The 126,711-nt window shown below is 41.1% G+C and overlaps 5 protein-coding genes across 8 annotated transcripts; 2 read left to right on the forward strand and 3 right to left on the reverse strand.

The window, feature by feature from the left end:
* Positions 1 to 31,662: 31,662 nt before the first annotated feature.
* On the forward strand, positions 31,663 to 32,601 carry tmem121ab (transmembrane protein 121Ab). Its single transcript, XM_028604437.1, has one exon. The coding sequence runs from the start codon at positions 31,663 to 31,665 to the stop codon at positions 32,599 to 32,601; it is 939 nt and encodes a 312-aa protein (XP_028460238.1).
* A 12,319-nt stretch (positions 32,602 to 44,920) lies between these two features.
* Positions 44,921 to 82,340, reverse strand: slc24a4b (solute carrier family 24 member 4b). 2 transcript variants are annotated; one of them, XM_028605163.1, is made up of 17 exons: positions 81,535 to 82,340; positions 76,280 to 76,384; positions 64,064 to 64,140; positions 61,352 to 61,426; positions 61,171 to 61,255; positions 60,975 to 61,078; positions 59,507 to 59,581; positions 59,393 to 59,418; positions 58,773 to 58,826; positions 54,619 to 54,713; positions 51,375 to 51,544; positions 50,949 to 51,084; positions 50,148 to 50,314; positions 49,479 to 49,593; positions 48,857 to 48,969; positions 48,654 to 48,719; positions 44,921 to 48,304 (listed from the first exon to the last, which is right to left on the reverse strand). In XM_028605163.1, exons 1-17 carry the CDS (start codon positions 81,695 to 81,697, stop codon positions 48,155 to 48,157), a joined length of 1,776 nt encoding a protein of 591 aa, XP_028460964.1. In that variant the 5' UTR covers positions 81,698 to 82,340; the 3' UTR covers positions 44,921 to 48,154. The 2 variants fall into 2 exon arrangements, with proteins under 2 accessions (XP_028460964.1, XP_028460963.1); XM_028605162.1 differs by having other exon boundaries at positions 50,949 to 51,090.
* A 13,142-nt stretch (positions 82,341 to 95,482) lies between these two features.
* Positions 95,483 to 106,860, reverse strand: cpsf2 (cleavage and polyadenylation specific factor 2). 3 transcript variants are annotated; one of them, XM_028604796.1, is made up of 15 exons: positions 106,697 to 106,860; positions 106,117 to 106,283; positions 105,869 to 106,028; positions 105,666 to 105,771; positions 105,448 to 105,577; positions 105,246 to 105,361; positions 104,819 to 105,006; positions 104,367 to 104,657; positions 104,114 to 104,214; positions 103,574 to 103,777; positions 103,311 to 103,463; positions 102,768 to 102,990; positions 101,379 to 101,693; positions 100,086 to 100,220; positions 95,483 to 96,003 (listed from the first exon to the last, which is right to left on the reverse strand). In XM_028604796.1, exons 2-15 carry the CDS (start codon positions 106,263 to 106,265, stop codon positions 95,911 to 95,913), a joined length of 2,364 nt encoding a protein of 787 aa, XP_028460597.1. In that variant the 5' UTR covers positions 106,266 to 106,283; positions 106,697 to 106,860; the 3' UTR covers positions 95,483 to 95,910. The 3 variants fall into 3 exon arrangements, with proteins under 3 accessions (XP_028460597.1, XP_028460599.1, XP_028460600.1); XM_028604798.1 differs by lacking the exon at positions 106,697 to 106,860 and adding an exon at positions 106,448 to 106,680; XM_028604799.1 differs by lacking the exon at positions 106,697 to 106,860 and adding an exon at positions 106,448 to 106,680 and having other exon boundaries at positions 106,117 to 106,339.
* Positions 106,861 to 107,017: 157 nt separating this feature from the next.
* Positions 107,018 to 108,627, forward strand: ndufb1 (NADH:ubiquinone oxidoreductase subunit B1). The gene is made up of 3 exons (XM_028604801.1): positions 107,018 to 107,124; positions 108,034 to 108,178; positions 108,441 to 108,627. The coding sequence occupies exons 2-3, from the start codon at positions 108,039 to 108,041 to the stop codon at positions 108,475 to 108,477; spliced, it is 177 nt and encodes a 58-aa protein (XP_028460602.1). The 5' UTR covers positions 107,018 to 107,124; positions 108,034 to 108,038; the 3' UTR covers positions 108,478 to 108,627.
* Positions 108,628 to 108,665: 38 nt separating this feature from the next.
* riox1 (ribosomal oxygenase 1) lies at positions 108,666 to 116,972 on the reverse strand. The gene is made up of 15 exons (XM_028604800.1): positions 116,795 to 116,972; positions 116,441 to 116,587; positions 116,118 to 116,257; positions 115,462 to 115,561; positions 114,676 to 114,789; positions 113,895 to 114,001; positions 113,698 to 113,805; positions 113,188 to 113,222; positions 112,174 to 112,352; positions 111,668 to 111,772; positions 111,415 to 111,556; positions 111,129 to 111,249; positions 109,336 to 109,435; positions 109,168 to 109,254; positions 108,666 to 108,971 (listed from the first exon to the last, which is right to left on the reverse strand). The coding sequence occupies exons 1-15, from the start codon at positions 116,879 to 116,881 to the stop codon at positions 108,912 to 108,914; spliced, it is 1,632 nt and encodes a 543-aa protein (XP_028460601.1). The 5' UTR covers positions 116,882 to 116,972; the 3' UTR covers positions 108,666 to 108,911.
* Between the last annotated feature and the right edge of the window lie 9,739 nt (positions 116,973 to 126,711).

Raw genomic sequence — 126,711 nt, forward strand, 5'->3', positions numbered from 1 at the left:
TGGAGAACCTGTGGTTCAGTATAGTATACTGAAGCTCAAAGGGGAGAACATAACACTAACAATTCCGAGAGAGGCTACAAGTGAAAAAAGGGAATAAAGTGCAGGTAGAAGGTAGAAGAGAAAATGCACCAATTAGGATAAACAATGTTAAGAAACACCTTAAAATAAGCAAACTAGAAACTGAAAGGCATAAAAAAAAATTATAAAAACATGCTTCAAATAGGATTTTACTACAACCAACACAATTCATCATTGCTACAGTACAGTACATAGTGGAAAGAAAAAACAGCAGTATTTCCTAAAAAAGTCCAGAGATTTATTGTGCTTTGTGCATCAAGATTGATGAAAATGTAATTAAAAGAAAGATCAATATACACTTAAGAGACGAAACGATTAGTCAATTAGTCAATTAGTCAGCCAGTAGAATAAAAGTTGATAACATTACATTTCATTATCAATTAATCTTTTAGTCATTTTACCATAAAATAATGTCAAACATTCCCTAGTTACAGCATCACAGTTGTGAAGATGTTTTGCTTTTCGGTGTCTTATTTGATAGTAAACAGAAAGAAATGTAGCTTTTGGACACCTAGTTGGACAAATCAAGCAATGTGAAGATGTCATCTTAGGCTTTAAAGGTCAAGTGTGTAATGTGTTTAGTCGTTCATTATCAAAATCTGTGTTGCCCGTTCACAAACTTGTTTCATGAATATTTACCTCCACCATCAATTCCAAGTATTCCTTTTGGCTTGAAATTTTACATTTGCATTTGCATGAACTGGGGTAGACGCTCCATATTCATGCGCCATCTTGAAATACGTTAGCCGGTAAGGGACATACAGGACATAATGCTCAGCCTTTCACGTTTTCGCTGTCATATGATCAACTCACAAGTGCTGCTAATGCTGCTAATGGGTATCGTAGCTTCCCGGCCCCGGCAAGTTTGAAGAAGGAAACATGGAGGACAACACGTATTCAAAATCCAAATTTCAGCAACAGGAGTCTTCTTCTTCACCCAGAAAAAGAAAAAGGATATTGAAAAGCGCAAGAGACCGGCTTTTTGAAGCATGAAGGCTACCGTAGCTGTAATACGTACTTTGAACTGCGTGGCGCGAGAGAGTTGATTGCAATATATGATCTCAACACTAGATGGGAGAAATTCCTACACATTGGAGCTTTAAGAAATTGTGATGGCCATCTTTTACTATGTTCAGGTATAACTGGCTGGCTTGTGCATTGTGTTGGTTAGCTAGGAAAGACGCCATGACACTGAGCTTTCTTTATGGATGACCTTTGTTAATTTTGACAACAGAACCTCCATGTCAAATTTACTGCCTTTTCCAGCTCCTACACAAATCAAATAAACATACAAAATTAAAGTGTTGACCTTTTGATGGCACTAGATGAAAAGTTGAATTAAAAATAAACTGTAACCAGATTAGAGATAAAAAAAAAAAAGAAAGAAAAGATAAGGGTATGTATGACCATGTTACACAGGCATTTTGACAATATTGGACAATCCAGTGCTGGGTCACTCCCACCCTCTTATCTGTTTTTTCATTTAAATTTAATGTTAAACTTTATGAGGCACCAAACTTTTTTTTTTTTTTTTTTTTTTTTTTGGGAATTGAACCAATTGAAATTCTGTAATGTAGAAGGCAAGTTTTCTCATCCTGTGGCCTTGGAGTATTCTGCGTCTGTATTAAAAACTAGTTTGCACAGATAGCCACCCCATTCTTCATTCCAGAGCAGACTAACATGATTCATGGTTATTGTCCAACAACAGGCCTGCATTATGTTCCCCTCCCTCCTTCCAACCCACAGCTGTGGTTTCTGTCTGATCAATGTGTGTTCTTAGCAACTCCATCTCTTTCTAATTAAGATATTGTGCTGTGTTCTCCTGAAGGATTTCACAGAAAAGGTCAAGCTGACAATTCTCCAATTTAGGTCTCAGAGTGTTCACAAAGGTCTTGTTCATAACGACGACGACGACCTGGTCCACGTGGAAAACATGTCAGCGACTGATGACATTAGGGGTTTTAGGAAGTGTGAGATGTTGGCCAAGGCCTCGCTCAACACGCTCCAACTCCATCAGACTCACTTACAGGCTTACTAATCACCTCATGTTTCATCAGAGCTTTCCGATGGGACAAATGATCACTATAAAACACAAGGAAACAAATTAACCACCGGTGTCAAGATTTTAATGGTTCCGATTAGTCAACACTTTGGGGAATGTGCATTATTAAGAATGATAGCATGCCACTTCCAATCTGTAAATTCCACCTAGTTTGCAGCAGTCAAAACGAATGTGTCCAACAGTTGTTAAACTTGTCCTACAGGCCTAATGTTACTGTAACTAGAGTTGATTGACTACAGAGCAGGGTATTCTATTCAGTCAGACTGGCATCGCCACCCTAAACCCACACACACATCTCCACATGCCAGCAGCATCACCAAGGCTTGTCCTGTTTTCATGCCAAAAAGGATGGCATCTATATCCAGACAAATATATATTTTAAGCAAACATATTTTCTCTGCTCAGACTGCTTGGTTCTATCCCCTTAAGTGATGCCGATTAGTAAATCAACTCACAGTAATTATGCCAACTGGATAGCAAATATACCACACTTTAACTTTTTATTTATTTTGGTTTCCTCCAACTTGCTATCAGAACTGAAAGTTGTGATTTGAATGCACATCGGCCAGCAGCTCCTGACTGATTTGTTCCCAGATTACATCCTTTGGAACCTTATTCTTTTGGCACTGTCTCCCTTCTGTGCAATGTTCTGACTCCAGACAGACAGTAACCAATCTGTTACCCATTGAAGGCTTTCCAGAGGTTGAGGGGCAGCCAGAACTGCTTCTTTTTTTGTTTATAGATAAAAACTAATTTCTTGTTAGCTTTAAAAACATTGATGACTTTCAACTGCATAAGTGTGACAACACTTCTCATAGAGAAGCTAGAGAAAAAGTCAGGGGATTTCCAAAGTCAGTTAGATTCATCATTTAGGGAACATGAATGTCTGTACAAAAGTTAATGGCAATCCATCAAAGAATTGTTCGGTCTGGAAGTGGTGGACTGACCAAACAACCAACATTAGCATCCCTAGAGCCACCAGCTGCTGGTGTGCTTAAAATATAAAATTAGTATGCAATTTAAAAGAAGGGAAAAAATTACAGTGATTTAAAAAAAAAAAAAAAAAAAACACAAATACCATGCCTTTACAAGAACCAATTATAAAACAAGAAAGACATAAACAAATTAAAATGATAACCTAAAGACATTAACAAAATTAGAAGCCAGAGTGAAATAATAACAAGCTTGTAACGAGGAGAAAAGCAATAATATGCATATAGTTAATGGGAGTAGGGCAAATAAAATAAATGTATTCACTTTGCAGTACTAAATCTATCAAAAATATATCTTAGGTCTCGACTGCGTGCCATTGCGTGAGTTTGCCAATTTAGACTGTATTCTTTGGCACAACATTAGCACCCATTTCTGAGACATGCTCGACATGTGTTTTCAGGATATAAAAACTGTTTTCTGCAGAATGTTATACACCACAGGCCCATTAACCAAATAGCACCAGAATAAATGCCTTTGCTGCACAAAGAGTCAGTTGGCCTTAGAGATCTGGAAATGGCTGGACTGCAGAGAATCCGATTGAGCCTTCCTATTGATTGTCAAGAAATATGTTCGCCCATCTGATCTTAAGGCTAGGCCCAAGCTAAGATCCATACCTTGTGTACCTCTAACCAGTACCCTCCAACTCCTCCCCCACCCTTTTTTCTCCCACCCCTTCCTGGCTTATTGAGCTACAGTATACAGTGCAGGCAACAGAAAGGTGGGCTCTGCCTCCCCTGCATGAGCATGTCTCCCTCTACTTTTGATGGAGAGGCTCGCCAACTTGCTGTGTCACATAGGGATCTTTGATGTCAAGGTGGTGCTCTTACACCCTCACCCCTACCCACATCCCCATCCCAAAACACTCTTGCACCACCGACCTCTGCTTCCTCAGCTAAAATGCCTTGAGGGAATAGAGGAAGGGCAGAGGATACAGACAGTAAACAAGTGTGTGTGCAGATGATAAGGTGGTGTGAGCCCTTGTGTGAGAACTTGTTAGTGTCTCAGAGCGCTGGCATGTTAGCGTGCGAGCAAGAGACATTGTATGCCAGATTTAAGTAAAACTGTAGAGATATAGAAGCAGAGGAAAAGCATGCTTAAAAGCATGTCGCCGCCACTGCCGCTAAATGTGTGCGGCTGTGTGTGAATGATAGAACGCTTGTGTCGCTCATCTTCTTTCTGCTCACGGCCGCGGTTAATTATTCACCGGGGTTGTGCTGCAGAGATGAACTGAGGGGCTCTGGGATAAAAGCACTGGAGGAGGAAGATGAAATTATAAAATCCTAATGACGGAACTCTGGCTGAATGGTAATTTCTTAAATTGATTTTGAAGAGGTGCCCAGACAGAACAAGCATGGAGAGACATTGAGATGGGGAGAGGGAGAGGATTCTCTCTCCTCTCTCTTTCACTCTCTCTGGACATGTTCTAGCCCTTTTCACCTCTGGCCTAATCTTTCTTTTTATCCCACACTTAAGCTTCATCTCTACCCGTCTGTCCTTTTGTTTCAATCTCTTCTACTTAACCTCAACTTCTCACCTCCGGCTGCCCACGTTTTTGGTTCACATACCTCTACGATATGATTGTCTTATTAACTGTTATCTCATTTTACTCAGTATTAAGTATACAGCACCTAAAACTCAAAGGCTCAATCATCATTGAGGTGAATTACAAATTGGTTTATTTGGACTGAGAAGGTAATCAATGGAACCAACTGCAGAAAATGGGAATGAATGTAGTTCAGTTATAAAGAAATGGAAGTTGACTTCTGATGGCCAATGGATTAAAACCCAGGACCAATATGTAATGATGCTTATAGTCAGATCTTTTTTTTTTTTTTTTAGTGCAAAGTCCATCATATACTGTTTTTTAAATATCATACAATGTTTTTGTTAGATAAATGAATACACATTCCAACACCTTTCCTATAGGGTGCGGAGGTACATGACATCACGCACTATTGATAAATAGCTGCTTTATTGTGAATAATTAAATGTATTAAGACACCACATAATGTTATCACATCAAACAAAAACTAGTTTTACTGACACTGGTAACATTATATACGAATGACCAGAATTGTCAATTCACTTAAATGTATTAAATAGTTCATCCTTGTGGCAAATACACTTGTTTATTTTATTTATTTTCAACAGTAAGATAAGAAAAAAAAAGTTAAAAAATAGCTCCAACACAAAACTCCCCTGAAAGTCATACAGTGTCGTTATTACGTTTCTATTTGTTCACAGACTTAACAAATGGATTACATGTTAAGTAGTGAGCTATAAACGTGTTGGTAGGCTTATTTTGAACCTTCCCCTCTGCCTCCAGTCTTTATACTAAGCTAAGATAAATACATCCAAGTTCCAGGTCTACTGTGTGTCTTCTCATCTCACTCTCAGAAAGCAAACTTTGTTGGATTCAACATGTCTTTTTTCAAAATTAATATAAATCTGTGCTCGAATAATGTGGTCAGCTGATGATGTTGGACTATGCTAGATTAAATAATGAAATAAACTGACGGAACAGGTGATGCACTTTTGCTGCAGTTCCAGAGACAACTCGTTGAAATGTACGAATGATGAAACGGACTCTTCCACTATTGCCACCAAGAGACACGTTAAAGTTTGCACTTCAGACCCCGAGTAGCCTTATATTGAGTTAATTTTCCAACGGTGAGCAGCTTCCTCTCAGATTCCATACAATTGAAATCCAAAAGCCATTTACTGAATTTGGAATCACTTCTGAATGGGCTTCAAGGCTCATCTGTGAGTTGAGTTAACGTGTTAGTTGAAGATAGTCACATCATTAACATGTCAGCTGGACCAAGTGCATGTCTGAAATGATTTTGTGCATCTATGCATACCAATTTATTATATAACTATGTGTATGTATTTTATCTTTTTTTTCTAAGCATTGCAGTCACTTCAATGGTAAATACATACATGCTTTTATGACTGAAAACCATCAATAAAGCAGCTAGAAATATGTGGCAGGGGAAAGTAAATGCATACTATTCTCCTCCCACTCAATAGCTACTGTTGAGTTGCCAGTGAGCAAAGCACTTAACCTCCAACTGCTCTAGTGGAGTAGCTCAGTGAATCTATATGGATGGATCAGAGGAAGACGTTTTCACACTCTTCCTCTTTTACTCCACTTTTACACCACCTGTGCAAGCCCAGTGCACTCACACTTCAGCACACAAGCAGAGGCTTACAAACGCATACTTCTTTGATCCTCTCTCTCCATATCTCTGTCTGTCTCTGTCAGCTTCCTTTAGCATTTCTCCCTCTCCTGCTTGTCTATCTTCGTTCTCGTCCTCTGTGACCACCAAGCCATCCTGGCCAGGCCTGTTACCCTGTTATCCGTGCAACGGGCCGCAGAGGAGAGTGAAAGGCACAGTGATTGACAGAGATAAGGCTTCTAATTAGAAGCAGTGATTGGGGGCTCTGGAGGGGGCTTAGCTTCCTGGCAGACAGAGACGTATCCAGGGCGCCCAACCCCTCCACAATTAGACACATCTGCTATCAGTGATCAGCTCGGTGTCCCTGGAACGGGGAGACGTTCTGCAGCACGTTGCCTGTCAATGTCATTCATTGTCCCTCTTTCCTTCCCTTGTACAACCCGCTGCCACCCCACCCGATGGATTGGGGAGATACCGATAGTGCCACACAGACACAGACACATAGACACATAGACACACGCACACACAAAGACACACACACACACACAGACAGCGAGAGAGCATAATAAATATTCATACAAAGATTTTAGCACACATGTAGGACAGACAGGCAAATAAAGTACACAGTCATGCAAAAACTGTCTACAATGCACAAATGTTCAGTCATGGCTGAATACACTCATGCAGAGATGCCCAAATGCATCTTGTGTTAGCGCTTGTAAATGGTGCATGTATAGATTAATACACACATGCAGTCATCCCAACAGGATGTGTTCAAGTAAGTGCAATGAATGCACATACAAAACAAGAATAGACACACCTTCTTCTACAGTATTTGCATACAGATATGAACATACAATGTGCCTGACTCAGTAATCTTACTGCAGGCTTTGCTTTTACAGTGTGAAAGTATAATCAGCCTGCTAAGATTTTACAGCGTGGCGAAATGTCACATAATCTCAGCACCAAGTTTTATGACTCTAATCTGGGTGGCTGACACAGGCGCAGCACCCACTACCATGTTCAAAATGGAATAATAGTATATTATGACACACAAGAGCATCCATCACGGGAGCTCTTTGCAGCTGGAGTGTGTTGTCAGATCGAGCCAATTTATGAGACGATACGTCTACAGCCTAATTCCAAATATGAGGGAGCCGTCATTTGAATAATCTACACCGAGGGAGTGGGAGGCTAAGGGATATTTAAAATGATGAATAAGCTGAAGCCATACAACTTGTGCTATCTGCTACAGTATTAAATCTAGTGTCCTAGCCAGGGGTAGAGGAGTGTGACTGTGGATGGAAAAGTCCATGTTGGTCCATGTCTTAGAAAGAGAGAAAAGCCAGACAGTTGAACTTAAGAAAGCTCAAGAGTGAGACACATGGGGCCAGTTACGCATAGTCTCCAACTAAAGAGATTTCTCAACAGAGGCATCGGCTGAAAAGGCAAATTAGTCTAGGACCCGGCGTAATCCGTGTCTGTGAAACTGGCCACGAGTGTTTTCTCTCCGGGGAGCCAGGTCTTCATTATAGCCCTGTTCTTTAATATCACACCCCAGTCTCCGGAGGAGGCCGGTCGCCTCAGCAACAAAGGAATTTAGCTTTAACATGCTCTGTTAAATATACCATGCTGGTCGGGTCCTCAGTGTCCTCTGTACATTACTGTTTCAAGTCCTTCAGAAAGGAGTTCAATTTCTCTCTTGCTTTGTAAACATGAACAGCGTGAACTTAGCCATGATTGAACAACCTTGGGCAATGTGTGCACCGTGAATGCTCAGCATAATAGGGAGCGTGTGAAGATTGTTAGCGCTGTGTGGGGTTAGGAGGGCAGAGTCATATCCCCTTAGCGCAGGTCAAACAGGCTCTGTAAGAAGGAAGAAATCAGGACAGCAAAGATGAGGAGGTAAAGAGGGAGACATGAGCTGAGTGGGAAGGAGGGGAGGAATCTGTGAGTTCACTCAAGGAGAGAAATGGGAGAATTGGAGCATTTCCCCCTCGTGGATACTCAACATGTATGACCAGACAGAGAGATAGAAAGAAGAGTGACTCTAAGTATTCTTAGAGTTTGTGTTCCACATTACACAGTGCAGCGAGTTAGACCCCTCTTTCAGCATTTTAGGCGAAATACTTACTGCTAGCTTTCTAACTCTGTCCTTTCGAACTCTGTCCTGACCTAACACCAACACAGATCCAGACCAACCATCTGGGAACACACAACTAACATCCAATTACTGTAATGCCACCAAACTTTTTTATGCCTGCTTGACTTATCATAGAGAGCCTCAATTGCACACAATATAACACTATGTATGACTTTCCAAAAAGATGAAACATGGGGCTATTTGTCCACAAGGTAAATGTTTACAATCCTATTGCCAGACAAGAATGTCAATATTGAACAATTCTGCAAAACCTTGAATTATGTTTAATGAGAATATCTTGTCTATGTCCAATGCCAACATTTTGAAAGTTCTCGCTCTACAATATCTCCACATGGCAACTACATTAAGTTAAGTGCAAGATTGCAGTGATGACAAGTAAACTCTGTTGGGGCTGGGTTAAGGTTAGGGAATGTCTGTGGTTGTGGTTACTAAAGCAGCAAATGTTTAATTGCAGGACTGTGACAGGACACAAACTCTGGTCTCTTGCATGAAAGTTTGACATGCTACACAACTATTCATCAACAAACACAAACATGAAATCAACAACTTTACTTTCCGCCTCGCTACATTAGGGCACAGTACATACTGCATTGGCACCGAACATTGCCACTGGATGTGAGGTGCAGAATTGTCCAATATGGATGTCACTTCTTGGAATTCTATGCTGGTGTGTCTGCTACAGTACTGGCTGTGGAGGAATTTCCCTTTATATTAGGTCTTAGTTCAGAGTCAATACAATAGTTCACTGTTTGTCTGGAATGATACAAAGTCCAGATGTCTCATTCCCCAATGGTGGTTGCCGTAGCAACCAAGGTCATTCCCAGACCCTACACTCATAGACACATCACAGCCCTCTGTCTCAGTATGGGAAGAGGTAAACCATTTTAACACAAGTGCCCTTTCAGGGTCTCAGGCACCAGCCTCCCTTCCTAGAGAGGATGATAGATTACATAAGGTAACATATCCATCCATCCATCCATCTTCGTCCGCTTATCCGGTGTCGGGTCGCGGGGGGAGCAGTTCCAGCAGGGGACCCCAAACTTCCCTTTCCCGAGCAACATTAACCAGCTCCGACTGGGGATCGGCGTTCCCAGGCCAGGTTGGAGATATAATCCCTCCACCTAGTCCTGGGTCTTCCCCGAGGCCTCCTCCCAGCTGGACGTGCCTGGAACACCTCCCTAGGGAGGCGCCCAGGGGGCATCCTTACCAGATGCCCGAACCACCTCAACTGGCTCCTTTCGACGCAAAGGAGCAGCGGCTCTCTCCGAGCTCCTCACGGATGACTGAGCTTCTCACCCTATCTCTAAGGGAGACGCCAGCCACCCTCCTGAGGAAACCCATTTCAGCCGCTTGTACCCTGGATCTCGTTCTTTCGGTCATGACCCAGCCTTCATGACCATAGGTGAGGGTAGGAACGAAAACTGACGGTAGATCGAGAGCTTTGCCTTCTGGCTAAGCTCTCTTTTTCGTCAAAACGGTGCGATAGATTGAATGCAATACCGCACCCGCTGCGCCCGATTCTCCGACCAATCTCCCGCTCCATTGTCCCCTCACTCGCGAACACAACCCCAAGGTACTTGAACTCCTTCACTTGGGGTAAGGACTCATTCCCTACCTGGAGAAGGCATTCCATCGGTTTCCTGCTGAGAACCATGGCCTCAGATTTAGAGGTGCTGATCCTCATCCCAACCGCTTCACACTCGGTTGCGAACCGATCCAGTGAGTGCTGAAGGTCGCAGGCCGATGATGCCATCAGGACCACATCATCTGCAAAGAGCAGCGATGAGATCCCCAGCCCACCAAACTGCAACCCCTCCCCACCCCGACTACGCCTCGATATCCTGTCCATAAATACTACAAACAGGATTGGTGACAAAGCGCAGCCCTGGCGGAGGCCAACCCTCACCTGAAACGAGTCCGACTTACTACCGAGAACCCGGACACAGCTCTCGCTTTGGTTGTACAGAGATTGGATGGCCCTGAGAAGAGACCCCTCACCCCATACTCCCGCAGCACCTCCCACAGTATCTCCCGGGGACCCGGTCATACGCCTTCTCCAAATCCACAAAACACATGTAGACCGGTTGGGCATACTCCCAGGCTCCCTCCAGGATCCTTGAGAGTGAAGAGCTGGTCCGTTGTTCCACGACCAGGACGGAATCCGCATTGTTCCTCCTCAACCCGAGGTTCGACTATCGGCCGAACCCTCCTTTCCAGCACCTTGGAGTAGACTTTACCAGGGAGGCTGAGAAGTGTGATACCCCTATAATTGGCACACACCCTCTGGTCCCCTTTAAAAAAAGGGGAACCACCACCCCAGTCTGCCACTCCTTTGGCACCGTCCCAGACTTCCACGCAATGTTGAAAAGGCGTGTCAACCAGGACAGCCCCTCCACACCCAGAGCCTTGAGCATTTCTGGACGGATCTCATCAATCCCCGGGCTTTGCCACTGTGTAGTTGTTTGACTACATCAGTGACTTCCGCCTGGGAAATCGACGAAAATCCCCCATTATCCTCCAGCTCTGCCTCTAACATAGAGGGCGTATTAGTCGGATTCAGGAGTTCCTCAAAGTGCTCCTTCCACCGCCCCTATTACCTCCTCAGTTGAGGTCAACAGTGTCCCATCCTTACTGTACACAGCTTGGATGGTTCCCCTTCCCCCTCCTGAGGTGGCGAACAGTTTTCCAGAAGCACTTTGGTGCCGACCGAAAGTCCTTCTCCATGTCTTCTCCAAACTTCTCCCACACCCGCTGCTTTGCCTCTTTCACGGCAGAGGCTGCAGCCCTCGGGCCCTTCGGTACCCTGCAACTGCCTCCGAGTCCTCCGGGATAACATATCCCGGAAAGACTCCTTCTTCAGTCGGACGGCTTCCCTGACCACCGGTGTCCACCACGGTGTTCGTGGGTTACCGCCCCTTGAGGCACCTAAGACCCTAAGACCACAGCTCCTCGCCGCAGCTTCAGCAATGGAAACTTTGAACATTGTCCACTCGGGTTCAATGCCCCCAGCCTCCACAGGGATGCACGAAAAGCTCCGCCCGGAGGTGTGAGTTGAAAGTCTGTTGGACAGGGGCCTCCTCCAGACGTTCCCAATTTACCCGCACTACACGTTTGGGCTTACCAGGTCTGTCCAGAGTCTTCCCCCACCCTCTGACCCAACTCATCACCAGATGGTGATCGGTTGACAGCTCTGCCCCTCTCTTCACCCGAGTGTCCAAAACATACGGCCTCAGATCAGATGAAACGATTATGAAATCGATCATTGACCTTCGGCCTAGGGTGCTCTGGTACCAGGTACACTTATGAGCATCCCTATGTTCGAACATGGTGTTCGTTATAGACAATCCATGACTAGCACAGAAGTCCAACAACAAACACCCACTCTGGTTTAGATCAGGGAGGCCGTTCCTCCCAATCACGCCTCTCCAGGTGTCTCCATCATTGCCCACGTGCGTTGAAGTCCCCCCAGCAGAACAATGGAGTCCCCACTGGAGCCCCATGCAGGACTCCAGTCAAGGTCTCCAAGAAGGCTGAATACTCCGAACTCCTGTTTGGTGCATATGCACAAACAACAGTCAGAGTTTTCCCCCACAACCCGCAGGCGAGGGAGGCGACCCTCTCGCCCACCGGGTAAACTCCAACACAGCGGCGCTCAGCCGGGGCTTGTGAGTATCCCCACACCCGCCCGGCGCCTCACACCCTGGGCAACTCCGGAGAAGAAAAGAGTCCACCCCTATCCAGGAGTATGGTTCCAGAACCAAGACTGTGCGTAGAGGTAAGCCCCACCAGATCTAACGGTAGCGCTCCACCTCCCGCACCAGTTCGGCTCCTTCCCCACAGAGAGGTGACGTTCCACGTCCCCAGAGCCAGCGTCTGCCGCCCGGGTCTGGTCCGTCGAGGCCCCTGACCTTCACTGCCACCCATGTGGCATCGCACCCGACCCCAACGGTTCCTCCCACAGGTGGTGGGCCCATGGGATGGAGAGGGAGTTGCCACGTAGCTTGTTCGGGCTGTGCCCGGCCGGGCTCCGTGGCAAACCCGGCCACCAGGCGCTTCGCCCGACGAGCCCGCCCGTCTGGGCCTGGCTCCAGGCGGGGCCCCGGGCTTCCTCCGGGCAGGGTCACTCCATCTCTGCTTAGCTTTTGCATTCGGGTTTTTGAACCATTCTTTGTCTGGCCCCTCACCTGAGACCACTTTGCCTTGGGAGACCCTACCAGGAGCACAAAGCTCCAGACAACACAGCCCTCAGGTTCACAGAGACACACAAACCTCTCCACCACGATAAGGTGATGGTTCACGGAGAGGTAAGGTAACATAGGTTCATGTTAATGATCTGGTACCCAATAAAATCTTTACACATGTATTGTCCAATGCTGTCCCATGTAGAATGTCATGACTATCCAGGCAGTAAGTTCCTTTAAGGGGTAAAGATTCCTTGCAGGGATAACACTCTTCAGAACTGGGGTGGCATTACACTGACTCCACTTGTATTGCTCCGCTCTATTCTCTTTGGCCAAGCTTTAATAACTATTTCTGCTCAAGCCATCACCTGAGTCTCCTGAACCTCTTTAATCACAAGTTGACCAGCTCACAGTTGTCCCATCACACTGGCCAGTAAGATTCAAGCAGTTTGTCATGTTTTTTTTTTTAACAAATTTAAGACCATGTTTATTTTGTTAGCAAACAAAATAACTAATACGTACATGAGACATTTTCAGTCACAGTCTCCCATCCTTCAGCACATCCAAGACACTATTATAATGAATATGTTTTGTATTTTTTGAAAATATTTACTTCTATTCAACAAATATTTAATTACAGTATATGCAGCTAAATCAGGAAGATTGTGTACAGGATGTTTGAAGTTTTAATTTTCAGCTAACATAACAGGTTATGATTGAAGTGTTCACATGGAGGTCAAGAGCCAATAATATACAGCTGACACATCAGTGTTGGTGTTTTAATAATTTAATAAGTAATAATTTAATAAAATAATTTTTTTTTTTTTACTTCATAGATTGACTATATTGAAAATATAACATCTTCAAGAAAAATCTATGTTGTGGATGTACATATTATCTTAGCCGTCTATCTTAGCTCTGTGCGTTTGCCCTTGTGTTGGCCTTATTAACTCCATGACATAGTGACACATATACAGTATCACACAAGCACAGCAAGGGCCAGTTTAATAGAGGTTTCAGCACTTGCAGCGCTGTTAGAATTCAAAAGTGCCTTCCTGCTGCATGCAAACTGAATATAGCAGCTCTGTGAATGTCTCATTATCATAATAGGGGAATTAGGATGTTCTGCTGTTAGCAGGCTACTTTTGTCCTGCCTTTTTCTGACGCTTACTCTTTTTCTCTTGTCAAGATGCATTTTGTGTTTGCATCTTTGGGTGTTGTAATAATTTAAAGCATTGCTTGTGAGATGCCGAGGCTGGAGTCTCATAGAATCTGTAACTGTGAGGCAGAGTGAAGGCTGAGTATTTATGAATGGCTTTTACAGCAGGGGAGAGATGAACTGCTGGATTTTCCCTACTCTCGTTTCTTCGCCTGCTCTCTCCATTCTCTCGGCTTTTCAGCCCCCACTCTGAGTCAGTGTGCGGCATCCTATTGTGCATGACATTCAGACTCAGTGTGAAAATCAGCAGATGGGTAATTTTGTTTGTATGGTTAGTGTGTTTGTGTGGGAGTGTGTGTTTTTGTCTGTGTATGAAGAAAGAGAGGGGGTGAGGGAGCGCTAAGGAGCAGGGAATAATTTATGACCGCTCTACCCTATAATTAGCAAAAACTAAATTGCGTGTCAATGTAGGAGGCAGTTAAATAGGGCTCTGCTTCTGTCAGAGGATATTACAAAAGCTCAAAAGGAACTACAGTAGAAGGCGACAGTGTATTTCCACTGACTCACTCTCAGAGCTGAAAAAATAGGATTGCTAAAATAGGAGCCCATGGCCTAAATGATTTTAGACCCAGTTTGGCGAGACCAAACAGCCAATAACTTTTTTTGATGAATTGCTAATTCTCAATTACTTTTTTGGCTTTTAATTTGTTAATAAAGGCCACAGCACAGCCCAGAGGCAGAGTCACATTTGAAAACAGAGGAAATTCTAAAGAAAAGACAGCAAATTATCGTTTTTATTTCTTCCTTAATACACTCTGTTGCCTATGAAGGTGGGGGCTAGCCTGAGGTACGTGTGTGTGCGTGCGTGCGTGTGGTTTACATCAGCGTAGTACTTCCACAGATAGAGGCTGTTCTCAGTTGAAAAGGCTGTTGGCTGATTGATCAAATTGACTTTTTAGCTCACAACCACTCCTCAAGCGTCAACAGAGACCTTGGTTAAAGATGGGATAGTATTTTTTCTTACTGTTCAAATCAATTCATGATACAGTGTTCGCAATACAGCTCAAGCACCATTAGATATAACAAAAATAAAACTCTGACTACAACAAAGAATGAAAAGATTTTACTTGAAAGGGTACATTTAAGAACATTCTAATTATGTTGTTCTTTTTACAGTGTGATAAACACTGCTCTTATAAGGTCATACATTAACATTACATAAGATAAGAATGAGGAATACATATTGTCTTGAAATATGTGTGTCGACTTATGGCTCAAGAAATCTGTCAAATCATGCAAATTTGACTTGACATATCACAGAAATATATCCTAGTTGATTCCAACTTCCTATATGTTTACCTTTAATATACATGAAGACAGCATACAATAAAACTCTTTCATTAACATCTCACAGGGAACCCCCAAGGTAGTTTGAGCATCCTTGATCAGCAGTTTGGCTTTGGCGTTTTAAAGCAAGAATCAGACCCAGTTTATGTCACATTACTGCTGACTCAAAGTAGTAATGCGCCTAGTTAGCAGCGTGTCACAGTCGTTGTAAAGTAGTATTAATACATTTATGCAGGGAAGATTTTTGAATTTCTTGTTCTTTAGTAAGTAGAATGTGTTCATTAACTCAAAGAAATGGATGCATTGACCTTTAACATGACTTGACCACATTAACTTTAACTTCTGCAGATGCCAACGCACACACAACTGTATACCTGCACAACTCCCTGCATATCAGTAATTAATCAATTGACAGTTTCAGATTTTTGTGCAGCTGAGGAGTTTTGGTCAGCTGGCTGGCAGTAAAATAGAAGGCAACCCTAAACCTAGAGCTCTGTGCTTTAGCCATCTGATAGTAAACTGGGAGGTGGATTCATTCATGAGATCAATTGGCTGGTTGTTTATGATTATTTTAACTTAAAATCTGTGGTAGGCACGTTATTTTTGGCGTTGTTGGGCAAGAATTCCATAATAATCTTTCAGCGTTTTGTTATTCAAGTGGCCTGAGAGAAAACTAGACTTCTGCACCTCCTCTTGGCTCTGTATTCGGGCTTCAGAAAATCTAGCCGTCACGGGAGACTTTGGTCAATCACAGGTCATTTCAGAGAGAGAGAGAGAGAGAGAGAGAGCATGCATTGCCCGTGCGACAAAGAGGGGAGAGCTCTCACTCTACTTCAAGTTCTGGCTGTTTTTTTTGCATTCTACCCACTGCAGCTTTAGGGTGAAATACGTTTTCTCAGCCCCTTGATGCTCATAATCAAATCTTTAGCGACACATTCTTATAAATTGTTGACAACTGACATGTAACATACATTTTTAAAAGCATCAAAGCTGTATTTCACTGTTTAATTGTTTGCAGTCACATAATTAATACCTACGTTTTTAATTGCTTCACTTAATGGCTCCTCTGCATTGTTGATTGTTTGTAAATGACTGCATAACATTGTTTGAGGAGCATGACATAACAGAAGTTTATTAGAGTGATCCATCTGCTCGGAGGCCTCTTTAGGGCTGCTTACATAAAACAACCTGATGTTCATGTCATTCTTTGATGCGTGGTTTCAGATCTTCCTAATTGATAAGGTACCTGCATAAAGAACAACAGAATATGCTATTATCTTTAAGTGGATCTCAATGTTGCCTGATGTACTTGAAGATGTATTTATTTATATTAGGACAATGCACATTAATCAACATTTCTTTAAATGCGCCAGTGTTAGCCAGTTGGCTAACTTGATAAAAGCCCATTGTGTAGAAAGGTCTAAGTGATGCGCTAGTTCAGTGTTGAATTGAATTACTTGCACCATGATAATGAATTCATGGTGCAAGTAAAGCTATTTTATTGATTCTATGAAGTGACACCTTCCATAATAATCCATTTTAGATTTTATTTTATGTTAAAATAATGAAATACCTGACCTATAATTGTCACTGAATGTCTATTATGGGTCTTGACACACCGGCTCTAAGGCCACCCATCACCCAACTTTTAACACCGGGCCCTTGACTAACATTGTGGCCCACAATCAGTGATGGAAAGTAACAAAGTACATTAACTCAAGTACTGTATTTTTGAGGTAGTTGTACTTTACTTGAGTATTTCCATTTTCTGCTACTTTATACTTTTCCTACACTTCATTTACAGAGGCAAATATTGTACTTTTTACTTCACTTCATTTAATACATAATTTTAGTTACTTTGCAGATTCAGATTAAGAATCCAAAATATGATCAACATATACATTATGATGTAATATTATAGATTAAAATAAGACTTTTTCAATCCCCAGAGGGAAATTCACAAGCTATCCAGCAGTATATAAAGTAATTTAAATTAGCTTTATATTGCAGCTTTACCAGCTGCAACATCAAAGCTTTAGTGCGTAACTTTTTGATATTAATGAACGTCCGTTACATTCAAGCCATTGCCAAATGAGTTGCTACAAAGCTCATTAAGACTATCATCTCCACACAACTCTCTCTGTATTTCTCAGTATGGATGTGTTCAGAAGATTGTGGCGTCAGGTGACTTTCCCGCACAGAAACTCGTGAAGATAATTACCTCTTCTGAAGAGTCCATCATGTTTTTTTAATGCTGTGTCCTCCTTGGCTACTAGCAACTGCGTAGCCACAATTCCTCATGGGGGTGGCAGAAACTACGCACTATAGCTTTAAAGTAATGTAAACATTAATGCATCAATAATTATAATCCAATAATATAATATACATTATTCTGAATGGAGCCATTCTGCATAAGGAGTACTGTTACTTTTGTTGCTTGAAGTATATGTTGATGCTAATACTTTTATACTTTTACTTAAGTAAACATTTGAATGCAGGACTTTACTTGAGTAAAATATCTGAATACTTCTTCCACCTCTGACTACTATCTTGCAGCACTGGTGCCAGGAAACCCACAGTAGTATCAGATTACAAGTCTGCCAAATTCATGAGTAACCTTATTGCTTTTTGGCCTCTGGATCAGTATGTTGCACAAAGTTTTGCTGTTGTTCAGAGGAGTTATTATGGATGGCATGAGCTGAATAATGAAAAAAGTAGATGTTTGCTTGCTAGCTTACACTATTTTTCTAATAGTCAATGCATGAAGATTTTAAATTTCACAATTTCTTAGTTGGTTTAGTTATTAATAGTTATTTCAGTATTGTTCCTAACAGGCCCCGCACACCCACACAGGTGTTTCTTGGCCTCATTTCTGTACACTTGGAGGAAGTGGAGACACGCAGTCCATCTTTATATACAGTCTTGGTCATTCAAATAAAGTAGCGGATTGACATATAGTAGTAAATAGGAAGTAATTTGTAACACAGCCCACATTCTAATGCACGTTGTCCCTCCCACATAGCTACAACATAACTATCAGGAGACATCAATCACACACCGAGTAGAGGTCTAATCAGGCAACGTAAATGAGAACATCGGTGTGGGTATATAATATATTATATATAATATAATAATAATATAGTGCGGTCTGCGTCGCCGCATGTACATACCTATGGTGTGGATTCAACGCAGAACCATAAATCAAGCTTTATTAGGAGTTTAGTGGGAGCGTTGTCTTTACTGAACCCTCAGAGAAAGAAGACACAGGTCTGGTGCATGTTAACTCAGTGTGGGAGCTGGAGATAAAGGGAGGCATCAAGTGTTGCCAACTCTTCCAATGAAAGTACTGTAGCTAGCACTAGCTCCAAAAGTTGCTAAAAGTCGCTAGATGACGTCATACACTCATTTGATTAAAAGCTTAGTGGCTGTGTTGGCTGCCTGCTGCACGGCGCAAGAGAGGATGGAGAGCAACCCTGTGCTGTTGGCAGAAGAGCTGAGCAGAATGTACAGGAATAAATGAATATATCTCACTTTATCCCTGACAAGTCGCTAAATTTCTTCGCTAGTCGCTTTTTAGAAATAAAGTTGATAAGAGGGTCTGAAAAGTCGCTAAATCTAGCGAGAAAGTCACCAAGTTGGTAACACTGGAGGCATCTCGCGTCTACCAAAAGAGGAGGATTATGTCTTCTGGTTAACTCCAAGGTTGTATTATTTACAATTTGTGTCTTTTCTTGGTACATCTACATTCAGGAATGACATGGGTTTTGTTCAGGTTTAGTGGGTGTGTGGACCCTGCACCTTCGCTGTGACTTTAGGACTTTTGGAGTAGCCTATTCTGTGCAGTCACCAGGGAGTAAAAAGTAACCTATATCTGACCACAGGGCTGGTGCGATATGGCAAAAAAATATAATCACGATATAATTTGATAATGCTGCCAGTTTGAAGAGTATCCTGATAATAACTGAAGCCTGAAGAAACCAGAGGGTTCATTAGTTAAACTTTAGAATATAGTTTATTAAAAGGTCACATGGCATGAACGTTTCATTTTATGAGGTTTTTTTAACATTAATATGCATTCCCCCAGCCTGCCTATGGTCCCCCAGTGGCTAGAAATGGTGATAGGTGTAAACCGAGCCCTGGGTATCCTGCTCTGCCTTTGAGAAAATGAAAGCTCAGATGGGCCAATCTGGAATCTTCTCCTTATGAGGTCATAAGGAGCAAGGTTACCTCCCCTTTCTCTGCTTTGCCCGCCCAGAGAATTTAGCCCGCCCATGAGAAAGAGAGAGAAATCATGGCTTTCAAACAAGCAAAGTGGCAGTTGGTCAAGGCCACACCCCCACCTTCCACCTTGCCCCCCACTCTCTCCACCTCAATAGCATTTAAAGCTACAGACAGAGAAATGGCACATACTAAGGAAAGCTCATTGTGGGACTGGCTCTAGTGGCTGTAATTCTGCACCAAGGCTGAATTTCGGGAAAGAAACTTCAGATACAGTATTAGAGGACCACTAAGGTATATATAAAAAAGACTTCAGATACAGTATTAGAGGACCACTAAGGTCTATATAAAAGAGACTTCAGATACAGTAATAGGGGACCACTAAGGCCTATATAAAAGCATCCAAAAAGCAGCATGTCATGGGACTTTTAACATAAAAAAATAGAATAACATAATGTAACATTTAACTGTGCAAACATGGCTTGGTTTAGAATATATTTTGTGATAAAAGAATATACTGAATAACATCTAAATGTAAACATTTGACATAACAGAAAAGATTGGTTGTGTTTCCCCTCTTGGTCGACACCGACTGACGGCATATTTTCCAGACCATGTTAGTCTGCGCTTCGTCACTTTTGAGATATCCAAACCACTTCAATATAATTGACGTTGTGTTACCTTTTTTGTCAACATTTTCCTCAGCTTTGGAGGATAACGCAAGTTCACTTTCGCCGTCACTTTCATGTCCATGCCCCTCAGTTCCACTCATTTCTTCCATTTTCTTCACCGCCGGTAGCTAAAACAATGCTCTGCGTAGGAAATGGGTGTGTACTTTGACGTGCAAGCCAAACAATTCTTCTTTTTCTACTATTGACGTTTTTTGACGGTTGGCAAACAACTTTTGGTGCGCATTACCCCCACCTTCTGAAATAGAATGGCGTTTATTTCTGCTGTGTGATAGGCTGTTAGATCTATCCATATAGAGTAAAATATGTCCAAAGTTAATCATTGTTATCGACCTGAATTTTCTAGATTGTTTTATCGCCCATCCCTATTTGACCACATTTTTCAATTAACTTGCCCAACACTGCTGTGATTGCATGTAATAGAGCTGAACAGCCACTGCCTCAGAATTGCAACATACAGTCAAATTATGCAATCAACATCAATTACCCATCAAAAACTGCACACCACTGAGCAGATTCACAACAACATACCAAAAGCTACCAGTCTGTTCACAATGACACAGCCCATAATGGCTTGTAAAACCTTAGTAGGCAATACTCCTAATAAGACCTGAGGGAAAAGACTGCTCGTATGCAGCCTATGAGGCCACATCCAGTTGACAACAGTAGTCAAATTATCACATTTCAGTATCACAGTGAATTATTTCGGTGTTGGTTCCACTGACTAAATATAAATTGCATGAATCCTTCTTTCAGAGATGCACTTCTAAAGTTTAGAGTCATGTGCAAACTCACCTCAGCGGAAGCCAAGAAATGTTACACTCCTCAGGAATTCGCATGGCAAACAATTGTCTAATCCTGAGTGAAATATTGTTTTCCATTTCATTATCATACAAAGCAGGTGTCGCCTTCAGCAAACACCCTGCCTGTGAGACACGTTCGAAGTTTTTGTCAATACCCAGCTTCACTTCACAGATGTAATACAGTAGAAAGCACATGAACAGAATCTGACAAAGGCTCTTGTTCGCTGCCAAACATCTTAACTGAAAGTGAATGATGTTATTTTCGGTCTTAAAAACCTATCATCCTTAAAATGGGGAACATTTCTCCCAAAATCAATAGATTTTCTTCATCTTGCTTCAAAATTCGTTTTTAAGACTGAATGTAAGATTAAATGACTTGTTGAGAGGGACTTTTTTTTTATTCTTTCTGCATGATTTTCACTCTCATCATAAGTCCCTGACTGGTAATATTTAAATCTGTCTTCTCTGCAAAGCTATCCGTTTTAACTCCCGGCTCATTAGAAGCACTTCAAAGCCTTCCTGTATCGTATCTATTTTGCCTTTTATTCAATCACATGGAACAGCAACCCTTGCTCTCTTGCATCAACCCCTCTCTCCCTCTCCCTCCATCTTATTCCTCTTTTTCTCAGTTACTTTTCCCTCTGAGGACGGTGCAGCATAAAGGTGACTGATGTTGCCCTCTCACCTGCACATCTGTTTTATGCAAACTAGTGGGAGCAGCAGGGTGAGTGGGTGTTTAATTGAGATAGAAAACAAAGTGAACTACTTGATATAACTCTGGTGATTCTTCTCTGCAACTCTATTTTTAGCCATTATTTGCTGCATTAACCCAATACGGAAATGATGAATACTGAATAGGACCTGTGAGGTATTGATGTCTTTGGGAAGTCATTTTACCCTCAAGTAGGAAAGCAAACAGAAAGGAAGCGTGACTGGAATAAGGTATGGATGCATCCTCCCTTAGGGTGGCCAGATTAGAGTGGTGACAGTGAACAGAGGAGGAATTGCAAGGGATGGAAAAGAGCAAGCTTAAAAAAGGAGAAAGAGGGTAGGAGGGGTGTTATTGACACAAAGATTAAATGGATCGCCATGTAAAACCGCTGGATAAAACTCACTTGTGTCCCTGGGTGATCACACACCCAACGTATCATTAGAGAAAGGAATATGAGAGCTGGTATCACATGTGCAAATCAATAGGCTTGTTAAACTCTTGCATGGGAGAATTAAAAGCCAGATGAGTGCATAATAGTGTCTTACATTGGTACCGCTTCAATGCCATGCCAGAGATGTTTGTACTGTGTGTGTGTATGTGTGTGTGTGTGTGTTAAGATGAGGGGCTATGGTAATCACTGCAGCACTTTATGCACTTTTGTGGCCCTTGGTTAAAAAAATTAAAGGGGTGTCCTACAATCACTTGAAGGGACAATCCAATTATCAGTGTGCGGGGTAGTCGCAGTATGTGCTTTAAGGTGTGTTTTTTTTCAACAGAAGGGATTAAAAGGAAGCTAGACTTAATTATTCAGCCACTTCTTAATTGTTATTACTCAAGTTTAAGTCACAAAACCAAAAGCCAAGGACAAAGCAGCTGGGATTTATATGTGGTCCTGCTTCACTGACCGCAATCTGGGAATTTTGATAAAAGTGAGAGAAAATTAGGGTTTATTTCCAGGGGATGAGGTTCTGTTTCGTTGATCAGAGTTGACAGCAGCATTAGAGGCTAAAGCACATTTGGGTATTAAAGTGTATTTTGTAGGTCAACTGCAATGTCCAAGATCAGAGGTGTAACCCTTCAATAATTGTTGAGTGGGGTTTCCCTTTATACGATTTGGTTTACACTGACAGTGTTTCCCCATTTCTCACTGGGTTTATTTGGTTTTGTCCTCCTTAGCCTTTTGCTAAAGCATCAATCAACTCAAACGACATGTAGTATTGGCAGAAGATCATGTTTTTTTACCTTTAAAGCTGCACTAATCAATATTTTTATATGAAAAATGACTTAAATGACCATATAACGTGAAAAGGATTGCTTATATTAATCTGCAGAGAAATATCAGCAACTCTGCAGTTCCCCTCGGCTCTATACGTTGTTGTGTTTTAGTGTCTTCTAGCTCATAGTTTTAGTTTTATGGCCCGCTCTCACAAGTCACCGCAAGCTTGTTTCCAGCCTCAGCAAGCAGATGTTTTAGCCGGAAAAAAGGTCCAATGATCCCAATGCACGCTACTTGTTCAACACCAAACAGCAGACTGGTGGATGTTGAAAATGGCACTTTTGGCTTATCAACTTCATAATGTCATATTATGTCAGTGTTGTGTTTACAGCTTGTTCTGACACCCACATGTGGCTAAAAAGACTATGCTGCTTTAAAGTCTTCAGAAACAATAACATTAAGTTTTGATAAATGCTTTCTAATGATTATTTATATTTACAGACGCAGGGCAGGAAAGTGTAGCATGAAGTCTAACCAGATGTTACAGATTTTGTTCCATAAGTTTTAAATCACATTGACCTTTGTAATAACGCAAACTACCTAAATCCAGCACTGACAAGAATATGTTGTGCGGGGCAGCCTCTAGCTTATGCAGTAAGAGCATGCACCCCATGTAGGCTGAGTCCTTTGCAGTGTCCTGGGTTCAAATCCAACCTGCGGCCATTTGCTGCATGTCATCCCCCATCTCTCTCCCTGTCAATCCACTTTCACTGTCAAATAAAGGGAAAAGCCCCAAAAAATAATCTTAAAAAAAAAGAATATGTTGTGCAAGTCACTCCATTTGTCAAATTATTGTTGTTTTAAGCTGCCTTTAATAAACACCATTTGCCAAAAGCCCAATACCATAATGGTTAAATATCAGACTGAGGCCGGTTGAGTAGCCAACAAAGGGCCGAACATGGTTAACACTTTTTATACAGCGGAGATTACAGCTTAAAAATTTGAAAGAACAGAGTTTGGGTGGAACTCACTCAAAATTGGGGACTACTGTAGAGTTTTATGAATGCTAATAAATAAATCATGGTTTAACTTTGATAAAATCACAAAGGGGTTTAAAATCTAATAGCAAGTGCTGTAGGAGATACTTATTGATCGTATATGGATGAAACACCAGGATTCAATGAGAGCATCGAGTTACAGAAGCTACTGGAACAGTGGTAAGGGACTCTCAGTGGCGTCAGGACTTTCTGTACAGTCCAGTAAATCATTGAATTGCCTCGATACTTTTGATATCAATCTTTTCCAAACTGCTTGTTACAAGAGAATGGAAATGAGACACTTCTTAAGGTTAAACTTTTCACAGCTGTAGCCACCTAAACGCCATCATTTTTAGATGAGAGTGTCTTGTCTCTTGCGTATACATTGGGCAACTAGTCATCTTCAGTGACTAACTGTTGGGTGGGATGTCAGAGGGCTGCTCTCCACTTTGATGATGACTCACTGTGGCATAGTACATTTGATCCTTTTCCCAGCTTTGTGAATAAAGAATGCACTTTGATTGACTCTGTGCACATTTTGGCCATTTGAAAGAGGGCAGGGTGAAAAAAAGACATGTCTGTCATGTTGAAAAGGCCCAGCTCTGCTGCTGAGGGTCAAGTTGAAGAAAAGCACCTTTAAGCTTATGCTTTTCTACATCTAACCCTATACAATGCCGGTTATGGGAGCCTACAGACAGCACCTATCCATCCTTTGTCATGTGCAGCATGTTTGATTTCGGCAGCGTTTGATCATCACCCACGGCTATTTAAAACAGACAGCCCGAATATAGATTGGGTTAGTTATAGTTATGTGCTGAAATGAACCTTCAGTGCTTATCACATACACGATGTGACATGGCAAAGTAGAGTGAGGATCAGCCTTAATATGCCATAATGGGTGATAAAATGAGCTTAGCCACTGCTACAAAACACAGTCCTTTTCTTAGTTTCAGATCCTCCTCAGCATTCTAACCCAGTGCAACATCATAAGCAATTACAAGCATATTATGCAGGGATAACAAGAAAAGAAGAGAATAGAAATCTAAGAGTAGCAAGTACCATACAAACCCTGTGTATTGTGTTTTGACAAATTGAAGTGTGTGCCTTTGAAATGCACAAAATAGATGGAAAGGATTAAACCCTGTAACAAATATTGACAACAAAATGCAAAACAGACGTGTTTGGAATTTCAACACAGCGCCACACTGATCCATTAGACGCAGTAGATATACACTGTGAATAATGTATCACAGACGAGGCTAAGCCCTATAAGGGCAGCTGAGTTTGGTGGTTTTAATACTTTAAGGAAATGTGCCGAGCGCCTGCGAGATGTCACGCATTTGTCAGTGCCACTGGGGGAATCAAGCTGACATCTTTGAACACAGCAGGATTGTTATCGGAGACGTGTCTTAACATGTGTTCAGGGATCGGGGATATAATACTTTGCTGTGTCATAATCAGAGCAGGATGTATGCGATCAGTGTGTGGTTACAGAACGTTATCAGGTTGTGAAAGATGGGCTAAAGACGTGACCTGCAGAGGCCATCCTGTCAGCAACCTCTCAGGCAAGAAAAGTGTGTGTGTAAGCTTTCATATATGCACACGTGAGTGCATGCGTGTATCCTTGTGCATTACATTTGTGTGGTAAGCTTCTGTTTGTGTATAAGCGTTTGTTCAGCTGAGCTGTGCTGTACTCTGTGTACTGGGCGAATTCAAAGCAATCTGCCACTTCTCCTAAAACTAGCCGAGCGCTGACTGTAACACAAAGGACGGCGCAGAACACCTGCTGAGATGATGGAGATGGCTGGCAGCCAAGACGACATATGGGTCTCATTCTGGCCCTAATGAAGACAACCTGACATAAATATCGAACAAAACGGACCACTCTTGAGACCTGGGCCGTCCCAGTGCAGTGTTGCTGACATTGATTCAATCCGTGTATCAAACATTTGATCATCCTTGGGGTGTTGAAGCATTAGAAAGGTAAGCAGAAGCCTGGAGTGAAAGCAGAGTTGGGGATGTAATATGATACATTTAATGCATAACAATGCGGCTTTGCAAAAGCATAAACATCTCCGTTTTCTTTGAAGCCTACAGGTAACACAGCATAGCTTCCACATCATTTTTCCTGCTGTAAACAAGTGCTAGCTCACAGCCCTCACAAAGTGTATGAAGTGTCAGAACACCTCAGTTTTAAAAGAAAAAGCTTCTTGAAGCTTGGAAGGCTTTACTATCCTTAAGCTCTGAGCCTGTGTCAAAAAAGACAAACATCAATAGCAAGAACACAAGTAATTAAGATGAGCCAGTGCTTAAAAGGAAACCGTTTCCGTACATATTCAAAAGCAGCACCTAGAAACAGCAGCGTTTAAACAACCTATAAGCTTTTGATTTGATTTCTTTCCACATGGTAGAGTAAGAGAATCGTGTGCCAAAATTCTGTCCTTCCAGTAGTTAGTACTGGTTGTCTTGTTCTTCGACCCAAACACCTTCTCCGGTTCTTCATAACAACTGAAAAAACTAAAAAAGTAGCAGTAATGCCACTTGCTGCCCCAACCTTGTGATCCATGTGGAAGCCTGCAGCCAGTCAGGGAGGCTAACTGTTAATATAACTGCCTGACAAGTAAACTCTGGCTGTTTAGAGAGATAATGGCCTTGACCACAGTAACAGTAATAGCCTTCCCTCCACGAAGAAATGTTTCACTGTCAGTTCACAGCCCTCCATGTTGCCCATTCGTAGTACACCATAATTAATACGCTGTAACTGAAGCATATAACCAAAGCTGAAATGTACAGCGTGCAGTACACAGAGGCCCCTGTGCTCTCGCAGGGAAAAGAGTCAAGCAAAGATGTGAAATGATAATCGTCACAGCTGTCAAATCAAATAACAATGGACATTTCTTTACTTCTTTTTTCTATTTCTGCAGCAACACCCAGGGCTAATATTCAGCCTTGAGTTATACATAATAAATGCTGAACAGAATATGCAAAACAGAGCACAGCACTCCTGTCATCATTTCACACAGACAAAGGCCCTTTTCTACAGTATATGACAGAAATGATTAATAATCATCTATTACTGCCAAAGTTCATCAGCTTCCTGTTTCGTCAGGCACCGATGTAACGCAAAATCACGGCAATCTTGGATCCATGTTTTGCAGCTGAAGTTATATTTCCTGGGAGGTTCAAACCATCCAATTTAGCAGCACTCTCATATTATCACGCGGGCTGTAATCCGTTCATTAGGGAAACAATCTAAAAGTTTTTTTTTAAATAATTAATGGCATTTAAATGATGATGTGATGTACTGTATATGTGGGAGCAGCCTTCCTTATAGCATGTTAATGATCCACATCATTCTGCTAATCAGTCAATTAATCACCATCCTATGAATTTAATCTCTTACTTAGGCACTGTTCTACATAATGGGTTTTGAACATTCAAATTCATGCTTGGATTACAAATGAGGCTCATTCTGGTGTCATGCTCTTCTTAAGCTGGGCTTCCATTGATAGCCTTTGACAGATGCTATTAGATGTAACATGTTATTTTTCTTCTCCAACACACAAGGTTATGTCACAGTGACACAGCACAAGGCATCCATTTACAATTCTGCAATGAGCTATCAAAGCTCTACGGCTGTTGTTGTTCTTTCCTGCATAAGAGAGGTATTTTCTGTAGGAAAAAAAAAACACTCAACATTCTCTGGATCTCATTCAAAAACCTCAAAAGCCCATTTTGCTTAGGTGATTTCACACAGCATAGCTGAAATCAAACTCATAGTTATTTATCATGTACTTAAATCTCTCATATCAAGAGCTCAGTTAGTCAAAATGGCCTTGAAATAGAAGCCTTTGATTTAGAAAAGTAAGCATAGTGGTGGAACAATATGCGTTTCTGGATTGGCTTTTTACAATGAATCCATTGTAAAAAGCCAATGGATATTTATATAAAATAATAATCAGTCCCTCCAGGATTTCACGATGTCGCGATCCCGCCAATCCACACAAATTCAACCAATCACCGTGACTTTGGTGCGATTCGCAATTTTGACCAATCCCCACAGCTTTTCCGCAAATTTGACCAAGAACTGGAGTTTCCCGTGACTTCAACCAATCCCAGCAGTCCCACGTGCCAGACTTTACGTCAGTATAATGTGACTCTGAGTGCCACTGACCAAGAGCTTGTTTCCGAAATTCTGATATGAAGACGAGACTCGAACATCTCACATTTACCAACAAAACGTACAGCGAAAGACAACCTGCCAACCTGTATACATTTTAACATCAATGTACGCTGTAATGTTTTTTCACTATAAAGACGCTGAAAGCTGCTGCTATTTCAATCCTGTCTGTCATAGAGTTCCCCCCGCTACTGACGCGCACACACACAAACACACATGGTGGATGCAGGAAAAACCAGAGATGAGATGACCTAAATTGAGGACAGCTACGCTCGTTATTGTAAGTGCAATGATAAGTTAAAGTCCAATATTTCTTTATTGAACCGTATGAATGTGTGTCCCAGGCCAGGATAGGAAATGAACTAACAATGTAAAGATCAACAAGCCACTGACACATACAGTATGTTCAAATTTGAATAATTCATATTATTATTTTTTGTCTTAAATCCAACAGCCATTTTCATATTATACCAACATTTGCAGCATCCTGAGCCTTTTAGGTAAGGTTACTAAGAAAACTCAGACCAGAGTAGTTTTATTCTCCCCAAAACCAGTTTCCTTTTTATTTTTAAAGAACTATACAAAAAACCTTTTTTGCAACTTTCACTGTCTCCCGCAACTTCATTGCAACAAACATACAAAAGACATTGCAACTTTTATTGCAATTTTTTACAAAAGCTCCCGCAAGATCAGGCATTTTGGGCAGCAACAATCTCAAAAAAAAGGCCATGAAATCCTGGAGGGACTGTTTAATTAAATTTAAATATGTATTCATTTAATTTATTAACGATAGTAAAGAGATGACAGGAAATCAGAATCGCTATATTCACCAAATGTACACAGGAATTTGACTTGGTGATACAGCGGCGTAAAACAAGAAAGTTCAAAGTTAAAAAGTTAAATAAAATAATTATATACAGTTAAGAATGACAAAAATGCTATGTATATACTAATTGTCATTGTATGCAAGTTAAGAATAATACATTTAATTTATAATGCTACACTTGCACATGTTGCACGGCCCATATGATGAAAGATAATGGGGATGAAGGAGGGAACTAGGATGGGTTGTTGAGGAAAGTGATGGCCGTAGGGAAAAAAACTGTTAAGGTGTCTGCTGGTCCGGATGCTGATGGAGCCAACCGGTGGCCTGATGGGAGCTTACTGAAGAGGCACTGAGCCACCTGGCTGTTTTCTCACGATGAAATGAGGGAGAGAGATAGGGAACAACATGCATCAAAGATACGAACTAGAGATGTTGCAGTTGATGGCGCTGGGGCATTCCCTGTTGCATTGATTTTGACCTTCATTAAAATCATTCTCTTGTGGGTCCCCCATCTTTATGGAAAAGCGATACTAACTCACAGGAGTAGCCTTTTAAGATCTATTTTTAATGTTTATACACACTGTAGGCTCTTTAAGTTGTTAGTTCTTTTTATGATGTTGAGAAATACTGAAATAAACTGTGGCAAACTAACAGGTCAGGTATAACCTGTTCTTTGAAAACATTAATATCTGGGTCTGTATGCCTTTGTAGGTACATTGCACTTTTTTTGAGAATGGAATATTTTAGGATGGCTACATATTGTAGGGACATAAGTTTCAGTCACTTGCTTTAGCCAAATAAGTTTGGTTACAGGAGCGCTGCCAGTGCTCTCTGATACGAAACGTATCGTCTTGATTTGAAAACGTACCTCGGCTGACAGAAACACTCATGTAATTTCTTTATTTGTGTTCTGCCTGAAGGAACCAGTGACAGGAGCAGATAGAAATGAACAGAGCAGAACAGAGTAACAGATAAATTCTAGTTTTTGTTAAAGGTCACAAAACTCAAACCGAGGGAGATGTTTCTGCTCAATTAACACATTTCACTTTCTTTTACTGAGCCTTGTTTGCTCTCTATGCTAATATTTAGACACACTGTTATAGACAAGGCCAGTGCACATGGTGGGCTCCTGCTGGTGAGTTAAGCGCTCGGCATCTGTACAGTTTCTTTCTTAGAAAGTGCTGTAAACCTCCGACTGGACTGTTGATGAGAGCCCCCACCCGACCTAACCCATCACACGCTTCAACACACATATCAAATGGAATACTAAACAGACACATAGTTGAAATGTGGTTTTGTTTTCTTTGCAATGAATTTCTGACACGCCATGGAAAACACTACCTATTAATCCTCTAGTAAAAATGCTATACATACTGCAATCATAATTTCCTTGTTTCAGTTTAGAAACTACAGTACACCAGACTGACTCAAAATGTGCAGGAAATGAACTCTTTGCCATCGTTTTTCCCTGTTACCCTCGCCTAAGAAGGAAATGTAGTGCCAAGTAATGCAGAAAAAAGAAAAAGAGGTGCAGAGCAGCTACTATATGAGATTTTAAAATTGGTTTCTACAATTTGTTGTAAAAAATCCTCTATTAATTTAACTCCCAAACTTACACTACTGGGTATTGTGTCCCCAAATATGCTGAATATAATAACATTACCATCGGAGAATATTAAGCCATATATCCCCATGTCTTGTGACAGATTACAGACAACAGAGAGGTAATGACATGTCTTGTCTTACTGTAACATGTGCAATATGTTCTGCTCTATCAATAGTTAAACAGGCTATATTGGAGCCAAGCTGACACATTGTTTGGCTCCTCATATGTGGAGGGCCTTTGGCAATGAAAACTGTGTTATATGGCCTAGTAGTGCTGACAGGTTTCTTTCTCCTTTCTCTGCCCTCCCCCTTTCTCTCCTCTCTTTATTTCCCCCTCTTCTAGGCTGTGGAGAGGCTGGCACGTGGCAACAGGAAGGGGGAAGAATGGATCTTCAGCCCGTTGTAAGAGCCTTCCCACAGGGAAGCCGGCGTCAGACGAAAGGCCTCATGGGCCGTTGACCTGCTGTCTCTGTGATTTATGGCGGCTGGGGGCCTCTGGCCACTGCAGCCTCCTCTCCTCTCTCTCCTCCATTTTCCTTCACACACACTGCAGGATTGCAAGGAGCCACACACACTGCACCATCGTCTACAGGAGTATCCAAAGAGGAATTCCTCTCACACGCTGAGCTGCAGCACGGGAACGCATACAACTCCTGTTTACTGCACGGTCTTACACAAAAATAAACACCCCCATAAACATTTCTACACTGCAGCACCGTGTCCCGCAATCCCATCACATGTCTATCAGACCGAGCCTGCGCTAAGAGTATTCTCCATTTGACTGTGTGTGGATTACTATCAGTCATGGTGTGTCAGCTGTAGAGCACTTGGTGTAGTTGCTGCTCAGGGGCAGAGGCGGATCAATGGAAGTTCGTTGAGTAACGAGGTGATGTTCCTGTTTTCACATGGTCTGAGAGCAATCAGCAGCCAGCATTTCTCAGCTGACTCTATACACTGCTCTGCTTCTACACTGCTATAACCATCCTCCTCTCGCGGACTATTAGTGCATTGACTTATAGTTTTGTTCTAATATTAGACACACTAGCCAGACATTTGCTCCTGTGCACACCAGAGCTGTCGGAGCACCTTTAACAGAATTTATTTTCTCCATCCGTAAAGGTTTGGTGTGGACACAGTGCCGTATTCAACTTCTGAACTATTTCTGCTTTTGAAAGCTGGGGAGTGAGACTGAGAGCCAGCAGGTGCCCTCGCCATGGTGTTGCCGCCACCAGACAAACGCCACGTGTGCCTGACCACCATCGTCATCATGACCAGCATGGCCTTCATGGACGCCTACCTGGTGGAGCAGAACCAAGGTCCCAGAAAGATTGGTGTGTGTATTATAGTGCTGGTAGGGGATGTATGCTTCCTCATAGTGCTGCGATATGTGGCAGTGTGGGTCGGTGCCGAGGTGCGCACCGCCCGACGAGGATACGCCATGATCCTGTGGTTTCTGTACATCTTTGTGCTGGAGATCAAGCTCTACTTTGTCTTCCAGAATTGCAAGGCAGACAGGAAGAGTTTGGAGACGGTGGCCCGGAAGGCTTTGACGTTATTATTATCTGTATGTGTACCAGGCTTATACTTGGTTCTAGTGGCTCTGGATAGTATGGAATATGTGAGAACTTTCCGGAAGAAGGAGGACATGAGGAGTCGTCTATTCTGGGTGGCTCTGGACCTGCTGGACCTGCTGGATATCCAAGCCAACCTGTGGGAGCCCCAACGGACAGGCCTGCCCATCTGGGCCGAGGGCCTGATGTTCTTCTACTGTTACATCCTGCTGCTCATCCTGCCCTGCGTGTCGCTCAGTGAAATCAGCATGCAGGGGGAGCAAATGTCGCCCCAGAAGATGATGCTGTACCCAGTTCTGAGCCTGGTCACCATAAATGTGGTCACTATCCTCATACGAGGCGTTAACATGGTGCTGTTTCAGGACAGCCGTGTTTCCACCATCTTTGTCGGAAAGAACGTGGTGGCCATCGCCACAAAGGCGTCCACCTTCCTGGAGTACCGCAGACAAGTGAAGGAGTTCCCCCACCCGCAAAACGCCATGGCGCTAGAGCTGCAGCAGAACAGCCACACGCAGCCGCTGCCCAACTCCACCAGTTTGCCACATGAACCTTCGCCGGCGCAGGATATCATTGACACATGACCACCAGCGCTGGACTGAGCACCATTAGAAACTGACTGCTTTTTATGAAAGCTCCAGGATTGGAGGTAGATAGAGAAATCAGCTGCATGACAGGATGATATTCTGCTCTTGTCAAGCCAACATGAACTGCTGTGAAACCATAAAAGAGATTTTCAGCATCACCTGCCTGTCAGAACAACCTGTAAACCTACACTTGACTGAGTGCAGTGTGCAGACTTTAAAAACAAGTCAAAGGTTTTTATCGTGCTATTGTGTTTTTAATTGTTTCAAATGTTTTAAAAGTTTGAACTTTTATTAGAGACAATCTCCACAGCGCGCAGCCTGGTGACATTATGTTGTGAAAAAATGGACAGTTCCCCTTCGGTGAGTATCTTGTATTTTTTAAAGGTCACTTTTTCGACAATGCATCTGTGGCATTTCCTTTGAATTCTAGCATCAAAGGACGTACCACTCTGCGTGAAGCAATGATGGAGAGGAGGAGAAGTGAGTGACAATTGTCAGTCATGGGGGGGATACCTGTAAGGTTGGTGGCAGACGAATGCTTTTCCTTCGGTTTGGTTCTGCTGAGAAATGAGCTCTGTGGAAAGCTGCTGCCTCGGTCAGTGTGGCGCTTTACGACCAAAGGTCTGATTAAAGCTCCGGAGCTCAGCACTATACCATCCACTGCAGGCATCCAAGCGTGTGTTCTAATGTGTGTGTGTGTGTGTGTGTGTGTGTGTGTGTGCGTGTGTCTATGTGTACACTAGTCTATAGAGTATGTGTACCTGCAAGCATACGTGTTTACCACAGGAGGTTTAGGTTTTTTCAAATTGTTCTGAAACAGGTGGGAGTGGTTGATGTGTGGTGTATGATGAATTGCAAATGAGACAAAATATGTAGTGAGTGATAAAAAAAAAAAAAAAAACTAATATGATGGGGGTAAGATACTTTTTGTTTCTTGTACTGTACATTCCTCTAAAACTAGCGGAAGCCTTGAAGACAGAGAATGAAGAGAGACTAGAGAACGCCTCACTGAAGAATTGACAAAAGATAAAGCATAAAAACTATAACAAACAGAAAATACCTTTTTCTGAAGTTCTTCAGTTTACTATTATTACTACTATTATTATTATTATTATTATTATTATTATGTACATTCTTTACTTGTTGGAGGCCAATGATGTTTTAATAAAAGTATGAATAAAAGAATAATTATGAGGGCATGGTTTCTTTTTCCAAATTGATGATTAAACTGATTAAATAATATAAATATAATACTATCATTTTTAGTTAAAGCTATAGTGCGTAGTTTCTGTCACCCCCATGAGGAATTCTAAGTAATGACAACAACACGTCGGCGCATCCACCCCTCCTCCACGCAGTTGCTAGTACTGTAGCCAAGGAGGACAAAAAAACATGATGGACTCTTCAGAAGAGGTAATTATCATCACTCAAGTTTCTGCGCGGGAAAGTCACCGGACACCACAATCTTCTGAACGTAGCCATACTGAGAAATACAGAGAGAGTTGTGTGGAGCTGATAGTCCTAATTAGCTTTGCAGCAACTCATTTGGCAATGGCTTGAATTTAACGGACGTTTATTTACATCAAAAAGTTACGCACTAAAGCTTTAACTTGAGGAGTATTTGGTGCTCTTGTTGTACTTGAAAGCAACAGCTACCTAACAGCAAAGCCATTTCTGTTACGTTTTGCATCGAAGAATCTACACAGCACATACATATTTAGGCTGAGCAGCCTCCTGCTGGCCTCCGGCATTAATTTTCTACCCCTCAGGCTATCACATTTGGGGAAAAGAAGCAATAAATGAATCTTTAAAATGTGATTAAAATGTATGACCTTTTCTCAAATAGTTTCTCCCTTTTCCTCCCAGTTCTCTTTATCGCCTTCCCACTTGCTTTTTTGTTCTGTTAACACTAATCACTAATCTTTTCATGGTTTTTAGAATAGTTCAAAGCTGTTTATTTGCACCATTGGAGCTAAAAATTAGACTAACTGGACTGCAAAGACCTGAACAAACTTCAGTCCTATTATAATTTACAAAGGTATATATGACTAACCGTTGGCATCAAAGCTATTATTAATTAAAAGGCTCCTTATTTGCAAGGGTAAACTGCAAGGAGGTAAGACGTAAGTAGGTTTGCCCACAGTAGTGCCAAATATCCTCAGCAAAAACAAGACAGCTATTGCAACAGCTTAAATATATTTATAGTTATATTCAGGTAGAATTGTGCTTGGTTGGCAAATTGCTACAAGACCCAAGTTACAGTATATTTGCTTGCTCATAAACTAGGAAGTTTTTTTGCAAAATATGCAAAACACAGAGAGGAAAACTCACAAATCCTGTTAAGAAAGTGACGGCATCGCAAGAAGCGTTGCTTTCATTCCCCACGCCCACTATATTGTTGCTTCAAGCTCATCACACAACCAAATTGTTAAACTGGGTGAGAAGGATCAGTTTGGGGCTTACAGTATCTGTACAAACTGACAGTCTCTATCTTGAATCTCTATTGTCGAAAGCTATTGATTGTTCTTGCTGGAGTATTAAGTATTTCTAAGGCATATCTCTCCAGGCACATCCAGTTCATTCTGGTTGTCTGTTTTCAGTTCAGCTCCTGTCTTACAGTAACTCTGCACCATAAGGCCTAATAACTGCCACATGAAATACAAACATATTAGATCACTTTGACATAGTGTAGTTTTGCTTCTATTTGTAAGGTATTTCCTACTGTTGAATTCTTCATGGCTTTTGAAAGTTGTTTATATGCTTATATATTGTTTTTATATGTTACATGTTATCTATATTTTATTTTACTATATTTATTTATGCATTGTCATTACTGTAAAGTAAACAGTTGAGAGCGATTCCTGAATTTCTGACTGTTCGGGGTCATTCCAGTTCATAGCTGATTCCTGACGGTAATAATAACATTGTACTCAACAAGTAAATTGCTGAGATCTGGGAATGGTTAAAAAGAAATCAGAGCAAAAAACACACATAGTCAGACAATCATGCAGGTTTCAAATAAACCCAAGCAGTAGCCACAGCCAATCTTATTTGGAAGAGAAAACAAGAGCGAATGGTAAAATTATGATGTGTCTTTTAACACCAGAAGTGCAAGACTAATTATCTCTCAAGCTTGTACTACCCTGATTTTCTGCCAGGTTTTGTGGCAAAAGTTCAAACTAATTAAATGTTGACCCCAAATATGCTGACCTGCGTGTCCACTGAAATTCTGGCATGGAAGTTATGATGGTGATCATTTTACTGGAGAGGAGAATTGAGCATCTTTGAATTCCTGGAGTAAATTAACTCTACTCTCTGGCCTTACCAGGACATGGGGAGAAAGGAGGATGCGATACCAGGAACGAAATTTAATATTGTGATTGTTTACATTTCGATGTCTGTCGCAGCCAATATAGCTGCTCTGTGGGATTGTGTGCTGCACTTTATTCTTAGCACGACCACATGCCCTGTTGTACGTTTGATGTGAAAGCGACTTTACCCAAACAGTTCATTGTAGTAAACATCCATCACAGTTTACAGACCACCGGTTCAACCTTGACCAACTTTACTAACCGTAGTACAGGTGCATGGTTTTCCTGTGCAACGACAGATCACTACTGACATTTTGGTTGCACTCACTTTCAAATCCAAATAAAGCGGTTCAGATAATCTACATTTTTGGCTTGTTTACTCAAATGCAGGACATCGCTGTTGCATTATTGCATAATATGCTGTTGGGAAAAAGGGTGCAACCAGTTCCTGTTACTGTTTGTTTTTTTCAACTGTGCCTAACTTCGCTGTTTAAATTATTGAACATTAATATTGCATTACACTGTTTACTGTCAATCATTCGTCACCCACAGGAAGAGAAATTGCTCTACCCCAATAAATAATCCCTCAAAATTGTGTCAGCTTTCACCCTGTATTGTCACATCCAGGTCTCTATATTTAGAGCATCCTTATTAGCGAGGACAGCAGTTCATCTAGTTTTGCCGCCATGCAACAAAAACAAGTAGATTAAAAAAAATAAAATCTAATTACACCTCATGCACCAAAAAATGATTTGTTAAATGTAAATAAGCTGTAAGTCTAAATGTTGAAATGACTAGTGTATCACCTTCTTAACTCGAACAGAGCTAAAGATGCAGCATCGTGAGGTGACAAAATGTCTGAGATTGTGGAGACCCACGTTGGCAGATGATGTCCTGGTTGGCTCACATTATTAAATCTCTCTTATGCTGTCTAAACAGTAGAGCAAGCAAAATGTTTTTTCTAAGAATGGGAATGGAGAACCAGTCCAGAAGTTAATTAAAAAGGCCCCCCCTGTATGAATAAAAGCCACTCCTTGGTACTATTTAGAACCTTTATGTCTGTGACTGAGACCAAATCTTTTCTGTGGTCTGGATCACAGCTCATTGTTAGGCTAACAGCATAATGCCACTATTGTTTGAATAAATCTTGTCTGCGCAAGTGGTTGAAGGGGAGAAAGTGAATGGCAAATTTGGAAAAAGAATAAATCACCTGTGGCTGCCTCTGCAACAGATCACCTTTCCTAGACCCTCTGAGCGAGGGATTCACCCATAAATCCCCAGGCATGTGCTTTAGCAATGTAATTGTGCTCTCTCCATATGTAATAACTCGGTAAAAGCGCTTTTTCTCTCTCTGCCTCTGATTTACTGTGTAACCATTACTTCCTGTAGCACTTAGTCTCAGCTAAATTAAATCAGAAACAATCAGATGAGGGTAGCATTTTCAGTATTACAGACTCTCTCTCTTGACCACATTTGAATTTGCTGATTGTAGGAGTTTGTCCACTCAGGCGCTTCACTCGTTAATAAATGTCTCTGTTCTCACGCCAATCACTTTGTTGGCTACACGCGCCTTTGACTGCACTACCCACTGCGCACAGTAATCTATATGGAAATCACTCTGACTGCTCTTCTATCATAAAACTGCAACACATTTATTGTCCATTGGAGGCTTGGTCAACATACAATAACCTTCTTGCCAAAAGTAAGTGAGACAAAGTGTGTTTTGGATTATGGAATTTCTGCAGCCATATATTTGCATATTCGCAGCTCGCTGTGGCAATTAGTGTGTTTTTTGTTTTTTTTTACAAGTCTGATACTGTGGGTCAAGAAGACCCAACATCAAATAGGAAGTATAATAATATTGCCATGGAGTGAGTGAGCAGGTTCCAACTTCAGCCCCGCAATTATTTTAGCCCATATTTGTTTACATTTTGGCAAGTTACTTTTTAGCCCCATTGAAAGTATGCTGAATTAGCTTTTAGCAGTTTCTGAATGCAATGTTCCCATGGATGTACAGACAACTACCACTGGATTACTCTGCTACTGAAGAAAACGTGATGATTCTCAGGTGAGTTCCACAGTTAGGCTTGCAAGGAGCGTTGTTTTCTATGATTGTAAAGCAGTGACAATAATAATCATATCTTTTTTACTTTAAAGTGCCCATATTGTGAAAAAAACACTTTTTATTGGATTTAGGGTGTTCTTTTGTGTCTCTGGTGCTTCCACACGAATACAAACTTTAAAAAAAATCCATCCATGTTGTTTTGAGTGAGATACTTTCTGAATGTGTCCTGCCTTCAGTCTCCGGGTGAGCTTGTCGACGTCACAAGCCGAAACAAGCTGGCTAACTGCAACCGTTAGCTCGTAGCGTTAGCATGCTAACATTAATGCTAACGCTAGCATGCTACCTCGTTCTCAATAGCAAAGCACTGCTACAACACACACAAGTTCACCATAATCTACAAAAGAACTACTTACATGTGTGCCATCATTTAGAAGTCTCCCAGCTAATCCTTGTAACTGACTGAAACAGCCTTTCTTTTACTGTCTATGGAGCTAGCTAGCTGACATGATCTACATCTGAGCTACTGCGCATGTGCAAGTGCAATCAAAGATAGTACAGAAGAAGAAGAAGAAGAAAAGAGGTCTCACTCTGTAGCTAAAACCTGAGACCAGGTGAAAAGAAGATCTGCAGCAGTGAGAGAGAGCTGTGCAGTACAACAAAAATATGGTGTTTTTTTTTTTATTAAACCATGTAAACCTATTCTGGTACAACCTTAAAATACAATTATGAACCTGAAAATGAGCATAATATGGGCGCTTTAAAGCTAAGGTAGACACAAACTAGTTCACTCATACATTAAGTTTGGTGTGCACTGTAGCTTCACCCATTTTAACCTGAGCAGGTAGCCTATAATCATCAAGACTAATTTAAAACACCTGTGTGTGAGAGCAGGGGCTTACTCTTAACATTATATTTATGGTGGGTAATTTCACATTAAACCATGTGTTGTTTTTACATTGCTGTGTGGATTAAACAATACGATACACCATGTTAACTAACGTTGCTACGCTTAACAAATGCTGGGAGGTGTATTTCTGAACCTTGGAGAGAGCTATGTCAGCTGTCCCCCCCAGCTTTCTGTCTTTATGCTAGCTAAAGGTAATCGTCGGTTTTCTCCTTCTGCTTTACTTAATGCGCAGACAAGAAAGTGGTCTCCCCAAAAAGAGTATCTCTCCACTTCAACTGTTACAGAACTCAGCCGCTCGTGTGCTGACGAGGACCAGAAGGCAGGCACATATTACACCGGTTTTAAGATCACTGCATTGGCTCCCTGTGTGTTTCAGGATCAGATTTTAAGATTCTTTTGTTAGTTTTTAAATGTCTTAATGGTGTTGGGCCTTCTTATCTTTTTGAACTGCTTTTACCATATAACCCTTCGCGAACCCTGAGGTCCTCCGGTACAGGCCTTTTGACTATTCCTAAGGTCAGGACACACACTCACAGAGAAGCGTCGTTTCAGTACTACGGCCCCCGTCTGTGGAACAGTCTGCCGTCGGACCTCAGGGCTGCAGAGAATGTTCAGATTTTTAAGAGCAGGCTCAAGACCCACCTGTTTAACTTAGCTTAGGTAGGTAGGTGTCTGGGGATGTATTTATGTGATGGGGGGTGGGGGGTCAATTGTTTTTAATTGTACAGCACTTTGTGCTACATTTTATATGTATGAAAAGTGCTCTATAAATAAAGTTTGATTTTATTTGATTTGATGATATTCTCATTTAACTCCCAGTAAGAAAAGCTAGATATTTCCCTCATTAGTTAGTGGAAAAATGAACAGAGCTAAATTGAAGATTGGACTTGCATTAGTCAGATGGCCAGAAACAAGACTCTCCGTTGCTGCTCAGTGTGTAGCGTAAACAAACAATGTAACTGTTTGCACCAACTTTACATAATGATATGTTGACGTTGCATTTACAGGTTGTTGCGCTGCCCCCACGTGGCAAAAATAAGAATTAATGAAGCTTAAAACAAGTACCATTCAGGTGCAAACAAAAAAAAAACAATCAAATCAAATCAAACATTGCCGGTTCAAAGGAAATGGTGTAGCAATAAATACACTTAGAAATGTATCACAATAGGCATCACATGAAAAAAAGGAATAATAATACAAATGTGTAAGAGATAAGACTAGAGAGATTAAACATGTTTAAAAAAAAGAAAAGAAAATTGGAAAATGTAATTAATTAATTACCTGTGTTTAATTGAATTACGTTAATTCATTAATTAACGTAATTCAATTAAACACAGATTATGTTAATGAAAGAAAGAAAAAACACACAATTGAAAATAGTAGGCTATTGATTTATATATTTAATCATTTACTAAATTTAACAAAATGTTATTCACTAATAAGAGGAAGCATCCAATTTTAATTATGGATAACAAGTTGTTTTAATTTAAAATTAGATTTGTGTGTGAATCTATATTTTAGGCTACAATAAATGCAAACCTTGGACTCTGTCCAACACTAATGTGTTCTCGTAATAATGGATGTCGGTGGATTAGCAAAAGTCCACAGCACTCAGCGATTTATGGCACACTACACATCCTAACCATAACCTTGATTAAAGGTCCCAGTGCACTCACCAATAGCTTTTCCAGATGGTTTAATCAAATCAATCAGTCTCCATTGCACATTGTTACCTTCACCAGGGCTGATTACTTAATATTCATACATACGTAGATAAGAAGGTGTTCTGTTACCATCATGAACTGTACAGCGTGTGCAGAATGGATTAATTACTGAACCACAACGCACAAGGGAACAGACTGTGTGGGCTGCAATAAACAGATACGCATAAATGAAAGCTGAGTGTGCATCGTGGTAAAAAGTCCTGCTGTTAGTTGTGAAAACAGCTGACTGTCCTCTGAGTTTATGACTTGATTTCTCTGCCATTTTAGAAGTGGCTTCATTATTGGCTGCTAAAAAAAAAAAACAAAGACCCAAAACATCCAGTGACAACAGGTTACAGCTCTGATAATGTCACTGTCCTCATCATTATTCAGTTTATTTTAATTTGATCTAGTATAAAGTTTGCAGACGGTTTAAATACCAGGGAAAGGTCACGGTGCGCGATAGCAATGTACCACTCAAGGATTTTGGACTGCTTACAGACTTTAAATGGACTCAGCCGGTGGATGTTTGACTGCTGAACAAAAAGCCAGGTGGAACACAGGTTCAAAAAGAGTACCTGGGTTTTAATGCCAATGAGACCAATGAAAAGAAGCAACATGACAAGATCAGTGTTGAGGGTACAGTTCACCAAACTGTATTGAAAAATGTTGTTTATATGCTGTGTTGAAATGTTTTGCTTTAAATGCTGTACAGTACTTTGAAAAGCATCATGATCCATAGGGTGAGCTCACAACAATCAAAAAAGAGAAACTAATTTAACCTACCTTTGGGTTCTCTTCCAGAGGACAATTCAAAATCCCTTTGACATTTGTATTAATAGAAATTACTAAAAATCCAGCCCCACAATATACTGTCACAATGCTTAGAATTTGTCTTGTGAATCGCTCATTTTGTCTAGAAAGTGAGAAATGTCTTTTTCTTTTTATAAGCACTGTTTTTGTTTGTGAATTATTTTACATCTTAATGTGACTAAAACGTGTTCAAATAAAACAATCTGAGAAAGCAAAAATCAATCCGTGGTTGAACTATCCACTGCCCAGTGACATTTGCAATCTGTGATAAGAGGCGGCAAGAAAACCACTGCTTCATTTTTAAGTAGCTACAAGCCAAAAAGGATTGGACCACTGATTTAACAAACACTATTACCCACAAACCCAAGAGACCTTTGAGTGTTACATGTCACCAGATTGACAGACTGAGGCCAAAAAGGGAGATGGAACACTTTTTTTTATACGAGAGATTACAGCTATTCTGGAAAATCTAAACTACTTTCTGTCAACAGTTTTTATCAAAACATTTATTTATTGATTTTTAATAAAAAGTAGTTCAAGTGAAAATATTCACAGCAAGGTCTGTGGATTATCTCGAGTAGCCGGTACATTGTTTCTGGGGAGAGATGTTGCTGTTGAATTTTTTTAATGTATTTTCTTTTCATTGCTGTGATTGTGAGCACCACAGCAAAATTCGCTTCCATTGAATTATGGGAGGTAGAAATATATGAGACGATATATCAAAAACTATCTGCTTGAATAACACAACAAGAGGTAAGTTAGAAAATCCTTGCTTTGTAATTTGGTTGAAATAACTCAACAAAAATGTTCAGTCAGAGTTCCCCAGCTAATATTAGTATGCTACAGAGAAAGCCAAACAAACCAGCATTAAAGAAAACAGGGGCGACAACCCATTGTGTTCAGCAGCACAGGATGCCCTTAAGAGGGACTGCAGCAAGCAGGAGCCCAGTTTGTTCCCCATCCATTACAGCAGAGCAGCAATTTACCAAAACAGCAGAATGGAGTCAAAACATACTGGCAAGGCACAAACAAGGAAAGAAAATGTCCCCACACTGTAACTGTGGGGGTGGTGGGTGAACAGATAAACAACTTTCCAAAGCAAGATTACGGTGGTGTATATGTGGAGGCCAGGATGCGTGGGCCTTGTCTCTAACTGTGGCACAACAAATGGTAGAGTGGAGCTAAGCCGGCGTTCACAGGAGACCCTCGGTAGCTGCCCAAACAGACTTGTTAGGGGGCAGAGAGGGAACTCATCAGTGCACAAGATCACGGCTGACAGAGAAGCTTGTTAACTGCAGCACGGTAGCCAAAAGGGTGTCTCATTAGGGAGAGGCACCAGTAGCCTGCACTGTCCTAGCTGGTCTCACCAGATGGCTGCCAGTCTGCTGGCTGACGAAGAATATGGACCATCATTAACAAATTATGTGCAGAATGTTTTCTGTGCAGGGAATCTTAAAGAACGCATTTATTCCAGTCATGGTTTGAGTATAGTCACAATTTGATGTTTGAAACTTTATATCAGACTGCCAGAGTCTTATTCACTTGGGTAAAGGAGCTCCATTTACATTTCACACTGAGCTGTAACAAAGTTTGTCTATGACACTGGGACATTGATCCTGGTACAACATTGCCCCCTATTGGTGCTAATAGCGAAGAATCCAGACTGATGGAGGCAAGATTCAATCAAAACATGACTTTTCCCATCACTTTCCCGTCAATGGACTCTTCACATGTTGCCAGCCGTCACTATAAATAACAAATTGCTTGCAATCACTCTGTCTGGGTGCAGAGCTATTGAGCTTGATTATCGCACAAGACAAGTTCGCATTAAGGACCAATATATCATTATTCACCATTCACTCAGGGAAATATACAAGCTGTTGCAGCAACATCATTCATTTAGATATTCTTTTCAGGGATGCTTAAACCAAAAAGCAGATGATTTATTTATCTAATATCAAACATATCACAAAAATGTTAAAAGTATTGTTGCATGATATTAATGTATCCACAGTTGACGTGATTGGAAGAACTTTAATTAAAAATCAGTGAATTTTTGAAAGAAACGCACGGCCAACAGAACGAAAAAAGAAAGGATGCAATCAAACCAGAGTATGGCCAGAATATATTAGAGAACTTTTGTTGAAAAGCGCTTTAATCTCTGCTGGTGCAACAGAATAGCTGAGAAGTACATCAAACTCATTAACTTTACCTTAAGGGTTATTTCACTAAGAAATATTATCTTAAACTGCTCACATCAAAACTATGAAAGCTGCACCGTGTAATTTGGCTTCTGGTTTAAGGGCGGGAAATCTTTTGAGTCAGCAAGTCTAAAGATGTCCTCAAGTGTTGTAACTGTCTGTTAATTGAATCTTACAATAATGAATTAATTATAGAAAAGACCATTTTAGTACAAGATGTTGTTGGAAGATAATTATTCTAGTGTATATGCTTTGGCCAATCACAGGTCATTTCAGAGAGAAAGAGAGAGAGAGAGAGAGAGGGAGAGGGAGAGAGCATTCCTATTGGCCGTTCTGCGCATGCCTATGCCCTACGACAGAGGGGGAAAGGGAGAGCTACAGGAAAAGGTCTCACTCTACTTCAAATCCTGATATTTCTTTGCTTTCTCCCCTCCATGCCCTGGCCCCACAGTACCTCTCCGCCCTCCTCCATCCATACACCCCAAACCGGAATCTGCGGTCCTTAGACGCTGGCCTGCTCTCCATTCCCCACACCAGACTGTGTACCTTCGGAGACAGAGCCTTTAGTTGCCGCCCCATCCCTCTGGAACACCCTCCATGCAGATATCCAAAATGCTACATCCCTGGACATTTAAAAAAAATAAAAATAAAACTCCTGAAACACCACCTGTTCGCCAGCCTATAACCTTACTTAGCTTAGCCACAGTAATTCTGTAAAGTGCCCTTGGGCTTCATGAAAGGCGCTATATAAATAAAAGTAATTATTATTATTGTAGCTTTAAGTTCAGTTTATCAGTCACGTAGTATTCACAGCCTATCCAAACAATTGTATAAGGGTCTTCTGTGGCTCTGAAGGGAGCTTTCTCAAGTTTGAAGTTACAAAGTTGCATCATGGGAAGTGTAGGACCCAGTGTTTTTGGACTATAGGGAGTAAAAGTCAGGATATATGCACATGTTTTTTCTGTCAATCCCCCCATCTTAACGGAAGTGCAATGCCAAAGTGCTGGAAAACACCTTCCAAGTAAAAGTGCAGTATTAAGTATTATCAGCAATATCAAAAGTATACTCATTCTGCAGAACAATCATCTTAATTTTAATCTGAGAAGTAACTAGGGACTTCAGCTGTGGAAATACATTTAGTGGACTAACAAAGTACATTTTAGAGAAAAAATAAGTAGCATCAAGTGAAAATACTTAAGTACAGTATACTTCCACCATTGATTTTATCCAAAACATGGGGTAGAGTCTAAATATCCTTTAAATCATTTTCAAACATAGGTACATGCTGTGAAAAACAAAACAGTACAAGTAGCAGATACATGTACAAATGGCTTCATTTAATTTTTGTTTCACAAACAATCCAAGAACTTATGAGACAAATGTACAGGAATTATTTGCCATTTTATTTTTTTTCTTCACATTATTGCTTTACAGTAAAATGCATTGATTGGATATGTCCAGTAGGCCTATAGCAAGACAATACATTCATATAAGTTATACAGATGTCCTCAGTTATGTTTTATAATTACTATACATTAAATATATTTTTTAATCAATTATTATTCTTGACAAACAACTCCCACGTCACATTGAGCTCACAGTGCATCAGGTCGCATTCAATCAAGAAATACATACCGGTCCTCTCTTGTGTTCATTTGCCATTTCTAACGTGTTTGTTCTAAAGTGTGTGCGCTTATTTTGTACACAGGATTTCCATACAATCTGGATTTTTGCAGAGATACGACATGTATGGCATTGGAATTCTACTCATTTTTTTCCTCTTTAAAAAAAGTGACTTGGTAACAAAGATGCGAGTTAGACAGCCGGTGAGAACGTACGCTGTGTGGCAAGATGAGGACAAAAAAGAGGAGCAGTTTTTTTCCTCACCTGTGGGTGTTACCACTCAAAGCTGGCAACCGGGACATGACCACACAGAGCAACAACTAAAATATGAAAAAAAAAAAAAAAACACTGCACATTCTGAATCAACTCAAGTACAGTACAGATGTGCCTTCCCCACAAAAAGCATCAAAAAAGTAGGTCCTGTATGTTCAGAATACCCACTGAAAGGGTTGAGGGGGAGAAAGGGTGGTGTACAAGCAGTTAGTAGGTGTGTGGATACGTCTGTAGGCCCTGTGTGGTCACCTCTGTCCAGTAAACAAACTCATTTGAACCCTGATAGAGTAGCAGCTTAAGGATGTCCAACTTTTTTTTTTTTTCTTTTTTTTTTAAATTCCTTAAAGTCTGTTCTCATCCAGGTTCTTTAAAAAGTGACAACGTCCCAGGACGGCGGAGGAAAACTATCCGTCCATGCAGTCCCTGCTGCCCCTCTGCTCCTTCTGCTTGGGTTGGTGGAGAGTTAATGCCCTTGTGCAAGAGGGGAACTCGAGTGCAGAAAGAGGAAAAACGGGAGGAGAGAGTTCCCTCAAAGCCACTGTTCCAGAAACCATCCATCCTTTGGGCTCAGTTTATTGGCTGTCACAAACACACACACCTGTGAGCTCACACATCAAGTACTAGACAAACCGACGTCACATCTCCACGGGATACCCCGTCTTTATATGGCAACCTTGCAGGGGCCTTCTGTCACATAGAATTCTTCAAATTGAGATTGCATATACAAGTGCCTGCTGCCAACTGTCTGGCAGAGGAATATTTTCAACACTCCGCACACGCTTTTTAGTCTCTGCACCTCACTTACGGACTCCTCACAGGCATTTTTGCATGATGTCAAAATGTCTGGATTGCAGTGGTGCTCGTAGCTGCCGATTTTTGTAAAGTGGGTCGGGCGGTGTCCATGGAGACGCCCAGAAGCCCTCAGCCTTTTTGCTGCGCTGTGGAGGAGCTGCGTTTAATGTCCCAGCATGCACTGCAGACAGAGGCGGCTGTGCTCATGGTGTTAAGAGTTTCCAGTCTGTCGAGAGTTGAAAGCCCAGTGTGGGAAACGTAGCGTGGGCCCATACACACACACACACACACACACACACACACACACACACACACACACACACAGAGAGAAAATACACACGCATAGAAGGAAGCACTAGTTGATTTAGAATGAGAGGACGGCCATTAAAGTGCAATATCTACATGTAACTCAAAATCAAGAGACCACCACCATCTCCTGGAGTTGTCCATCTCCGAGTTTCCCTGATGTGGTTGGCAACCCCGTCCTGGGTAGAGGGGCTGCGGTACCCCCTACTGGCCAGAGGGTGTTATAGCAGACAGTCAGTGTTGATAACCGTCTGGTTGCATTTGTTTTAAAACGACCTCCATGCTGCTGCTGTCTCAAGATGACAACAAGTCACCTGACGATGACAAAAATCCAATGCATCCCAGAGATCGGGAGACAGGTTTTTTTCTGAAGTTGTGCAGAGGGAAAAGTGGACTGACCCATCGCTGAATGAACATAATGCTGGGGGGTGGGTGGGGAGTCTGCCAGCACCAGCCAGATACCTCTCTGAGTGGTCAAATCTCCTTACAGCACAAAGCAAGAAAAGCATTTCCATGTGCAATTGGTTTCAGTGAAAAACAGGCAATGTCCTATATTTGCAACAAGCTCTCCTCCTCATTTCATACTAGACAAAACCTTGGTTTGAAAAAAGTAAATACAAAAAAAAAAAAAAAAAAAAAAAGTGTTTACAAGTTTATATTGTGCAGTGTTGCATATGCATAACACCCTCAGAGTCATCTGATCTGGACGGTGATACATCTTGACATAAAGTGTCCCGACAAAACGTCTTCTTTTTTTTTTTTTTTTAGAAAAAGCAGATTTGATCAAGCAGATGAGGGTTGAGAATTGTTGCGTAGGGTGACTGAAGTGAAGCGCTAACAGTATCTGCTCCCTGATGCCAAAGGCCATGCCAGGGGAGTCGGTCCAGACTGGAGGAGGGGAGCTGCCAAGGACAAGGCCCTCCTCCATGGGGTCGAGAGGGAAAAAGGAGTGCATTTTTTTTATCTTTGGGTGCTGGGGTAACTGTAATTCTTTTAGGAATAAGTTCAAAGGGAGTCATCTCTATGTGATGGTTTTGGTTAGAATCAAAGGGTGTTTTCTTCTTCTTTACAGACACTGGTTTGGTTTGTGGAAAGGCTTTGGAAATGATGTGTGGAAATCTACAGTGTGAAAACAGTGAAAATACACACCAACTATCAACAGGGGCACTTATGATTTTGGAGATCCCCGACATCTAAAAGGCATGCTAGATGGGTAGAAAGTTAACAGGCGCACAGAGGAACTAAAGACTTTACTGCAATAACAGGCAATGCCCGAAATAATGGGAATTAAGGACCGGCACTGTGTGACAAGAGGACAAATTAGAGACATAGAATGGAGCCCACTCTTAGTGTGTGTACTGCCTCTTGAGGAAATTAAGCTCATTTTTGGGACTAAAAGGATTACAAGAAAGAGCACAAGAGAGAAGAAGAGAAAAAAAAAAGTCTGCAGATAGGTCCAGTATTATTGAAAAAGAAAAAAATAGAAAAAAAAGATACGATTTTGGGGTTGCTATTGGAGCGTTGAGGTTTTGGTATCCGAGCCATGCTGCTGTGCTTTACTCCTCCATGCACATGGGCAGGTTGACGAAGGTGAATACGTTGTATTCAATCATGACGGAAAAGCAGAGGAAGATGGCGTACAACACCAGGACGTACACGCCCAGCTTCACGTCCAGCCTCCATTTATTCAGGTGGATCCCCAGCACCTGCGCACAAGCGCGCGCACGCACACACACACACACACACACACACACACATCAGAGTGACTTTGCAGGCTCTGCTATGCTCCAACTTAAGTTGCATTACCAGAGGATCATTTACAACACTGATTTTTAACATTTTGATGAACCAATCACAATTGGCTCAGTCACTATTGCATAGCAGTGCATCAGTTAGCGATGAGAGTAGCCAAACAGGGATGCTATTTATAGATTATTTCTATATGTGCTTATGTATTTTTGACTTTTAAAAACGTACCGTAACCAGGTTATCTTCCTCGGAGTCATCAACACGTTTGACCAGTGTAGAGTAAAAACATCATTAGCTATTGCTTACCGTAAGGGCCACAGAGCCCAGCAGCAGCACCACAGAGTACACCAGGCCCCGACTGTTAATCATCACCTGCAACACACAACACAGAGGCATCAACAATTCACCAGCAGCTCTTCAACCTTTTCATTCAACATCAGAGGTTTTTGGTTGTTCTACGCACTCGCACGGCAATGTCTGAGTTCTTGTAAAGTAAACGAGCTCCTTACCTCTGATCCATAGCTCACACACATGGTCTGTATCGCCCAGGGAACCCCGAGTCCCACGAGAATATCAAACACATTACTGCCAATAGTGTTGGACACCGCCATGTCTCCCAAACCTGCAACAAAACCAATGAACGTTTTTCGTCGCGACCTTAAGGTCAAATAAACCTTTTTCTTTCCAATTGAAGGTTTTGCTGTTCTGTACTTTCTGATATTTACAAGGGCCCTAACCTTATTCAGCTGCAGGTAGTGACGCAGGGCTACACTGTAATATACACTGTCTTTAAACAACTCAACACAATTATCTCGTTTCTGAGCTTAATTGCTACTTGTTCAAATCTTATCTTATGGATGTAGCAGACAAACTCATTTCTGGACACTACTCTTAAGTATGTGACTTGTAAATACTAAACAAGTTTGAGCAATTATAGCTCCAATTGCATATTAACTCCAACTGCATGTAGATTGCTTACAATAATTCCAATTTCTGTCTACGCACTAAAAAACAACAACCACAAAAGTCCTGGTGGACTAGGGATATAAAATGATTAACGCGCAACATCAACATCTGGCTGTCCACTGTATAATAAATCAATCTAAAAATGGTTCAGAAGGAAAGGTATACCTTGCCGAGCCACAATGAGACTGGCTATGCAGTCTGGGACGCTGGTGCCTGCTGCCAGGAAAGTGATGCCCATGATGACATCTGGGATTCCAAGAGTGAACCCGATTACAGTCACCTGAGAGAAATGTAATGAGAGTCAGGGCTCAAAAATAGCCTTCTCTGTTTGAGAAAAAGCATGTGAACCTTAACACCAAATGTCCATTGTTAATGCTCCCTTACTTAGCTGCAAATGTCAAACACCACATCTAATGCAGTTAGATCCACCACGTTGTCAGTGATGATCAGATTACACAATGATGGGACTAATTTGACAGCAACACTACTATATATTTATGTGAATCCAGTTCCCTTGCACCTGGGCCAATTCATTTTTAATTAGAAAGCATTCAATTTAGAGAGCAATACAATTTTGCAGAAGGCATTTAAAGTGTCAACCTTTACAATAAATTGTCAGGAAGTGGAAAACAATGTCCATCGCAATAATCTAGCCCTTGATGAAGATTTAAATTTTTTTCCTTCTTCTTTTGTCCACCAACAGTTCAAACCCCAAAGATATTCAATTTACAACACATTTCAGCACTAATAGACTCAGTAAAAGTAGTGTCCTGGCAAATGCCTCACTCTGAAAATCTATAAAGTTCTTGCCTTCCACACAAACATTACACTCACCATCCAGACCATCAAGTAGGAGAAGACTGCAATCCAGACAGTGGAAAGGATGAAGGAGGCCATGAAGAATTTCTCCCAGCGAGGCTTGGCACAGTTGGGGACGGTAAAGAACAGTAACAGGAGAAGAGGCCACGATATCAGCCACTTCAACTTGCTTCCAATTCCCTCTGCAGCAGGAATACAGCACGTGCAATTAGCACAAGAGATTAGCATACAAATCGGTATCGCCCCTATGATAAGTACAAAATGCTATCATCTTAAAAAGGTTTCCAGACGTGGGTTTTTCAAAACACACTATGTTGTAATTTTCATAATTACTGTCAACAAATGTTATGATCACAATGAACCGTAGCCTCTTTCTGATGTCAGTGGCAGTGTTCAGATCACATTTCCCACAAACCTCACTTTAAAAAGTATAATTGAATCTGGTTTCCCCCTCATCGATTATGTGAATCTATTCTTTCCAGCAACTGGACTGCTAATGTCTTTCTAAGCAGACATATGGTCCTCTGTCTTTTGTAAGTGCCAACAACATACACATTCTTCTTACATTTATTTTTTATGAAGCCACTGACTAATTTGATTGAGGACATTAATATCTACTGAAGCAGAAAGTTATGCATTGCTTATTTAAAAAAAAAAAAAAGCAGTACAGGAGGACATAAAATTGATTTATAAATGTGTGAAATGTCAAAGGATATACACAAAAAAAATATTTATATATCCTTTTTACCCTCTAAAGAATCCATCCATGTCTGCCAAATTACACACGTTCATCGAGTAAATACATGAATCACATACTTGGAACATGAAACGGCGAGATTGTATCGTTTTCCGGCGCCTCGGTGGGTTTGTCCTCTGGCACGTTTCCATTCTCGATTTCTACCTTCCCGTCAATCACTTGTGTCTCCACTCCATTGGCAGCTTGGACCAACTTCTGGCGCTTTCAGAAAAAAGAAACTAAGTCTAAGAGCACATGAGCAGACACGCTGCTACCCGGACTGCTGCGCTACCGCAATATCTCTTATGCATTTTTGTTTCTGTGGTCATAAATGAAAAACACAAATGCATGTACACAGTGGGAGTGAGATAAGGAGACCCTTTGGTCTTTGGAACTAAATTCAGATAAAACAAAAGCTGAAAAAATAGTATACCCTCAAAAGAAACTCTTTACATTAAGCAATAGCAGCTGAATCCTACTACTCGGGCAACAACGCCCAGCTGTACCTCTGTAATGATGAGGCGACTGGCCATACGCAAACGGGTCTTGGGTCCAAAATGGCTGGTGACCATGACACGGAGGCCAGCTTCTGGAAACCTGAACTTCGAAGGGCTGTCGTTCATGATCTCGTCCACCATCACCACTGATCCACGGCTGTAAGCCTTGGTGGGCTTGACTGAGGGGCGAAGGGATATAATACAAATATAAAAAGTAAAACTAGTAATTGAATGAATGAACAAACTGCATCAACCTACCAGGCATGCGCGCACACTTCATTCATTTTATTTGTTTCATTCAAGTGCATGTACTTAATACCTTAACAGGAAACTGTTCTTGAAAAATTGCACCCTTTTGGAGCATCCTAAAGTGCAAATTAAAAAACTTAAGACTAATTAAAACTTAAGAGTCATCGAGAGATACTATACATGTGTGTAGTGTCATTTTGTAGCCTGTAGCATAACAGTAAACTAACGAGATTTTTATGTCAACACGCACCATTCCCATTGCCCTAAAAATCCCGATGTGAGCCGAGTGTGGGAAGTTACCTCCAATGATTACACAAATCAAAACTTCAGAGCAACAACGTCCCCTACAAGATGGAGCGATTTCTAAAGCTCAAAAAATCATTCCTCCTTTCGCTCCACTCCCTCATCTTATCTAAAGCGACCTAGAAATTTTGTGCCTTCATGTTGCTTGTTGCCTCAACAGAGATGAGGAAAGGGATTCTTGGTAGTATGTTTTTTGTCATCTTTCCAGGAAACTAATTGTAAGGGATCATCATATTCAGGATTGGACCATTATAATTCCTGTCTCTTCCATCTTGTAAAATAGTGAGTTCGGTTCAAATTGGCTGCAAATAGGACGACTTAGAGCATGTAATATGTCATCTATGTCTATCATCTATCTAAAACCCTGTATCGCCAAAATGTCAACTTTTCATGGGTGAGCTCATTGTGACGATGCAGTTTTACGCTAATCTTATGGGTTTGTAAGTAGTTTAGTTAGCAAAAAGACCTAGAAGAATGTTCTCAACCCATAAATGAACACTATATTTGGTTGATATGTTATACGTGGTTTTCTGGACAGTAGCGATGTGAACAGTAGTTAAGACTACATAAACCTGCATATATACACATAAGACTGCAGATCTGCCATTAAAAAAAACAACTTTTGGCTAGTACTTTTTTTGTGCTTGAGCAAATTCAGTTACGATGGGACTAATTAATCTACTACTATGTCAAAACTAGATGATTTTTGATTAACGGTCCCTAATGATTTCTTCCTTCTTTTACTTCATTCTATCCTCATATCATGAAGGAAAAGAGGAGTTTTAAATCCTTGGGATCCCCCCAATGGACCAACTTTGAACCCTTTCCCTCCCTCATATCCCGAGGTATAAAACATGAGTTAACTTTGAGTGTGGTTACTGACATCACTGGATTTTTGGTTACTGAACTTCAAATAGCTTTCGCAAAATTGCCTGCTGCAGCATATTCTCTACCAGTAGAGAATATTTATGGGCCGACCAGGATTGATTTCAAAATGACGTGAAAGATGTAACCTCTGGCATCTTTGAGCTGACTATCTCAAACTGTTATGCAGGTGTCTGACATTAAACACACGGCCAAATTATTACAATTTGTGCTTAATAATAAATATCTTTTAATGTTTTTTTTTGGCGACCTATAACTCCTCGTTTGCGCTGTACTCACAGTTAGCTATAAGATGCAGTGTATGGGGAATAAAAAAAGTTCTACAGTACACTTATTAGTTTAACTCTGCCTTAATTTGACTTATTATGCATGGAAGAACACACATAAATTAACTGTGTAAACAGAGCTGGCATAAACATTTCCTCTTGTGAAATTCATTACCACTTCAGGAGTGAGTGGGTCTATGCCCCAGAGACCGGCAGAAGAAAAGTAGTATGCAAGCACAAAGTTTTGGCACACAGCAGTACAACACTGTTGACAGTAAGCAAGAATAAGTTTAGTAAGGCTAAACAGACAGGCATGTTAACACTGATGCAGCCAAAGTGGGAAGTGTTAAATCTCTTAGAGGGGTTAAATGTCACTGATTAGATGCTTCTGAAAGGTCAAAGGCAGTAAAGGAAGAAGTGGAGAACAGTGGCTATGAGGAAATATCACCCAAATATGACATTAAAGATGTTATTTTGAAAAGGCAAATTTTTCCAGTAGTTTTTTTTAATTAAGTTTGAAACCCAAGACAACAAAGTCCCCTGACATCAAACTGCATTACCGAAGGAAGATTAAAGAAGATCTTCATTATGCTGTTCCCATTTTTAACAAGAGCATTTCATTTAGCTCCCCCTTGTATGCTCAGATAAGCTTGCTTATCACCCAGGAAAGGACTTAGCTGGGAGAGAAAATTAATGGAGGAACATATAGATCTTTCCACAGGAAAAAGAAAAAAGGGCTGAAATTTGACAAAACCGTCTCCCTTCGGGTAGTGCAGTTCATGAGGTCAAAGGACTGAAGGTTTCTTGACCTTTGGAAGACATTCCAAAGTGTGGTTCTAAAGAATCATGGTTGAAAGATTTTGACACTTTGGGAAAATGTGTTTATTTGCTTTTTTGCAAAGAGTTGAAGATTAATACCACTCTCATGTGTCTTCGCTAAATATAAAGCAGCCAGCAGATGGTTAGCTTAGCATACTGTCGCATAAGAAGAAACAGGGGAACAGGGGAAAACTGCCAGCCTGGCTCAGTCTAAAGGTGCCCAAATCTGCCTACAAGCACAGCAGCCGGTTAGCTTAGCATAGCATTAAGACTAGGAGAAAAAGCTAGCATGGCTCTCATCGAAGGTAACAAAATCCCTTTACCAGCAGCTCAAAAGCTCACAAATTAACTCCTCCTGTCGATTGTTATAATCGTACAAAAACTGAAGTGTACAAACAATAACTTTTGTGCCGGGCAAATTAGCATATTTCCCAAAATGTCAAGCTATTGCTTTGAGTAAATTTCAGCAGAATACAGTATAATATGAGAAAATTCAAGTTAGTTCAGCAGAAAAGAGCAAAGGTTAGAGCCACAGACCCTCTAATAGAAGGAAATAACCACAATCTTCCAGAGAATCAATTTAAATCGTCTAATATATTTCCATTTCATCATCTGATTCATTTCCTGGCAGAAAATAGTCTTGGGTACCCAGCCTGTCTGATTAACCTTACCTGATGAGAGTAGAGGTGATGACGGATCGTCATCCCAAACATAGTCATAACTAGTATTACCGTCCTCCATCTCACTGCTGGCCGCAGCGTTACCATTGGCCACGTTCTTTTTCGACTTCGACCCCATGAAAAATCTCTGCATGCTGGTGTTGAATCTAGTAAACAGATGGAACATAATCCCTAAATTAGAGATACTGAAATAATTTAGCCCAGAGTCCAAAAGGGAAAGAAATAAACAAGACAAAGCATACTAAAGTGTCAAGATTCCCATTTGCAAATAGGGTTTATGAGCTTCAGATGAAAGGCTGCAAACAAGAAATATATAGTATGTATTAATTAGCCAAAATAACATGTTTACTCTCCATACTTCTATAGAATCAATTTACAGTTAAGGTAGCCTACTTTCTAAAAACCAGCACCAGCACTCTACATAAAACAATTGCTGAATATGCCGTTCTGCGTTAGAATGGAAAAGAAGGAAAAAGGGTTTCCACAAGCCAATCAAGGCTTTCATAAGACCATTTGAGTGCCATTACATAAAATGGATCACAAGTACTCAACACAATGCTGCTCCCTTTGATCCAAATGTGTGCAAATAACACTGGCAACATCACAAGAGCTGCTCTGTCCTTTTTGGAGGTTCTACACCTTTAAAAGCTAACATTCAAAACTAAAAATGTCTTGTTTTTTTATGATTTGCAAGCAATAATTCAGTGCCATTAACTTAATTCTACATTTTATTTTACGTTTTTTAAGTTTTCCTTATCTGAATTGAGGGTTTAAGGATAGTTGTTGCTATATTTGTACAGATTGTAAAGTATGGAGCCCAATGGATGTAAAAGATAATACATATAAATACGTAAGTAAGTGTACAAACAAATACAGAGCTTTATATTTTGAATGTTATAGCTTCAACTAACAATGAATGTTGCTGTTCTGCAGCATCACAGTATAAACAGAGGCTATGACATTTTACCTGCCAAGCAAATACTAACAAAGTTAGCTAGCTAATGTCATTTAGAAGTTTTTAGTTTAGCTTGAAAAAAGACATTTTCTATTGGTGGTCCTTGATGAAGACAAGTTACATGCAATTGAAGGTGGAGATAATGTTATGAAGATAAAAGCAGGGTGTCTGTTTCTAATAAGGCTACATTTTGTCAGTTTTGGGCCCAAATGTTCAATTTAAGATTCAAAAGCATTAGAGATTTTATTTATTTATTTTTTACATTTTGTGTCATTGCATTTCTCACTAGGTTGTCATTTGTTTTCACAATTGGCAGTATGTGTGCTATTTGAGCAGCAAAATAAATAAATAGAAACCACAGCCAAGTCCTGGAAGGTCACCTCAGTGCAAGGCTATATAAATCCCACTTTACTCCATTTTGACGATAACAGCCAAAATGGTCAGCGGATATTTTTGGGAGAGGGGAGACATATGACAGCACATCCTACAGTAAGCACTTTTTTCCTCCAAATGAGAAAGGAGGAGTGATCCGATTAAGCCTGTGCTCTTAGCCACTGCAGAGGAGAAAGATTAAACTCTTATGGCAGGGAGAGAGCAAGCTGCTGCTGAGTGTAGAACAGATTACCAGCTGGACAGAGACAGCGGCACAGGACGACGTGGGTTGGCATTATGCAGTTATGACTATAAAAAAACACAAATATGGCATATTAGATGGAGTCTGTATTTTATGCAAACAGACATCTCATCCAAGCTGAAAGGTGACAGAAGACGAGACATTTTCGGGGCAGATTGTGATCAAATGTTTCGTACCCCAGACAATTGACTACAAAGAAACCCACTCTGATCCTTCTATAATTCAAACAAAAGGCTCAAATACAATAGATTCCAGCAGGGCTGTTCAGAGGGGGAGGAGGGGGAGGGAGTGTCTACAAGGGTGCATAAGCATGTATTGCACCCTCAGTTGAAATTTGAATTAGAAAATGCCAAGCACATAGTGGTATGTCTAAACGCACTGCGTGGTAGAGCTGAAGATCTTTGCCCAAACCCGACGGGACCTGTCCTGACGGGTTCGGTCTTAATTTCTATCATCTTACTCGGACTCGAGCCTGGCTTGGGCTTGCGCTCCGGGTTGCACGGTAAATGAGCAGTCAGGTGACACATTTCAATTAGCGCAAAAATGGATGCTGAGGTGGTGAAACGGAGGTTGGCCTCTGGCGATTACGTTTTGGTTGCACCGGCAAAGAAAGCAAAGTCTGAGGTGTGGAAAACCTTTGACCATGTGCATAATGAGAATAATGAGCCAGTGTATAAAGGACTCTTGACAAAAGGCAAAATAGCTGTGTGCGTGCGTGCATTTGAATGGGCTGTAAACGGGTTTGGGCTTTTAAAAAGCTGTCAATCAAAATTTACTTGTCGGGCTCGGGACGAATTCTGTCAGGCTCGGGCCTTGTCGGGCCTAACTTTTAAGGCCTGATTACAGCTCTACTGTGTGGGTATCTCCATGCGCACCTTCTATTTTAGTTAATGTGTGAGCAGCAGCACATAGGGCAAAAGGGCTGTGTAAAGGTGAATATAGACCGTGGGGAATGGCTCTGGTGCAACTTTTCTCAGAGGCTGTGGAACATATTAGTCCTGCTGTCTGTAGATGCTGCAGGTATTTCATAAACTGTAGGAGAATCCTTTCATACAGTATGAAGCAGATGTGGTCAGGCATTTTATCATATCATCATAAAATAATGTTAAAAAAAATTGAAAACCCGCAGGATTGCAGACCAGGCGCGAAGCCCTAGAGTAAAGCTAGCATGGCTCTGTATGAAGGTAACAAAATCCCTCTACCAGCACCTCAAAAACGTAAGGAATTAACTTCGCCTGTCGTTTGTTAAATTTGTACAAAAACTGAAGTGCAAAAACAATAACTTGTGCATTCACAGCTGTTATGTGCCAGATGATTTCTTATCTGGTTATCTGTAACGTTTGGAGCAAGGAAGCACATTACTTTGCAACAGTTATGGATTCAAGCATGTATATATACGTAATAAAATACATCTGAAATTATTTATGAAATGATCTGATTTAGAATTATTTATCTAAAATTAAACCACTAAACACAAGAAATTGTCAAGATGAGGAAGAGTATATATATATATATATATATATCATGCCGTTTAGGAAATTATATATATATATATATGTAAAGTTTGAATATATTGAATGAAAGTCTGAATATATTGACTGAAAGTTGAAATGGAATCTGACATCATGGTCTGCCGCCATCTTGTGTTTTCATTGTGATTAATCCTAACCCAAGTGTGACACTATGAGCAACTCTGCAAGAAATCTAGTGTCAGCAATTATAAGCAATGAAGAGATTATTAACACACTGGCGAATGCATGTATTGGCCAAAACACTAGTAACGGTAACCGTATCCAGTACCGTTGTCCCAATGAAGTTTATTCACTTTTTCATCATGTAAGACCGAATGAAAGGAACCTCTTTGGTCAGGCAGGTCCCTTTCATCAGGCTCACTCAACATGCCTTTCATTCAATACATTCTGACATTCATTCAATATATACAAAGTTCATTCAATATATACAGACTTTCATCCAATATATTCAGACATTCATTCAATATATTCAATGTTCATTCAATATATTCAGACTTTTATTCAATATATTCAGACTTTCAATATTCAAAGTTCATTAAATATATTCAGACTTTTATTCAATATATTCAGACTTTTATTCAATATATTCAGACATTCATTCAATATATTCAAGGTTCACATATAAATAATAATTTCCTAAACGGCATGCCATATTTTATTTATAGATAGATAGATAGATAGATAGATAGATCGATAGATAGATAGATAGATAGATAAATATTGAAAAACATTAATTTTCAAATATAATAGTCAAAGACCCACAAATGAGAAAATGTAAAATTGTATCCGAACTGTGTGAAATTGCATCATAAAAATCTTTCCACCAGAAGGCTCTTGAGCTGAATCTTCTGGGTAAAGGGAAATTAATGAGACACTCCCTTCCAGCTGGAAACCCACCCTTCTCTTGTGAAACTACTGAGTGCACTCATTATGGTTCTACTTATCAGCCCACAGGTGAAGTGCATTAGTGGGCCGCAGTTTAAGCATCTCTCCCCACGCACTCAGGTTGTTGCAGCGGTAGTGTGTTATCAGTCAGCTTGACTGATTAATCAAACAAAAAGATTTAAAAATGAGCAGAACTCACTTCATGACAAGGATGTATCCAGCATACATGACCACCAGTATCAAACTCTCCCACCTGATGAGGAAAACAAATACAGGATGAATGATAAAGTGACAATGAATTCAAGTAACCACACACACCTTAGGAAAAAAAAATGGAATATCCAGGATCTTTTAGCTTAGATGAATATTTTCAGGTCTTCTAGCTACCTGCTACAACCATTATTCAGTTTTACTACAAGTGAAATCAATTAAGTTAGAAAACCTGGAATTTAAAAACTTTAGAATGAGACTAAGCAACTTTTGCTGAACAACCACTGGCGCCACAAGTAATGATTATAGGATAAAAGTAGTTTTGTATACACTATCAATTGTAGTGTAACGTAAAATCAGTAATGTCACTTACTGCAATATTTATCTAAAGTTTGCTAACATTAGCCACTATAAGCTAATCGTCATACCAGACCAGGTAAGGCTGCAGCAGCAAAATCATTGAGTGTGTAGGATTAATTAAAAGGTGTTTTATTGGTTATGAATTTAGCTTTACAATCAGAGGTGCAAATTGCGTATTACTTCTTTCAAAGGTTACATATTGTTTTAAAATGTGGACACATGTAAAGGTTAACTAGATAAATAACTTACCAAACTATCTTGCCGTCGTAGATGAACTGAAAAATTAAGGGAAATATTTCACAACATTAAAAAGGAGAAAATTACAGCTGGTGTTAATTAGTTAATGCATATGGTCCGACTTACCGCAATTAAAGCCAAAACAGACAGGATGTAGTAGAAGGAATCTCTGAAGACTGCCCACCAGGTCAAAATCACCACCTGATTTCACAGGGAAAAGTGCAAAGTCATATTTTAGATATTTTCTTTAACTGCATCTATGTGCAAGAGTTATGTGAAGCATTTTCATTGATACAGATGGTATTAACCAATGCACTTAAGGTTTGATATTTAGTGAGTATTGCTTACTGTAAATAAAAACAGCATTCAAAGTTGGCCTGGCTCAGAGCCAGAAAAAGAGAGAGAAAGCGCAGTGGTCGAGCGAGCTAGATATATAAATGATGAGAGGGAGCGCCCAACAAAGCAGTGAATCAAAAGGAATTAAACGTTATTTTCTGACTGTTTCACAGTGGTTATGTTCTAAGGCACAAATTAAGACACACACAGATTATGAGGAAATGCAGAGCCTCAGTCTGTGTGTACGTGCGTGCGTGCGTTAAACTTGTGCATGGGTATGAGACGCTGAGGGGCAAAGGAGCGGTTGGGAATAAGACCTGGCTGCACAACATGCATGCTTTTATTGGCTGGGGGTTACACACCCACGTGGGGCCCAAAGTCACTTTGCCGACGCCCATAAACGTCCCACACACAGAAAAATAAGAAAATACAGGCAGAGGGCAGGGTCTCTAAAAATGCATACTTCTAGTGATGTTTTTCTACTTGTGGTTTTCTACCTGTTCCGTTCTGAAGTGAGGAACGTACCGTCCCTCCAGTAGCTCTTCTGGTGCTGCTGTTTACTCGTTATCCAGCTGACTAGCATGACAAGCTAGCGTTAGCTCGGTAATAACAGAAATAAAGCAGGGGTGGTATAGTTTGCAAGACTAAAGACACGGTTTTATTCACTCGCCTTTTTTGGCCCATTCATTTTTCAATCTGTTGTCATGTATATATTATGTGCTTTGTCCCATATCAGTTATTGTTGACAAATATAATAGTGTGTGGTGTATAAACGAACTTAACTTGCACTTACTACAATGATGGTAATATTTTAATGAATAAGTGTGTGTGTGTCTGTCTGTTTGTCTGTCTGTATCTGCTATTTGGGTTACTTACCTTTACACAACTATTAACTAAAACAAGTATGTATGTATTGAGTTGATGTAAATTAATGCTTTTTTTATCCGATTCATCGATTAATTGAAAAAAATAATCGACCGATTAATCGATTATTAAAATAATCGTTAGTTGCAGCCCTAATATTATACCTTTGATATGCAAATTTAGCTTAAAGAAGAAACAAAGATGTATGTTCCGTTCACGCCTCAGGAGTTCATTTCTCCATTTATACTAAAACCAGTTCTGAGAAAGCTAACCGATGCAGATGGCTTTGTTTCCCTTAGCAAAAAACTTCTGCCACACATGTGCTGTTCTGCAGTCTATAAATAACAGAATTATGCAGCAAGCCACTCCCTCTTACACACACACACACACACACCTGTCCAGCAAAGATCCCGCAGACACCAATGATGCAAAGGATGTTGAAGACCGCTGAGCCAACGATGGTCCCCACCCCCACATCACCGTGGGTGATGAAGACACCTGCACACAGAGAGAGGCAGCCAATCAGAATCAGCGGTGACACCAACCATCTGGAAATGTCTGAGTGTGTGTGTGTGTGTGTGTGTGTCTACCAATGACAGATGCAAAAAGTTCTGGTGCAGAGCTGCCAGCTGCCATGAAGGTGGCTCCTGCAACATCTTCACTCAGATCTAGTTTCTGCAGAAATAAAGCAAACATGTGTGCTTTACACAGACGAACCAACATTGTGGGACCTTGGACAATGAAACTTAAAAGGCTACAACTCCCAAGTACCTCACAGATCTTCTCCAGCGATGTCACAAAGTATTCGTCACATGTTATGGCTAGGGCCAGGAACATGTAGAGTGCCTAGAGATGGAACCAGCAGAGTTAAGTTTGGGGTGTGTGTGTGTGTGTGTGTGTGTGTGTGTGTGTGTGTGTGAGTGAGAGACAGACAAGGGCAAGAGAGGGTGTGTGCCCCTGTGTAGATACATCCTTAATCAGCAGAAATTAGCTGAGGTTATAGAGCCTTGGCAGAGCAAGGTATTCTCCAGCTAAAGTACAGATGAAGGGGAATCTCAAAGCACAGCACACTTAAAATACGGCCTGCAATAAATCCAAGTGTTAATTCAGCAACAAGCAGTTTTCTCTTGCAACTATTCTGCCAGATACTGTAGATTTTCAAATTGTAAGAGAGGAGGGGTGGGGGAGGACACAGCCTATTTCAGTAGCTGAGGCCAGATCTATAAATTATAGATCAGTTGTGACATCATCATGGCCCGGCAGCCCTAGCAGCGGTGCTCTGCTCTATGCTATCCACAGGGGGCAGTGCAGGACCGCAGTATGATCAGGCCCCCCCAACACACATTTTATTTTACTCCTCAGCAGTGAAGCCTGGACATTAATAAGTCATATTTCCGTGTGGAACAAACAGCTGGGGGCATTCAACAAAAAGTAAGCGCAGTATACTGGATTGCAGCTCAAATCGTAGTTTTGATCATATCTGAAGAATTTGGTCATAAAGAGGTTTCTCTACTCTCACAAGTGAAACCAAAAATTGGGCAGAACACAACACCAAACAGTGATCATAATGTTGCAGTATTTCAGCTTTCATGAAAAAGGTTTAGAAAGAATTAGATAGAGCGGCTTCTTTTTAAAAGTTTCCACGGCGGGGATCTTTGTGCTAATGTAGTCGGTGGTGAGAAGGGCTTAACCATGCCATATAGGCAAAGTACTACAGTTGTCACACCTCTGCTCATACTGGCTCTCATTATCATGTCAGTAAATATGTCAAGTCAAAAAAAAGGTCAAAAGATACAGGGTGTGTTCAAGGCTGGAGCTATAACAATGAGGGCAAGTCCTCTGATTTTTTTTATTTTTTATTTTCTAAACAAACATGGTGTGTTTTATAAACCTCTAGTATTTATTTGATGTTCAAATTTTACTACTTTTAAAAAGGATAGGTTTGCAATTTTTGTAGGTGCCCATATGAACTCTGAAACAGGTTTTGCTTGCTGAAGTCATTCCTACTCCTCTTTCAGAAGTTCTCTTCCTAATTTGCTTCCAATGTAAGGGGGAAAAAATCCACAGGCCTAATATTCAAAAATGTACTGAATCTGAAAATAATATAAGGCTTCAGCAGTTAGAGAGAGACAAATCCAGCTTGTATCTCTCAATGTTATGTCTTCTTCGTATAAAATTCCCTCCGTGTTCCCTTGCTGAGCTGCAGTGGCGGGAAAGTGTAAAGTGTAGGGACAACTTTTATAAATTGTGAACCTATTCTAGAATCCAAAAAAATAATACATTATTAAAAAGTCTCAGCATTTCTACCACAGTGTGGAGAAGGCTTTAAAACAGCTTTTCATGCATAGGAAAGAAAAAAACGAATGGTTTTCTGGTCAAGGATTTCTGATTTCTGTGGAGATGGGGAGTGTGTTGGGGGGTGCTCATGACCTCACATTTGACTCAAAGAAACCTTTAAAAGCCAGTTAAATCCAGCATGAAGAGCAATACCTCCTGCTGAACAATAGGCCTACTGGAAAAACTCCATTGAACCCCACAGGCGGCTTTAGGTCTCTATGTCCAGTCAGTGGAGCTTAGCATGATTAAATGTAGACAATTATGGAGTTCCATGTGGAGAAGCAGATCACACAATATAAATAATGGAGGTTTGGCTGTCCTTACATCCTATCCTGCGCCTCAGCATTGTTCTAATGAATCATTCTTAAACAACCTCAAGAGTAGCACTACCATATTTATGAAGCGTTCTACACACGCACACTACTGAGTTAAAGTTCTCCTTTGAGAGACATCAGTTTACGACACCGAACCGTAAAATGAAATGAATGACGTTGTGTAGTGTCTCATGTTCCATTCAAATTACTGTAAGGCCAATTGTTTACATCATCTGATTTTAATCTGCTGCAAATTGTGCTGATTTGTAACTACTGTGGGCCTTTTTTGTTTAATGTATTACAAGCCCATTAACATTTGGTTGTGCCTTGGCTACAATAATTTAGGAGATATGTGATCAAATATTCTAAAGGCACTAGCTATTCCCAGAGCTTTCAGCTGTATCCCATGGTCTTTCTCAGCACAGATACGCTTTACCAAAGACGTGAACTTCCACGCTTAACGTACTACTAAACTGTTCTACCCATTTTTCTTTCTTCTCCTATACGTATATCTTCCTCACGTCTCAGAGTTCTTTTTGCACAAACATGGGTGTATGCTGATGTTTATATGATGAAGTGTATAGTCATTTGAGCATTAAAAAGCCCCTATGTGGCAAGTTTACAATCTGGCTAAGCAGAAAACTGCTGCCATAGCCCCAACCTTACTTCCCAGGCTTTAAAAGCTAAAAACAAGCAGTTAGGCTGCTAAGTGAAAAGCTTCTAAACTCATCTGCAACAAGCTGAGCTCTACTGAAAGTGTTGGCTTGTGACCGATGTGATGGGAGATGCAAGTGCAGCAGCTAAAAAAAAAATAAATAAAAAGTCCTCTTACCGCCACGATGTGGAGCACAATGGCCCCACTTTTACGTTCATCAGTGGTGAAAAGGTCAGTGGGGAACTCGTGTATTGCTGAGGAGAGAGGAAATGTCACGGTCACCACACAGCAGCAGCATAACAGGGAGGTACATGTCTCCAACCCACCCCGAGAGGACCGTGTGACGTCATGATGGGTGTCAGTCTCAAAGGAGCAGGCCTGGGGTGCCCTGTTGGTTCAGCAGGCTTACACTGAATTAGTATGGTCATGGTACCTGAGAGTGTCATTCCTTCTTCTTGTTCCATCTCTTCCCAATGGATTATCTAATACAGCAAAAATGTCTTTCATACGTAAAAACAGGGCACCACAGCCAGAAAGGGTCAAATGCAAACTGAAAAGCAGCCTGTGATCATAATCCAAAAAAAAAAAAAAAAAAAGAGCTGGAAACTCAGAGACAACATCAAGGGCTTTGAATTTTCAAAAGGACTGAAATGGCTCCAAACACTTTTTGAAAATCATCTTCAGTCTGCAGTATTTCACAACTCTGCAACCAATGACTTCATACCTATTCATGGTAGAAAAATAGTCAAACATCACAGCTCCTCCTTAAAAACGGATGTAAAAGCTTGGGCTATATTAAGAGTCTGAAGTCATACAGAATTGAAAGCAAGCAGGCAGAAACGTCTCCCATGCTGAGGACTCATCATCCATCATCCAGAGCTCCAGCTGGAACACAGTGGGATCATGGTACCACCATACGGCTCACATGTCTGGAAACGCAACTGCTCCACAGTGCGCCTGGCTGGAGACAGAAGCTGGCCGTCTCCGTGACGGGACCCGGCATCTGTGGTAAACTGGCTCTGCGCGACCTGTTCCTGTTGGGCCCGAGCTGCAGGCTCACATCTTGTCCCTCCTTGTAACAGGCCTGCAACATAACTAGCATTATGCTTACACAAGCTACAGCTATCTCTAAGCTACAGTTATAATTCCTGCAAACATTTTATCAACCTGGGGGTTAACGGCAGGTCTATGGTACAACCCCTCGCATGAAACTGGTTTCAGCTGAACCACAGAGCCTACAGCAATACTTCATATACTAACAGCGTTAGAGTACTTTCATATGCAACTTAAAGTTATGCTTGCATAATAAGCGATAAAGTTACGTAGAATTATTACTAAGTACGAATTTGGGTCTACAGGGCATGGATCGCATTGTGCAAGACATCAAGGAAAATAATGTGTAGCAAGAGTCTCTTTGTATCATAAACCTGTACATGGATTTCAATGGGTTTATTCAAACTGCAGGGAGGGGATTGTCATAGATCAGATTTTTGAAAATGCCTATAGTGAAGAGGTGCTCATCCTGTGAAACAGGAAATATTTAAAAAAAAAGGTGAGCTCTGCATTCATGACATCCACTGTTTTATCATGTTTTTACATGTCAGCCATCACATTCAAAAGTGCCAAAGTGATAACTTAGATTCAAGCAGCATGTAACATAGTCTGTTCCTGTTAGAACAAACAAGGTTGCATTCTGCATTCTGTTATTTTGAGTTTGTCGTTTGTGTGAAACGTGTTCCTGCAGAGAGGGTGGAACATCTTAAACAGGTGTGCAGCTCCAGAGCTTCACAACAGACATGTAATGATGAAAATAAACTGTAAAAAACATTGTACAGGTAGTTGGCTTTGTTGCCAGCGGTTGTGCACGTTTCTCTGGCTGCTCTGAGCGCTGTATATGAGTGGTTTCCCTAGCAGGCTGAGCCGAGCTCTCTGCTCCCCCCTTTTACGACCGGCCCACACGCCTACTCTACTTGTGCGTGACAGCTACCTCGCTGAACTGGTGCGGCTTACAAGTGTGTGGTGTCCACACAAAGCACTGCTGCCTGCCCTGTCTGTCTACATTGAATTTTTCCTTTGATAATGGCCATCAATAACAGAATGTTTCAATGTCATTTATATTTAGAAGCGTGTGCTCAAAAAAATATTAAATATTCATTTACTCACCTGGTTGAACGTGCGCCCAATGTACCAATGCCCAGTCCTTACCGTAGCGGCACGGGTACAATTCCGACCCATGGCCCTTTGCTGCATGACATCCCCCTCTCTCCCCCACATTCCTATCTTAAGCGGTATGGTCCAATAAAGTCAATGAAAGCCCAAAAAATAATAGCTGGGACTGCTTTGTGGTACGTGCTACTTATGCATAGTACTTTTGAAAAAAATACAAATGAAACAAAATGACGTGAAAAGAAAATGCAGTAGATCGAGCTAGCAGAATAATGCTGTTTCCAACTGAAAATAAAGGCGAGTTTTGGGGCACTCGTCACATATGGACTAGTGAAGTGGAACAGTGCTCACCTGAGACTTCTCACGGCATCTGTCCTAACCTCACCTTTGCCTGTTTTTATGATATTCGATGGTGTGCACACATGAGTGAATCAGCGCAGCGTTTGGAACACTGCACAGGCAAATCAAAACACTCCACAGTATGTACAGTAGTCCAAGCCCACTTAATCAACTGCATGCCTCCTGGATTTCACTCCGTTACATCACATATGGAAATGTGGTACAATTTATATATCCATATGTCATCCAACACATTATCTTTACCAGAGGTAGCATTGCCATTGCTTTGTGTTGTGGCCTTTTGCTTGGTTTCTGTGGGACACAAGCTAATCCGGCCTTGATTTCTAAGAGTTTTGGTGTCTCTCTGCAGCACTAAGGCCGCCTTCATGACACAGTAAATGCATCTGTTTAGAGGACAAAAATAATGTAAAAGTATGAGTAATGCTTTATGACCTTAAAATTTAATGAGAAACTGGAGAACACCTGGCTGACATTGGTATCTTACAGCAACGCTGACTGTGGCAGGCAGCTTTAGCTCATTTCATTTCTGACAGGTTTATGTGCTGAATGAAACGTGTCGGAAAGCCGACGGCCTCAAGCAAAGGCGCAATCAATTACAGGATTTGTCAGCCGTGTCCTCAGAGAGGTGACTGAAAACAAACTGATGCCAATACAGTCGGCCGGCTAAACTCCTACTGATACATCATGGACAAACTGCCCCATAACCATACTTTATTCTAGTTGCTAGATGTTGCCTGTCAAGCATCTGAAAAAAATAAAAACACAAAAAACCATGGAAAACAAATCAGGTTGGAATTCCCCGTTGTCCCGAGCCTTTTCACCTCCTGCTTCCACCAAAGCTACAGGTCTGCCATGAATCAATAATTAAATGCCATCGCCATCCAATGTGCTTTGGTTACACGTTCAGCCCCTTGCCACTGTATACAGCCAGGTCTGGCTGAGAGGGAGTTAAAAACAGGCGATCGCAAGGGGTGTTTTAAAAGGGCGCCAGCACCGGGACAGCAGAGAGATGACAGGCAGGCAGGGGTCACCTCCCAACGCCTGTCAACATTCCACGTCTACAGGGGTCGTCTGGTCCTCCTCACTGTAGAGGTCAAACCGGACGTGAACATGCTTCCACAGCCCTTTCCCACACAAGGACAGGACAGGACGTACACACAGGAGAGGGACAACAGACAGATTGCTTAAGTGATGCATCTCAAATGAGGCCTATAAATAGATACCATAAATGATATGTAGCTCAGCGGAATTGGGTGTCATTTTTACAGAAATTCAGGAAATAAAATTGGAGAAGACACATTTGTTATGATGCATTCGTTGCAGAAATTATTATATTGACGGAACAAATTTGAAATCAATTATCAAGCAAAAATGACCATATATTTGCAGGTTTCAGCATCATGAATGCAAATAGTTTAATGAGACAACTCGTGATTATTTACCGTTAGACGGTCAATTTTATTCTTGATTACTTGATTGTTTGGTCTTTAACCATTTCCTAAAGCCCAAATGTGCCATCCTTAATTGCTTGTTTTGCCTGACAAAATCGATCAATCGATTGTTTCAGCTCTTAAAGAGTTTGCTTGCTTTTAACCATTTTATCAGGAATTCTTGCGTCTTGGTCAGACATTGCTTTGCTTTTAAAACTTGATATGCACATGTATAATTTGCCTTTTTTTTTTAAACAGATAAGTTGCAGCCTCAATTTATCATAAAGTACAGTGGTACATACATGTACAAATGTGTCAATATTTGGCATCTTGAACCAAATGTCATGCACCAATTTGTTATTAATTACACAAGAAATTCTAATCCTTCAGATAAATCTGTTTAAAATTGTGCCAAGAAAGCTGCTGTCGGAATAAAGGGCTTCTTTTCACATATATCTATGCTGCTGTTCTTTTGGTTCCGTGGGACTGCCGTCTTTGTTGAAGGCAACAAGGGAGCGAGCAAGAGCGTGAACGAGGGATGTCGGGATCGGTACTGCAGGCAGGAGGCAAAAAAACAAGTCCTCTCTCTTCAGATGCGGAGCTACAAAATCTAAAAATAAACCCTGGATTCTCTGTTTGGACACCTGACTGTGCCGCATATGCAAGAAATTACTGGCAACACTTGTTCATCCATCTCCCCCAACCCCCTTCCTTCTCATCTTATCAACCCCAGAAGTAATATCAAGTCCACACAGAGTTCTCACAAGAAGTGTTGGGAGGATTTTAGGGGATGCAGCGCTGCCATCACTTCATTAAGTGGAAGATCAGGGACAATATGAAAATGATTAGGGGTCAGAGAAGACTGGTGTGTGTGTTGCACAGTCCCTAAGATCCAATTTCATCAGAATCCTGCTTTTATTCCATGTACTATTAAAAAAAAAGAATATAGGCCTACTTCTGATTTTTTTGTGGCTCTGCTACAGAGTAAAATCAAAATTAATTCTAAATTCAGTTATTTTAAGTACATATATTGTCTTTCACAGCTCAGACAAGTCTCTTGTAATGTACAAAAATCCACTTACATAACCTTAATTTATTGACGTATTAAAGCCAGAGCATGTCAGTCTTTACATTTGAGCAATTATTATTCCATAATCTGGTAATATTCCAGATCTTACATAATTGAGCTCCATATCGGGTGCCGTCTGTTGTCCCAGAGATAGAAGGACTGGCGGGACAGCGTGCACAGAGCGGCAGTCTTCACCCAACACCCTAACTGTGGTGGCCTGGGCAAAAACAATAAATAAAAAAAATAAAAAAGGCTTGAAATGGAGCCATGCAAACAATGTTTGTACAATTCTTGTGTCTTCTAAATCTTAATAGATCATTCTGATGGAGAAAAAAAAACAAACAATGTGAGCCAGATGTTTTGGCAGTGCCTGGTGCTACCTTCTGTCAACGACCCACTAGTTTGGATCAACGGTCCATTTCCATTTTCCATTACCTTCCGCTCTGTGTGTGTGTGTGTTACCATTCTCAAACTGTTCACTTCTGGAAACAACAACAAACTTCGAGGTAGCAAGCTACACACTGAAAATCGCAAGTTTTGAAGAAAATTTGGATTGTGCAACAAGGCAGGCCTGCTTGGTTCTTTCAGGGAATGATTGTAAAGATTTACAAATAATGTGTATACGGCATTTACTATCTAACAGACGTTTTGGGACCGATTGGTGGGATTGCTGTGGATGAAGTACACACGGCGATATACTGGTAAGAGCAAATTACGTTTAACCATGAATGTAGCTAATTTAACAGGTCACAGTACTGTGTTGTGTGAACAGTTAACTTCATTTAATATTTATGTGGCGTTTTCTTTGGCCCGGTGCAAATGTTTCACCAAAACAAGTTCCTTCCAGAGCCACAGTCGCAGCGCACTTCCAACTTTGCGTGGAATACCTGCAGAACAGGGACATGCAAGTAGTTCTTTTGTAGATTTGATGAACTAGTGTGTGTTGTAGCAGTGATTTGTCATTGAGAACGAGCTAGCATGCTACTGTTAGCCACCTTGTCTCGGCTACTGACGTATAAACAAGGGGGTAAGCCAACTTCCACCCAGCGTACCTCCTATGGCACCATTTTGATGCTAACAAGCACTCACCCGTCGTTAGCATCCCATTGACTGCCATTCATTTTGACATCACTTTGACAAAGTAATAACTTTGAGCGAATAACTTTACATCTGAAGCGTTTAAAGACCATTTGTCCATTTTTTATTTCTAAAGAAACATGACCATGTATAAAAGGCTCCATTACCTTGTACCTCACGTTATGGCTCCGTAGCAGGCAACTTACAAGTCTTACAACTTTCAGACAGATTGCTCATGTCACATCTACAAGCTCAGTTGGAGGCTGCGCAGTAACACTCAGCCCTCACCGGAAAAGTGCTTCCAATATCCTTCACTGGTCTCTGTCCAGAGCAACGGGATCTGTTGGTCCATTTCTTTTACTGTCTGTGTAGAAAGCCCTGCCGATTTTGAACAGCTCACCTGGAGACTGAAGGCAGGAATCATTCAGAAACCTGGATCTCACTCAAAACAGCATGGATGTTTGTTTTGTTTTCAAGTTTGTATGCGTGTGGAAGCACTAGAGAGACAAAATAACACCCCAAATGCCAGAAAGTGATTTTTTTCATAATATGGGCACTTTAAAGAAATGCAAACAACCAAGAGCGTTTTTTTTCTCCTATCCCAAAATGTACGTGTGTGGAGATAGTTCTGGCAATGCGAGACAACTGACCCACAAACCAGCCAGGTCATTAAAATAATACAGTTGACACTCCAGTACAGTAGTCAAAAAGGTGAATGATTCCTCTGGGTCAGTATTAATCCATTAGATTATTAGCTTGTTCCAGCATCATCATGAGTGAGCAGCATGACTTGACTGCGACTGACGGCCAGTCTTGTAAACATGACATCACAAGTTGCCTTACTGGAAAATAGCTCTGTCCCACAGAAACAATAAGTTCTGAAAAGAGCAGGGGCTTTGGTTAACCCAAAACACACGATTATCCTCGTTAGGTCGATAGTTTCACATGCTCAAACATCACATAACTGCTCTCACATGCTTATATAAGCACTTAAACATGCAATTTCACCTGCATGAACACACTCGCATACCGATTACACTTCTACTTTTTCCGTGAATTCCCCTCAGCCTGTTTATGAGTGTAAGCAGTCAGGCTGTTGAAAGAGGCCAAGCTGGTGAACCAGAAGACTGCTGGTTCAATAACCTTTAATGGGACACTGCTGTGAGACATATTCAGCTGTGTAGAGGAGAAATAGGTAAACGGCTCCTTCAGGGTGAGGTATGGAGATCCGTTACAACAAAGAGCGCTACCTTGCTGCTACAACTATACGCCTTTAAACCTGCTAAAATGTGCTTTGAATTTTTTTCAAAAAGTACTCGCCAAAGGAACATTTGAGTAACAAACAGGTAGCAAATCTGAAGCAGGACAGAATGTGAATGAGTGAATACATGAGGAGGTCTGGCATGTTTGAACTGTGCAGCACGGAAACTGCCCTGTGCAGGTGCTCGTGCCTGCGCTCCCCCTCTCCGCTGCATTGTTCCACAGTTGGCATGCGAGCGAGCAGCAAAGCGAGGTCAGTTTCCATTATGCACAGCAGCATAATCCCCGCTTGTGTAATTCCCTTTTAAAAAGCCTGGTGTTTCCCTGGAGTTGACGAACCTGCATTCCAACAAGGACTGGCCGCCACACACTAGCAGATTTACCCCTCGTGTTGCCGCGAGATTTCCCCCTCCAAATAAAACTCTGAATAGTTTTTGCAGGGTGATGATGCTTCTGCTTTGGCCAACAGTTCCTCCTCACCCATGCCACTTTTCAAGGCTGACGTGCAACATGTGCACCCCCTGCCTGAGAGCAGATTAGTGCCATATCTAAAACCACTACAATCAAATCCCGTCGGATTAATTCATAGTACAAACCAAGCCATACTAAAACCTTTGTTGTTCACTTCGGGCCTACTACTTTCTGTTGTTGTCTACTTCCGTTAGGCCAATTACGCCACTCAAGTGGGAGTTTTCAATATATGCCATTAGCAGCATCTTTATAAAAAGCAATTTATTCCTCCTACAGAACTGTGCTCTGCCCCCTCTCCCAATTTTCTTTGCTCCACAGTTGGCATCAGTCGATCCCACATGGGGGAATAAAATTGAATATTTTGTCCCCAAGTAAACCTCAAGTCAAACAGCAAACCCGCATCGTTGATCAGACCACTCACACAGGCTGGAAGAGCTCATAAAACATGTAAATTCCGAAATAAAAAACACCATTTCAAGCCAGCCAGGTTCTAGACAAGTTATTGCAATTTGGTTAAAAAAATAAATAAATAAAAAATAAAAAGGGGCCATTTGTTCTATTCGTCATGGGACTGCTACAGTGGAAATGTATCTCAAGGGGTGGTATGACTTATGGTCTTCATGTGATGGTTAAATAAAGAGTATACAAAAGTTGTATCAGCCTCTCGCAGCGTGATTTAGCCTTTTTGTAGATTGAGCAGGAGCACAAAAAACACCATGGACAGCACCTTGTGTTTTCCAGGAGTTATCAATGAAAGGCCAATAAAAGAGGCACTTATGATGAATGACTGCCTTAGCAGCACAAGTCTCAGGACACGCAAAACAGCATTAGCATCTTGTGAACCCAGAGAAAAGGGCTCCCTCGCTGATCACACAAATAATGATAAAGCAAAGGCAGAGAGCCCAAAGCAGGCTGAGTGTAATCTATGCAGCCCACAAACAGCAGCTTAATTAAACTGAGCTTCAGATGTTGCACACACCCAGCATAAAACGAAAAGCCTCCAATAATAATTCCCATCCATTCGAGCCGGGTTCCATCCACGGTTAAGTGTTGCTTTTCCCCAGAGGGGTGCACACCAGTTCCAGACAAACAACTGCACAGGGAATCAGGACAAACACACAGATCTGTTATTACTTCCACTTATTGTCAGAGTTGTGAACAAAGACGTCTATTCAGTTCACAACCAACGTTCAGATGGTAAACAAGTTTGTCATCAGAAAGATTTGACTTTTTTTCCCACAGATCACGAACATCCATTCTGAGTCATACTCCCGGATGGGATTTTGTTTCATTAGCAATAATTCCCACCGACAAGTGCAACATGAACAATAAGTTAATTGTAGTCAGTCAGACTCGGAGACAAACATTACAAATGATTTATGCAAGACTTTTCTTCTTTTTTTGAAAGCTTCAGATAGCTTGCGTTGCTTACCCTGATGTTAAATTGCCGGGGGTTTCAAGAATCTCTCCATACAGAGTTGGTGAGTGCAAAACTGAGTCAATGAGAATGAGGCCTCAATACTGAAAAATATGGCAGTTTTTCTTTCAATCATGTCTATGAGTCATGGCATTTAAGCTCATTGTGTGATTTTATCTCACCAAAAACAAATTAACTACATAAAGTTTCATAAAGATATAAAAACTCCCCTGAGAACAATTACAATTGTCTTAGTTGTCAATTCCCCCCCCACACACACACACACATTATTTTAAGAGTTTTGGCTTAGAAGTCTAAATGACTTGTTAAAGTGCTGTTTTACAATATCAAATACTTTGCTTTTATAGGATAGTATGTACAGCTATACTCAGAGCCCCTCATACTGCACACTACTGGGCAAAACAAAGCAACCGGTCAGCTGAGGTGCCTGAAATCTGCATGTGTGACAGGATTATTCACGAGATCAAGAGCCAAGAACAACAAGTCATATGATCGGCTCACAGTGAAGAGGCGGAACAGTGGTGGGATCAGAAAAACGAGGACTAGAGCCGATGAGAAATGTGTGGAATGCGAGGAACAGTGTGGTACCTCCGGTGCAGAAGACATTTGAGTGAACAAAAAAAAAAAAAAATAATCCTGGAGGATTAGGAGGGAAATTTAAAGCCCATAATCTTGTCATTTAGTATTGTGACCATTTCAATGTGAACTTTTTCAAACTCAGTGTTTGTTTTGCTTGTTTTTATATAAAAACAGCAGGTTACAGCACCAATGATTCACTAATCCCGGAGGGATTCGGTCTACTGTGGCCAGTAATGAAGTACTAGCCAGTTAGTCCTTTCCGGGTCACTTGTGATGCTGCAAAAAAATAAAAATGGTAATTTCTTTAATTACTTCCTAAATTGTCTGAGCCCTGGTGTCATCCTCTGTGTGCTAGCCAAACACAACTAGTAATATATATTAAATATAATAATATTGAGTTGCACCCAATTTAGCGAAATAATTCTTCTCATCAGTAGCCTGGTTAACACCAGACCCTTCTCAGCTGTAACTGAGAGTGGGTCTGGGAAAGGTTCATTGACAGTTCATTTCCAAAGGGGCGTCACCAACGGACGCCACTCAAATGCCTCTGGGCTCATTGGATAGTCCTTCAACCAATCAGACCAACGATACGGGTGACGCTTTTCACATCCAACAAAATAAATGTGATTTTGGTTTTTGGTGTGGTCCCTCCACGCCCTACTTTCTACTTGCAGGTGTTGCATATTGCTAACTTGTTATCTTCTGCACACACGCTGAAGAATTTCCAAACAGCTGATACGTTGCAGGTTAATTCACGAGGCTCCCTACATGTGCAAGAATAGCGCGGACACGCGGACACCACACACGGCGGAGAAGTTGAGAGAAAGGAAAAAGAGACTGTGTCTCTGTCCGTGTGTGCATGCGTCCTTGAGAACTGTAACTCGTATAACTTATGTTGTCAGTTAATTATAGCATTGACCGGTATAAAATCGGCATATGTCAGACTGACCTGCCGGTCCCTGGTCATGGGGAAGCACGGCTTCGGTAGCCGTCATGTTGAATGTAAACAAAAAGCTGCTCGCCGTCGCTGCGCTATCCTCGTCGCGTAAAGCCCGCCTCAACGGTTGTGATTGGTGTTAAGACCGCCTCAGCGGTTGCGATTGGTGCCTCAATTTTGAAGACATTGGAAATGGGTTTGAATGGGCTCTTCGCCAGACTGACCTGCAGAGCAAATCTCAAATTTGCCGGAAGTTCGTCAGGGTTTACCCAGGCTATCTCATCAGGGCTTCTCAGGCTTAAATCCTCCTTCAACATGTCTCCTTTCCATATACTGTACATGTTCACTTTATGACTTTAAGAGTAGGTAGAAAAATCCTAAATCATGTACAGCAAATTAATATCACAGTAGTATATAAAAAAAAAGGTACATACATTTATCATGAAAATGCATAAACCTCCAACCCTGGCAACTTTAACGTCATGCTTCTCCCTCTGGGCCATTATGCAGGATCACAGAAAGCTCAAATGAGCCAGTGATTGTAAAACACGAGGTAAAATTAAAATGACATGGCCATTGTTTCCAGAAGATTTCAATCAATAATATCATGAAAAAAAAATCTTTAATGTTGTCGTAGCCTGATGCAGCAGTGTCAGTGGAACTGTCAGCAATCTAACTAATTATAGAGAATGCTGCTTCCTTTAAGTGTACCAAAGATGCTCTAACACAATCAATACCTGAACCTTTTATTAGCCCTTTCAGTGCTTATTGCAGCGCAAGTGATCTAAACAGAGTCAGAATAGAGGCCCGAGAAGATGGTTAATCAAAGCAGCACATCAACTCAAAACTCCACAGCTATTGGCCGTTGCGCTTTTCCTACAGTTGATGTACGGTTTGTCTTTGAACAATACACAACCTTTCAATAGAGATCACCCATAGTTTCCTGTGTATTTAATGATCCTCAGACTGCATTAGTCATCGATTAGTGGAAAATCCACTAACGATAAACATCAAATCTTATAAGAATATACATTTTTATTGCATTTAAAAAAAGAATTTCCTGGCTTAATGTGTCTTGATAAAGATTTGTAAGGAGATCGTAGATAAGGATATAACAATAAGGAGATCTTGACTATATCTCATTGGCAGAAAACTACAATTTAAAGCAGTATTCATTGATTCAGCAGCAGAACAAGCTGTTTACAGTGTTGACAACTGTTGACAATGTTATGGAATACGGTTGCCTATGTACACATCCAGCAGACGTGGAGCAACGTTAACATTCATTTGCAGTCGTGTTTCTGTCGGTTTCTGACGAATCTAAGTCAAATATTCACTCTTCTTGTTTTGGTCTGTGAGCTCCTGAGAGAAACATCTGGCTCTTTAGCTTCTAAATGCTCCACTACGTTTACCAGATAGTCGCTCACTTTTGTTTTTCGGTTATTTGGTGCTGGGCAAAACTGCACAGTGGAGTGATAATTCTCTGTTGGTCCATCCCTATGAACGACCTCTTTTACATTACATACAGTCATTTAATCCATTGTTAGTTAATAAAAGAAAATTATAAAAAAAAGTTAATTAGTGCAGCTTTAATCTCATAGCATACCTGGCGCTGAACAGTTCTGCTCCGTTTCATTGTCTGGTACCGAAGCCATTAGCCGTCTACCCCAGTGTTCAGGGTCCGGATGTCCCTCCACTAACATCCCATGGCCTGCAACAGAAAACAAAACACCTCTCCTTATCATACATTCATTATCAATAAAGTATCCAAGCACAAAAGTTGCCGGCACGTCGGTGGTTAATGTTTTTATTTTTGCCACAGGGAAACCTTAAAAAAATAAACTATTTTGTATGTATAAAACAGCAATCAAAACTAACATGCCCCTCTTGCACATATGTTTCAAGGCCCAAATCATCCATGATCACAATCACTGTCATTAATCCAAATAAGGTTCTCTTTTCTTTAATCCCTTAAAAAAGTTTGTTTATTTAGATATGACATTTTCATTCGACGGCAGCAATAACACATGCACATGCAGCTGCTGTGCCATTACGTTTCAGGGTGGAGTGCACAAGTTTCATTTTTCATTAAACTGCTCTTAAGCCTCTATAATGGGGACATAAAATATCTTCTGTCCCAAATCTATTATGTAAAATCATAATGAGCTTCAAATTTGCAATTTTCATAAAATTTCAACACACAAATGCAATAAATTGGCAAAGCAGTGCAGGATGATTAAACAGTATTGCATGTATATGCAATTATGAGCAGATCCCTGGGGAATACCCTGAGAACAGATGGGTCTGTGTTGTTCAGACTACCTCGGTCTGGCTTTTTGTTGTAGGTTACAGAATGGTTGTGAAAGACCACACATTCTCTAACACATGATCTTAAGTGTCTCCCTGACCATGTGAAAGTGTCCATGATCACTGGTCACAGGAGGCTAATTCCTCTTCTGGCAATGATTCAGCAGAAGTAATGGTGAAGAGAAGGAGGCAACTACTAGTTTAAGGGTAACGAATTTAAGAACACTGACCTAAAAAAAAAATTGATTTAAAAAAAATGTATTGTATGGTCTATAAAATGTCAGAAAATACTTCTGAAATGCCAAGGACAATTTATTATAAAAAGTCCTAAGGTGATATAATCAAATTGCTTTATTTTTTTCCAACCAACAGTCCAAAAGCCAAAGACATTCAGTTTAATATCACAGAAAACAAAGAAACCCTGAAATTCCTGACATTTTAGAAGTTTCAATTTGAGAATGTGTGGCATTTTTGCTTGAAAGAAACGACAAACAAAAAATAGCTTAAAACAATTGCAGATTAATTTGTTGATTAACTAATCAATTAAATGACTAGTAGCTTTGGTTTGAAGTAAATTAGAAATGGTGCTGTGCTGCTCAGTACACATTTTTGTCAAATGTAAAGCGGTAATAATAATAATTTTGTTTTTGTTTGAGGACAGTGAACAAACACCTTTAGAAAGTGTTGGTTTGTGAATTTGAGCAGCCCATCTTAGAGTCATTTCTGGCCAACCACAACCTGACAATGTTAGTCAATTAAATGTTTAGTCACCGATACTCATATTCTACTCTCCCAACCTTCCAGTTAAGTGTTTTTTCTCAAGGCATCTACCTGTACCTAATGGCACTTTTGGCGCACAGACACGGAAATGTCTTCATTAAATGGCTTTCAATCTAGCATAGTTAGACAGCATGACGATCGGCAGGCGCTGGACAAACAGATTGTACACAAGGTGACTGCAGCTGCTTCTCACAGCTCTCCAATCCAAAAGAGAAAACCCTCCAGTCATCGCTTTCAACCTGTTCCTCCTCACTAAGCAGCCAAGTTTCTTACAGTCTCTGGTCTCCGCTTTTGTTTCATTTTATTCTAGCAACGCTCAAAATACAACACCACACAGTCCAGTGTAAGGCCAGGGGAGGGCATGGAGATATGTGGGCACTGTGCCAAGAGATGATCACTTTTGTCATACATAACAATAAAATAACCATGTGTAGCGCACATGGGGCATTTCACATTTACACAGCAAACTGATTTGGACGCGGTGGACAGTTCAAGTTTTTTGGGGAAAATTTGCATGACAGTCCATCTACATGCAATGTCGTCAGGCTGTTATGTGTAGAATCACTTGACCACAACTATGAAATTGTGCGTGCGTGCGTGCGTGCGTGCGTGCGTTTTGAACATAGGCCATTTATTGTACTGCACGCTCCCTGCCAAGCATCTGAAAAAAGGAAAAACAATGAAGGCGTGATTCTGTCAGTACTTCTGGACAGGCTGGGGGTAAAATAAGGGCTGCAGTCTGTTGTGTGCATGACTCGCGTGATTAATCGTCTTATTCTTCATGTTCAATGACCACAGTATTTTTGGTGTTGTGAAGAACTTGGGAGTTTTTGATTGCCCCTGATTAACCCTTGTTTGTTAGCAGGAAATCTCAAACTTAAGATTTTCTGTGGATTGTGGTGGACAAAACTCGAGCAAAGAATCACTTGCCTTTGTGGTGAGTAAAGACAAGTTGGCTGGTTTTCTTAGTCTTCCATCTTTGGGTATGGACTTTTAGTCCAAAAGAAACTAAACAAAACATTTGAAGATATCTTCACAAGCTCTATAGAGTCTTATAAAGACATTATAAACATTTTCCACTTTTTCTGATGCTTATATATATATATATATATATATATATATATATATATATATATATATATATATATATATATATATATATATATATATATATATATATATATATATATATATATATATATATAAATATATATATATAAAATTAGTCTTTAGATAAATCAATAATGAAAACCATCATAAGTCGCAGCCCTATATGACAAGATTTGAAAACTGCTCAGCGTTGGTAGTTTACTTTCTGTGTGAAGTTACTTTATAGATAAGCACATTTTATGTGTGCTACACTGCTTGGTATACGCATAGCAATAAAGGTCATCTTAAATTAATTCTGACAACTGCAGTTACATTAAAGAGACACTAAATGAGGTCAATGGGATAAAAAGGCTGTGAGTACACTTCTATCAGACTATATTGAGTAGCAGAGGGAGACAAGAGTGTGCAAACAACAATAGCCCAGTGGTAATGTCATCCTCCAGCTTTGTCCAATCAGCTCAGCAGGGAGATGGACCAAGGACAACCATCCAGCAATCATTTTGTGCGGTGAAGAGGCTCCCCTTCCATGAGTATTCACATTCCTGTTGCCACACCCATCACCGTCAGTCTGCTGCAGCTACCTGTCAGATCTGAGCCCTGCTTCTCATAAAACACCTGTTCTAGTCCCCCACGCGCAACTCCATCACACATACCCAAACGCAGCCCCATCAGCATGCACGACATCATGTTGCGCCCCACCCCTCTTTATGGAGATGTAACCTGGGAGTAGTACATCAAATCCCATCCATCTGGACCATTCAGCACATCAACACTCACCCACACTACTATCAATCAAATGGGTGGCAAACACAAGGCGCAGGTTTTACTGTGACATGACAAATGTGTGTTCCTGTTGTGATGGATGAAAGATGAGAAGGCCACAGCTATTCAATTAGGCAGATCTGATTATGGTGAGCTTCAGGTCTTGTGGGTTCAGAGGGGATTTCTGGTTTCCTCTCGTCAAACACTTCTCATGCATGTCACCTTGACCACCGCCGCTGGTCAAACAGGCTGACATTCACGTGAAAACGCCTTCTGTCAAATACCCCCAAATGACAATCACCGCGTGTGGGTCAGGCAAACTTGATTAAATGAAAAAAAAAAAAAAGGCAAGCCATTACTGACAGAGGGGGGCTTAAATGGCTCCCAGTGCCTGCCTTTGGAGATAAGAGATTTGCACTGGCCTGTATGATATCATTCCAGAATAATCTTTTAAGCCTCTTGTTGTTTTTAATGTAATTAATAAAACTCCTGATACATGAGTCAGAGATCTCAGGCCATCCTTGTGGTGAATATACAGCAGCTTTCAGCCCTGGGGGCCTAAGTGGTTGCAGATGGACAGATCCCACCACAGGGTCTGGGGCTGAGGCTTAGAAGCACTATGAGTGGGGGGAGAGAGACCAAGCCCTCTTCTCTTCCATGCCCACATGCAATAATTCCTGATTTAATGGCTCCCGTGCACTAATAAATGTTTTCAAAATCCATGTTGCCACTGCACAGTTTTATTGTTCCCTTAATAGGAACAGCACTGTCTTGTACGATGTGTTCTGTCTAGTTAACCTCTGATCCCAATGGTGTGTCACATATCATTCATCACCAGCAAAATGTCAAGGTTGATGTTAGATTACATAACTGTATGTGAGGCTATGTGTGGGATGCTCTGCGTGTCAGTGTTTGCACGGGCCTGCGGTAAGAGTTTTGACATGTGTGCATGGGAGGGCATGTTGTTTGGAGTGTGTGTGCGCGCGCCTGCATGGGGGAAAAAAAAAAAACACGCATTATCAGCTATCTGAGTCGTTTGCTCAGCGCACACCTCGAGCATCAGCCATGAATACTGAAACATTCAGCAAGCAAATGCAGCCCAGTGTTTATCACCCCCCTTTAAATGGTCGGCAGTGGCCTCTGCGTAAAATCCGCATCCCTCGATGGCCATGCGGAACCTGGAAGCGTGCTGATGCTCGAGGGTGGTTGAGGTGATCCAGTGTGTGATGGTGTGAGAAGCCCCGGGCCAGACGAGATGATGCCAGCGTTAACCACCATCCTGAGCTCCAGAGTAGTGTGACCGACGATGCGCCTGGCGCCAAACAATCAAAAAGGCAGATTTGGGAGCAAATGTCAAAGCGCAAACAAACCCAAACCAAATTGTTCTCGTTCTGGGGTCGGTTACTTGATCGCTGTGTGCATATGGAGCAGCCTGCCTCTTGAATTAAAAAACGTGCCGCTGCCACGGCGCGCACACTGCGGCATACAGACGCATGTGTCCAACATTTAGATAAAAGACGATTGCTCTAATCTGACATGTGCAGCTTTGACTTTTTCTACGGAGCGTGTTGGGCCAAAAACACCGGACACCTCATGGGTTATTTACTGCATTTAAATACAAACTACACACTTCATCTAAATGGATAAAAAAAAAAAAAAAAAAAAAAAAAAACACAATCAGGAGCACCGCATACTCATTTTGGACCTGCTCCCATTTATAAATGCAAACGATTATATGGCATTGATGCCATGCCCTTGACTATGAAGCGCATTGGTTTGTTTTTGTGATCGATGCTCTATAATTACAATTAGCCTAACTGGTCACTGCAGATTTCGGAGCCTCTCCGCTATGTCCTCAGCTCCCTGTGCCCCGGTGCATCTCAGCAGTCCCTCCCCACTCACCTGTCTTGGTCAACAGCGCCGACATGCTCCACGCCACGAAGAGGGCACTGCAGATAAAGCACACCTGAACGAAAAACATCTCTCTCCTCTTCCGAACTTTAAATATCTTCGCAATTATTGTCTTTTTGGACGCGCTCACGGTGTCGGTGTCGTCCCGCTCCATGCTTCGCAGCTCGGCCGGCGGCCACTATTTTTGCGTCCTTAAGAGCCAAAGAAACAGCCGCCCCACTTGCCTCTTCACACGGAACACAGCCGGGATGTGGTCCTCATTTCAAGCCGTCCAGGGCGCAGATGGGGAGTAGTGAAGCGGACAGTTTTTCCCCCTTCTCCTCTTCGCCGTTAAGAAGATGCCTTTCAGCTGCCGGATATTGGACTTGGCAATGACACGGCGGTCAAATTCCGATACAGCCTATAGGCTAGATCTCCAAATCAAGATAGCCCTGCTTCTAAATTCGGATTCTGCAATAGGATGGGTATCGGAACTGCTCCCATTGCAACATGTAGCCTATCCTGTCCCGTGAAGAAAAGAAAAAAATCAACTGCTGCAATAACCTCTCTCCGTGTAGTTTCTGTTTGGCATAAAATGCGTCAGCGTACAGTCAGAAACGTGGAATCGCTCAGCTGCGCCGTATCGCAAACTCCACGCACCTGCGCCTGTTAAGTGAAACCAATCTGTGTTCATCAAGGGTAATTGTCGAATTTGGCCAGCAGTCGTGCCGCTCGCCTCGCTCGGGCGCCTCCCACTTCACATGAATTCCTCCTCAGTGCAGAAATCCTCGTGCTGATGAGAGAGGACCATCAGCTGCCTTTGCTTCCAGCTGCCCTCTTACCGTGCGCCCTCCAGTGAGACCGCGGGTCCCTTTAATTTTCCAGAGGACTGTATGTGCAAACAGCAAGTAAAATACCCCAAAAAAAAAAAAAAAAAAAAAACTATCTCTCGACTGTCCACAGTGAAACCTCCGGACAGCTGTTCATCGATCACACTGGCCTCTGGAGTCCGGACATCTTTCACGTTATTTGCGCTTCACCGTGAGGTTGGATTTGTGCGACGAGGCAAGCCCTATCATGCTGCTCAAAACAACACAAAACAGCGTATCCCAACACTGCTGTGTTATTAAACCAAATCCAATATTTTCCTGGGTCCCGAGCACAGCCCCTCTAATAACTGCCCTCCTACTCACCTGCTGTCCTCATTTTGATAGCATGCTGAATAATTAAGGTTATAGATCTTCAGGCTCATGTGCGCCTGGCCCCCTCCCTTCCAAATCTACAACCATGAAATAAATCCTCATTGCCTGAAGTTTTTTTTTTGCCAAGATTATAATGGTTTTTACGTTTTGCCCTTCAGAAAATTGCTTCACACAAACAGAGCTGTTGGACCTGCACAATGACTAATGTAATGGGGCCCTTTATGTCAGTGTGGCAGTAGTACATTAAATGTGGGTAAAATATGTCCTACAGTCAGTGATCACTAGGACAACAATTACCATTATAAGGGGAAAATAATCAATTCTGCCAGCATTAATATGAAAGAGCCTCACTTTACTTTGCATGTGTCATGAATATTCCACAAATATACTGTATATGTGAGCTGTCACTTTGTGTAACAGCAAATAATTGGACAGTTCTATTCTCTGGACACCAAAATGTACATGCTAAGATCAGTGTGTGAATATATGTTATACTTTGACGTAAGTTATTATGATAGCGTAATTTAATTCTGCGATTAAGAAAATGGATATTGCCAAGATATTATCTCTTTTATACATTTGTCTTGTACTGTTTCCTCCCTTAACACATTCAAGAGAGAGATTCAAAGTTGGTGGTTTGAAAAGTAAATTTCGCAGCAGTGTTGGTGGAAAAGCCCTGGCGCCCTGCTGTTTGCTTTAATGCAGATCTCCTCTGTTATTACCCAGCTGTATTTATAAATTGCTCCTGGAATAATTAGGCCTCTTCCCATTACTGAACTTTTAATAGTTTGGCCCATTCAATTAAAAGCAGATGATGTTTCCACTTACAAGAAATTGTTCTACATTTTGGGAAATTCGCTTATTAGCTTTCTTAGAGAATTACCAAGAGTAATGCCCGGCCAACACTTAAAGATTTTTCAAATCATAACAGGTGTTGAAAATGGGAGAGATCCCTCGAGGCGCTGACACACCAACCCGATTATCGGTCATCGGGCAGTCTGGTGAGGTTGGTGACTCGAGTCTGTTCGGTGTGTTCCGTGCAGTCGTCAGTCAGATGAGCCATGAGCCAGTGGGCAGTTAGACTCAATGACCAATCTGATTGGTGGAGTGCTAGCCCTTGACTAGCGAATCAGTGCACGAGAAGACCAGAGCTGACAACGCCTGTATCTTCTTATTACTAGCCATCGTATTTTCTTCCGTTCAGTGAGTAATGACATCAACGAACCTTCTTGACTATCAACACTCTCTGATGAAAACAATGACTGAGGACAGCGTGCTCTGTGTTTACTAGGTCTAGAGAGATGTTCCGTCATTTCCAGTTTTCATTTTTTGGGCGACAATACAGATTAGCGCCGCCTACTGTTATGAAGACGTATTATGTCTCACGCACACACAGAACGTACGCTCAAGTCGGCGTCGCTTCCGTGTGTTCCGAGGCACTTTTTGGACTGACTCGGGGAGACGAGAGCCGAATGATCAGTCCGACTGCCTTTTCTTTAACAGTTATGTTCCTATAGTGTGTGGAAAGCAACCATTTGGCCAGAACAGCACACTAACACATTAGAACCATGAAAAAATCTGAGCGTGGCTGACCATTGTCGAGAGGTGGGAATCGGGCCCAAAATCGGCTTGATTTTTGTGTAGTGCGTACGCGGCATTAGCTTAGCATAAAGACTGAAAGCAGGGGGAAACAGCTAGCCGAAGACCTCTGGTCTACAAAAAATAGTTACAGCACTTAACGGTAACGCCCCGTAGAACCAAACTTTATGTTTACACTTTGGCTTTTGTACAGAATAAACAAATGCGATACAAAATGTGAATTAGTGCGCTTACAAGATGTTGGTAAGTTCATGTTACAAGTGTCACAAGTCTTTATGCTAAGCTAGGCTAATCGGCTCCTGGCTCAAGCTACATACTTAGCGTACCTGTCACTTTTAATATAAAGCCAGTGACAGACTGGCCATCTGGAATTTGGGCAAATGCCAGAAGGGCCGCCCCCTATGGGCCACTACTGCTAATTTTTTTAATTTCGATAAGCTATTTTCTGCATGCAGCCACAAATATTCACGATTGTACGCAAGGTGCGTGGAAAGATTCACTCGGAAGGCAGAGTTACTAATTTCCAAGCTAGGTTATTGACAAAAATAGGGCCGGTGAGTTGCAAATGCCAGGGCTGTTTTCTGATCCCAGTCCGTCACTGTATAAAGCTACATATATATTCATGTATCAGGTCATGATTTCTAGGCCGTGTTTATAATACAATGTGTACAATGTTGACATGAGAGTAGTGTCAATCTTTTCATCTAATTCTCAGCAAGAAAGCAAATAGGCATATTTCCTCAAATGTCATACTATTCCTTTAACACTTGAGTGCAATGTTTTCTTGGAATTACATACAGCATTCACACGTGTTTGGAGATTTGTGAGGCTGCAGAGCAGAAGCTGCTCTTGTTGCCTCCAGGCTTGCTGTGGGTCACTTTAACTGTCAATCTACACACACTGGTTGACAAGACAGCATGTCAACTTTTACAGTCACCACTGCTGCCCACTTCAGCAAAAACTGAGCAGCATGTTAGGGTCAAAGGCCTCACACTCTGACGCAATCTCTCCGCAGACTGAGGTTATGTAAGATCAGGGCTGTCCCTGTTGGTACAGTACGAGGCAGACCTCCAAAAACTTTACCCTTCATTTCCAAGGAGCATCCAAGACTTTGAAGTAGTGAAGGCTGCTAGTTAAGCATGGAAGGCGTTGCAGGTTATTAGTCAGGGCTTTCTGAATCTGTTGCCAGGACTTGTCTTCATCCTGCAGCTTGGGTCTTCACGCACGCACACACACATATACACACACACACACACACACACACACACACACACACACACTCAACATGTGTGACCCGTGCCCATGCCAAGGGATTAGTCCCCACCAGGCCCCTACCCACACAGCAGGCAGGCAATTGGGGAGCAGTGCCAGGGCCTGCTTAAAGAGATTTAGCCACTGCTTTACACTCCCTGGCTTGGTCAAACATACATACATGGCCTCCTTTGCCTCTTGCAGGACCCAGTGAATGGCCGCTGATCCGCAGCAGCGATAATGTGTGTGAACCGTGGGTTTAGCTGCCGGCAGACGGTGAGAGATTGGCTCTGTAGGAGTGTTTTGATGTGGGTAGATGTCAAAAGGAGCAGTCGGTGTACTGTAAATGTGTTGTTTGATATAAATGCCACGTTTGTATCATGTCCCTGTGCTGCAGATCACTAATGAAGTGTGTGAGTGCTTCACAACAATTGACTCAGCTCTGCTCATGTCAGCTTTCAACTCCATAATTGCTTTGATGATTCATGTGGTTTATTCATTGGTTTAATGCAGTGATTAAGATCCTGGAGAACCATGGCACAGTTTACATAATGTTTCAATGAAAGATATTGTTTCAATGCAAACATTTACTATGTATGTGTAGAATGAAGTACTGGCGGTATGTCCCAGTTAAACAATGTGTGACTAGTCTATGTGACTAGACCGTGAATGATTATCAACTGCTACTATTTGCAATGATACCACTTAACTACAGCATGGCTGTCATGAACCTGGAGTTTGTTTAATTTCCTGTTTTATTTTGTAGGTTCTTCTCATGTGTCATGTCTTGTTTTACTTTCTGCCTTGTGTGTTTTCCCACCTTACTGATTGTCTGTCCGGCCCTGATGTATTTAATCTGTTCCTCGTTACCACCCTTCTTTCCTTGTGTATAAGAGTCTCGGTGTTCTCTCGTTTCACAGTCTCTGCTTTTGTTTTTGGCTCCAAATGTTGTATTTCCTAGTATTTACTTCTCCAGTAGTAGTATTTCTTATCTTTAGCTTTTGCTATTAAAGCTGGTTTTGTTTCATCCACCTGCCTAACTGGTCTCCTGCCTTTGGGTCCTCCTTTTGAACTCTCAAACTGTGACAGTGGAGAGGTACAGTATATCATTTGAAATGCTAAATGAAGGACTGGCATTACCCAAAAGGTCCCATTAGGTTATTTCTGCAAGCTGAAGTCTGAACTTTAATTCTGTGGTTGAGAAAACAATCTCACCACATGGCCCATAGCGGTTCTGGAGCTTTCAATCATATCACCTAATCTGCATCCATCAGCAAATAGATATTTCCCAGTTGTCATTAAATTGTAGATCTTCAAATTATTTCTGAGCATTTTAATTAAAGACTATGCAACATTTGATAAAAGAAATAACACAATCTTTCCATTAGAAATAATTTTTTTAACGCCATAAAATGCACTTTTGCTCAATTTAGTACACTGTAAGACTTTGCGACTACAGCCTTACTTGGTCTTGTATGACCAGTAGTCTTTGATCGCTAATGTTAGCTAATGGTAACAAATTTTAGATAAACATTGCTGCTGTGTAACTCACATAACTGAGTCAAATTTGCTGGCTTTGAGACTCTTCTCTATTTGTGTTACTATTACATTTTAGCATGGCACAGGTAAACATTATGCTTTATTGTGCAACAAAAACAGGAAGTTGTAGTCAAAAACCACTCGGATGATGTCTTCAACTGACTCATGAGTATCTTGGGATAAGACAGCTGTTTCTTCTTATGCTTTCAGATCAAAAAGAATATTTTATCTTCAGTGCATGCCTTCAAGAATTTTGTAATTAAAATATACCTCAGTATAGCTTTTTCTCTGTGCTTTTGTGTATATGGTTAAAACAAGGGAGAAAACGACAACTGGAATACAGTACAATGCCCTTTTGCAGTGTTTGCACAGTGACTACACAGTGCTGGGATATCCCATGCATACAGTAAGTGGGGCTGATTTTGCTGAGGTGTGTTTGTGGTGGATAGGTGACACTGAGCCAAAGAAGGAAGCGTGACACCTTCAATTAATGCACTGCTGGCATTGTAACTAATATTTTACTAATTATCTGAAGCAAGTAAACAGATGGAGAGAGAAATATCCCCAGCTCTCAAACTCTTTTTTTTCTCAGTCTGCCAACTATTGCAGAGCCCACTTTAGCCAATGGCTGGTACTAATAGTACAGTACAAGCTTGGTACACACACACACACACACACACACACACACACACAAAGGAAATGTCCCTGGAGAGTTGCTGATTTTAACTCCTTGCATAAGCTCCTCAGTGAGCTGCAGGGAAAATGAAATATTAATCGTGAGTGTTGAGCATTCTGTGGCAGTATTGCAGGTTTATTTGTTTGCCTGCTCAGGTGTGAAGAGTAAACAGGGCAGAGACAAGCAACATAAAGTCTAATCTGTGTATTCTGGAGGCAGCAGCCATCTCCTGTACTGCTCTCTTCATCTTCCAGGATATGAAAACTCACCCATACAGCTGTCGTCAACATAAGGCAACACAGACAACCAAGACAGCATCTGCACCAAAAATTATGATTGAGCCGAAAAGGAATGGTAGGCAGGCAAAGAGCAACCTTTTCCCCTTGCAAAGAACAGTGGAGTCCCATTCAGACTGACCACAGAGGTTATGCCAACAGAAACATGCTGCCCATTCATTCTGGGAAGATATCATCAGAGTTGGAGACATAGGCTGCAACCGTACTCTGAAGCAGAGGGCAAATGAAGGCGAGTTCTTCAACTTCATTCACTTGCAGCTGGGGGTGGTGGTGGAGGGGTGGCCATTAAAGTCAATGAGCCAGTAGATTTCCCTGCTGTGTGATTTCATCACCCTGCACACCTCCATAATGGACACAGAAGTTATAGGCACTGTGTAGTAGGAGGATGAGTAGGAGTTGCAAATGTCAAAGTCTCATTATTCACAAGCTGGCACGAGGACTGGAACGTGCTTTTTGATGGGAGCACTCCACCAGTTTTACATGAAGATCAGTTAGCTTGTCATAAAGACACTGCTTAGTCTGTGAAAACAGGAGTTTTTTAAAGTCTGAGAAAATAACCCTGAGACATCACATTTTTAACCAAAGAGTTACAAACTTTGGGGTAGAACTTGAAAGACGTGGGCATTTGGGAGTGTCTGACCAAAGACACTTGAAAACCTTAATGTTTTTGCTCTCAGGTCTCATGTTAAGTCTTTAGGTGGTCAAGTGTCAAGTCAACTCTCACACCAGCCAGACCCAAGTCAAGTTTGAAGTCACTGTTTTTGTGACTTAAATCTGGCTCAAGTCTACAGCTCTGAAAGTTATTGTATTCTGCATTTGGCATGAGATGGATAGAATTAGCCTTAAAAGAGAATGTGAGAGAAAGAAAGCATTAAAAGAAAACTTAGCATACTTGCCTGTGAGTGGACACTATCTTTGAGGGGCGGCAGTAGAATGGCAAGCAGTTTTAACATTTAATCAAACCACATTCCCATCTGTAATTACATTTTAGATATCCATAATAGCATTTCTACTGGATAAAATTGTATTCTCAATAGTTAGAATAGTAATTAAAGAACACCACAATAACATTTTTACGAGTAGAAATTGTATTTCAAGATATCTACAACTTTGATTGTACTGGTCAAAAGTAAATAAAAGATATCAAAAAATCGTTTTAAAATTGTAATTGTCAGTTTAAAGATTTAATAGCTAGACTGGATATTTATTGCAGGTATCCATAATTCAACTCTTCCTTGTCAAAAAGAACAATTCAGATATCCACAAAGACATTCTTCTTATCTACAATTGTAATTTCAGATATCCACAACATCATTCTTCCTATCCAGAATGAACATTCCAGATATCTGCATTATAATTATTACTAGGAAGAACTCCCATTTTAGATATCTACAATACAATTGTTACTAGTTAAAACTCTAATTTCAGATATCCAAAATGAAACAAACATTCCAGATATCTATATTGTAATTTTGACTATCCAAAATACATTCTGACTAGTAAAAAGGTAATTACGGATATCAACAATTCGTATTAGGGCTAGTAAAAATGCAATTTTGGATATTTACAATTAGAATTATTACTGGAAACAATACAATTGCAAATATCCACAAATTTATTGTGGATATCTGCTAACAGGTAGATAGGATGCCATTTTTACATAAAAAGGGTTCATTGGCTATCCACAATTATATTTAGATTTTACTGCTCAAAACTAAATTTAAGATATCCTTAAAATCATTTCAAATTTTATGTGGTCGTTTTAACATTTAATAGCTAGACTGGATATTTATTGCAGACTGCTATAATTCAACTCTTATCAATAAGAACAATTCAGATATCCACAATGAAATTCTTCGTATCTACAATTGTGATTTCAGATTAGTATTACTCGTACTAGTAGTTCTTAGTAGTTCTTAGTAGTACAAATGACGTCACGTTTCCCATTCATGCGTATGGGCCTTTCAATTTCAGATATCCACAATGTCATTCTACCTATCAAAAATGAACATTCAGAATATCTACAATATAATTATTACTAGGAAGAACTCTCATTTTAGATATCTACAATACAATTATCTTTTTGCTTAATGTCATACACTGCGTCAGTTACTATTTCAGATATATAAATTACATTCTGGATGGGAAGCATTACTATTATAGATATCCAAAATTGCAGTTGTACGTATCCATAATTTCTACTAGTCAGAATGTCTTTTGGAGAGTCAAAATTACAATTTAGATATCTGGAATTTTTGTTTTATTTGGATATCTGAAATGAGAGTTCTTCCTAGTAATAATTCTATTGCAGATATCCTGCATGTTCATTTTTGATAGGAAGAATGACATTGTGGACATCTGAAATTGAAAACCCCATACACATGAATGGGAAACATGACGTAATTTGTACAAGTAAGAATGACCTTGTGGATATTTGAAATGACAATTGTAGATAGGAAGAATATCATTGTCGTTATCTGAATTGTTCTTTTTGACTAGGAAGAGTTGAATTATGGATATCTGCAATACATATCCAGTCTAGCTATTAAATGTTAAAATGGCTTGCCATAGAAGTAGCTGCAGTTTCTCACTCAGTAGGGACTTGGCTTGGGAACCGGAGGGAAGCCAGTTCAAGTCCCGGACGGGCCAGGTACAAAGTGTGGACTGTTAGCTGGAGAGGTGCCAGTTCACCTGCTGGGCACTGCTGAGGTGCCCTTGAGCCAGGCACGAACGCCTAACTGCTCAGGGCGCTTTGCTGCGGCGACCCATCATTCTGACATCTCTCCACATTTGATGCTTGTGCATCACTTATGTTGCTCTACAAGTTAAAGCAAGCAGAATAATTTGGACATTCTGTTTGACCGAGGTCTGCAGGCCACCGCTCAGAGTGCTGCCATGTAAACTGAACTGCACAAAGACAAACGGTTGTAGTGCTGCTGAGTCACTTCTCTGGATCCACACTCCTCGGTCTGGCCTCTACTTGTTCTCACATCCACATCATTCGGTGCAGATGATTCAGCCTTATTATACGGCCTTGTGACATGCCAGAGAGTCATCCTAGGTTTAGGAGAGACGTCTGCAAGGGTAAACAAAGAGAGTGAATCCTCATCGTGTTTTCTGAGCTTGAATTAATCATCAGCAGGGGTCTCCTCACAGCTCTCAAGGTAGTGTCAGCTCTGTCACATCAGATAAGGCCGGCTCCTTCTGATGTGCTGAGCGGAAAGAGCAGGCCAGCCAGGTTGCATTCTGCTGACTGGCTGGAACCACATGTCAGCGTGAATGCAGTTTGCTAAGAGGCTGATACTGCCTTCATCTAAGAACGTGTTTCCTGAACCAATTGTCTGCATTGCCTCAAGTTACAGATAACCAACTGGTCAGGTTTGTTTTGCTCTGGGAGGAGAAGAATGAGCTGTTTGTACACAAGCCAAGGAAAACAATCTCATGCGATCTGTCCTAAATATCCAGTCACATACACATGATTGCTAAGTCATCCAAATGTCTCTGCCAGGGAGCCAGCCAGGATGAGTCCCAGCCATGAATGCACCCAACAAAACGCATTGTTTCATCAAAAAGGAAACATGGCAGCTGCAGTATTGTGGACTGTGGATAATCTGGCAGGAAGTGCCTTGGTGGATTTGTGCTCGTGAGCATCCCCGCTTTGTGGACGGGTGTGAAGAGTAGGTTGCATAAGAGGATCACCTCCGTAATGGTGTAATTCAGGATTCCTGCTCAACACAGCCTTTCTATGTGTCTTAAAGAAAGGGTGGGCAAGAGTGGTTCCTTTACTGAAAGACCATTACCACAGGAAGATGCCGGCACATGGGGATTACACACTGAGGCAGAAATTAGGGAAGAGATGGACTGGATGAATTAAGATGTGTTGTTTAAAAAGTCAACTCCACACAAACAGATATTTAGAGAAATAGTTGACAATGACATTTTATGTAGATGTAACTGCTGACGATGGTAGCTTTTTTACGGTTTGTTGACACTTCTGTAGCCCTTTCATGGGCGATATTTTAGCTGTCTAAATATCTCAGACTCAAAATTACAAGGTTGAGGCTGGCATGAATGTTGAAATTCTCTTATAGGCACATTTTCCAACATGTCAAACTAATCTTTAAGCTTTCTTCAACAGTGGCTTCCTGAATTGCTATTTTACTCTGTTAATTTGAGTGTTAAAATATTGTCTGAGAGTGAGATAAATGCATACAGTAACAATGGTATCTGTCATTCTGTCAAACGGACTGCTTTGTATTCATTCACAACCTTTGATTAGCCCAAAAACGGCAGTAATAAAGCTCCAGAAATTTTAATGTGATGTCCATTTAGGGAGAGTGACAAGTTCCATTTTCAGAGCTGGTAACATATCAGCCTTATGCTATGTTTGAATATTGTGAGGTTTCATAGAAATCCGTCCCCTTTTTACATTATTACATTGATGCCATTGGCATTAGGTGGTCTGCTTAGTGAAGAGACCGGGAATTCAAAAGGGATTAAATTCATTCATCCTCCAATCCACACAGATGAATGGATATACACAACCAAGATGCTCTTTCTTGAGTACATCTTGGTGCCAATGAGTATATAGTGTGAAAGGCAGGGGAGCCAGGTTATGGATTTATGGATTTGACAGATTGGCAGAGCACTTGTTGAGTTGAGAGCAGATCTCTCGCTGGCCTCCAGGGGGCAGAGCGTCCTCAGTGCCCCTGGGAGACTGTCCTGTGCCCTGGGCTTAGCTGCTCGTTACATTAAAACAGGGGCTTCTGTGACAGAGTCAGCATTATGAGAGCTAAGAGGATTAAGTGATGGACATTTCTGGCGTTGCCGGTCAATTATCAAAATGAAAAGCAGTGACTGGGCAGGGCTGGCATGAAGCAGAAGAGCTCCTCTCTCCTCCTTGTCTCCACTCTAGCTCTCTATCTCTCACTCAGCTTCTGTCTGTCACAGGTTACTGAGGTTCAGGGGAGGCGGGGGAAGAAATAAATAAAAGGCACCATTGATGTGTTTCTGAACATGAAGTGTGTGTGTGTGTGTGTGTGTGTGTCTGTGTGTGAGCTACGGATTAAAAAAGAGCATTTAAATTTTAATGTTTTTAAAGTGCAAAACTGTATGTTATGCAACTGTGTAAAAAACAGGCCTGCACGTCAGCCAGCCATCCATCCGTGCTCAAGTCTAACTCCTCCAACCGTGTGCATAATCACCCCCCCCACACACACTGTCTCTAACACTGCTTGCTTTCCCTGTCCTACGTGTGTGTGTGCCCCCCTGTGATTGCTTAACAGGCTATCAGTGTAGGAGGAGTCTCCACCACTATGATGCACTTGTGATGTTGGACAGTTGGAGATGATGAAGAGGAGATGTGGGGGAGGCAGGAAGCAGGAAAATAAGGGGGGTTGTATTGGTATATCTGCAAAAGTGGCATTTCACAGCTGCCTGGGTTAAGGATCTACCCCGGGGATTCACACAACAGTGCAAACGTAATCAACCGAGTCAATGTGCCACCACGGCTGCAGCAGACACATCTCTCCGGCAATGACACCCTGCCTTCCCCTCCATCCTCAAGGCCAGCAACATCCCCTGTTATCACCCGACTTTCTCTACACCGGTTAGACCTCGCTGGAGCACAGCAGAGGTGAGGCTGTATATCCATGTGTGCCTGAAAAAGATAAGAAAACCAACTGCTGAACCGTTTCATTATTTATTTATTTTTTTTTACCCCGTCACAAACAGCCATGGAGGTAAACACTTTTTTTTTCTTTTTTTTGCTGCGAGAGACACGTTACCTGAAATATGAAAGAGAAGAGCGGTAATCCTGACTCACTAGATAGCAGGCTGAATTATATATTAAATCCCAGTTATCACTTCAGGGACAATGTCATCTCACCACTGTATTACAGATATTACAGATGGTCCTGCTGCATGGGCAGATTTGATATGGGTATTCAGAGGTGGTTAGAAGCAGCTGAAAAATGTCTCCATCTGGTGTTACTGCAGTAACTAGTTGACCTAGTAGGCAGTTTGGTGATAGCACATCAGCACGCAAAGCACATGCTAAAAAAAACATCTAATGTGAGTAGAGCTGGCTACTTATTTTCGGCAACAAATATTATACTTATATTATACTTATATACTTAATATTCACTTAATATTCAGCATTATAAGCCAATTTTACACATGAAGATCAGTTTACTAGCCTAGAAGACTATTTAGCTGTCTACTGTGGCTCTGGAAGAAATTTGTCAATTGGAAAAAATTACTATGATGATGTTCATCAGGTTTAGCTTAGTTTGGTCTTGAGACATCCAATTTATTACATAATTCATGCTGCATTTCAAGCTGGAGGTGTGGGCATTTATCAGACATGGGCGGTTGAATGGAAGATGCTATGATATGCTATTGCATGTTAGGAAGTGTAGGATCAAGTATTTTTGGAACTTGACTTAACCTAGGGAGGTAAAACTCAGGATACCTCTGGCCTCTACTGCTTTGTTTTTGACATGTTTTTTTCCAACTTAAGTGCAATTATGAAACGCTGCATGCTTTCATGTTGCCAGTAGTCTAGATCAACGGAAGTACATTTTCAGGATAAAGTCTTACATCACACCAGATGTCAGGCTTTGCTCAGACAAAATACACCGTGATACACTAGGGCTGGGCAATATATGGATATTATATTGACATCATGATGTGAGACTAAATATCGTCTTAGATTTTGGATATCGTAATATTGTAAATGGCTTAAGTGTTGTCTTTTCGTGGTTTTAAAGGCTGCATTACAGTAAAACAATGTCATTTTCTGTTACCAGACTGTTTTAGCTCTTCTATTATTTTTACCTTTACCCACTTAGTCATTATATCTACATTACTGAAGATTATTTATTTATCTAAAATCTCATTGTTAAGATATTTTGTTAAAACACCAATTGTCAACCCTATAATATCGCCACAATATCAACATTGAGGTATTAGGACAAGAATATCACAATATCTGATTTTTTTCCATATCGCCCAGCCCTACGATACACTGGTATAGCAAATTACGATTAACCAGCTATTAGCGATGTATCCAGCTAATTTAAATAGCTCACATTACTTTATTATGTGAAAAGTTAACTTATTTAATATTTTATTTGGCATTTTCTTTTGCGGGGTGCAAATGTTTCACCAAAACAAGTTCATTCCTTAGACCCTTTTGCAGAGCAACCGTCTTTGCGACCGGAGCTTAGCACCACCCAAGACCATTGTGATTGGTTTAAAGAAATGCAAACGACCCAGAGGTTTTTCCTTTCTCCTATCCCAGAAAGTATGTGTGGTGTTTAATTTACTGCCCACTATAGAGTAAACTACTGTGCTTGTTATGTCGACATCTGAGAAAAACCTTTAACAGTGAAGCATATATGAAAAACACAGTTTTTTAATGACAGAATGGGAAGGGGAATCCTTTAGTCCATCTAATGCATCAGGATGTTACTATACAGAGAGAGGAGTTGTAGAGTCTGTTCACACACACACAGAGAGGTCAGTCTGGGGAAAGCATCCACCTCTCTCACTTTGTGGAGGTACACTAACAATAAAAAAATGGTATCTGGAAAACAAATTATAAAAAAGGGAAAATATACAACAGGGATTGCCGTGAAACAGCTAGAGCCGCCCCTGAGGCAGAGGTAGCCTGAGTGTGGTACGCTCTTCTCCTCTGGGTAGAGTCCGTGTAAAGGATTGTCTCTGTATTGCCATGGTATGCTCTTCTGCGCGCGTCGTCCTCCTCCTCCTCCTCCTCCTCCTCCTGCTGCTGCTGCTGCTGCTGCTGCTGCTGCTGCTGCTGCTATACCACGGCGTACTGCTGATACAGCAGCTCCCGGATCTTATAGTAGTCGTCACACAGGCAGCCTTCCAGGCCAATGCGTCCTGCCTCCGTCTGGACAAAGATGCACAGGTCATATTTGTCCATTCATTAACACTTTGTACATCATGGTTTCACCTTTAAACATAGATGTACAAGCCCTGCCTGTACAGCACACGGCTGACCTAGAAAATAAATATGCTTCCAATTCACTCCCACAGACCGTTCACAGACTTGGGATTTAAATGTCTAATGAAGCCATCCACTTCAAGTTTTTCCATTTAAACACACACACACACACACAGCGTGGCCTATCTTTGTGGGGACCCGTCATTGACATAATGCATTCCCTAGCCCCTTACCTTCACAACTAAATGCCTAATCTTAACCCTTACCATAACCTAATTCTAACTCTAAAACCAAGTTTTAACCCTCAAACAGCCCTTTAAACTTGTGGGGTACAGCATTTTGGCCCCACAAAGCTGTCGGGACCACGCAAGTATACTGTATTCCCGGTTTTTGGACCCCATGAATGTAGTTAAACACGAACACACACACGAACACACACGAACACACGAACACACACGAACACACACGAACACACACACACACGACACACACACACACACACACACACACACACACACACACACACACACACACACACACACACACACACACACACACACACACACACACACACACACACACACACACACACACACCCCTTTAAAAGTCTCAGTTCTCTTTGATTTCATTTTCTAGGTTGCGTCTATTTTGGGTTCTTGTCAATTATGCATTTTGTTGTTGGTATCCTGGCTCACTCTTACTTTTCCTTTAATTGTTAAGTTCTGCCTGTGATTCTTCTTTTGTGCCTTTCTTCTGAGGTGAGTTGTTTTTATATGCCACCGTTTTCTTTTTAAAATCCAACCTAGGCAGGCTGTATTTACCAACCCAAATTCAAATAAAGTTGGGACGTTGTGTAAAACGTCAATAAAAACAGAATACAATGATTTGCAAATCCTTTTCAACCTATATTCAATTGTATACTCTACAAATACAAGCTATTTAATATTCACACTGATAAACTTTATTTTTTTTTTTGTTGCAAATATTCACTCATTTTGAATTTGATGCCTGTAACACGTTCCAAAAAAGCTGGGACAGGGGCATGTTTACCACTGTGTTACATCACCTCAATAAGCATTTGGGAAATGAGGACACTTATTGTTGAAGCTTTGTAGGAGGAATTCTTTCCCATTCTTGCTTGATGTCCGACTTCAGTTGCTCAACAGTCCGGGATCTCCGTTGTTGTAGTTTGCGCTTCATAATGTGCCAAACATTTTCAGTGGGGGACAGGTCTGGACTTCAGGCAGACCAGTCTTTTACTACGAAGCCACGCTGGTGTAACACGTGCAAAATAAGCAGGGACGTCCCTAAAAAAAGACGCTGCTTGGATGGCAGCATATGTTGCTCCAAAACCTGTATGCACCTTTCAGCATTAATGGTGCCTTCACAGATGTGCAAGTTACCAATGCCATGGGTACTAACAACCCCCCCCAACAATATGAAATGTGGTCTTGTCAGACCACGGCACACTTTCCCACTTTGCATCAGTCCATCTCAGATGAGCTCGGGCCCAGAGAAGCCAGCGGCGTTTCTGGTTGTAGATGTAGCGACGAACTCTGTTAACTGACAATGGTTTTCCGAAGTGTTCCTGAGCCCACGTGGTAACATCCTTTACATAATATCGGTTTTTAATGCAGCGCCGCCTGAGGGATCGAAGGTCACAGGCATTCAATGTTGGTTTTCGGCTTTGCCACTTAAGTGCAGCGATTTCTCCAGATTCTCTGGAGCTCTTGATGATATTATGGACTGATGAGAAAATCCCTAAATTCCTTGCAATTGTACGTTGAGAAACGTTCTTAAACTATTGGACCATTTGCTCACGCAGTTGTTCACAAAGTGGTGAACCTCGCCCCATCCTTGCTTGTGAACGACTGAGCCTTTTGGAGATTCTCCTCTCATACCCAATCATGACCAATTAACCTGTTCACCTGTGGAATGTTCCAAACAAGGTGTTTTTTGAGCATTCCTCAACTTTCCCAGTCTTTTGTTGGAACGTATTGCAGGCATTAAATTCAAAATGAGTGAATATTTGCAGAAAAAAACAGAAACAAAAAGTTTATCAGTTTCAACATTAAATATCTTGTCTTTGTAGTGTGTTTAATTGTGAGTATAGATTGAAAAGGATTTGCAAAACATTGCATCGTTTTTATTTACGTTTTACATAATGTCCCAACTTCATTGGAATTGGGGTTTGCATTTCTCTTTGTCTTAATGTTCCATTTAGTGTTAAGCACTGGTATCTTATGTTATAGTGTGTAAGTAAATAAAACCATAACCTCTAAAACCACAGCTAAATATAAAATAAGACAATATTAACTTGACAGGTTTTGTGAAATTCTGACCAACTACATTTCAGTTCCAAGACAAAAAAATATTTTTTTATGTTATCTTATCTGACTTTGTTGGTAAATATGTTTTACTCTTAATCTACAGGATTTGTATTTTTTTTAATTTATTTATTATAAGGATCCCCATTAGCTGACGCCTAGACAACCAGCTAGTCTTCCTGGGGTCCAAAAGTAACTACATTATATTTCATTGTAAACAAAACCACCTAACTGCAATGCTAACAATTAGATTTTGGTTTACTGCCAATACCAGTTAACACACGTAGAAATACTTTAATATACAATATCAACCTCTGCCCGTGTTGCTGTAGACTCCTGACTAAGCTGCTGTTTCCTACGCCATCACAAACAACTTGCACTGAACAGCGCCGCTTGCTCGGGATGACACAATCCATCATCAAACAAAGAGAGAAGCTCAATGTGTCACACTGCTTTACAACAATATTAGCATATCCTATGGGGACCATTTTCAGCTGCACAACGCCACTTATGATGGCTCACAGTCAACAGCATCTAAGGCAATGAATACTTTCTGTATATTTGTTGCAATGCTAAATTATTGTTGAGTTGTTTCTGATGGCCCTGACACACCAACCCGACGGCCAACCTTCGGCAGAAAAGGCAGTCAGGCTGATCAGTCGGCTCCCTGAGGTCTAAAAAGTGCCTCGGAACACAACGAAGTGACGCCGACTTGATCGTACGATCTGCGCGTGTGCGAGACATAGGCCTAATACGTCTCCATAACAGCAGGCGGCGCTAATCTGTATTGATGCCCAAAAAATGAAAACCGGAAATGACGAACGCGTCACGTGGGTCTGTCTGCTCCTGGATTTCAAACCTGATATAATGGCGGCCGTTCGGAATACAATCTCGGATTTTACGAAAATAGTTCACCAAAACGTGTTTCTGAAAACATTTTAAGCGAGAAATAGGCCATACAGTTGCTGAATATGTCTGTTTTTTTGATCGACAATGGTCAGTTTGAAAGATTTTCGTCCGATTTTGAGAGGCGTTCGTCAGGCCCATCCCGCCTGTCATTTCCGGTAAGTGTTGTAACATAAGTGCACTGATTTGCTAGTCAAGGACTTGCGCTCCACCAATCAGAATGGCCATGGAGTCCGACTGCCCGCCTCAAGTCAAATCGGCCAAAATGAAGGGCGACGGCCCCTCCAACGGACGATGGCACGGAACACACCAAACAGACTCGAGTCACCGACCTCGCCAGACTGTCCGACGGCCGATTATCGGGTTGGTGTGTCAGCGCCTTGAGGCTTTGACGGGTATAATAAAAGTTTCTGAAGGTAGACCGGAGATGTGAAAGGATGGATTTTTTTGTGATGAGCCAAAGCCCTTTTGAGTTATCCAAATTTGTTGGACAATTATTTTTAAGTGTTTTGTACATGTCCTTTAAATGTACAGGCTTTTAATTTCATTAAAAGACTGGCTACATATCAACTATACAACTCATTTGCACAAAGACTGAAATATAAATCCAATTTGGATTAAAACCAGAAGCTCAACGTTTTCATTGCGTGGATTTGGCAAAAATAAATAAATAAATAAGGCTGTGCCATGTGTCTTCTGTACTGGCCACTCTCCCTGTTGAGGGCTAGTGGTGACTAGTGTCACAGGGAGCTGATGGATAGCACACTCCCTGAGCCAGTGGGAAGGACAACTCACCCTGCGGACGGCCACCATGTTGTTGCATACCAGCACTCCTCCCACAAACTCGGCCTGGATGCCCTCTCTCAGCAGGATCTGCTTGAAGTCCGACAGGCGAGGCTCGTTGATGAACACCGACTGATGCCCTGAAATCTGGAGGGAGACCAGAAGAGAGGGCCAATCACACTGAGGGCTGTCTGAATTGCTTAGACGCCCTTGAGGACACATATTAGTGGAATTGCGTTAAAATGCCTTCCCAATCAGAGTCCCATGGCGACCAGTTCAGTGATTAACTCTTCTCTGCGACTCACCTTGGGCCAACTGTCTCCCAACCGCTTTCCTGACAACATGGAGTCTTAGGGCATGAAAATAGTTTTTTTGTCCACTGGCTGCAGCAGCTGATGGCATCTTAGACTCAAATGTTGTAGGGCTGCACAACATATCATTTTTCTATCGTCCTCACAATGTCAATTGGCGCAATAAACAAATCGCGAAAGACTGCAACATATCACGAAAGACACTCAAGATTGTTTGTGTTAGCTGAAAGAAAAAAGCAGTAGAAAACTGTAAAATGTAACTGTCATTCTTTTTTCAGTGGTGACTTATATTCAATCCAATGTTCAATTTGTTTAATAAAGGAATGTTGTAAATTGCATTTAATTTGCTGTAAATTCAACTAACAATTTGTTGTATTTTAGCAGAATACTGAAAGCAGCAGAAATGCAAAACTGAGTACACTTTAACATCGGTTTATTTATCGCAAGTAATATCGTTATTGCGATATTTAACAACGTTATCGCATATTTTTCTCATATCTTGCGGCCGTAATCTATCGCTTGGCTATGTCACTAGTGTAGAATGATGGTTGGGCACAGTTTGATACTAGAAGGCTGTTTTCACATTCATCTGCTGAAGAGGGAAAGTTTTTCTGTGCTCACTCAAATCGGAGTTTAATGCGTGTCCTTAGGAGCATTTGTGACATCACAACTAGTTTGAAAGCCAATCATTGTCCAATAACTTACACCAGTCGGTCATTCACTGAGACATATTGTGACCAGCACTTAAACTTTTGAAATAAGAATCTTTGCATATTCATAGATTCTGTTTTTTTTTTTTTTTTTTTTAAATCAGTAAGAGGGAGTTGATGCAGTTTTAAGAATTTTAACAACAGGATGGAGAGAATCTTTAAGCTAATCTTTGAGCAACAAATGTTGACATTTAATTTTTACAAATTTGCTGAAACGCCTACAACTCATATTCACAAACAATGATATATCGTTGCAACCACTTTGCTTGTGCTCCCCGCCTTACCTCGTGCGGAGGCAGTGGCTCCAGCGTGGGAATGACATCACTCTCTTCGGACACCTCCTTCTCGTCCTCCATGAACAGGTTCTTGATGGCGCGCTGTGCTGCCACCGCCGTGGCGTCTTGGTCGATGCCGAGATCGGGGGCCACGTCCATGGCCAGCTCGCCGTCCTCAGCGTCGTCTTTAACCCCCTCCTCCAGCATCACGCCCGTGTCCACCTTCACCACGCGCATGTCCAGCACGCCGTCGATCCAGGCCAGCTCGGTGTCTTTGGCCTTGCAGAACTGCAGGGAGCTCACCAAGGAGTCTTTCAACCGCACCTTTAAAGCAAGAAGATGAGACGACATGAAGACATTGGCCTATCATGGAAGGCTGCTTTTATGCCTTTGCTAAAGAAATCAACCTTGTAGCAGTTAACGTCCTGGCTTAATTGCCCAGGGGTTGACAAAGACAGATTTATCAGTAGGGCTGAAATGATTCTTCGAGTAACTCGAATAATTCGATTACTAAAAATCCTTGATGCAAAATTCTTTGCCTCGAAGCTTTGTTTAATTAATGTAACTAACGTTGTATGGCTCACTGTGTTTACACACGGATGACGTTACTAGCGCACAACGGGCTGACGCTGAACACAAGACTGACAGCGCAGATTACAAAATGAAGGAAGGAAAAAAAAAATAGTGAGGGGTTAAGAGAAGAGACAGGCAAGAGAAAACGACAAAGTTTGGGATCATTTTAAAGGTCGCATGGCATGAAAATTTCACTTTATGAGGTTTTTTAACATTAATATGCGTTCCCCCAACCTGCCTATGGTCCCCCAGTGGCTAGAAATGGCGATAGGTGTAAACCGAGCCCTGGGTATCCTGCTCTGCCTTTGAGAAAATGAAAGCTCAGATGGGCCGATCTGGAATCTTCTCCTTATGAGGTCATAAGGAGCAAGGTTACCTCTCCTTTCTCTGCTTTGCCCGCCCAGAGAATTTGGCCCACCCATGAGAGAGAGAGACATCATAGCTTTCAAACGACAAAGTGACAGTTGGTTAAAATCCAACATGGATGCCCCATGCATCAACAGTAGTGAAAGCTGTGGTAGCATACAGTTGTTAGTACTTCTACCTTATTTGTGTCTCACTAAATCAGTCGAACACACAGTCCTGTCCAACTTCTATCTGTGGACATGTTTTTAAACCGTTTTTACACACTAACAATGGCTTACCTGGCTAGAACTACCCCATAATGAAAAATCTGAATGGAACGCATTCAACTCGGGTGCGACGTCCTTCCCAGCTCCAAGATAAATGAAATGCACTATTACGTAAAACAATTCTTTACATGCAATCAGTAAGAGGCAACCATATTCACTTTAATAAAAGAAGCAGGCTTTTGATGAGGCTGACCTGGTAGATGTGTGTTTCACTGGTGGCGTCTATAGTCTCCTGCAGTTTGGGTGTGTAGACTTTGATGTCCTTGCTGAATGCCTTGCAGGACTCTGCCAGGTCCAGACTGGCTTCCGGCGGCCCGCGAACGATCACCAGCTGTCTGGGCTTCATCTGATTAATAATCTTCCTGATGGAGTCGCCATCAGAGCGACCTTCGTAGTCTATGTACGAGATTCTCGCTCTGTAGAAGAATGAAGGTGGGATCAAGCTTTTTAATACCGCTGAATTGTCAAACATTGTTTAATTGCCAGCACAGATAGCATTTTCCTGACAGACTTCTTATTCATCCAGGAGAGGTTTGCTGAGTAGATAACGTTTTTTTTTTCACTTCCAAACATTTCCAGCCTTACGTTCAAACAGTTACATTCATTCACACCTGGAGGCCATTCAGCACACCACAGCACTGTACTGTTGGCCACTGATCAGCTCTAGTTAAAATGGTGAACTTAAACCCGCACAGTTCTTGTCACAGAGCCATACAGATTCAAAAGGATCACTGACCTAATTTCAAGATTTTCTACACTGGAGACGCATTTGGTGGGAACAACAGAGAGATCCTGGTCCATGGGTTCATCACCGTTGGTCAACCCGGATTCCAATTTGCTTTTCTCCTCCTCTGTGGCTTGCAGTTCAGGAACCAGAAAGTCTTCTAGCCTGTGAGAAACCAATCACAAATTATTGATGATGGCAGCTGTCAGTGTAAATTATCTGTAATCCAACTTTCTGTAATCGGATGTTCACGTTGTGCATCAATATTGTAGTACCTGATGATTTCCCCATACTCGTCCCATTTGATTCTCTCTTCATGTGTGGGGAACATAGGATAAGACTTTTTGGCGTGTTTGAAGAAGCTGCCTTTGCGGCTCCCCTCGCTCTTCATCATCAGGTCGTGGTGTTTAGTTTTCACTGCAGCTGGCTGGTCCAGATCATCGTCCATATCGCTCTCGTCACTCGAGTCTACATCCACCCTGCAAGTGCAAGAATTAAAAATGAACAGCAAACATACAATTTTCATTTTTCCAAGGACAGACAAGACGTTTTTGTTCAGTTGCAAAATATACATGTTGTCCTAAATGTGTCATGACTTATCTCCCATTTACAGATTTTCCATTTAAATAGCCTGTTTTAAATTTGCAATGTAGAGCACCATTTGCACTTTCTGTTGCCTTTTCCCGTTTTAGCTGTTAAAAGACTGGAAAACTGTATGAATAAAATTTTTTGCTAGACCAACCGGCATAACGCATCATCAAAAATAGACACCTAACCCTCAAGCACCCAGTCAACCCATGTGTAGTTCTACTTACTCTTTTGCTTGCTCAAGTTTTTTAGCTGCTTCTTTCTTTACTTTCTCCTTTTCAAGATATTCTTCCAGATCCTTGCCTTCGAGTTTCACTCTTTTCCTCACCTGTCATAATGAGAAAAGTGAAAGATGCATATGGTGCAAATGATAGAATGACACCTTTTTGTTGTTTCCTCAGCTGGGTCTGAATGTGAGAGACAGGAGCTTCCCATGGGACATTTGTCATAGCAAATCAGCATCCTGAATGCTGGTCTCACCTCCAGATCCAGCATCTTCTCTCCGGGGTTGTCGATGAGGTAGCGGGCCAGGGTTCCAGGTGTAGTGCGGTAGGTCAGGATGACGGAGTTTTTGGCGTCTTGGCACCACTGGATGAAGAGTTCTCTGGAAAAGCCAGACTCGAGGTCTGGCTGGCTGCAAAGCACCACCTTGGGACTGGGCACCCGGGCCAGGTCTGCCAGACTGTGGCACAGGGTCAAGTGACGGAACTGGAAGGGGTTGTTCCTCTTGTCTTCAAAACACCTCATGAGCTTGTCACTCATCCACTCCACCTACAGAAAAACAGTAGAGTAAGTTCATGTTAATGCGTACACGTATTGTATTTGGCAAATAAAGTGATTCTGAATCCAAACAAGTATTCTGGTAAATTAACAAAGGAAGTAATAATACAAAAAGTCTGTAGCCCGAAATTGTGAATATCAGTGATTGATACCTGGGACTTGGAGAACTCCACCACATTGTAGCTGACATTGTTCAGCAGAGCTAGTGGGTAGGCTCCCAGCCCAGCATCCTTTGTCCTCCAAATCTGGTCCAGGAGTTGAGCCAGCTCTAACACACGCCCAGCTGTATCCACGGCAATAAGGACATTACCGTCACCACGAAGGGTCTCCATTACATTGGCTGTGAGTAAAAAAAAGAAAGAAAGTTTATGAAAATAAATAGCATTTTTAAACAAAACAAACAGCCTTAAAAAGGACAAAATAAGGACTTTAAAAAAGGATGTTGCTTGATGAAGATGCTTCATTTGTTAGACCACTGGGACATATAAAATTATTGCGGTATTTTCTAAATGATTACCAATTTAATAAATATGCAGTTTATCCATCAATTACTACTCAAGTCTTGTGAAGATGACTTACTAAGGAGCAGCTCATCTCTCTGTTTGCGACGCGGCTGTACATACGTAGCATTGAAGGAGTCTGTGATAAGCAAGGAAGGACGACTAATGCTCTCCAACGTGCAGCCATTGAGGTGTCTAGAATACAGAAACAGAGTAAAAAAGGGCACGGACTAACGGCCAAACATATTCACATTTCATATTAATGTTTTGTGTGTGCTCACATTTCTCTCTTGTGGTTGAAGTCCACAGCATAAACAATCTCCTCCTCTCCGTCCTTCACAATTTTCCAAATAGTGCCTCCAATCATGTGCCCAGCTGGAAGAGGAGTGATGGAAAGACCATGCCCTTTCCCTGTCAGGTAAAAAGAAAGATATGAAACACTTTGGTATCTGCGATACACAAACGGGGGCGACTTTGTAAGGGTCTGCAATTTACTCACCTTTCAGATTGACAATCTGAGAGTATTTCAATTGCTGGATTTTATCAAAAGCACAATCCACATCATCAAGGGTGAACAGTGTGAAATCTTCACTGTTATTTCGAGACTAAGTGGAAGGAAGGAAGTGATTAAGAAATCAATGGTTATCATGCAATTAAGCTCTATTAATAAATAACTTTACATCTCTCACACCCCCTTCTTACCTGATATAGATCATACATGAACATTTGACCCATCTTGTAGACTGGTATTGTAGCATAGATAGTGCAGTTTAGACCCAGTTTCCCCACAGCATATGGCAGGGCTCCCAGGTGTATGGGGTCAGGGTGGGAGAGGAGCACAGCATCGACCTGATGAACATATCTTGAGGGGAAAATGGACATCACACACCTGTTTTAATTCGCAGTGGGTGAAAATCTGATACAAATCAGATGATGGATACATTAGCTACCTTTTCATGGCATCAATGATGTCCATTGAGAAGTTCTCATCCCAGCCACAGTCCAGGAGGAAGCGGAATTCATCCACCTGCAGCAGGTAACAGAGGGCCGACTCCTCCTGAACCCCTGACACGGCTGTCAACTTGATAATGGACGTCATTTTCCTTCAGTTGTCACGCTGAAAGTACAATTAGGTTGTTGGCATGAGGTTATGCTGACCACACCGCAATCATCCTAATAAACAAAAACATATTTCCTTGCATTACGTTAAGTGGCTCTTTGTGAGTTTGATTACGACTGAGCACTCATTCAATCTACAAAAAAACAAAAACACACACAAACCTGGTTCGACTGTAAACTGAAATTGTACGATGTAATAGTATAACGTTGCTAAATGTCGCCTGTTTAACTATGTAGCTGGGCTAGTCGAGCCGTAAGTAAATTAATAGTAAACAGTTTGATTGCAAGCCACCGCTAGTTCGCAATAGCAACAACGTTAACAAAGTACCCGGTAAAGTCTATCTAGCATGCTAGCTACATTTAGCTTGTGGATGTAAGTGACTTGGATCGATAAAGGAAGGTGCAACGTACCACTAAATATGAGATAATATAAATGTTGTCCTGTTGCAATAGAAACACAGTAAGTTAATTTTCTATAATTCCAACATTAAGACATTTTGGCTAGCGTTTTTAGTACACACTCGACTAGCAGACATGTTTGCCGCTAGCTACATCATGTGTGAAAGGGCAAAGGAGCATACCAAGTATGGTGGTGTTAATACAAATTGATTTTATGACAAATCACCGAATGCACATTTTATCCTTCAATATTTTAATTATTGTGCTTTAATATTGTGATTTCATATGGTGCTTCTGATATTAAAGCACACGTAAGGGTCATTACGTTAATATTTTTTTACTGTTCAAGTACCACTGTCGCGTTTGCACAGTTGGTAGAGTCCAATGTCCTCTGCCTGGTGAGTGAAGAGCTGAAGGCCACGGTTAGGTGTAAACAAAAGGTAATATTTTACATATTCCAGCATCGTGTTTCTTTATTATTTGAGCCATTGCACTCTAACATATTAACTGTGCCAAACACAAAATAATTTCTTTAACTGAGAAACCATTCTCAACGAAAACCTGGCACAATGCTAGCTAGCTAACTGATTAGCTAGCCAGTGGCTGTGGTGCAGTTGGTGTTTTTTAAGGCTCGCTATATATTCAGCATTTTAACTCCATTTTGTGGGAACGCAAGCTACAATGTAAATGGTGAAATGACAGTTAACGTTACCACATATACGGTTTAAAGTAATCGTTGAGTTACACTCACTGCTGTTTTATGTAAGATATAGCTAAGCTAGATATGTAATTAATGAGGATTAGACAGTATCCTCACCTAGCACCAACTTGTAAATGGACTCACATTTACATAGATTTTCTCTGCAACTTTGGCAAAGTGCAGTATATATTTTTTGTACATTTTAATAACCCCTATTTTGCACATCCAATGCATATCCAATCTGCACACTGTATGTCTGCAAGTTTAAAGGTCATACTATATTAAACACATTTTTAACGCTTAGGCCTATGTTATATTGGTACTTGTGTTTTTGATTTTGATTGATTTCTGCACTATTCTTTGTCCATCGTTTTTCGTGCGTGTACTGTTGCTGTGACACAGCGGGGGATAAATACAGTATCTATATACCAATTAGCTCATAGTGACATGTTGAAATGACTAAAGAACTCCTTTCCATTTAGGTTTCTGTCAGCACAGTGTCGGATATGGCTTAGGTTTTTTCCGCAAATGTAGTGATATGTGAAAGCATCAGTCCCACTAACTGCAAATGTAAGCATAACGGTTTTAGATCAGAGTATGAAATACGTGCCACAGAATTTGTTACAATGTGTCTTGTATTTGTTTGTAGGAACCATGGTCAACTTTGTAGCACTTGCCCGTGAGCATTGGGTGAACATCTTGGTGCCCATGGGCTTTGTGATTGGATGGTACCTTGACAAACAGCAGGACCAGAAGCTGACAGCTTTCAGGAACAAAAGTGTTTTGTTCAGCAGGTAAGAATAAAAAGTCAATTTCCACATATGTATAAAAGTAAACCAGGTCCCCCCATATGGTTACCAGTGAATTAAGGACCAGGGGGTGCGGTTTACTTCCAAGTCAAGTGATGGTGGTTGTTGCTACTGCATACCACCCCCCAGTTTAAACTAATTACTATGGATGTTAATCAGCAGTATGCTTAGTGATGAAGGGAAACATTTCTATATATAAAAATATGTATATTTTATATATAAACTCTCTAACTTCTGTTCTCTTCAGAGAGCTGAAGTCTGGTGAGGAGGTGACCTGGAAGTAGACTATCCCTACCTGGAATGTGTCCTGTCATCTGTGGCGTGAATGACCCTCAAATCAGAATATTTAAGAGTTTGAGTTGGATCTCCTAATAATCTTTCATATTTTGAGTTGTATCAACTGATAATAAACATGTCCTTTCTCTTAAAAATAATGTGTACCTGTTGGTGATTTTTATTGCATAACATGACATAATTTCATATTTTTATTAAGTGAAGCAAGACATGACCGGTGAAACTTTACAAGACTCAACTTGGGTCATGACAAGATTGAACTGGTTTATTTGATGCTTAACAGAGAGCATATTCATAAATTGGTTGTTTCAATGTGACCATTCCAGTAGCCCTAATGAAGACTACTTGGGACAAGAAGTAGGTTTGTATTTTGTACAGAGGCAATCTATTCATGCAGTCAGCATGACTGAAGAATCTGTGGTCACTACAGAGGTCCAGCAGTGTGGATAATCCCCCTCTCAAAAAGCAGTTCAGCCAAAGCGATCTGTGGGGGGGGGGGAAAGAACCACGTGAGGAATAACTCAAACCAATCATTTGACAAAAACACCGGCTCAAATTAATTATTTAGAATAAATATCTACATAAACTGGACATGAGAGAAATGGGTGAGAATGACATGGCTATTAAGAATTGCATACATTGTCAAATACAAAGACTTGTTACCACTTAAAACAACATACCCTGTCATCTGCAGAATCACATGGGAAACTTCCTACTGTCACAAATTTGGGATATGAATGGATCAGAAACTCCATGGCATCTGTGTGCTGAAAAAAAAAAAGTTAGGCGGTGACATCATTATGGCACTAAGTACAAAACAAGAGCTTTACATAGAGCTTCCAATCTACCTCTGCTTTTATTTCGAAACTCTTGGGCTCCTCTTTGTGGTAAACTCTGGAGTTGTCTGTTGTGTAGTAAAGATGAACAGCTTCTCCATCACTGCATAACCTGGGAAGACAAAAAGTTAAGTTTTAACATTGCCATTATTTACATTTCTGCTTTAATGTCAACTCATTGAAGCAGGTGTTCTTGACAAGAATAAGGGCTGCATCTCATAACCCTTATTTGATAGCTAGTCGACTCCTTGGCTGAACCGGAAGTTGTTCTGGCCCTCCTCGGTTAAGGCCGTCTCAAAGTGCTGATTTCTGCCCCGAGGAGCTACAGGCGATGACACGCGAGAGCAGCCTTCCCGGAAGCCGTGCAGTTGAAGGAGATGCTAACTCCACCCATACAGCGGACAAATTCATGTGACGCTTCAGAGGTAAGGACTTCTCCTCCCTCTAAAACACATTAGGCTCGTTTGAGATGAACTGCGCCTCGGCTGTAAAGCGGACGAGAGCAGGCGGCAGCAGCCGGGGGCGGTGACTAAAGTCCGCTCTCAAGTCGGACAGTTTTCCAGCTGATTCCAGCAGCCTTCAGGATGAACAGGAAGTGACACAAACACTGTGGTTCGATTCCAATTTAATAAAATGTTATCAGACCCATATATCAGCTCCTACACAGTCTCCAGTTGTTTTTATTATGACAGAGTAGCTGTCAAAATGCTCTACACGTGATCTGTTGCTGATTTTAATTAACAACACACTGTAGATGATCCGTAATCTGAACAGATTTAGTCTCTCTGACTTCTAAACATCACTATCAGCCTCACTACATGTGTTCTGTACATAATAAGCCTTTAAATCAGACAAATAGCCGTTAAAATCCCTCCGATTCAAAATAAATAAAAAGTTTACATAAAACGTCATCATGTTGAGTCGATTCTGAACCAATCAGCTGTTCGATCAGCTGAGAGGCCGGCGTTTCCCAGCATGCAGTGGGTCCACTTGCGTCCGCCTGGCTCTTGCAGTTGGTGAAAAGCAACTGCGCTACCTGCGTCTCAGAACTGCGGCCGCCTTGGTCTCGTGAGATTATCGTTGCCCACGTGTGCATGACGTCAGAGCAAGTCGGGATCGAGTCGGACAAGAATCTAACCGGCATGCATTGGGCGGCGATCGCCGGTGATCGATTCTGCGCAGATCTGGCTCATCTCGAACGAGCCTATTTGCTCGTTGCCTCTCTCCTCGCATGATTTCCTTGCGTCCCTCCCGTGCCTCCTTGGTGGGAGGGACTAAGACGCGAGGAAGGGAGGCAAGTGGAGGACTCAAGGAGGCAATTATGGGTTTCTGAGATGCAGCCACTGTCAAAAGCCCTATTTGCAAAGGACTAGTATTACCTGGGGACCTCTAGTAATTTGTATTAATTGCAGAGGTCATTTGTGATCTTAATCCAGCCATGTCTGTAATTTGTCAAGTAAAAGTTCCACTACAAATTACCTACCATATTTCGCCAAACACAGAGGTTGTGTGGTAATATTAGTACCGTGCCGTCATTTTGGCTGCGTTGGCAATTATACGTAAAAGTTTTGACAAAGCCTTGACATCATAATAATGTCAGAAAGTTCAAGTAAAATACAGACTTCACTTATCCCATGCGAATGCGCCGCACTAAACACAGACGTAGGGGGTTATTTCTAAATCACACGCTGGTAAAACTAGACCCGTGTGAACAGGGCTATAGATGCTATGCTCCACAGTTGAATAGTCCATTTCAAACCTGTCTGGTGTGAACATGCGGTGAAATGCAGTAAACATTGCATTACCTGGCACATCCAGAACGGAGAATTCTGACTCGGGTCTGGGTAGTGATTTGTGCACCTACATCCAGAACTTGCCCGTGCTCCCACCTAGTAGATGCTCCTTGCACGCTGCTGGCCAATTCCTCTGTGGGAGAGGATATGAAATTGTTAGAATCAGAAGTATTATGCATCGCAGGCTGTCCTGCAGCGTTATAATCATTATACACTTTCTTGCAATAGTACAATTTTCTTCTGAAGTAAGTGAATTGAAAATAAGTGAATTGCCAGAACTGATGTAGCCACCACATACCCGGTGTGAGCATGGGAGGAAGGCAGTCATGAAGGTAGTCTCTGGCTTTCTGATCCACGGCAGCGTCGACCGGGGCGTAAGTAATGAGCTTCTTCATCAGACTCTCGATTCGCGAGAAGAATTTTGTCCTGCGTGGGTCATCCTACACACATGAGGAGGACTTTGGTCATTATGAGTGGGTAACTGGTGAGAAGCCAAGGGTGGTGATGGTAACAGAAAGTGACAAATAAATAGAAAATAACTGATGAACTACCTTGTCAGAGTTCTGTACTCCCATGTATGTCAGGTAATCCAGAGGTAAGCCCTGTCTGAACTCCACATCCTCCTCCATTGCTATTTCCAATGCTGCTGGAACCAACTGAAAAAAGGGCAGATCAAAAGGGGAAAGACCTTTGGTATATTTAAAAATATATTTTTTTAAAACTGGTTAAAGTGGTTTACTGTATTGTTTATCTATTGCTACTTTTATCCGGAATCAATACTGGAATATTGCACACAAGAAAATATTAGAACATTTTCCCATTTTATTTTTATGGATTGTTACACCACGTGTGTTACAACAGCTCAACAAGAAAAACGTTGTTTAAAAGCTTTTAAGAGTGGCTTTTTAAGAGTCAAGAATTTTAAGGGAAACGCTATTGGTTATTACACTATCCCTGTAATGCTTGATCAATAAATGTGGCGATGTGCCTGTCCACTGATGCTGCCTTTTGTTAACCATGTAGGTTTCTGATTAGAGCCTTGATCAGAGAATATCACCTTCTGTAGCAGATCCCCCCAGCTGTTCTTCTGGTGAGAGGAGATGGTGATGTGGAGGGAGTGAGCATCTGGGAGGCAGTCGCCCTGGTGGATGAATCCTCGGGGAAAGTAAAGGAGATCCCCGGCTTCGAGGACCACTTCCAGGATCGGCTTCCCGATGTCTGCCTGATCAAAGTTGGCTGGAAAGGAAATGCATTGGTAAATGCAGCGGCTGGAAACGATCTTAATTTAAATATCACGCCCCAATATATTCTCGGTTTTGAGGCCTCGCCCCTACAATTTACGACGTGGCGAGACGTAATCCGGCTGAGAAGCGGCACTTTTCAGAGGTGGCGATTGAAACCCTGATATCTCCGGTTCATTTGCACTAACGTGTGTACTTTTTGGCAGCCTGAAAACTGGTATTAAAGGCTGTAGAAAGAATGCGGAATGGAAAGAGATCACTGATGCGGTCAACAGTGTTGCCGTAGTAAATCGGACTCCAGCTGAAGTTTAGCCTATTTAGCCCCCCCACTGATGCGAGCCATCTGCCCTTAAACAATCCGATGGAGCGCTCCACCGTGGCACGTGTGCGTACGTGTGCACTATTGAACCGGTTCATAGAGGTCTTCTAAAAAGAGCCAGATCTGCCATTGCTGATAAGTGATCAACTGATGACTTCTCCTTCTCCTGTTAAACTGATTATATGCTGCACTGCAAGGCCACGCTGACTCAGAAACTTGCGTACACGAGTTCAGACCAGACGTGAGATTTGATCGCAGCCTACGCTCACGTCCAAATTGATAAATGCCGAGCTTAGCGTAGGAATCGGCGTACGCCCGTCGTACGCCTGTTTTAGGTCGTACGCACGTTTCATAAATGAGGGCCATTATGTGTAAAGCCAATTACGTACAGTAATGGTAATTGTAACGTAAATTATCCATAAATCCTGTTTCCAACCAAACGACAAATATCTCTTACTTAAAGAGAAAAAAAAAAAAAAAAAAAAACTTCATGAAATAATTTTTTACTCACGACTTGAAAGCACAGGCAAGACCTCATCTTCTGTTCTAAGAAAAAAAAAGTCAGAAAAGCAACTTTACAACGTGTTTCTTGGCATCTCTCAATCTCTCACTAACTTTATATCAAACTACTAGGAAACCATTGTTGAATGTATCATGAGTCGAATATAATGAATGTAAATAGCACAAAAACTGGATTAGCTACCAACTGCAAATGATTAGTGCGCATGACTCAAAATGTTGAAATTATCTACTAGTTTCTGCATTGTTAATGTAGCAAAAAAAATTCAGTGTGAATTTAACTCACTGCTACTTTTATTATTTTAAGATTTTTTTTGAGGCATTTTAAGCCTTTATTAGATAGGACAGCTTTAGACATGAAAGGGGAAAGAGAGGGGGAACGACATGCAGCAAAGGGCCACTGCAAGACTAAGCCTCTGTACATGGGCGCACGCTCTACCAGGTGAGCTACACAGGCGCCCCCGATGCTGCTCTTTTAAAAAGGTTCCTCACTGTACCTCACCTTGGGTTGTACACTCTCCAATGTTTCTTCCCCTCCAGCTGAACCACAAACGCCTCAATGTCGTCATAATGTGGAGCAAAGCCTTGTGTTCCAGGTGGCGTCAGGTATCTGGTTAAAAGGAAAAAAACCACCAATTTTACAATGACCGATAGCATCTGAAAAGGTTAACCAGGACAATTAGTGTCCCAAATACTTACATGTTGGCTCCTGCCATGCTGCCGAACTGCTCTTGGAGGATGGACAGCACGTTCCACACTGTGGAGGAGAAAGCCTGGGGATTCAGCATGCGGAGGGAGCAGCCTCTCTGGGGAATGGAGATACAATGATGAGAATAATAATCTGCAATGGGCGCGCTGGGGCTGGGCAATACCTTGATATTATATTGATATATGAGACCAGATATCGTCTTAAATTGCCGGATACATCTAATTGCTATTTAATAAAGGTGGTCCAGGAGAATTTCAAAGTGAAAGGAAACTTTAATGATCTTCAAACCGCTGCAGCAAAATTCATTTATAAGGAATGTAAAAATGCAGAATCACAGTAATGTTGCATTAGAAATAATCCCATACTGTATACTAGGGCTGAGCGATATAGAGAAAATTAAATATCACGATATTCTTGACCAAATACCTAGATGCTGATATTGCGATGATATTGTGTGGTTAACTATTGGTGCTTTAACTAAATGTTATTTACACAATGAGATTTTTTATGAATAATCTCCAGAAATGATTTAATGCATTAGTGGGTAAAGGTAAATAATAGAACCGCTAGAACAGTCTGGTAAGTTCAGAAAATGACATCACTTTACTGTAATGCAGCCTGTAAAACCAGGAAAAGACAACATTTATGCCATATTACGATATCCAAAATCTAAGACAATATCTAGTCTCGTATCCCGATATCAACATAACATTGATATATTGCCCAGCTCTACTGTATACAGAGCTGCTGCCTGCATCAGTGTGGCCTTACCTCATAGAAGTCCCACACAGTGAACGGCAGAGCTCTCCCCGGAGGATTGTGCGTCTCTCTTTTGCCATTAGTGTAGCTCGTGACATCCAGGTTCACTCCATACTGAACATCCTCCTAAAATTAAACAACGCAATGTAATTCAGTATCACAGATCTCCATCATCTATCAAAGACACAAGACAAAATAATCAGAAAACAAACAAATAAAAAACTACGTAATATACAACAACAAAAAACAAAGGGGGAAAAAATGAGGCGGCTCATTTTCACATTAAAAATGAAAATATTTACTTCCTATTGTGTTTGTTTCTTTAAATAAAGTATTTTATAAAAAAAATGACACCAAACTTCATAGAACTTCCCTTGATAATTATTAGTCTGTGCGATTACAGATTCAAAACAGCCAATGTCTGAAATGAATGTTGAGCCTTCAGATAAATCAGCCTGTCTGACTCTTACAGTGGTGGAGAACATTTCACTTGAAGTAAAAATAAAGCCGACCATTGCCAGTCCAACTTTTAGTAGTAGAGACCTCTCTCCAAATAAACAGAACGTTTGTGTTGTCAATTATGCTACCACCATCTTTTGATTACTTGTTTACAAAAAATGAAGGAAAGTACCTGCTTCAATTTTACACTTTCCATGAATTTTAGAACAATAATAATGTGTATAATGTTGTATTTTGTAAAAGATCCATCTTGATGATAACATAACTGACATATTCCAACAGAGCTGGGGGAATTATAGATAAAGTAAGGATGAATGAGGTAATGTTTCAGATCCTTACCTGTCTTAGTATGCGATCAAACTCTGCTGTGGAGAACAGTCCCTTGTAATAATCTGGAGTCTTACGTTGAACAAGAATGGGTTTCTTTTCCCATGTTTCCCTTTGGAAAGAGGAAAAATATTAGCCGGTGAATGTTGCAAGAAAAAGATGACACCTTGTATAGGGTGTATTATTACCTCCCCCAAGGAGGTCATGTTTTCGGCTTGGTTTGTCTGTTTGTTTGTCTCTCTGTCTGCAGAATTACGGAAAAACTACTGGCCTGATTTTCATGAAACTTGGTGGGAGGGTGTAGCATGGGCCAAGGAGGAACCCATTAAATGTTGGAATGGATCTGAATCACAGGGTGAATACACAAATTATTTTTAACTTCTGTTAACATTGCATGGTAGGGAATTAGTGCTGCAATCATGTGGCGTCAGAAAAAATCTGAAAAATGAGATCCTGACTGGGAAAATTCACACTGCATTAACATTGTGAAATAGGGCATGCCTTGGCAGAAGTCTGCACTCTTAGGGTGCCCTTCCAGTTTTGCAAATTAATTGATCCATTGATCACAGTGTTTGCTCTTCTGCAGCCTACAGAAATAAATATGAATTATGTACAGCACTGTGCACTAAATGCACAGACAGAAACCCAGCCAACACACTCATCTATACCTGAAGAAGGACTTGGCAGGAATGGGGTTGATGATCCACTGGAACAGCTTGCTCGCTCTCTCCCTGCTGCTGTTCACTTTTCCCAGATCGGCCAGCAAAGCATCCACAGCCTCACCATCTCCATTTACACACTCCTCATCCTGCAACATAAGCATAAAGACTCTGGGAACTATAACTGAGCAGTATGGTCAAAGAAAATAATAAAAATAACAATAAATAATAATAAAACAACATGTTAGCATTTAGATTAACAGATCATAACTTTTCATGGATGTGAAAATAGCACCCCATAGCATCTATCTTTGCAGCAGGTACACACTTACTTCTGTCATTCCCTTAAGGCTCTCCTCTTTTTTTGCAGACTTTAGGAGCTTCTTTCGCACTTTCTTCCTTTCAGGCTTTAATTGAGCTTTAACTGTGTTGACCTTATTAGCCCCATTCTCCTTTTTCCTTTTCTTCTTATCTGCCACCTAGAACATCATACAAGTTAACATAAATAGCTAAACACAGTTAAGATACATAGTTAGCCTGGAGAAATGAAGAGCAGATAACAGGAGTTGATAGCTAACTAGCTATCAGGAGGACTGTGCTAGTTTCAGCACTGCACCTCTGAGTCTACAGAGCATAGAGCAGATCGACTAAACCACTCCCTACCACATTATTTTTATGATATCTACCTGCAGGGAAGGCTTCGTAGCAGTAGGAGGCAAGTCTGTTGACAACGTTTTATACAAAGCAAAAGCTGACATGTGTTTTCGCTCCATGTTCAAGAATGTGTCATCATCATCCGGCGACTGCCGGAGCGTCTTCTTCTACGGCTATTTGTGTCCATTTGCTCTCTAACGGACTCTCTACTGCCACCTGTAGAATAGTACTAGAAATTGCAGCCCATTCCTCCTACTTCATTTTTGTTTAGTTTTAATGGCGGTTGGCCAACCAGCTTAAAGGTCCATCACCGCCACCAATGGACTGGAGTGTGGAGCAGTAGAATTAGTAAAATTAGATTAAATTATCTCTATTATTCCCTTTAATCTTTAAATAGAAGATTACACATTTTCGAGTATGTCTTTCCTAGCAGATTCCCCAGTGTAATATTGACTTTTTCATCAATTAGTCCTGATATTAATCCCCTTCAATTTGAAATGCAATCTATCAATACATGTTTGACAGTTTCCGATTTATTATGTGTGTGCATAACAAGTCCAAGCAGGGTGCTTGCCTATTCTAAGAGAGGAGTGTTTGATTTAAGTCTGTGTTGCAGGTTGCAGCCCACTTAGGACTGAAAGGAGCGTATTGCACTTTAAAAAACTAATGTATTTATTGAATTTTTCTAAATAGTTCAACAAATACATAAAGCGAACAAACAAAAAATAAGAAACCAAGAACATAATAGGGAGTATGTGAAGTAAAAAGGAAGAAACATAATAAGCAAACAAGTACAAAAACATATAGGTAAATTAAGATATCAGCAAATACTGCTTTATTTGCTGATGTCTTAATTTACCTATGTTTTTGTACTTGAGTATACTAAGAGTATTATCCCTTTATTAAAAATATATATTTTTTCAAGAACAGAATAGGCCATTGAGCCAGAGTTGTAGACTTACGATAGATTTTAATTCAGATTACCAGACAGAACAGAAGATTTTCTTATTTGTTTCTTCACAGATTTAAATTTAAATATTAGCACTCATTAGCCAATCCTCTACCTCACTTGGTCAGTTATTTTTTATTAATATTCTCAGTCAGAATTTCAAACTTGGCTGCCTTTTTAAATAAAGGCTCAATTAGTGTCATACTGCATGTCTTATGGTCACTTTGAGTGTAGTGCTTCACTAGTTATATTTAAAAGGCTGTTGTGCGTTTCAGCAAGCTCCTCTAATACTGTTTTCCACATCCTCATAATGGTAAAAATGCATTTGTTTTTCGTGTATTTCATCAAAACATCACTGCAAAAAGGATCGGTTGTGTATGTTTGTAGAATTACAGCATCCTTGTTTATGTTCTTTGCTGGGCTGTTTTGCTATGTTTTTCATCCATTATAAGTGAAAAAAGGAATGTTATGTAATACAGTATACTGAACACATAACAAAAGCAAGCACAAATGTAACAAATAAACAACCCAAAGTATCCTGAAGAGGTAGATGTCCATGCCATCTGTAATCAATAACATAAAACAATATCAATAAATAGATGATATAAAATAACAATTTCTCTCTAAAAGATGACGTTTTAAGGTCATGATTAAGAAATATTTTTTAACGAATGCAATATTTAAATATATTATTTTATAAAAAATATACAATCATATATTTTATATAAAGTATATTTATACCACTCATCATGTATCACTACACAGTACCATTGACATATATGCACAGTACCCACACTGATCACAAAGTGGAGCATTTCCACAATATTTCTTGAACTACACGGTTAATCAACACTGTTTCCCACAATGCTTAGCGGCGTGCTGTTGGTGCTGTTTGTCCAGCCGTCGCTCCAACAATGCAGCTTTTAAGCGGTGCGAACTGAAAACGCTGCAACACCACAGGCTTGTCCGGTGACTGTAGTCGTTTTAAATTCACATACAATACATTTTGACGGTTTGACAAACCTGCAGGACGATTGTGACTCAGTTTGTAGGACACCCAGGACTCTTCTGCTGTGGTGAGTAGCTACTGAAGCTAACGTTGGTCTGCCAGTGTAGTTGAGAGCAAATGCATTTTGTTGTGACCGCTGCTGGCTAGCAGGCTAGCTAATTGGCCAGATGAGACATATGGCCCCTTGTGTCTTTCCCCTGCAAATCCCCTCTGTCCATAATTAATACAATAGCAGTGTCCACTTGCCCTCGTTGTGTTTGCTGTTGCGGAATTTCTAACTGGTCTAAATGTAAAAGGTTGGTAGTTTTTATAAAGACTTTAAGGCAGCTGAGTCGTTCTCTGTAGTCGCTGCAGGTCGTGAGTCTGTTTTGCTTTGATCTCTACTGAGGCACACGTCAACCAAACCAGTGTGATCGGTGCTTTGCCGCGATGTAGCGTTAAACAGTCTGTATATGACCACAATTTATTGGTCTTCTAAACACATTTTATTTAGGGCCCCTTTTGATTGTCAAACCCTCAACCCCCTACTGCAAAAATGTGCCGCTCTATTAGTATGGGTGAAATGTCACGCCTAACTCAATTAACGTTACTTAAAACTGGCAATTTTGTCGACGTGCTTCGTGGCAAGCAAGCATACATATTGGCATGATAATGTATGCTGATTATGAAAACCATAATGAGCTCATGGTTAAGTCAACTCGCTTTATTACACTGGCGATCTGTTCTGCGACCACTGTTCATTATAGTACATATTAATGCACGAAAACTATAATAGCTGTTGTTATTATTGACGATTCAATTATAAAACTAAGCATGTGGAAATAGAAGTTGTGTTTGCTATGTTCAGATACAGGATAGGGTCTTTTGAAATCTCTTTGAAATCTTGCTCTGGCACTCATGTTGTACCTTTGCCATTGAGCAAGGTGGCATTAACTGTTGCTGTAATAATGTATTTGCAGTGAGATTCAGAGTGGCCTGCTCGTCATAGAGGAGATCATCAGATATTGCTGCTATCAGTATATTCCTACTGCTATCATTTACACTTGGTTCAGTGTTTCGCTCTATCATACAGTATTGCTTACCTATAATATAGCTTAAAATGTAACAGGAATATGTTGGTGCCATATGTCCTTTTTTTTTTTTTTTTTTTTTTTTTTTTTATAACTAAACTCACTTTTAATTGCACTCCGTTGCCATTCCATCTATATAAATGACGGTAGACTAAATATACCTTTCAGTGTAATGCATTACAATTCATCAACACCACAAACTACAGCCTCATAAATTGTCTCTAAAAACTTTAACCAACATCTGACCATTACAACCTACCTGAAGGTAGGATTTATTGCAGGGCTGTATTAGCTAGATGTTCCTAATGAACTTGAAAATGAGTGCAGATGTTTTGTAATTTGCCTTGTGGTAATTGACCAATGACTGATGAGACAGAGGAGCTTAGCACAACCCAGATAGAATGAGTTGAATGACGAGCCAGCCTCTTGTAGTTCGTGGAATGTACCCCACTAGTCGAAATTAAGGCCAGGCTTAGCGTGCTTGTGGGAACACTGAGGTTACTGCCAAGGGCATTGCATGTTTTAGTAACCAGTAAATCAGTTTTCACTCAGATTTCTAAGCCCAAAGTTTATCACTTAATAGCGGCCTTTCTGGAGTTGTTGGCCCAAAGCTTTTTGGTCAGTTTATTTGTGGCATCATCATTGCATGCCTTTGTGCATTTTTTTTTTTTTTATTTGGCAGGAGGATGCTTTTGTCAAATAATTATTTATTATCGCAAAGTCTGAAACTTGGTGGGAAAACTCGCTAAGCACGAACACATGCAGTGTCCTGAATCCGATGATGTAGCGAAAACTAAAAAGGGATTGCAGGGAATTGGTTGTGTGAAACACAAAATAATCACCTGATGGGTATGGAGGCAGCAAAAGTTATAGTTTAAATTTCACATTGCTACCTGGTTTGTAAGTTCTGTCCCCCCCTTCCAGACCAATACTTATCACTTTTTAGTTCTTATCAGATATATGTCATACGTATCATTTGATTTCTGAGCATCTGTGTGAGATGTTGACAACTGGTCGGCAGTCAACCTAGGCCCACACAGAGGTGTAAAGTGTAGTTTTTCTAGGTCAGTTGCCTGTGAATGGATCACAGCAGATGCTAGTGTTGATTACAGATAGTTCTTTTTATTTGGAGGCATTGTTATCTCTGATATGTGTTATCTGCGCTGATGTATAAACAACAGCAGTAGGCCTATGTTTTTTTTTGTTTTTTTTTTATGAACACAAACTGTCAGAAACTGTCTAAAAAAGATCATTAAGGAGCCAGTGGTATGTTATGGTTAGAATGGACCACAGCGTGCATTAATATGGACTGTACGGGGTACTGTGTATCCCATTGTGGACATGGATATTGATCTTTTTCTCATAGGGGCGGGATTACCACGCTGTCTGTGAGTGATTTTCTTTTTCTTGTGGTCATATGGTTATCAAAAAATGTCACAATCCAGAAAAAGGGCAAAATCATCATTTCATTATGTGACAAGGTGCCTCTTAGATGTGCTGCCCTCATTAAATACTTGGCCGTCTGCCTGACGCTCCCAATTTTCTGAATTTTCCATATGGGTAGAGGCCATTCTAGTGGCATAATTGGTAATTGGTAGTGTTTGATCATTGTTTTGGCCTGCGACAGTTGTTGATAATTGGAATTTAAAAAAAAACAGAAAATAAATCCCATTGAGCTGCTAGATAGCATTTGAAATTTGCTGTTGATGAAATACTATCAGGTGGCTGTTTCAAATTCATCTTACCACATTATTTACCACACTGGTTTATAACAATGTATTCAAATAATGTGAAAAGGATTGCTCATGGTTCCCCTTGAGGCAATAGTGCAGGTTTAAATGAAGTGCAGCCTTTATAAATGTTAGGTTACTAGTTACACCTGTTCTAAGTCTGGTGTGTTTGTGGGATATAAGGCATTATCTAACATTCCGCAAAGGGTGTGCTTGGCCTAAATGTCGATTCATGCTTCTGCGTGTATATGCGTGGGTAGTGTGTGGTAGAGTGAGTGAGAAAGTGACGGGGATTAGAAGCTCTAGCACAGACTCTGGAGGCATAGCGGGAGAAACAAAGTGTTTATTTTTCTCTTTATTACACATTACGGCACAAATCTTTTTTTTTTTTTTTTTTTTTCATCTCCTACTACGTGAACATCTCGTACGTGCGTAAGAGTTTTTCCTGCGTGTCTCTACAACGTATAAAGTTAGAAAGCCAATCACAAGCATTATTATATCTTGGTAGAAGCATGCTGTGTGTTTACTGGCTCACTGACGATGTTGAGATTTAGGCTACTCTTAATTTATTGAAATTTGGTATTTAATGACGAGGCAGTTTTCGAAACTAAATACTAAGGAGGTAATTCGGTCGGTGTCTAAAAAGTATTCCGCGTTGCTGGGTTGGTCAGTGGTAGAGCAGGCGCACATATACTGTGAGGTTTATGCCTCAACGCAGAAAAAAAAAAAAAAAATCTTTAAAAAGTATTCTGGTGTAGGGTTCATATCTCAACGTACCTACGGCGTCGATTTAACGCAGGAGCATAAATTGCCCTTAAGACTCATCAAGAGTAATATCTTACAGTAATGTACCTTATTTCAGGGAAGCCATTTCAAATGTTCATAGCAGGAAAAGTAGAGGTGTTAGTTAAAACAATATTGATTGGGCCCATGCGTTCATTGAATTGTCCCAGGAACCGATGCCAGTGAACCAGCATGCACAATACCAATGCCCTCGGACTGTGACATCCTTTTCTGTCATGATGTGTCAAAATGTCTGCAGGGAAAAAGGTTTGTGAATGGGGTGTGAATGACCAATAAAACTTGAGCTGAAAGCGATGACAAGTCCTTCAATCTGGCGTCAAAGGCCACTGATAGAAGGTGCCAGAATATCCAGTAAATATAGTGTTGGAAATGATCAGGTGACTCTTTGTTGCTTGTAAAAAGTAATGCTGTGCAGTAGAGGTGTTGAAATTAATCAAATTATCGATGCATCGAATCGGGGACCTGGACGATGCTGCATCGATAATCGGCCGAGCCATAATCGATTATTTCTGTTTACAATTTAATGTATGCCTAACAACATTTCTGTTTACATATTCTGGTATGTTTTGCACATTCAGGAAGTGCCATGTGCTCAGTACTGTAGTTTTATGTATCCAATTTATTTAGTATTAGAGCACTGCAGAATGTTTTGTTTTTGAAGCATGTTGAAGCATGCATCGTGATGCATCGAGATATTGAATCGCTGACGTGATAATCGTAATCAAATCGGGAGATCAGTGAAGATTCACACCTCTACTGTGCAGTGCTAATGAGTTAAAAGATCTCTGTTCTCTCTGGAAAACACGAGTTGTCCAGAAAGCAGACAGAATATTGTGCCAACCAAATTAGTAATGGATTGGTTATCATGCAGTCAGGTCGGCGGTAATATGTGCCAATACGGAAAACGTACCGCTATGCCAACTCATTCATTCCCTCTGCTATACGACTGTTAAATGAACAACATATGAGACTGTTAAATGAATACACATAACTATAACAAAACAGGTTCTTGCACCTAGCTGCTCTCTTCTGTCACTGGTGTGTGTGTGTGTGTGTGTGTGTGTGTGTGTGTGTGTGTGTGTGTGTGTGTGTGTTGATTGGGTCGTGTAAATGTGTGGATGTTATGGGAGTGAGATAAGCATCTGTATACAGAGAGATGTATGACAGTACTTGTTTATTTTATTATTATTATTATTATTTTTAACATTATATACATTGTACACTTTAACTCTTAATGGATGGGTTGGCTGAAAAACTGAATTGCACCTTGGGGACTAATAAAGTTATCTGAATCATTATGTTTTTGGCAGTTTTAAAGTTAAAAAGTATAGATGCACCAATTACAACTTTCTAGGCCAATTCTGATTTTCTTTGAGTTAGGCCAGCCGATACCGATTTTAGCCAATTCCGATTTAATTTTTTCTAACCACTTTACAGCACACACAAATATTTATTTTCTATCTTTTCTTGAATAGAACATTTTGCACAGAACATAGAACCTTTTTTTGAACAGATAATGGATCACTATAAAATAGCACTATATAATTACTCCTGGTGTTGGAAATTCACAAGTGCAATGTTAGAACCATTTCCTTCTTTTCACATCCAATCAATGTGATTTTGGTATTTGGTGTCATCCCTCCACGCCCTACTTTCTCCTTGCAGGTGTTGCATATTGCAAACTTGTTATCTTCTGCACACACGCTGAAGAATTTCCAAACAGCTGACATGTTGCAGGTTAATAATAATTCACGAGGTTCCCTACATGTGCGAGAATAGCACGGACACGCGCTTCACACACGGCGGAAAAGTTGAGATAAAGGAATAAGAGACTGTGCTATCGCGTCCGTGCGTCCTTCAGAACTTATGTTGTCAGTTAATTGTAGCATTGACCGGCATGAAATCGGCATATGTCTGACTTCATCATGCCGGTCATGGCCGAGCATGTGAAAACCGGCCATTTCCGGTCACCGGCCGGTCTATCAGTGCATCTCTATTAAAAAGTGTACTTTGGTGTGGGGATTTGGCAGACTGGACATAGACTAGCTGGTCAGGGACAGTCAAGACACCTCAGTTCTCCAATCTATGCTTTAAAGCATAACTCGGTGGGTCCCTGTCTCCTGAGGTAGAATTTAAAAATTTTGAATTATCCGGAACTCTTTGGTTGGCACGTGGTGTGGTATACGTTCGGTTTTGACGGTCCAGCACGCCACTACACTAATATCAGGGATGGAGTATTTCTTTATTACAGCTCTGATTATTGTTTTTAGTCAGTTAAAATTTCACATACCAGAGTAAGAGATTTTGTCTGACAGTAAGGCTTGGAAGTTAATTGCCCCGTCTTTTGTAATGAGGGTCTTGGATGAATCACCGAATGAAGCCGCTGACTCTTGACTTGCATTCTGTCAAACTGTCCTGCTCTTGTCTGAGAAAGTGCAGAGGTTTAACTCTACTTGAATAGCTGGGTGTTCCCAAGCTCTTCCACTCTAAGTAACATCTCCTTTAAGAGGCAGGAAGAGTTGGGCTACATTAACCCAGGACATCTTGTTCTGTATGTTTATTGAATAACAGGAAGATGCTTTTTTTTTTTTTTTTTAATTGCGCTACGCAAGACAGAAATGAATGGCATGAATGAACGTTCTGACTGGAACAGATACGGCAGCTCGTAGCAGTGAGAGCAGAAAACGCTGCGAAAAGAGTGAGATGCAGGAACTAGTTTTACTTTTGGCACAGTAAGCAAATAGCTCTCTGTGCCATACCTGCTAGTCAAACAGTAGGATTTCTCAGCTTATTCATTTTCCAAGAAGCAATGCTTCCTCAAATAGAAGCACTATTTGCCTACCTCCAGTGGACCTTAGTTGGCTTATGTCACTGTCAAGCTCAAGGTAAGTGCCTTATTTGACTGAAGCAGTTAAAAATACACTTTGCTGCGAGGCAAAGCTGAATATTTGATTGTCAGTCCTTTCTTTTAAACAAATCACAGAACAGAATATGCCTGGTGAAAAGAGTGCAATCACTGTCACAATGAGGCCATCCCTTTTTTTTTTTTTATCTCCCTGATTTATTTTTACTATAGATAGCGACGAGTTTGATCAGTTCCCCCACACAATGCTGCCACTTGTTGTTGTTGTTGACATATTGAGTTCAAGCCCAGTGCATTTGTAAGTCTGGATGGACATTAAAAACATGACTTAGTAGTAGTGTGAGTGCCCTAACGTTAACACTCAAGTGCAATCTCTTTTGGGGTGGTACATTGCAATAATTCTCCCATGTCAGGGGCTAATCACCCTGGCTTTCCTCCCACAATCCATCAGTTTCTGGAGGATGAGGCTTGCGGGGTTCTGGCAGCTGTTGTCGGGCTGAGTCAATCTGTTATGGTCTACGCCAGCATGCACGGGAGGGGGAGAGGAAGAGCTCTCAGGAGGACACAGCAAGCAAGGCTGCTGCCACTGCTATGGAAAGATAACGAGAGGATTTATTTGTTAGGAGGGCAGGATTTCAGAGCTTGTGTGTTAATTTTGCTGTATTACCCACTTACTGTTTTCTTTGTAAAATATGTGCAGGGGAAGGCCAGGTTAAACGAGGAAGGATTTTATAAACTTAACATTACAATACAGCTAATGATAGTGTAGCCTAAATAATTAGTCGATGGACAGAGCTTGTTGATGTTTTTAGTAATTGTTTGTTGATCCTTCATCAAGTAAAACCACCAAACATGCTGTGGCTGCATCCTCTCCAAGGTGAGGATTAGCTGCTTTTTCCTGTTTTAATACACAGTATTTGTGGTTTTGACTGTTGGTCGGACAAAACAAGAACTTGAATATGTCCCCTTGCACCTCTGATAAACTTTTTTGTCATACATTGCATTAACATTGAAACGATTTACGTTGACTAAATGATTAATTCCGAAAGTAATCCGGAGATTAATAAGATAATACAAACAATTGCTAGTTGCAGCCATACATGAAAGAAACAGTACTATTTAGTTCAATTTGCAACAACAACAAAAACTGCAACCAAAATTGATTTTAAGTGCATGGACTTCTCCTATGCTTAGCTCATAGTGTCCATATAAACTATTCTGTTGACATGTACCAGCTGTGTGTTTTATGATGTGCCAGTCATTTCTAGTTTTTAACTCAAATCCATAGTTTTTTCTTTTTAAACAGTTCTACAAAGGAAATGCCAGTGACTTTGAATATATTTGTGCTAACAGCATCAAGGTGATATATGTTTAAATTGGCCTTATTATTGAACGAGGACAGTTCTCGGTGGATTTAAACCACTTTTGAATGTTAGCCAGACATAGGCTATTTTTCTGTGTGATTATCATGGCTTAAAAACTAGTCCTGTTTATGGATTTAGCCAAATTGCTGGCACAGAATGG

The sequence above is a fragment of the Perca flavescens genome, chromosome 18 (assembly GCF_004354835.1).
Source record: "Perca flavescens isolate YP-PL-M2 chromosome 18, PFLA_1.0, whole genome shotgun sequence".
Classification (NCBI taxonomy): Eukaryota; Metazoa; Chordata; class Actinopteri; order Perciformes; family Percidae; genus Perca; species Perca flavescens.

Bases quoted from the DNA above. Each gene is read 5' to 3' on its own strand.
- riox1 (XM_028604800.1), bottom strand. From the start codon at position 116,881: ATGGAGCGAAAACACATGTCAGCTTTTGCTTTGTATAAAACGTTGTCA. The intron at 116,258-116,440 runs GTAAGTGTGTAC...CTTATGTTGCAG, and splicing joins GCCTTAAGGGAATGACAGAA to GATGAGGAGTGTGTAAATGG. The intron at 111,773-112,173 runs GTGATATTCTCT...CCCTTTTTTCAG, and splicing joins GGGGGGATCTGCTACAGAAG to TTGGTTCCAGCAGCATTGGA.
- slc24a4b (XM_028605162.1), bottom strand. From the start codon at position 81,697: ATGGAGCGGGACGACACCGACACCGTGAGCGCGTCCAAAAAGACAATA. The intron at 51,545-54,618 runs GTAATACTAGTT...TTCGCCCCTCAG, and splicing joins CAGCAGTGAGATGGAGGACG to TCAAGCCCACCAAGGCTTAC. The intron at 48,720-48,856 runs GTAAGGAGCTCG...TGTGTGTTGCAG, and splicing joins GTGTGAGCTATGGATCAGAG to GTGATGATTAACAGTCGGGG.
- cpsf2 (XM_028604796.1), bottom strand. From the start codon at position 106,265: ATGACGTCCATTATCAAGTTGACAGCCGTGTCAGGGGTTCAGGAGGAG. The intron at 104,658-104,818 runs GTATCAATCACT...GTTTTTCTGTAG, and splicing joins TGGAGTTCTCCAAGTCCCAG to GTGGAGTGGATGAGTGACAA. The intron at 102,991-103,310 runs GTCAGTGATCCT...ATTCTTCTACAG, and splicing joins GTAGAAAATCTTGAAATTAG to AGCGAGAATCTCGTACATAG.
- ndufb1 (XM_028604801.1), top strand. From the start codon at position 108,039: ATGGTCAACTTTGTAGCACTTGCCCGTGAGCATTGGGTGAACATCTTG. The intron at 108,179-108,440 runs GTAAGAATAAAA...TGTTCTCTTCAG, and splicing joins AAAAGTGTTTTGTTCAGCAG to AGAGCTGAAGTCTGGTGAGG.
- tmem121ab (XM_028604437.1), top strand. From the start codon at position 31,663: ATGGTGTTGCCGCCACCAGACAAACGCCACGTGTGCCTGACCACCATC.